Source organism: Lissotriton vulgaris, chromosome 11 (assembly GCF_964263255.1).
Source record: "Lissotriton vulgaris chromosome 11, aLisVul1.2, whole genome shotgun sequence".
NCBI lineage: Eukaryota > Metazoa > Chordata > Amphibia > Caudata > Salamandridae > Lissotriton > Lissotriton vulgaris.
This window is the reverse complement of record NC_141699.1, coordinates 343,859,551-344,003,729: the sequence shown is the minus strand read 5'-3', so window position 1 is coordinate 344,003,729 and position 144,179 is coordinate 343,859,551.

Genomic DNA, 144,179 nt, shown 5'->3' with positions numbered 1-144,179 from the left:
GAAACTCCCACTAATGGTAGAGCAGAGGGCGACGAAGTGGGAGGTTAGATAGATACGTGCTACAAATGTTATGTACTGTGCTTGCAAGTTGCTAGTGCTACTGTGACACAACTTTCTGCTGAATTATTTTGTGTTAATCTTAAAGAGCATTGTTTACAGTATGTTTTTCTTTCTTCATATAGATGCTCCTTCCAAACTAACAAGGAAGGAGTAGGCTAGACGGGCCCGGTAACGGAAGCTGAAGGCAATTGTCGCCAAATATCGGTGGCTAGTGGCCCAAGAGGAGGAGGACACGCAGTCGCAGTCGGCATCAACATCCACGACAGCTGCATCCTCCTCCGCCAACCCTGGGTCATCCTGTCAGCGCAATCCATCAGCTGTATGGAGCCGTAGTCCCGCAGCCACCCGCCACCTCCAAGCAGCAAAAAAATCAGCTACCCCCCACAGCAGGTGCAAGGCTCGTCTGCACCTCTTGACCCTCAGAGTGTCCAACCTTGAGTAGGAGGTGGCGAGGGAAAAAACCCTGCTCAAGGACCTCCGCAGAGAGCATAGTAACCACCTGGCTAAAGGACACCGCCAGCGGAGGTAGAGGAGAGACTGTCCCTTGCCCCTTTTTTAAAGAATTTTTGGGAGGGTGGGAATTGGGTGTTGGGTTTTTTGGACTTTGGAGACTTTGATTTCATGGACATTCGTTGGGGGGAGGAGGGGGAGTCGGGTCTTCTTGTGGGATAGTTTATTTTTGTTAGGGCTCCAATAATTATTTATTTCTACTTAAACATAGCATACGCATTTATTTTTACTGTTTTGTGGGGGAGGCGGGGGGGGTTAACTGTACATTTTTTTCCTGAAACTTATCTGGCTGGTTGATTAAAATTGTCTAACCGCCCAAATTTGTACAAAAGTGCCACTGACAGAGTTAGTGAATTCAATTGTCCTACTACTTTACTTGTACTACCGTCAGTCTCTCCTCTCCTCCTAATCCATTATTCTTCCTCCCCCAAAATGCTTATCTTACCTGTGATTCGTGTTTGAGAATAGGGCTAGGCACAGGGCATGGCAAATGGTGATTGAGGTTAGCTATGGAATCCTGGACAGATGAATTGTCATTGTTGTGGTGGTAGTAGTAGTGGTACGCACTGGCAGGAGCAGCATATGAAAAAAAGGAAATTAAACATTGAGTGGCCTGAGCGTAGCATTAGGACAGTACGATAGATAGTACAACACAGTAAGAATATATCCTCAGATTCCTTCGCCAGCCTTGAAATAGATTTTCTGTTGCTTTGACCTTATCCTCACCAGCAAGTGTGTGTAATTATTGTTGTCATTTAGTCACACCTCAATGAAAACCACACAGCCCGGGTGAAGAGGGTTAAGGTTTGAAAATTGGGTGGGAATGTGGTTTTTTGGCAATGTTTTGTGGAGAGAGGAAGAAAAACACAGCATGGGCAAACAACAAATGAAGAAAAACAAATCTTTGAATACGAAGATATCCATAAATCCTTTAAGGGACATAAAGGAAGTGCACTACTGCATGCATGAAGTTGTTTGCTACATGGATGGTTAGGTTACTGAAAAGTAGTACTTACTACTACTTACTTTCCCTATGGAGGTCTATATGGTCAAAAGCCGAAACAGAATTCACCCAAGATGTAATTAAAGATTGCTTAAAATTGGAACAATGCATGCATATCCCCTGGCTTAGGCACATCCGGTTCTGGTATAAGTCAGTTTTTGACTTTGATCCTTTTCTGAATCCGGAACTGGGCGTCCCTTTCTCAAAAAAAGAGCTAAAAGAACTGTTTTTGGAAAATGCAGAGAAGGCTAGGGTCGCTAGATATGCAAGTCAACGTACATATGCATTTTATAAAGAATATAACGCCAAAGAAGGCCTCCAGCAATACTTGATAACTGTTACTAGAAATTCCCACCGTTTCCTATTGACACAGTTGAGACAAGGCACTGTGCACCATCTTGTATCTTTTCCCCTTATCGGAAGGAACAGCACTTTACCCTGCCCATGTGATGGGACATCCAAACAGAGTTGTTGCCATTTCATGCACTTTTGCAAATTTTATATTTTTTTAAGGAAATTATATTTAAAGCCTATGTTTTTGAAATATCACAAAAGAACAACTACAGATGCCCTGCGGTTAATGTTTGAGTTGAATAGTACGGATATATGTTTTTATGTAGCTACCTATATTTTAAAATGTGTTACCAGAAGGAAATCTATCATTATATGATTTAGAATTATATGATTCCTCTGCAATTTTATTAAGTTTGTATATTGTTGTCTGTACTGGCCTTCTAATATTGTATTTTTAGAACCCGAATTGTGCATTTATTTAAGATGAAATTCGTATAATCACCACACATCATTTTAAATAGAATTTTTAGAATTAGAAACTATATATTTAATATGAAATTTGTACTATTGCTATTGATATGTGTTATTTTAATTTTACAGTTCTAAAACTGGGATTGTGTACTCCAAAATTATAATCAAACGTCTTAAGGAATTAATGTAAACTGCGAATTTTGAACATCAAGAAAATGATTACATTTACTTTGTTTGTGGAGATATAGTTCATACCCTTGTATAGTATGGTAACTGTATTCTTAACGCACCATAATGTATAACTTTTATTTTTTCTGTCTGCTATATGGTTATATTTTACATACCGAATAAAGCTTTTTTGAAATTGAAATTGAAATTGATGGGTGGGCCCTCTTTTTTTCTTTTTTCAATTTTCCAACTGAGCATGGTGTGGTATTGACACAACTCTTTATTCTTTAGAGTTCTGGGTCAGGGGGTGACGGGGGGCAATGTTTGTGCTAATATTGTTGAGTGACCCTAGCACAGGTTCCTACCGGCTACATCTGCCCCCGAGTGATTACCACTGCTTTCAAGGTTCTTTTTCGGGGGAGGGGGGTGTCTGCTGTATGGATGAGTGGGGTGTTTGAGGATGTTTCGTTGGTGGGGGCTGAGTGGGGGGTGGGAGGCTGTCTGTTGGGGCGGAAGGATGAGCGTGTCCTAGTTGGGGTAGGGCAGGTGTGGGAGGGGGGATGGGATAGCGATTTTATGGGGCTTTTTTATGTTTTGTTGTGCATTGGTTCTGTTGTTTGAGGCAAGTAAGTGGACTGGGTGGGGTGACAGTAAAGTGCAAACGATGTCCCACAACTTTGTATTGTGCATGGCAGGTACGATTCTTTTATGCTTACTATGGCAGGAGACATGACAAGGGAGGAAGCAGCCCCTGACACACTGCGGTTCCTTACCTGGAACATGAGGGGCCTGAATGATCACCGCAAAGTCCGCAGGGTCCTCCAGTATTTGGCGAAACACAAGGTAGATATTGCGGTTTTGCAGGAAACCCACCTCCCACCGGATAGCCCTATCCTCTGTTATAGGGGGCTCCACGATAATGTTCATGCTGCAGGTTTTACCACTCATGCCAGAGGGGTCCTTACTTGGTTTAATCCTAAGTCCTCCCTCGTTTGGTCACCAATAGACACTGATAGTGAATGACGCTTTACAATCACGAGCTGCTCCGGTAAGGGTATGGACATGTGTATAGTGAATACTTACGGCACCAACTTCGACCTCCCTAGCTTCTACACGGCCCTGGCTCAGAAGGTGCACACGCATGCCGACAGGGTAATTTTCTGGTGGGGGGGGTGGGTTAATCTGACTCGACATCCTGCAAAGGACAGATCGGATGGCCCGCGGCGGGGCGCCTTCGGCCTCTGCGCGTACATTATCTATGCAATTGGCAAATCTTGATTTGACTAACGTCTGGCGTCATCGACACCCGGCGCAGGGTGAGTTCACGCACTACTCCGCCCCTCATAATATACATACGAGGATAGACTACTGGTTTGTGTCCTCCTCTTTCTTTCTGCGAGATCCTACCGTGAACCTACTCGGACCACTCGCCACTTTTGCTTTCTTGCTCCATGCCTGTGCGGCGGTTTCCACCTTTTGCCTGGTGCTTTCCCCCTTACTCCTTGTTAGATCCTCTTTTTAGGGAGGAACTTTTTACGGCACTGGAGACTTTCTTCGAAGCTAATGTGGGTTTTGTGGACTCGTTCCAGTCGGTATGGGAAGCGTTTAAGCTATATGCCAGGGGGCTTACTATCTCTAAACATGGAGGGGTGCTGAAGTCGATCAGGGGTCGCCTTGAGCTCTTGGAACGTAAACTTAGAGACCTAGAGGCGTTGAGATTGCAGTCTGGACGGGACTCTATTGACCAGGAGATTGCTGGGGTCCTTCGGGAATACAATGATGAGGAGGATTTGGAGATTAATCATCCAGGGAAGTATGCTATTGCTAGGACTTACTGTGAGGGCGAATGTCCGGGCGCGGTGCTGGCCCACTTGTCTAAGCGGGGCAGGGAGCGCACTTCCATTCCAGTGATGAGGTTGGAGGCCTCTGAGCTCCCGCTCTCGAACGACACGATTACATCTCGCTTTTGGGACTATTATGCAGCCCTGTACGCCTCGAGGGGGCCTGCTCCGGAGGAACGAATCGTGGACTACTTGTCATATATAGAGCTTCCGTGGCTCTCTGACCTACACCGCCAATTTCTGGCTCGTCCCTTTGATAGAGATGAGGTGGTGCTGGCGCTATCTTCCGTGATGAGTGGGGGGGCGCCGGGCAGTGACGGCCTCACGGTGGGATTTTATAAGGCGTTTTCCGATCTTTTGATTCCTCACTTGCTTAGCCTGTTTGATGACATGGCTAATTCGGGCTCCGTGCCGCCCTCTAAGCGGGAGGCTATTATTGTGGCGATTCTTAAGCCGGGCAAGGACCCGAATGAATGTGCCTCATACCGCCCACCTTCCCTTATGAACATTGACACGAAAATCTTTGCTAAGCTGCTCTCTAATCGCTTGCAGCCTCTTGTCACATCACTGGTGGCCCCGGAGCAGTTTGGCTTCGTCCCTACGCGCAATCTTATTTAAAAATCAGAACAGTCTTTGCCGCTTTTCAGCACACTCGCCCGGAGGTGTCGGCTGTTACTGTATTCTTAGACATGGAAAAGGTATTCGACTTGGTGGAGTGGGCATTCTTGCACCACGTTCTAAGCAGGATGGGCGTTGGCCTTCTATTTTTGCAGCTTCTATCAGTACTGTACTATAAGACAACGGCCCGTATACGTATTGGCCCACTGACTTCGGACTCCATAGTGGTGGGCAGGGGCACAAGACAGGGTTGTCCGCTATCCCCGATACTCTACGCATTGGTAGCTGAGCCCCTTGCATGTGCCATACGTGAATATCATGGCCATCGAGGTGTCCGCTTTCCCACGTATAATCTCATTGTTTCTACATACGCGGATGACACGCTCCTCTATGTTAAAGACCCCGTTACTCAGCTTTCTTTGGTATTGCGGGAGGTGGTCCTGTTTGGATCCCTCACTGGCATTCGGGTCAACTGGACGAAATCGATCATGTCCCCGCTGACAGCAGCTACAGTGGAGTTTGAGCCTGAGTACCCACTACAGTGGACTAATGAGACGGTTCAGTAATTTGGTATCCGTCTCCACACAGACTCAGAATTTGTTCTTTGGGAAAACTATGGCTGCACTATATCTAAGCTGGAGGATGACGTTGAGAAGTGGATTTCCCTCCCGCTGGCCCTTTTGGGACGCATTGCGTTAATGAAAATGGTGGTGCTCCCGCGCTTTCTCTTCCTATTCAACATCATCCCTATGTTCCTCCCCGTCAACTTTTTTCGTAGTCTGCAATCTTTGATGGTGCGTCTGGCTTGGGTGGGTAAACAGCCCAGGGTGGCTTGGCATATTTTATTACGGCCGTATGCGTCAGGTGGCCTGAACGCCCCGGACTTAGAACTCTACTATCGTGCAGCACAGTCTGCCCATGCTTATTCGTGGATTCACGGGCCACCGGACGCTCCTTATGTCTGTATCGAGCGGATAGTTGCTGATCCGACGCCCCTACCAGCCCTATTAATGCAATTTGGGACCGCCGTTCGGGCTTGTTGGATTCTTATTATCGGTTGTCCACGCCTGGCACTTCATGATGAACGCACAGGCATGCTTGTTATTGTAGTCCCCGAATGCGAGTCTTGAGTGATGCTACTGGCTAGCTCCCTGCAGGGAAAAGGGAGTAATCTTAGCCCTTCGCCGGCTTGGCATTCAAAATATGGGCGACTTGTTCGCAGGTGGCACAGCGCGTGCATGGGACGAGGTGGCCCTTGCGGTGGCAGATCCCCCTTGATGGCGCATTTCCAGTTCCACAGGGTGCTCAGCGCTCTGCGTGAACTCCTTGGGGCTGACATGGAGGAACCGGTGACGGTTGCTACCTTTGATTATGTGGTTACCGCCAAATCCCCTATGAAATTAGTTTCTACTCTCTATCGGACAGCACAATCTGAGCTATACGCAGAATAGACGAAGCCGTGATTGGCCTGGCAGTACGACCTGGGCACAGATATGGGTAAGGAGCTTTGGAGCTATTGCTGCGCTAGTGTACGGAAAATCTCTTTTAACGGCCGCCATAGGCTCACGCACTTCAAGTTCCTGAACAGGACATATTACACACCGGAGAGGCTCCATATATACAGGCTTTGAGAGTCCCCGGAATGCGAGCGAGGCAGGGCCCCCCTGACAGATTTCCTTCACGTTGCGTGGTCATGCTCGTGGTATTCTCCTTTTGGCAGTCGGTTTATAATGAGCTCAACAGAACTGCGAACTTGGCCTTAGTTCCGGACCTTTTATTGCCCCTCTTAGGCTATTCGAAACCCTTGCGACCTTCACAGCGGAGACTTGTGGATATGGGGTTCCTTATGGCTAAGAGTTGTATTGCAAGGGCCTGGATGAGATGCGCCCCCCTACTCTAAGCGTGTGGAAGAGGGACTTGGTGTATTGCTGCACCCAAACTGAGCTATACAATGAGCTGATGCCCCCCAAGAACAGGCCTAAGAACTTCTGGGCTGCGATACTGGATGGTACGTTTATTCCAGCCATGCATGCTGGTGCTGCTGAGGTTGAGGATGATGTGCGGGATGGGACTGCGGTGGACGTTTTCAGTGCTGAGCCTTATACGACAATGGATGATGAGACGTGTGCATGACGAGTTGCCATGATAATGAGGGGGTATCTCGTGGAGGGAACGAGACGCGACTGGTGGTTTCCCTCCCTCTAGATCTGTCTTTAATGCCAAGTTTCATATGATGTACAATGCCTTCACTGCCTTATTGACATTTTGTGTACTGCCATGACACTTGACCTGCTGATTGTCCATCTACCACTTGTGATTGCCTTATTTTTTGTATTGTTTTGGTTTTCTTGCTTGTTTCTGTAAATGCAATAAACAGATTAAAAAAAAAAAACTATGAAGAAACAATTTGACAGTACAGGGCTGCAGTAATTACGCAATTTCACTTGCCTATCTGCCCTAAGAGAGAATAAGCACTTATTAGTGCATTAAATTAGTTTTAAAAATAGCAAAGAAACGTATCAAATAGCTGGAGGGATGAATTTGAAGCAGAGAGCAAACAAATGCACAAAGTCACGCTCATAGAAGTTCACAACAATAACATTCTTTAAAAGATAAGGAGAAGTGAAGAGGATACTGTAACTGTATGTTGTAGTTGTCCGGTTCAATTTCGGAAGTTGCATGCATCCAGCCATTCCTCTTATTCGCGGAACTCCTTCATTCCATCTGACACTCTGTCGATCAATTTTGGTGGCCAGACACATTGTCCACTGCATGCCTGGCGGATGCGGAATTGCGGATCGCTAATGGTAAGCCTGAGTTAATCGTTTTTCCTATCGCACAAGGTAAAAGCCGACCTGTAATTGTTGATGGAAAAACAGGAAGTGATATTAAAACACCATGGAGAAAAAAATATAATGTACGGTTTGTAGTGCAAAAATAACACTTTCAGTTTCAGAGGCGACAGTATTACATACAAGCATCATTTCTAAAGGGCGTACACTGAGTCTCTTTTTCAAGGATAGTAATTAGCACACAGCAGGCCAGGGCCATGCAGACGGTCAAGGCAGGCACCACTGAGTGAAGCAACCTGATGTAGCATACCTCTTTGACACAGACAGACAAAGCATATCTAATTGTGTGCAGCAAGCCACATAGCCGCAATGTTACATGAACTGCTGTCTGGACTCTGACATAAAAACACTACACTAGCTCGACCACTCCATACCACGACTAGATAGACATGTAGTTCTGCTGTAGTTGTTGTTGACTGGTTTACCTGTTTGCCACTCACGAAATGGCCATAGTTCTTCCGTAAACCGACGATGATGATCCATCCATCCCAGTGAGTGACTGTAAAGAAAGAAGATATTATGTAACTTTGATCATCAATACTCATCATCATCATGGTATATTGGCAAACTCAATGTTGTTCATGCAGTCGCAGTCTACACACACAGTGAGTCCAAGGACATTTTGCATATTAAAAAATGCAACGTAGTGGCTCCTGCAGAAGTACAATTTGAATTAAACAAGGTAAAAAAAAAAGAGTAGACTTGAGTTACATTTAGTGTGTAAAAGATTAAATAATAACAGAAGACATATGATGATTCATTTCATGCACAACAAACAAACAGCAATTGCTTTCATCTGAGCCAGACAGCCAGTGCTGTCCACTGCATGCCATCTCATTATTTACCTGGTCCACTTTTTGTCCGCATCTTGTGCTTAAGGGAAGGCCCACAGGGCAGCCTCTCATGTCAATTTCAGAAGTAACTGTCAGCAATCAGCATATAGTCAGTAATTCCAGTCCCAGTTCTTTTGAGGGAACTTGTCTACGAAGCAACAGTTTCTTCATGCTGCGTAATCCAGCCATCTGCCTTAAGGGAAATGGATAGGGGGAGTCTGGAGGAGGAGGATAGAGGAGCATGACTGAGTTGGGAACTTGTGAACTTCAGGATTGCAGACAGCAGCACTTTCTTTTTTTTTTTTTTTTTTTTTTTTTTTAAAACCTTTATTTACAAATGCACAATACACAGCGTCTGCCTACAACCCCGCAGGGCCGGCCGCTATGACAAAAACAGGCTGAGCGAAAAGTGCAATACGAGGCAGTACGTTGCTGGAGCAATCTCTCACATCAACATTATCGGCAAGAGCGTAACATCATACAAATAGGATAAGAAAGGTTTAATTTTATGTTTTTGTCGAGATGAACACAAACAAACAAACACATGGTATCATAGTGGCAAGGGTTGCTGGAGGTGGGGGGGGGGGAATGGATGTAGAAGAAACGACGATGGCGAGGGGGGGGGTGGCGCGCGCAAGAGAACAAAGCATGTGGTGAGAATAGGAGAGGAACGTAAATCACGGAAAGGAGGGGAGAGGGACCTCGTAGTTAAGTGGGGGAGAACAGATGTATTCGCGATAAGTATTCCAGGGAGCCCAAACTCTGGACCACTTCCCTGGACGCCCCCGGGCCTCATATACCGTCTTCTCTCGGAACATGGACCAGTCCATGTTCTCTTTCCAGGCACTTAGCACTGGCGGTCTAGGGGAGCCCCAAAGCTGCGCAATATCCCTCTTCGCGATCATATTGCCTAGGGTGACCCAAAGTGTCTGGGCGGCAGTGCAGTCAGACGGTTCCCACACATTCAGCAGACAACGACGCGCCTCAGGAAGCAACGGGACCCCCGTGACACGACTCATCACATCATGCACCCTAGACCAGTACGCTACAATCATCGGACACTCCCATAGAATGTGAAGAAAGGTACCATCCATCCCACACCCACGCTTGCATCGTCCATCCGAAACCAGACCCATTCGCACCAGACGCATTCCAGTAAGATACACGCGATGAAGGATTTTCAATTGGACAAAGCGAAGTCGTGCCGGAATAGCCACCTCCTTAGGGGAGGACACAGCTGACTGCCAGTCCTCGTCGTCCAATTCAAGTCCGTCAGCCGTCCAGGCAGCCCGGAGCTTCTCGAGCTGGTCAGCTCTGTTATTAATGAGCTTCTTGTAAATTAAGGAGATGGTACTGTCTGGGACGTGGCCATCTAGAACTCGATCCTCCAAAGGGGAGGACTGCGGAACGTCCGTACCGGAGGGGAAGACAGAAGACAAGGCATGCCTCACCTGCATATACCGGAAGTGCTCCCTATCATCGAGCCGGTATTCCAGCTTTAGTGATTCAAAGGACTTAACCGCGCCACGCGTCCACAGGTCCCCCACCGTGCTAATCCCAATCATGTCCCATTTCTCAAATCCTTTCGTCTTCCACAGGTTGCCCAGTCGCTCCGAATCATACAGTGGCGTCATACGTGTCAGTCTACCACCCCAGCCCGTGGCCACCGTAGCGTCTCGCCATGCCCTCACAGCACATTTCGTTGGGCCCGTAAGGAGTCGGAAGGGGGCCTTAGAGTACAGCGCTCTATTAAAGTTGCCACCGGGCAACAGCAGTTTATCCAAAGCAAAGGCAGGAGCGGGCTCCGGAGAGTACGTCGCATGGTTGATGGCGCTCAGGTGCGAGGCCCAGTAGTATCGTCTAATATCCGGCAGCGCAATACCTCCATCGTACCAGGAGAGCGTGAGCTTGGATAAGGCAATGCGGGCACGGCCGTCCCAGATAAGCTGTCGCTGTAAACTCTCGACTTCATGGAAGTAGCGAGCTGGAACAGGGTCGAAGAAATTTTGCAGGGCATAGAGGAATCGGGGGAGCGACATCATTTTGAAGAGCGCCGCCCGGCCTAATGGAGATAAGGGCAGATCGCGCCAACGCCGAACATCCTGCTTCAGTCTGCGGAGCGGAGCATACAAGTTCCGCTCATAGCGGACCGAAGAGATCATGGATACATGGACCCCCAGATACTTAAAACCGTCAGTCGCTACCAGGATGGGAAATCTGCGGGGGAGAGGCGGCAGAGTACCAGCTATGGCGTAGACACAGGACTTGGTCCAATTAATGACAAGTCCCGAGTTCTTACCGAAGGACGTGAGGACGTCGAAGAGAACATTGAGTGACTTCTGAGGGGAAGTGAGATAAAGGAGGATGTCATCCGCGTACAAGGAGACACGATCCTCGAGGTCAGGGGACCATCAGATCCCTTTGATCGAGGGTTCCCACCGGAGCCACGCGGCAAGAGGTTCGAGTGCCAAAGCGAACAAAAGCGGAGAAAGGGGACAGCCTTGACGTGTGCCACGGCCCAAGGGGAAGGGGTCCGAGCACCTACCATTCACCGCGACCTGAGCTAGCGGCTGTTCATAAAGAAGCTTGACCCATGCGATGAAATTGGGGCCAAAGCCAAATTTAGCGAGTGCTGCCCATAGGTAGGGCCATTCAATAGTGTCAAATGCCATCGTGGCGTCAAGGGAAGCGACTACTGCTGGCTCGGCGAGAATAGAAGCTCTCGCGAGGACACTGTGGAGCCTACGCAAATTAAGAGCAGTGTTTCTGTGGGGGATGAAGCCGGATTGATCCGGGTGGATCAGGTCACAAATCACAGCAAGCAGCCGATTGGCCAGCACCTTAGCGAGGATTTTGGGTTCCGCATTAAGGAGGGAGATGGGGCGGTACGAGGCACAACGATCACGAGGTTTGCCATCCTTATAAATGACCACTATGGTAGCGAGGCGCTGCTCAAGGGGGAGGCATCCAGCCTCAACCGCCTCGAGAAACATGTGACGCAGGTGGGCGGCCATCTTGTCGGGGCAAAGTTTGTAAAGTTCAATGGGGAGTCCATTAGGGCCCATTGCCTTACCCGAGCGAAGGGAACGAATTGCAAGGGCAATCTCGTCGACAGTAAAGGGGGCCTCCAGAGCGAGGCAGTCCGCATCAGACACAGTAGGCAGGGCAATGTCACGTAGGAGTAGCCTAGAGTCGGCCTCATCTCGATCACTAACAGGCGTATAGACCATACGGAAGTGGTCAACAAAGCACTCAACAATCTCACCCGGATCAGAGACAGTCTCACCAGAATCACGAACAATGGAGGGAACAACACGACTCGCACGCTCAGTCTTATCCAGCCACGCAAGGAGCTTGCTAGCCTTGTCACCCACATCATACAGTCGACCAAGTTGGTTAGACCGCATCAATTTAGCAGCATTCGTGACACAGGCTCTATATTCTGCTTGCTTCAATTCCAATTCGTGCAACAGTGCAGGCGTGTCATTCCCACCCAACTCACTTTCAAGCGCAGTGATGTCGGTTTCAAGAGCCACAACAGCCTCCCTCCTGACCCTACGCTCAGTGGCAATGAGTGACAGGGCGGAACCCCAAATAACCGTCTTGAAGGCCTCCCAGAGAACAGTGGGGGAAGTGACTGAGCCCAGATTCTCAGAAAAGTAGCAATCTATTGCCTTAATCAAGTCTGAGCGGAGCCGGGGGTTTCGAAAGTGCCAGGGAGGGATCGGGGGAACTCTGTTACCAGGCAGACCGCCCACAGAAATCGTAATCAGCAGGGGGGAGTGGTCCGAGATACCCCGGGGGAGATGCCGAATCTCACGAACAGTGGACAAAGTGGAGGCTAACATAAGAAAATAATCGATACGGGAGAGGCTGCCGTGCGCGCCAGAGTGAAAAGTGTATTGTTGGAGTGCGGGATGTAGTGAGCGCCAGACATCCACTAAGCCAAAAGTGTCAGCCATTTCACTGAGCCACATCTGGGACTGTGGCAATACTCTAGGGGGTAGCCGGTCGCAGTCGCCGGACATGACAGAATTGAAGTCCCCGCCCAGGACCAACAAGCCGTCTGGCAGCCCAAGGAGAGTCCTGCCTAAATCAGCATAAGTGGTAGCCTGCAGTCCCGGGGGGATATAGACAGCAACAAACACGACCTGCTTACCCTCCCACCTCCCCGAAACAGCAGCATACCGCCCACGCTCATCAAGGATAACATCGTCGATAGCAAGAGCAAGGGAAGACTTCACCAGAATACCCACACCCCGGGAACCCGAGGTGAAACCCGCATGTGCAACCAGTCGATAACCCCGGCGGTCTAAGGCCTTGCAAGCATTGCCAATCAAGTGGGTCTCCTGAAGGAACACAACATCAGGGGCGTGGCGCCTCAAGAATTGCAATACAATGCCCCGCTTAATCCTGTCACCCAAACCATTTACGTTCCAAGAAAGAATCCGCATTTCACCCCCCCCCATTGCGACAAAAACATTCCACACCCACCCCCCAGCAGGACCCACTATGAAAAGTCATTGCAAGATATGAAATACCATGAAACAGAGAACAGAACAAATTAAACGAAACACAACCCAGTCCCCAAACACCAACCCCAAAACCAAAACCCGTTACAACACCCCCCTCCCTGCACCCCTGCTGACTAAAAAGCCACCCCCAACTGCAGTGTGCCTGTCGCCCCATACTTCTACACAAAGAACCCCCCGAGGAGGAAGGGAGAAATCACCCGTTACCGCACCGCCACGGGCAGAGTCTTTAGGGAATAAGTCAATTTACACAGTACGTTGCATAGTCTCAATCGGAACCTCCAGGGCATCTGTTACTCCTGGGCCGCTGCACCACCTTCCGCACCACCAGGGCCTCCGCTCCCAAAGTCATCTGCCGGCAACGAGTCCAACCAGTCGGCTGCACGTTCAGGTTGATCAAAGAAATAGGCACGCTCCCGATATTCGATCCGGAGCCGGGCCGGAAACAGCATGGCATATTTCAGTCCCCGGTCCCTTAGGCGACGCTTCACTCCAAGGAAGCCTGATCTTTGCCGCTGCACTTGAGGAGTGAAATCGGGATATATGGAGACAGAGTTATTGTCATACTTCAGGGGACCATGTTTACGGGCAGCCTGGAGGATAGCATCCCTGTCCCGGTAGTGAAAAAGCCTGGCAATGATAGGCCTCGGCGGGTTCCCCGGCTTCACTTGACCTCCAGGAAAACGATAGGCGCGCTCCACGGCAAAGAACTTACTAAGTCCTGCCGGAGCCAGTTGGGCGACTATAAGTTCCTCGACCAAAAGATCGGTCGCTACAGCACCATCACCTTCCGGCACTCCGACAAGGCGTATGTTGTTCCGCCTGGCCCTGTTGTCATAGTCCTCCATCCGCTTGAGCAGTAAGTCGTGCGATGCACGTAGATTGCCAATTTCGGATTGCGCCTCAGCCATGTCGTTCACCAGGCTCGACGTTTTAAGATCCAGTGCCTTCACCCGCTCATTTGTTTTGGCCAAGTCGGCCCGAATCAGAGTCACATCCACCGCCACTGTGTCTATTTTGGTCACTACGGCTTCGAATTGTTGACTCATGTCGGCCTTGAGTCCAGTAATGGCAGCCATAAGGTCTTGAAGCGACACTTCCGAAATAGACGATGTGTCCGTTTGAGGTCCTTCAGCACCCATGCATACGGCCCCGGGGGAGCCTCTCGGCTGGGTGTAGCGTTCGATCATGTTCGACTGGATCGATCCCCCCCGGGTCGCAGCCTTCTGGCGTTTTTCGGCCTCCACTTTCGTTGCCATCTCGCGTTCAGAGTCGGCCGGATAGCCAGGGGAAGTGACGAGAAGGTAGAAAAGTCTCGAAACTCCGATGCGCCACTGAGACGGAGGTGTCGCGGCCTCCTTGCCAGTCCAACGGAGGATAGTGCAGGCTGAGAGGGCAGCAGGCTAGGCAGAGTAGGAGGAGACAGGAACAAAGGGAAGGAAACCGAAAGTGAAAGCAATACACCTCCGGCGGGCCAGATGCCAGGCAGCCGTTGTTGTTCAATTACAGGTCGGCCACAGTGGGCAGCCGAGTCCCCGGTCGCGCCCGCGGGCAGGCCAGAAAGTTGCAAAGTTCAGAAAAATGGTCCCCAGGGTCCGATTTTGACCAGAAAAGGATCAATAGCATCAGCGATGATGGCGCTGCAAAAGCCCGTCAAAATGACCAGGATAGGTGAAGGATAGATAAAGAAGGACGGCGCGGGTCTCGGGAGCTCTCTGCTCACGCGACCATCTTGGATGCCCGCGTAGCTCCTCCACAGCAGCACTTTCAATAAGGAAATAAGATGAAGACAGTGCTGCTGATATATTCGTTGTGATTAGAGTTTTGTTGTGGTAAAAGTTGCAAAACAAAGAAAGACACACAGGAGTAAAAGTGAATAAGGAGTCAGGACGGAAAAAAAGGACAAAAGTTTCAGGCCTAGGTGTCAGGGAAGTAGAGCTCGTCCTCAAACTCTGTGAATTGAGACGGGAGTAGGTCAACTAACGGAGAAGAACTTCTGTCATCTAAGTCGGTATCCTTTTCTTCCTGCGTGGATTCACGTATTTTGTAATCTGGTGGTATGAAGTGCTGATTTATCTTGATCATTGTTAACCTCTCCACATTTTTGGGCGAGAGGCGGGTCCTTTTTGAAGTTACAATGGCACCAGCAGCACTGAAAACACTTTCAGAAGACATGCTTGCGAGTGGGCAAGACAAATAATTTAGAGCCAGCTTGGTGATCAGTGGCCATTGACTCCTTTTCACAAACCAATACAGCAATGGGTTGTGATCAATGTAGACCTCTGTTGGGTCATCCGGATAGGCTTGCACCATCCACTCAAGGTCATGCAGAGCTGCTCCACTTTGCGTACCATCTGTGGCCTTTGCATCAGCACTGGAACGAGCAAACCCTTGATGAGTTACCTAATCCGCTTCCGACAATATTATGGCTGGGCCTGGTGCAGGTGAGGATGATGATACGGTTGCTGGTGTAGATAATGGCTGTGAGGGAAAGTGACTCCCTTCGGCCACAGAAGTGGACCTTGACGCCGGATGGCCTGCTGATTCAGTAGTACTTCTGCCAGTTCCTTCAATTTCCTGCCGCTCTTTTTCGAACTGAGTGGCTGACAGAGCTAGCCAATGTTTGTACTTTGTAACATCTGCTTCAGTAAAAGGAATGAATGCTTTGCTGGCCAGTGCCTTTTTGTACCGTGGATCCAGAATAGGGGCACAAATGTAATGTTGTTCTGTATGTATTTTTTTAAGCCTTTCATTGTCCACTAGGCAGGTTAATAAGCTTTCCGCCAACGGATATGCATCTTGCTTGTCAGTATCATCTTTGAACGTTGAAGACACCGCCTTCAGTTGGTGCTCTAGCATGCGCAACATTGAGATAGCTTTGCCCAAAGTACAGTCCTCCCTGCTGACTTCACGCGTGAAGACCTTAAAAGGACAAAGCATGTTTGTCAAGCTTTTAGCTAGGTCCCATTTCTCCAACTCTAGCCTGATGTCTTTCATAGAAGAACCCAGTGCAAAGACATACTCATTGATTACCAAGCACTGCTCAGACAGACGCTCAAGCATGTAGAAGGTTGAGTTCCAACGTGTTACCACCTCTGGATGAGTCCTCTGACTGGCACTCTACATTCATGTTGAAGTTTCCTCAGCTGCTTCCAGGCCTTAAAAGAATGGCTGAAATGTGTGCAGATTCTTCAGTAGGTGGTCAGTAACTTGCTGACTGTGTTTTCTTTTTTCAAGAAATCTTGAACAACAATGTTAATACTGTGTGCCAAACACGGCACTCTGAAATAGCCACCATCATTCATGGCCCTAACTATATTACTGCCATTATCCTTGGAAACATAACCAATCATGTGTTTTCTTGGATGCAGCCATTCAAAGACTTTACTGTTAAACTCCTCCAAAATGTTTACTGCAGTATGAGATGTCTCCATGGCAAACATGGCTACTGTTGCATGTTTCTGACTAGCTTGAAAAATTGTGGCAGTGTCAACAACACCTGCAGACATATTTTCTCTAACCCCTGCAAAAGAGACCCAGTGTGCAGTGATGCACATGTAATCAAGGGCTTGGCAACTGGTCCACATGTCTGTTGTCAGGTGGATAGTGTGAACAGCACTCTTCTGCAAAGCTGCCCCAATCACCTCCAGCACATCTTGATGTAGTGCTGGAACCGCAACTCTGGCAAAATAAAACTGACTAGGAACCTTCCATTTAGGTCAGACTGTATCCAGAAATTGTCAAAAACCCACCCCTTCCACAAAAGAAAAAGGGAGAAGGTCCAGCGCTAACATTTTAGCCAGCATTGCATTATAAAGATGTGCCGTTGGGTGGTTGGGTTCTATTGTAGATGAAGCGTGCTCCAGGACACAGGTAAGTAATCAAGGTAGCGTTTTATTCAGCTTGGTACAAGTATTCAGCCTCCTGCCTCAGCAACCGCCAGGTCGGAATGAAGGGAATCTGGAATCCACTGCATGCAATGCATGATTCCAGATTCCACATTCCATGGAGAGAGGCAGGAGAAGCATATAGGTTACAACATATCTTCTCTTCTTAATGAACAAAGTATGAGTCATATAATCACGAACCAATACATAACCAATCATGTAAAATTTACACAACTTAAGCAAAGAAAATAACCAAACCATGAGATTATTGCTATTAATAAAGAATGAAATAGAATCCTTACACAAAAAAGATGAAACTTGTACTACATGAATTTACATTGCTCAATCCTACTTTACAGTGTAACATGCAATAAATAAACAAGAAGAGCAAATGGAAGTAAGGGAAAAGTTAGCGTAAGAATTAATACAACACAAAGTTATCAAACTTCCTGGGAGTATTACGCTGTCTCAAGGAGCGTGGAACTGCGTGTGCAGGCAGACTGACCTGCTCGTTAACTCGCCCTGATTCACTAGGGACGGATTTGGGAATAGCCGTGACGCCAGGACCATTTGAACAGGAAGAATACTCAGAATCACCGGAGTCATTCTTAGCAACACCACCACTCCCTTTCGCAAACAGAGCAATCCTTCTAAAATTCCAACTCTGGCCATTCTCAAGTACAACATGCCACTTGTGCACCTCTCTGACTTTGAAAGGATCAGAAAACTTGTTCGCTCCAGACTCCTTTCTGCCTAACTTAATTTTAACATAATCACCAACATCAACTTTACCAACCTTCCCTTTGAAGGAACATTTGTCCTGCATGGAACTAACATTAGGGGGGCGCTCAAATCCCTGAGACTTAAGTTCTAACAACCACTGAGGAATCATCTTAGTCTTGGGAATTCTACCTCGCATGGTCACAAAGGGAACTTCATTAGTCACACTATGAATCGTGGTATTGTAGGACCATACAGCTTCTTCCACAGCTGTACGAACATTTCGTTTACCTTGCAAAGCTAGTTGAATAACGCCCTTAATAAGTCTATTCATGCGCTCCACAATGCCGTTCCCCTGTGGGTTATACAAGGATGTATGCATGTGTCTAATACCATGGTTGGAAAGAAAAGTTTGCATGGAAGAGGACGTCAATTGTGTACCGTTGTCTGTCAACAATACGCAAGGAAAACTTTCTCTCATAAAAACCGACCTGAGATACCCAATCACACTTTCCGTGGTTATATTCTTCATGAACTCAACACTCAACCAACAAGAACAAACATCCACTAGGACTGTTGCAAAGCGACACTCAGCAGATAAGTAGTCCATAGGACCGATAAAGTCCAAACAAACCTTGCTCCACGGTAAATCTTCGCAGCTGGAGATAGACCCTAAAGGACGTGAATGTACTTTTAATCTTTTTTCACTCTCCTTACACATCATACAGTTCTCCACCCAACGCCTTACATCATCATCTAGACCCGGCCACCAAAAGTTGGTCTTGAGACGTTTACCAGTCATACTCTGACCGAGATGACCTTCATGTGCCAAAGTAAATAATCTCTTCTTTAGTGGAGTAGGAGGTACAAACCTTTCACCTCGCAAAACAAAGTCATCAGAACTACCTACGCTAAGTTCCTCCTGTACCTGTATAAAACTGCGTAAAGAAGGTTTAATGTCACCCTCACGCTTCCACCCCAACCGGATGGCACTCACCAATTCAGAAAAATCAGAATCAGCTAAAACAGCATGATGCCACTCTTCTCTAGAAACAGAATCGAAACCATTTGAGCAAACATCACAGAAATCATCAACCAAGCATACAGTTTCATCATCAAAATCATATGATTTCCCACAATCAACAGGGAGTCGGGACAAGCAATCTGCTTGAACGTTCTTCCAACCAGAGATGTGCTGCAGAGAATAATCATACTCCTGTAACCTTGCAGCAAATCTCATAAGCCGAGGAGAACCTTTACTGGCCCCCCCAGGTGACAGTATTTTGAGAAGAGGCTTGTGGTCTGTTCTCAGAGAAAAGTGTGAGCCCCAAACATAAGTACGAAAGTGCGACACACCCCAAACAGCAGCCAACGCTTCACGCTCTATGACCGCATAATTACGTTCTGAAACTGTCAAGGTGCGTGAAGCGAAAGCTACCGCTTTCTCTGTGTCACCTTTCTTTTGAGAAAGTACAGCACCAATGCCATAAGCACTTGCATCCACGGTCACAAACGTATCTCTGCCTGGTTCATACGTGGAGAGAATACCTGCATTGACGATCTCCAACTTGATCGTTTCAAAGGAGTCAGATTGTAGAGAACCCCATTCAAATTGAACACCTTTCTTAAGGAGCAATCTCAACGCTTCAGTCTTGTGAGAAAAATTGTGGACAAATTTAGAATAATATTCCACTAGCCCCAGAAATGATTTCAACTGTTCTTTGTTCAAGGGAATGGGAGCACATCTGATGGCTTTCAATAAATCTTCTTTGGGTTTGACACCAGCATGTGATATAGTGTAACCTAGGTAATCTATTTCCGTTAGCATAAACTGGCATTTATCTTTCCTAAGGGTAAGCCCTGCATCAGAAAAGATATGTAACACCTTGGTTAAGTTATCGTTGTGCTCAGATTTGTTAATCCCTGTCACTAACACATCATCTTGGAAATAATGAACTTGTGTCAGGCTTCCAAACAAGGAGTGCATCATTCGTTGGAAAACGCTTGCAGCGGAAGCCAACCCAAAGGGCAATCTTTTAAATTGGAATACTCCTTCAACAGTGACAAAAGCAGTAAGTTCCCTGGACTTAGGATGAAGAACTACTTGGTGATATGCTGAACGGAGGTCTAGTTTACTAAAAAACCTCGCCTTGTTCATTAACAGTACCATTTCAGAAATATTGGGGAGTGGGAATTTATCTACTACTATGTTCTGATTGAGGGACCTAAGGTCCACACAAAAACGCAATTTCCCATCCTTTTTTTTTGTAACAACGACAGGCGAAAGCCATTCTGAGACTTCTACAGGTTCTATAATGTCCTGTTTTTTCATGTCATCTAACATGTCCTTCACTTCCTTGCGAATAGCAATGGGTATTCTCCTGAGAGCGTGTCTTACAGGAGAGGCATCTTTTTTAAGTTTAATGACATGCATGTAACCACTCAATTTGCCCAAATCAGTGCGAAAAACATCAGCAAATTTATCTAAAATAAAGTCAATACTATGACATTCATCAATTACTAAAACACTTTCAGTAGAACGCGGGTCTAAAATAATGTGTAAATCGTACTGTTGTATCCAGCCTAAAATCGCTGGACCGTCATCCGAAATGTACACTTTACCATAAGAACTTCTGCCCTTAAATGTGAATGAGGCATCCATAACACCCTTGATGTTAATAACTTGTCCACTATACCCTTTGGGAATTATGTCACTTACTTGGAGTGTCATATCAGGCCAGTGTTTTTTGAATAAGGACATGGGAAATATAGAATGCATAGAACCAGGGTCCACAAGTAGCGTTATGGTAGCCCCATTTACAATGAAATCAGCCTTAGGCCTTTGGAGACCAATACATAAACACGTTCCCACATCATCACAACCTTCAATGCATAAAGACATTTCATTGGGAACATATTCATCATCTACAAAGGCAACCTTGTTCACAGAAGGCGACCTGCAGGCCTTGCTAATGTGGCCCTTCCTCCCACATTTCATGCAGGTTTTGTCTCTGGCAAAGCATGATTCCAGATTCCACATTCCATGGAGAGAGGCAGGAGAAGCATATAGGTTACAACAGGTTCCAATGCCGCCTCCGACCAAAACATGCTTTTAATGGTGGTCTGAACCATTTTCATATGTGATGAGGATGCAGACCTCTTCAACTCAGTTAGGCTCATTGATGTACTTTTTCGCATTGGTGTCTCTACCAGACTACTGTGCCTCCTTGATGTTGTTGGGATAGAGGAGGGTGTGGGCGCTGCCACTGCAGGGCTGCTGCCAGGGGTTCTGTTTCTACCAGAAAAAATGTCTCTCGGTTGTTTACCTCTCCCCTGCACAATCAGGTCCTCTTCGTCATCAGATGCAATATCAATGTCTACATTTGGATTTGTACTTTTGGCTTCCCGGATCTTACTTAGGTGCGCCTCCCACTGGATAGTGTGGTGTTTTTGGAGATGACTTCTCTGGCCTCCTGTACCTAAGTTGGCACCAAGCTTACCCCGACTAACTACAGTTTTACAAATCGAAGAAATAACTAGGTTTTCCCCCTTTTTTCTAACACTAAAGAAGTCTTAGATGTCTGGTGGTGGTGGAGGTGCTACTTTCAATGCCAGATGAAGTGGAGGATGGACGTGGCCGAATTTGACTCTGTTGTGCGCTTACAGTTACAGCACCACTACTTGAGGTAACAGAGGTCGAGCTGGATGGAGGTCCCTGCCAGCCCTTCTGAAGAGAAAATATGACAGCTGTAGGTCGTGTTGGTGTAGTAGTTACCTGTGTTGGTGGTGGTACCAGTGCCACGCCGCCCACATCCCGCTCAGCAGCAATTCGGGATAGGGTAAAAATGTCTGTCTGCTGCATGCCCGCTGGGGCTGGAGTGACGACTGTAATGACTGGGTCGTCATCGCCAGCCTGTTCATCAGCAGCAGAATCCACCACTTCTACTTCTTGTTCGTCATCATCGCCCATAAGTGAAAGCCTTGCGGGAGCCTTCCTTTTAGGCTTAGCTACCTTTGTCGGCTCATGGCGTGCCTTCATCTCAGACTGCATTGGTGGGTTCCAATCAAGATCATCAGAAGGAAGGGGGCTTGAAGAATAACTTGTACTAGCACTCCTTGACCTTTTTCTTGCTGGGGATCTGGAAGACAATGGATCATCAGGAGGAGTGGCTTGCTCGGATGATACCTCCGCTTGAATCTCGATTTCCTGATGTGCTCCTACTTCTGGAGGAACAAGCATTATGGGCAGTTGTACCTCTCCATGTGGCTCTCCATGCATCTCTACTTGCACCTCTACTTGCGCCACTACTTGCGCCTCTACTTGCACCTCTCCTTGCGCCTCTCCTTGCACCTCTCCTTGCGCCTCTCCTTGCACCTCTCCTTGTTGCACCTGTGGTTGTCGTTGCAGCTGTGGTTGAAAACTCGTCAGATGAGTTGCACCCTGCGTTGATTGGATGCTACTTTCTTGCGATGCGTCAACGCCAACATCAACGGTCGATGGTGATTGAGCAATTAAAGTGGCTGCCTCTTCGGCAGTCATGGCCTTGGGCCTAACTTGGCGTGGTGGTGGCACTGAGACCAATGAAGCCGAGGTGCTGCTCCCAGCTTGGTCCCCGGTGGGCACCGCTGCTGCAGGCGTAGTTTTTTGTTTTCCAAAAAAAGTGTCTGTGGGCACACCAGTCTCCTTGGTAAGTGGCGCCACTTGCTTCTTCTGCTCCTTCTTACTGGCAGTGGCACTGGCAACTTTCTTGGTAGAGGAGCTACGGCCACCTTTCTTTGGGCCCATCTTCTTAAGATGTCAGAAGAACAGCAGGCCGCAGTTGCACGAGTTGCAGAGTTGTCTGTGGCCACACGTGACGTCATGTGACGTTGTGCTGCACACACCGCAGCAGGACTTCTTCCTGGCACTGATGATGAATGATGAGGATGATTGATTCGTGGTTCTTTTTGTACACCTAAATGCAAAGGAAGCCAGAGGAACATTAGTTAAATACATCTTGCATATGTTGGGGTTCAATTAATATTTGCAACTAGGCATTTATTATTATTACAACACACCCAAAAAACTGAAAGACCAAAAATAAAAATTGCAATTATTTCTAATCAAAAACGGATGTTTACATTAATAGAAGAGAAACCACACACAGAGAGTTGTTTCATGCACTACTGAGTACCCCTGGGCATAATGGATGAAAGAAGGCAGACTGGGTGCAGGCCTATGGCACAAAGAACACTGCCTGGCTTCACAATGGCCCCTTCAGCCCCACCCACATGGCCCTGCCTGGACCAGGCCTCAAAATGGCCCCCACCCACATGGCCAGGCCCCAACACCACCCCACAGATCGAAAAACACACAAAAAACCACAATCCAATGCCATCCATGCCCTAAATGATGTTTAACATATTCAAGAGACCTCCCACAAAAAGCCTTGGTCCATGCACCTCTGAGTACCCCTGGGCATAATGGATGTAAGCAAGGCAGTCTGGGTGCAGGCCTATTGCACAAAGCACACTGCCTGGCTTCAAAATGGCCCCTTGACCCCCACCCACATGGCCAGGCCCTGCCTTGACCAGGCCTCAAAATGGTCCCTACCCACATGGCCAGGCCCCAACAACACCCCAAAAAATCGAAAAACACACAAAAATCACCCCAATCCAATGCCATCCATGCCCTAAATGATGTTTACATTCAAGAGACCCCACAGAAAGCCTTGGTCCATTCACCACTGAGTACCCCTGGGCATAATGGATGAAAGCAAGGCAGACTGGGTGAAGGCCTATGGCACAAAGCACACTGCCTGGCTTCAAAATGGCCCCTTGACCCCCACCCACATGGCCAGGCCCTGCCTGGACCAGGCCTCAAAATGGCCCCCACCCACATGTCCAGGCCCCAACAACACCCCAAAAAATCGAAAAACACACAAAAATCACCCCAATCCAATGCCATCCATGCCCTAAATGATGTTTAAAATATTCAAGAGACCCCACAGAAAGCCTTGATCCATGCACCACTGACTAACCCCTGGGCCTACTGGCTAGTGTGGCTTTACACGCAACCCCAAAATAAAAATAAAAATCCACATATAACAGTGAGCTATTGAATTCCATGACATAAATGATATTTAAATTCAACAAAACTCACAGAAACAGTTGTAGCATGCACCCATGACTAACCCTGGGCCTACTGGATACTGTGCCTACCCACAATATACTTTCTTTTAAAGTTGTGAAAAAGTTTAAAAATTGTAGTTGAAGCAACTGTAATGCCCCAAACAAACAACACCAACTTACTTGTAAAATCTCAAATCCAAAAGTGATCCAAACAAAAAGTTCTCAAATACAAATATCCAGCAGCCACCAAAAAAATCCTTCTAGCTATAGATCCACATGAAAAGTGACCAGGACTTGGACAAAGCACTGGGAGGAGCCTGCTGGACAGCAACAGGAAGTTGGAGACTCTGTGGCACTTTCTTCCTCCCACCCCCCAAAAATGGACTCCTTGCACAAAAAAGTGCAGCCACAATTCAATCTGAGGAGTTATTCTGATCCAAATCATCATTTTCAGAAGGTTTATGCTGCCTACGGTAGATTTCTTGTGCACTGCAATTTTTGCAAGTTCGGGAAAGCGAGCTGTTCAAAGCTCCTGCCGGATGTCAGCTGGGCGGCGCATCTACGTGTTCGCAATAGTTTTCTCGCATGGTGCATGATCGCGGGCCCTTATGACGTATACGCGTTCAGCAATTCTCGCAGTGCAAGATTGCGAGCCGCTCTGACGTACTCGCGGTCGAAAAGTCTCACGCGATCACGCAGCCAGATCCAAAATGGCGCAGCGCTTGCAAACCGGGAGGAAAAACAACTCGGCGAACTCAGAATCACGGTAAGTCAACGCTGTGCGCGCAAGATTATATTTTTGAAGCGCGACCAAGCAAAAATATCCGCCAGCTTCAATTTGCACATTTTTTGACAAGTGTGCGCGATTCGCAAACCGCGAAATTGCCAAAAATTCGCAAATTCTGCGAGCCGAATGGATTTTCTGCCCACACTTACAATTACATCACTGATGACATCATTCAGTGACTGGGTGTTTTTTAAATGTTTATGCGTGTTAAGAAGTGTGGCTCACTGGTTAGAAGCGGCAGACCCTGAAGCAGAGGTCAGCCCGGGACCAGGGTTCAATTCCCGACGCGGCAGGGTCTTGGGTCAATGTCCGCGGACTCGATAATTCTCGCCTAGGTGCCTATGCTAACCATGGGTCCCACTCTGCAACTCTGGGCAATAGCTTGCTTAATCTCCACAACAGCCCTAGCAGCGCTGGGGCTGTCTGGCTTCACCTTGGGCATGCCCTCTCACAGGCAAAGCCAGGGCGGGTTCCCCAGCGGTATACAGCGCCAGGATGCCCCGAGTGATGGGGTAACAGTGCGCTTTACAAGTATACATACATTTACATTTAAATATTTTTACCAATGTGTATTGATTAATCAGTGGGTGTATGAGTGCCGTATCAGTAGGTGCATGTCTGACTGTATACCTGAGTGATTTGGTGTATCAGTGAATGTATGGGTCACTGACTAGGCTGGCTGAATCTCTGTATCAGTCTGTCAGTTGGTGTCGGAATATCTGTATGGGTTGGTGAGGGGGTACATGTGTGTGTATGGGTGATTGATCGGTTGTCTGATTACCTGTATGAGTGTCTGTGTGGGTGGAGGAGAATGTCTTTATTTGTCTGCATGGATGAGTGAGTGCATGAGTCAGTGGGTGTATGGTTAGTGAGTATAAGAGAAGGGAAGTATAAGTGATTGAGTGTGTCTATGGCTGTGTCTGTGAGTAAATGGATGTGTCAGTGGTACATGGGTGAGTAGGTGGATATGTGAAAGGCCGTATAGGTAAGCGTTGGAGTATATCAGTGACTATGTGTGAGTGACGGATTGTGATAGTGGCTGTATGGGTTAGTGAATGTGTGTGTAAGGGTCTGTATGGGTCAGTGATTATATGTTAGCATCTGTATGAGTAGGTGTGTGTATGACTTTATAGGTGAGTAAATGGCTGTCTGATTAACTCTATAGGTGATTGAGTAGGTGTGTGAGTATCTCTTTGAGTGGCTATATGGCTATATGAGTGGATATATCAGTGGCTGTATTAGTGAGTGAGTTGGTGTATGAGTGGTTGTATGGGTGACTGAGAGGATGTGTTTGTAGACCGATTAATCAGTGAGTGGGTATGTAAGTACTGTATTGGCTGTGTCAATGGTTTCTAGAATGATAGTGTGGAAATTGCAGTGGGTGTATGAAAGATTATATTGGGGTATGAGTGGGTGCATCCGAGATTCTGTGGATGATGTCATCAGTGATGTCATTTGAGATGTCATCAGTGATGTCAATGACCATGTCATGAGTGATGTAATATGTGAGGTCATAAGCAGTGTATTGCAGAGGCATGAGTTATAGTTAGCTGAGCTAACTATAACTGGTGAATTTCTCTGTTTTTGTACAAGTGAAATGTCAGCCTAACTATAACGTCTCTGTAACCATTGGTTTTGTTCAGTGAATATCTAAGGTTTTTTAACTGCTAATTCCTTACTAATACTTATTTGTAACCTTTGATTTTTCAGTGAATTTCCACGTTTATTTTGCAGCAATGGTCTATGCAGAATTCTGTGGAAAAGGGGCAGGGCCGCTGACCAGCTCTCAGAAATCCCACTGAGTAGGACTTATAGAAAGTACCAGGAGGACGGCTTGATCCCCAAGGTCCTTTATCATTTGAGACAACTTTACTCTCCAACCAGTAGTGTGCCAGGAGACGTGTTTTCAGAGTGGTGGAGAAAGGGGGTGTGGCCTCAGAACACCTCTCAGCAAACTGACTGTGTACAACTTGCTGGAGGAAACAAGAGTTATACCTAGCCCCCCAAATTCCCTCAATAGCCAAGGGGACTTCATCCACCAACTAGTAATGTGTTAGCATGCACGTTTGCTGAGTGATGCAGAAAGGACATCCTTGATTATTGCACAGGTAGTCCCCTTATGATTCTATGAGTGCCTTTGCCAGGGACAGACGGCAACTGGGTGATTTTGACTAAATGTAAAACACATATATAGACATATTTGAGATAAAGTTTTAGTGTAGCTATTTAGTAGGTTACTAATCTAACTTTCCCCTTTGTGTTCATTGGTCGAAATATCTACATCAAAAATGCATTTTCTTTCTTCACTGCAACACCAGAGGTTGCAATGACATTAGTTGTCACGAATACACATGAAAAAGTGTAAAACAGATATATTGATCAATTTTACTCAATGTGTGATTCTAGCTGTTTAGTAACATATTGGTTTAACTTTATTTTAACAACATATTTTTTTTTAAACAACAGTCTCAAAAAATAACTTTCAACATCTGAACACACAAACACAACATTACTTCTAAACAAACCTTAAACTATCCATTGTTACCCAAACTCGTGTGGAATCAAGAACTGCTGCAAAACTAGTGCAATGCACAATGTCTGACAAGACCCTCTCTAGAGAGATGAACAAAAAATATTCATGTGGGACAACGTCCATGTTATACCATCTAAAGTAGGGTGAAGCTTGAGGATCATCTACTTCAGTGGCAGCAGCAACATTTCCTGGTCAGAACCTCCCATCTGAGGTGCAGACTACTGCAACAGATGTGGTAAATTTAAATTACCTATACTTAATTTATGCGGTAAAGTTCAATAAGAATAACTCAGTCAAAAATAAGAGGCAGAATCCGGGGCATTTGAGTTTTGTATGGGTTTTATTCCTTAAAAAGGAATTGGTTCGAACTAGGTATCATGCTCCATCACCACAAGGGTTCAGGAAGGGAATGGACATGGACATGTACAATGATTTATTAACAGAACATCATATATATAGTCAATGCATTACAGTAGTGATAGATGCAGAAGGCGTAACAGCTGAGAGAAACGAGATAAGAACACATGTACGTAACAGAAGGCGTGCATGAGGGCGTACACGGAGGTGTGTGCTAGACAACGTCATATGAAACGTATCACAGGTGGGTGGATCCATAGAAGAATCCTGCAGTGTCAGCATAAATACATGGCAGAGATGCGCGCGCAGCAGCATGACGTGGGATTGACGTGGAACTGGAGGGTGAAGGGGACTTGACATTTAGCCCTACATGAGAAGACAGAAGTCTGGGGTGTCAGAACAACCTAATCCCAAATCATATCTAATATCTTGTGTTTGAGGAACTGTATTATCTAGAAGGAAAGGTCTCTCGGGCAGAGGCTATTCTATACTGACTGCTAGTGCGTGCATATGCGGCTACGTGTCTACATGAGATGCGAGGGGCCATGGGCCTACCATGGTAACGGGAGCTATGAATTACTTGCATGGAGACAGTGAGGCCGGGCCCTTTGCTCTGCAGCTGGGAAGGATGTTTTCCTAAACTACTAGACAGGAATGTATTTTCGAGGAGCGGAGCAGATAACTTGAAGGCTGAATACAGTCTTGGCAGGCAAGCAGGCCGAGCTAGGCACCGCTCGTCGCACAGGGAGTAAGGCAGAGGTCAGGAAGCAGCAGACTGTAGTTTCAGAAACAGAAGGCAGAAAGGGCTCGATGGCAGGAATCAGGGCCTAACTCACCAGAGCTAGAAAAACATGAAAGTGCACCATGTAAAGACGTTGGCAAGGCACACTTAGGAACCGAATATTCGACCCATTCATGGTGGATCTGAAAGAGGACATGTTAACGTTGGACGCAAATGTATTTGCGTCTTCATAGCTGGAAGTGGAGGGAACATACATGTACTTAAAGCACGTACATGGAGCGGTTGGGGTCTACGATAGGGGACACAATTGACCATAAAAATTCATATTACCTCATTCCCTCCTTGTCCCCTACGGACCCTTCATGATATATCAATCCTCATTAATCTATCAATCTGTTCATGTAACATCATTTGCTCTTCTTTCTTCTTACGGTGTTTGGAATGTGGACTTGAATGAGGAATACATGATGTGGCGCACAAGCAGCAAATCGCTGGCCCACATTGCAGACATAGGCAGCAACTGAATACTATGAGAATGGCAATACCTAGGAAGGATAGGACCTTCCATCCCCAGGCTGACAACACGCTCCAGAACCAACCGGACCAAGTCCAGGTGCCTGGATTCTGGTGTATCTGACTTGCAATCTTATGAAGACGGGTTATGGCTCTGTATACTGATGGCGCGTTTTCTGGAATGAAAACACAGCAGCTCGATCCGATGACTCTACAAGCTCCGCCCCTATCGGCTAGGATGACGTCAAGGACGAGACGATTTTGAAGAACAACAATCCGCATAGCAGACTGCTCCTCTGTTAAGTTACCTAGGGCGGAAGTAGTTTCATTCACTACTGCTTCAAGGGTTCTGGTTAATTTTCGTATCAGTTTGCTATTAAAGACAGCACCTAAGTAGGGAAAGAAACCTTTATTGAAGTCTGTATATTGTTCCCATGCCGTTTCAGTGTAGTCGACAATCGGGAGATCTCTCTGTGGTCTATTGTGTACTAGATGGGTGTCCCTATGATAATCAGGAGGGGCTAGGAAAACAGGTGGCAGAAGGAATGCAATGTAACAGGTGCCATCCCAATCTAGAGGTAAGCGTATATATGCGGTATGACCACAAATGAAGTAGGAATGACGAGAAGCTTTAAATGTAGACTTGCCCTTATCACTGAATTCGATCACAGTAGTACATTTACTATGACCCAGGTGTACTGAACCATTCTTTCTGATACATAATTCACCTTTGACTGGTAGTACGGACATGGCGGGCAAGACTGGTTCGGCTTCGGATTCAACATTCAGAATCATGAGGTTAAGTGTAAAGTTACCTAATCCATATACTTCATTTTCTAGATCAGTCCCTGTCCTTTTTGGTAGACCCTCCTTGTCAGGGAAACATACTTTATGCAGAACTGTGTTCAGATTTCCCCATACCCAGTTGCCCTGGTAAACCATGGAATTGGAATCTAGAGAGTTCATTAAACTAAACCATGCACCACAGGAACCATTGTGTGTGAACGGGTATGGGATGAGGGGCAGAACTCCCTTGTATTTCTGATAGGGAGAGAGTCGGCCACATATCCAACAATTGGTAGCATTGCTGGTCTGATGGGAATGATGTAACATACTAATGAATGTGTTGTTGCGCAGCGCAAGTCAGTAAGATAATTCATGCGGGGGTAGTTCACTGAAAGAGTGCTCGGCAGTGACATTGAAGGGAGACTGTGCACGCTTGAAAATAGGGTAATATACATGTAGCAGTATACTTGCAGCAATAATCAAAAGACTTAGAAAAAACATAATCAATAGTGTCACAATGCAGTGACTGCGAAGAGATTTACAATATTCACGTTTCTTGAGCTGTTTCTGTCTATCTCTCTCTCTGTTGGGGTCTAGGGGATACATGTCAGAAACTCGTCTAACCGATTCACCTAGGGGAGGACTTAAACAATTAAACTGTCTGACTTGCTAGACCTTAATTTTAATTTATATTCTTGAGAAGAAGTTTTCTCGACCAGGGGGAGTTTTGAGTCAGTCTGTGGAGGAGGGCCGGGCTGGGAGGCTAGACCTGGCTGTAGTCCATGGCATTTTTTTATATGACTCGAATGAAGCCAGCCCTTGCGGCCCTCGACTTTTATCGCTGTCCTTGTGGTCAAAAGTACTAGTCTCGGTGCTTGCCAGCGGGGCTCCAGCGGACTTCTCCTGTCGAAGTTCCTGATAAAGACGAGGTCTCCCGGAACCACTTCATGCGGCTTCACCTCGGTGTTGTCGGGAAAGGCTGCAGCAACCTGTGAACCACATGATTGTAGGGCAGACATCAAAGAAGCAAGGTAATCTGTCAGCATATTACAGTCAACATCAGTGATTTTGCGAGGCAGAGGCGTCCCCCACATATTTGGTGGCCTACCAAAGACCACCTCGTACGGGGATAGCCCTGTTCTGGAGTGTGCACCATTCTCATATAAAAGAGTGCGACTGGCAAAGCTACTATCCAGTCAACACCTTTCTCTCTACAGATCTTGGCAAGACGAATTTTCAGAGTCTGATTGTGACGTTCCACGAGGCCTGCTGCCTCGGGATGTCGGACACAGTGGCACTTCCATTGGTAGCCGAGCAGGAGAGATACCTGCTTCATTAGCTCGGACGAGAATGGCTGACCGTTATCGGAGTATACGATGCGGGGCAAACCATATCTGGGGAAGAATTCACGAACCAGCTGCTTGGCAGTGGTCGGAGCAGTGTAATCTGGGACTGGATATGCTTCTGTCCAACGGGAGAGTGCACATACAACTACGAGGACATATTTGAATCCTCGGCAACGTTCCATCTGGATATAATCCATCTGGAGGATTTCAAAAGGGTGATCGGGAGGATGAAATCCACCTTGCTCTACGGGAATGCTTTTACCTGGGTTGAACTGACAACAAATCATGCAAGTACGCACTTTCTGTTTGGCTGCTGCTCGTAAATGTTTATTGAACCAAAGGTTTTGAATACTGTCTAACATGGCTTTTTCTCCTAAATGTGCAGGACTGTGTACTGTGTTAATGATTACTTGGACCATAGAGTCAGGGAGAAACCATGTAGATTTTCCCTTCGTCATCCATCCCTGTTCTGTCTGGACCCCTCCTAGTTCAATCCATTTCTTGATTTCGTCTGGTGTAGCATGTGTCTGTATGTCAATTACATCTAGGGCGGGATCCTTAACTGTCATACAATGTGTCGGTGTCTGGACTATTGTCTTTGTCAGATCAGTTGCGTGAGTCTGAGTCTGAGCTGTATGCTTGGCTGTTCGGTCTGCCAGGTCGTTACCCTGGGAAATTGTATCTGTGACTTTTGTATGTGCTTTGCACTTCATGATGGATATCGCTGTAGGCAGATGTATTGCATCTAACAGAGTTTGAATGAGGGGACCGTGTTGAATTTTGGCTCCGTGAGAGGTCAAAAAACCTCTCTCTCGCCACAGTACACCGAAGTTGTGTACGACTCCGAATGCATAACGTGAATCTGTGTATATGTTAACTCTTTTGTTCTTGGCTTGAATACAGGCTTGAGTCAGAGCGATGAGCTCTGCTGCTTGAGCCGACAGGGTGTCAATACAATTCGTTTCTACGACTTCAGTTTCTGTCGTGACTGCATAGGTGGCCACTAATTCTCCTGTACTTGTTCTCATGCATGAACCATCCACATAAAGTGTCAGGTCTGGATCTAGTAATGCGGTGTCTGTCAAGTCTTGTCTGGGTTTTGTCGTAATGGTAATGACTTCAATACAATCATGTGCCAATGGGTCTGTCTCACTTAATGGCAAAGTGTAGCAGGGTTCAATGTGTTGCAACGTCTGATTTCTATGTGTGGCTGAAACAATGTCAATTCATAACCTGTCAGTCGCGCTATGGTCAAGTGCTGGGTCTGTGTTCGGTTTAAAAGAACTTCCACGGAGTGTGGAACTTGTACTGTCCTAACACTATGGAATCACTTTGTCTGATTGCTAGAGCTGTTGCTGCTACTGATTTCAAGCACGCAGGCAGAGCCTGGGCTACTGGATCCAATGTACTAGAAAAGTAAGCACATGGTTTGTGTGAACCTGCTTGATCCTGAGTGAGTACTGACAATGCGGTACCTTCCCGTTCTGTGACGAAAAGTGTAAAAGGCTTGCTATAACATGGTGTCGCTAAAACTGGTGCTTGACATAAGGCTTTCTTTAAGTCATCAAAAGCTTGTGTGTGTTCCTGAGTCCAAGGGAGGGCAGTCGATGTCGCTGCCTCCTGGGTTGTCAACTGTATGAGTGGCTTTGCTAGAAATGCATACTGAGGGATCCATTGTCTACAGTAAGAAGTGAGGCCTATAAAGGCTCGTACCTCCTTTTGTGTCTTGGGCTGTGACATGTTTACAATTAACTGAATGCGGTCAGGTGTTAGCTGTCTCCCCCCTTTGGACAGCAAGTGCCCAAGGTAAACAACTTGCTGAACACAGAATTGCAGCTTCGAAGGGGACACCTTGTGTCCCTTGTCAGCCAGGAAATGTATGGAATGGAATGGAATGGAATGGAATGGAATGGAAGCGATATTTATAAAGCGCGACTGTCGCTTCGGAAGAAGCATCCTGGCGCTGACTGGAAGGTGAGTGGAGGGGAAGGATTTGGGAGGGACTAGATGGAATCGCGCACATACTCATCTGGTAAGCTGAGTATGTGTAAATGTAAAACCGTCAGTGACGCTTGCTCACATTCAGGTTCGCTGCGGGCGGTGATCAGTAGATCATCAACATACTGTAACAGGGCAGTGTTGTCAGGCATGTGTATACTGTCTAGTTGTCTTTTCAGTGCTTGGCTATAGATGCTGGGGCTTTCTGTGAATCCTTGAGGTACGCGTGCAAATTTGAAGCTTCGACCATTTAAACAGAATCCGAAAAGGTATTGGCTTTCCGAATCAATGGGGACACTAAAGAAGGCGTTCTTCAGATCAATTACAGTAAAGAACGTTGCTTCGGAATCAATGGCAGTCAATAGAGACGAGATGTCTGGAACCACAGGATATTGTGGTACGATGCATTTATTTAATTCGCGCAAATCGATAACTAATCGATAAACTGGGGGTGCATTTGGATCAGTACGTTTAAGAATTGGAATGATAGGGGAATTACATAGATTCGAGTCGGTTTCTACAACCACTCATTGTGCAATGAGCTCGTCAATGATTTTGAGTAAAGCCGCTACAGCATCTGGAGGTAACTTGTATTGTCGAATTCGTGGTAAGACTACTCCTGGCCTGAGTGTGACTCGATATGGTGTAATGTGCATACAATCTACATCAGTGGGGCCTTGTGCCCATAAATGTGCAGGAACATTCTGTAATCTGGGATCAATATCTCTCAACACATAGTGACCCTTAAAGTCACGTAAGAGCAATCTTACTCCTTCCGGAGAACAGCAAATAACACCTCCTAGAGCTTTCAGTGTCTTGATACCTAACAAGTTTTCTGGACATGATTTCGTTAATAACAAATCTGTAGTGCGAGACAACGGACCAACTAAAAGAGGTACTGGTTTCGATACTTCATTTACAATAGGTTTGCCTGAAAATCCAAGGGAAACATTCTGGGAGCCTGAGAGGGGTGCCCCTGGAACCTCATCATGACTTATTGTTGTTCTGCTTGCCCCTGTATCAATCAAAAACTTTCTATCTTTTCCTAACACTTGGCTATGTACGTAAGGACCCTCTTGATCTACAGGAACCTCAATAAGGGGCAAGCCAACTTCCCTCTCTAGGCTATTTCATGTGTATCGCTGATAATCGGGGTAATCTGTTTGTGCATACTGATACATCTGTTGCGTTGCGTGTTGTGTTGCGGCAATGGGCTGTGGCTGTGGTACTGCCACGGTCTGTACTGTCTGTTGTGAAGCTTGCATAGGCTGGATATTCTGTGGTACTTGTTGTTGGACCTGGTCCTGTCTAGGAGGACGCGGTCTTTCTTTAGTTTTACCTGTAGCTATATTGTGTTTCAATACTGCACAATCGTTTATATAGTGACCTGGCTGTTTACAATAGTTGCATATCCCTTTAACAGGAGCTGCTGAATTATTGGACTGTGTCATACCCTTTTTCTGACCGTCAGCTGGGACTGACTGAGCAACTAACATTTTCATTTTCGTGTCTTTCATACGTCTTTGTTCGTGATCATGTTCTTCTCTAATTCTGTTCTGGTGGTACTGTAACATTTGTAACATTTGTGAAGGGGTATTAGCTTGCCATGTGCTCTCGACTTTCAGTACACGATTTTTAACTTGGGGCAGAGAATTTTCGACCAATTTGGATACAAAAAGGTGTGGATATGACTCGCTACTCGGTTTCAGGCCACTATTAATAACAAAACATTTCTCAAATCGGGAATAAAAATCACTAGTGTCTTCATCGGGTTTCTGTTTACAGGCTGAGATTGCATCCCAGTTCTCCTTTTTCGTTGCTAACAAACGTGGCAATACTTGTACTAACAATCCTCGTAATGCTTTAGTTTTGTCCCCAAGCCCTAGGCCTGGGGTTCGAGTATTTTCTTCGTTTTCTAATGCAGCCCAATCAATCTTTTGCTCTCCCACCTCCCATTCTTTTTCTTTGAGTTTCTCGTAAATACCGGGAGGCAGTAATACTTTCAATATTTTCATGATGTCAGGATAGGTATAATCACCCCTGAGTAACATGTCTTTTATTTCACGGTGGAAACCTGCAGGGTCTTTATCGTGACTGGGCACTAATTTCTTCATTTCTAATAGTTCCATTTTCGTTATGGGCGTGTACACAAACACACGTCTAAAGGTATTATCATCATTCCTAACTGGATGCACTTCTCGCAAGGGATTCTGTTTGTCTATATAATACATTTTTCTTTCTACGGGTGGGGCTGGAGCAAACTGTGTATTCAGAAAAGCATTATACCTGTGTCGATGTTCTAGAATTACTTTAATTAAGTCGGTACCTAGACCTCTCCATCTATTCGAGAGTAGCTCTATTAAAATATCAGGTAGGGGACCTGGATCAGAATGTTGGCCTTTGAACAACGTAATGAGATGCTGAATCATGTATATTCCAGCTAATTTCTGTTCATCAGGGGAAAGGTTCAAAAAGGTCTGCGCTAAGCCGTCATCACTATATTTATCAGAATTGTCAGCCCATTGTACTGCTGACCTGGCCAATTCTTGTTCATCCATGGAATCGAGTACATGGTACCCCATTCGTTCTTGAAGTATTTTATCGGTAGCCTGAAACATATGTTCAGGAGTCTTCGGATTTGACATAGCAGTGTGAAAAAGTCTCTTACTTTCTGGACGTATTCTTTTCTTAAGGTATTTTCCCTTACCTACATATGCTATTGTCCCTTTGTCTGACTGTTGCGAAGTTTCCGCTACATCCTCTGTTTCCTCCTCCTCTTGCGAGGAAGTTGGATCGTCTAATTCAAGATCTTCGTCAGGTGCTCGTTCGGCATGTATGTCTATTATTTCTTTACGGACTTTTCTAACCATATGATGTACTTGCTTTTCCTTATCATGTTTACCCTCCGACATATTCTGGCTCCATCTAATCAGTCTATCCATCTCACTTTGCGGAAAACCTGCCTGATCGTGTTCTCTTATTAAGCAATTAACCAAAAATCGCATTAACAAACCTTTAGTCTCAACTTTCTGACGTGACATGGCTTCAGCAACAGACTCCGGCCCTTCTCCTGTTCTAATAAAATCGTACAATTTGTCTAGATGTTCTGGCATTCCTGGTAGTAACATTAAATAGTCTGTAACGCGTCTCAAACGTAGGGACGCTAGTAACATGGGGCCTGACGTACCAGGCACTGGGTCATATCTGCAGTCTGTAAGCTCTCTTCTAAGTAGTTCGGCCGGAACGCCTTTCGGTGTCCGTGCCTTTGCTAAATCTCTCATCGTAATTCGGTGTATCTGTGGGGGTGTTTGAAAACCTCCCGTAGCACCTCCTGAACCGGAGGCTTGAGCATAACCTGACTGTGCTTGCAGTAGCTGGGTTGGGTCCTGGGTCACGCCAGTCCCAAAAGGATTTGAAGGATGCAGTTGTTGAATATCGGGAGGGACAACGGGAGCAGGTGCGGGCAGCGGACCTGGAGGGATCTGCAGTTGCGGACCTGGGAGCTGCTGCTGTAGGGGTAGGGAGATGTCAGCAGGAGCAGGTGGTGCGGGTACATGAGCAGGTGCAGAAGTATATGAGGGAGCTACATCGTCTAGATAGGAGGAAAGAAAAACGTCTTTTGTGGTCTTATGACGTACTTTAGTCGGGAGCAATGGAGGGGGCAGATCCTTCGGTATTTCCGGAGTGGCCTTAGGTAAACCCTCGGCCAGAAGAGGATACATACCATTCATAAGAGTGTTTCGTTGTCGGTCTACTTGTTCTGCTTTTACTCGTATCCCCTCCTCAACTAATACGTTTTCTCGGGCTTTGTCTGAATCCTCTCTACTTTTCTCTGCTTTTCTGAGTGCTTTCTCTGTCCGTCTGTGTGATTCTTTACGCCATAATTCAATGGCATCTTTCTGTGACTGTCTGGCTTTCTTTTTCCACAATGCTTCTTCTACTCTCATGATGCAATCGGCATCCCATGTCCCAGCAGCGGGCCATCTCTGATTCTCTGCTAAATCTTTGGTGTAATCCACCCATAAATCGAGATATAATACAGCATCTAGGCCGTGTTTGTGGTACATAAAGTACCCTGGAGTGTCCCTAGGTGGAATGGGAACAGCTTCCTCTAGTATCCCTTTTCTAGTTCCTATCTGTCTTAGTTTGGAGAACAGCGGCATATTTCAGCCGTACTACTTGGTACTTGATACTTACTTGGACTTGGACACAATTAATACAATATACACGATAATGTAGATCGAACAATCACTCATACCACAACATTAAAACACATTTAAACATTTTGAAAACGAACAACAATAACCAGAATAAAACTAGCTACCTGTATACTCGATATACTGCTAAACAGTACAGATACACCGCTAAACAGTGCAGACCGGGTCTGTGTACCCAAACCCGTCTTGACCGGGCACAAATTAATGCACCCGTCTAGATGCGTCCCCAGCAACGGTACTCACCGGGAAGCACGGAAACGGAAGGCCTCGGAAACTCGATACTGGACTGGACCGGACTGGACTCGACTCGACTCGTGACGTAGGTACTTCGGAACTTCGGAACTGGTGGGCCTCTGAATACCTCGGACTTTGCTCTCTCAGCTAGGCTCTGGTCGGGATCCTCCGCACTCCTCAGCGCCTCGTCTGGGTGTCGATCGCAGCCTCAGTCACCTCCGTTGGCCTGAGGGAGATACAGGAAATCCTGCGGGTACGCGTAGTTGTCCGTCCGGGTGTGGCAGGGGACCGGGCCTGCAACGCACCGCCGGCGCATAAGGTGGGGGAGGGGTTCCTATTCGGGCGCCAATTATGTGGTAAATTTAAATTACCTATACTTAATTTATGCGGTAAAGTTCAATAAGAATAACTCAGTCAAAAATAAGAGGCAGAATCCGGGACATTTGAGTTTTGTATGGGTTTTATTCCTTAAAAAGGAATTGGTTCGAACCAGGTATCATGTTCCATCACCACAAGGGTTCAGGAAGGGAATGGACATGGACATGTACAATGATTTATTAACAGAACATCATATATATAGTCAATGCATTACAGTAGTGATAGATGCAGAAGGCGTAACAGCTGAGAGAAACGAGATAAGAACACATGTACGTAACAGAAGGCGTGCATGAGGGTGTACACGGAGGTGTGTGCTAGACAACGTCATATGAAACGTATCACAGGTGGGTGGATCCATAGAAGAATCCTGCAGTGTCAGCAGAAATACATGGCAGAGATGCGCACGCAGCAGCATGACGTGTGATTGACGTGGAACTGGAGGGTGAAGGGGACTTGACATTTAGCCCTACATGAGGAGACAGAAGTCTGGGGTGTCAGAACAACCTAATCCCAAATCATATCTAATATCTTGTGTTTGAGGAACTGTATTATCTAGAAGGAAAGGTCTCTCGGGCAGAGGCTATTCTATACTGACTGCTAGTGCGTGCATATGCGGCTACGTGTCTACATGAGATGCGAGGGGCCATGGGCCTACCATGGTAACGGGAGCTATGAATTACTTGCATGGAGACAGTGAGGCCGGGCCCTTTGCTCTGCAGCTGGGAAGGATGTTTTCCTAGACTACTAGACAGGAATGTATTTTCGAGGAGCGGAGCAGATAACTTGAAGGCTGAATACAGTCTTGGCAGGCAAGCAGGCAGAGCCAGGCACCGCTCGCCGCACAGGGAGTAAGGCAGAGGTCGGGAAGCAGCAGACTGTAGTTTCAGAAACAGAAGGCAGAAAGGGCTCGATGGCAGGAATCAGGGCCTAACTGACCAGAGCTGGAAAAACATGAAAGTGCACCATGTAAAGACGTTGGCAAGGCACACTTAGGAACCGAATATTCGACCCATTCATGGTGGATCTGAAAGAGGACATGTTAACGTTGGACGCAAATGTATTTGCGTCTTCATAGCTGGAAGTGGAGGGAACGTACATGTACTTAAAGCACGTACATGGAGCCGTTGGGGTCTACGACAGGGGACACAATTGACCATAAAAATTCATATTACCTCACAGATATGGCTCCAGAGTTGTCAAGAATGGCCACGTACTGGATGGACTGTAGTGTTGTTATAAAAGCTGGTGAGCAGTGTGTTACAGGTATTCAAAATGCTGCCAAAATCATATATATTGTTTTTCCCCCTTTTATCTTTTTTGCCCATTTCATAAGAGGAGTTCAAGTGGGTAGCAAGAAGGCAATGCCAAGCTGAAGGACCCTGGAGTTCAATAGCAGCACAACACCTAAACAGAGAGTCCATTGAAAAGTTCAATCTCAACGTCAAGATTTGGCTCCACAGTTTTCCCCAATGGCATTGTAGTGTAGTCCCAAAAAGTACCTTGTCATGCAGGACCTACGACGATTACGGATAACATATACTGTGGGTCTGGTGGCAGACTGACTCTCTACACCCCGCTACATATATTAGCCTATGGTTCGCATTACCTAGTTCGCAGTGCCACTAGATTCTCCTGTTATCAGAGAAATTACTTTTTGCAACTTTAGAACATAATAACCTCAGACTTGTGGAAACAATATATTACTTTTCACCCAATCGCTCGTGCTTGCTTGTGTTTGCTCTCAGAGTGATACAGAGAAGAAACAGTCGAACGTGTTTACAATAAGAATTTATTGTACAGTAGTTCTTCTCATGTAGAATAAGTGCGCTGTTATGACTGTAACACAGTAACAGAGATCTAGAAACAGCAGTACAGTGAATAAGAAGAAATAGTATTGTTCTACCATTTTGCAATGGTCATGAACCTATACATGAATATAGAATGCATTTATAAAATAAAGTGAGTACTCCTACGATGCCTAAGTGTACCTAGCATGTGAGTAGGTGCTATGTAGCCTAAGCATAAGAGTCAAGAATCCCACTAGGCTTTAGTCAAACCCCCATACCTGAATATTGAGAGTGTGGGACTCCTTGAGCTGGACAGCCCGCAAGGGATAGTCAAACCTCTGTCAGCTGGAGCGATGTCATGTCGGAGCTGCAGCGTCTCTGGTCAGTGTGTCGGCTTTGAAGTCTCGGGTCCCTCCTGCTTACTGATAGCAAGAGGTGCTGCATCTATACAGCCTATGTACGTGTGTTACCAATTTTTCAGTATGAGGATGATGTTTGGGGATTAACTCTTGTGCGTCAATGGGAGAGGTGAAGTGTACCTCCTAGAGATTGTACCCATTAATAATTCATATGTGGTAAGGATGACGTCTTAGCAGTATCAATTAGGCAGAACCCACCCTCGTCATGAACTAGGTGAAAGGTTTAGTCCATAAAAGGCTGCAGACCTTATAAGGCGTTATGTCCATACAAGGCAGTCTTTCCTTATTTTGAGATATGTCCTTATAAGGCTCGTTCATATGAAGTGACGGGAGTTGATGTAGGGAAAGTGTATGATGTTCCCTGGACCTATATTAGGGTACCGTTATGAAATATAACACCCACGGCACCTAATAATTAACAACATTAATACACATTTTCGAAATACACATTGAGAACACTGCCAGTGCATGCAATTATCAGGCAGTCATTTAGAATGTTTAAAAACGTTCATTTTCATTTAAAAAACAGTTTATAAAATGAGGAAAATGTTTCTTTGGTAGTGTTTGACATTGTGGTAAAGTTCTGCAAATCACAGTTTTAAATGAGTTCGATCATACAAGTTGAACTGCTGTAAGCGTACTTAAAAGGTCACGCACTGAGATAGAAGGTGTCAATTTGAAAACAAAAATATTTCGAGAGTAAACGAAGGGAAAGGAAAAGTTCCATACTTGTTCCAAACACATGGTGAGCCAGATTTAGATTAAATGTCCTGGCTGGGAGACATAAGATTGTCGCTGCCTGCTGTCGTAGGGTACAAAGATTGTAGTACCTTGCACAGCACGTCAACTGTGCATAGATGTAACTCCTCGTTGCCAACAGCTTGCATGTGAGCTTCCGCTACTGAATTCGAAACCTCTATGACAATGTTGGAGCTGAAATTTAATTCAGTCAAAAAAGGCACCTGCGGTTCCTCAAGGAAGGCATGATTCAAGATGGGAATACGCTGGGGTCAGAGTCCAGCATGGGACCACAGTGTTTCCAGCCTGGAGTCTAAGTCCGCTGGCGTCTCTGTCAGAGGTGTCAGACAGATATCCAACTAGCATTCGCTTCCGCAGAACAGGCATTGAAAGACAGGTACGATGCAGTCTTCAAAGACTGGTCTGAAGGATAGGAACCAAGAAACACTTAGTTCCCATAGGCGAGTTGCACCCAGATACTGTATCATGCGCTCACAGTAATATCTTCCAAGGAGATCTATCGCAATCTCGTTGGCGGATGGTCCATCCATTGCGAAGCAGGTAAACGACATTCAGGATTCCAGCTACAGCAAGCAGTATCAGAGTGAGACCCCCGGAAATGCTCCCAAACGTGGAGTGTATGAAGTTAGGAATAACTCTGAAGATTGTTTGGAAAGTGCTAAGGAATCCGGCCCTATGGTCTTAAATAGGTGTATAATGCCACTCGTATCAGACATGTTAAAGATACGTCCCACCATTTCTATGAAATGTAGGGGCCAGTTGGTGCGGATTAGTGCCTGTATCTCTGGTGAGGTCCCTGCAATTTGCAGTTCAAAGGTTTTTGGAGCAGATGTTAACGGCACGGTTTGCTGTGAAAGCATGGCTTTCATTCTACTCAAAACACACAAGATGATGGACGGAATGTTGCACAATGGCAAAACATTCACCTCCAGTCACAGATCTGGGTTTAATCCAACGTTATTTTGTTCACCAAGCCACCCCAGTTCAGACATGGACATATGCAAATCAGTCTTGGCCCTGTGCCTCATGGGAAAAGTCCAGCCCGAACTGCCAAGGCATGTCTTCCCTGGACCGGAATCAGGCATCCTAAGACCGGTTTCTGGCTATCAGCCGTCTTCAGCCAGGATAGCTTGACTCCAGTGGCGTAGTGAGCACAGGACCCATGTCTGGACATACCCTTCTGTGAGAAGTTTGCCTGATATATGATGTTTCCAATTCTGGAACCACCTTGTATCAGTCCAAACAATCCCTTATGGTGTCTGGTGGTAAGTCAACCTTATAGACAAGCTATCCTAGGGGTAGCATGGACTAAGCAGCCGGAAAGGCTAAACTCAAGAGGTCGTGTTAAGCGAGCTGTTTTACCAATCACAATCCTGTAATATCAAATGAAAGGACACCACACAAGTATATATTATAAAAATATATGTGTTTATTTCTAAAATAATCCCCAGTACTCTTTATGAGCAAAGGGGCACAAGTGTTAAATCAAAAGCACAGTATAACATATGAAAGTTGCACAATTTATGGATGAGGGCGGGTGGCCACTCAAACCATATATTAAGAAAGTGGTATAAGAGATACCAATCGGACAGTGGTTAGGCCTAGGGCTTAGGGAATTGCTGGGAGCAGTCGGAACAAGCAATGCTGAAATCGGGAAAAGCCCGCGGGATTCGGGTGCAGTGCTTAAAGTACACGCATGCACCAATGCAATGTCAATAGTGCGTAAAAGTTACACAAATAGAGTTTAAGGATACTTACGCTGAACCTAGAAGGACAAAACTTTAGACACAGACCCTAGAGGTGTGTACCAGTGTGGGAACACCGGCGTTGCTGAGTTACCTCACCCACAGGAAGCGGGTGCATAGGGTCGAAGTGGCGTCGGGTTTCGTCACGCAGGTTGTTGGTGCTTGAAGCTGAAGATGCTGCAGGCGATGTGAAAGAGAAGTGTCCGGTGTGATCCAAGGGTGGATCAGAGTAGAAAAGTATGTGAAAGCAGAGGGGACAGAGTCTGGGTCACTCAGCAGTGACCAGGGTGGAACCAGGACGGAACCAGGCAATGTCGGGCGCAATCAGGTGGTTGTTGAGGAGCTTCTCTCCGCTGCCACGTGGGCTCTGGGGCATCTGCGATGTCCAGGAGTGGGTCACGAGCTGTCCCACGCAGGCTCTCACTGTCGGCGCTGTCGGATTCAAGATCGGAGCAAACAACACTTGGCAAGAGCAATCCACACGGGGTTAGAAGATTGCTTCTCACTCGGACCAGGAGGGTTAGAGCGGGTGCTCCTTTTCAGAGGAGCGGGTGCAGGTCTGGAGCAACCAGAATCGCAAGTCGTATTTAGGTTTTTGCCGGCACAGGGACCACAAGCCAGCTGGCAAGTGACCGGGCCAACGCGTCGAGCCATAGAAAGCAGAAGGGCCCCACTCAGCACTCGTCAAGTGTAGAGGGGTGAGCTTCAGTGCAAGAGTGGCTCAGGGTTGGGGCTTCTCAAACCCCGGTGAACAGCTTCGAGGGTCACTCATGGGCTGCACAGTCAGTGTCTCGTGGTCTTTTCAAGATGGCGTGCCCCACGCTTCCGGTCGCCTTCACGGGTCTCGGCTCTGCAGGGACTGTGGATCGGGCTGTAAGAAGGCAGGCAAGCTTAATCTCGTTGATCTCTGTCGCTCGAGTTCTGGCATGAACTGCAACAAAGCAGACGTCGAGGTGCTGGATGGTGCCTGTTTGCACAGGGTGGTCACTCCTTGAGCACAAGGGAGATTCTTCAGTCTTCTATGTCGAGTAGGATGTCGAAGGGTCCAGAGTTTTGTTTCAAAGGTTTCATCAGGATAATGTGAGTGCGTTGGCACTGCTCCCATTCTTATACCAATCTAGGGGGCTGGATTACCTGCTAGGTCCTCTCCTATGGGTGGGACCCAGGAAGGGGGTGGATACACCCCTTTCCTTTAATCCGGGCCGTGCTGGGACTGGGGCTGGTGTGCCCTAGAACCGGTTTGGCCGGATTATGCAAGGGGCAGCCTTGTGCTCCCCAGGCAGTGTCTGGTTTCTTTCAAACCTCCCTGCTACAATCCACTATCTCCTGTCTGGGGTGGTTTAACACCTCCCTGCGACAGGAAAGCCTTTGTCCAGGCCTCCTCTGCTGAGTTTCGGTCAGCAGCAGGAGGTCAGACTTGTGTCTGTGGCAGAATCATCCATTTTGTGGATCTGAGGCTCTTTTAAAAATCAACAGCGTTTCAGTAAAGTAACATGTCTTCTCCCTCTAGAGGGGTGGAATGCTATGCCCGTCATCAGAACTGTTGAGGGGATAGTATTCCAAATCGTATGACACCTTACACGACATGTTTTGATCAAGCCAAACCAAAGTTGCTATATAACCACGAGGATTATAATGCACTTAATAGTATATGGTATGGCATTATCCCAGAAGAGTTTAGGGAGTTGTTCCCAACAGCTGCAGACAGGCTCAGCTCATACCAGAGCTCCATCTCACATTAAACCACGCACTCTGCCTCCAGGATTGATAAGGCCTTCCATAGGAGTGGCTCACAGGTTTATATGTGTCCAGATATAGGTTTAGAAATAGGTATACTATATCTAAGCAAGGAGTGATTACACCCACTTGCCCCAGCTGAGTGATAAGCCAGTTGTGTCAATTTAAGAACCAGCTACGGGTGGCAAAAGCTATGCTTCAGCCCCTGGTTGGCCTTGGTGGCACCTATGCCCGGAGCACCTATAGTGCATGGTACAGGGGCTGACAAGGAGTCCATTTCCAATTGGGTTATGTACCTATAGTACATGTATGTGAATTTAGAGAGAGAACAGCAGGCTGGGGGTCTGATTAGCAGGCCCACAGCCTCAGTAAGTCGAAAACCTGTGAAGCAAAAAGCAAAAATTGGGGTACCATAGGATAGCAGACCCTACTATCCTACACCTTCCCACATAGGGTGAACAGCAAAACACACAAGATGATGGACAGAATGTTGCACAATGGAAGAACATTCACCCCCAGTCACAGATCTGGGTTTAATCATTCGTTATTTTGCTCACCAAGCCACCCCAGTTCAGACATAGACACATGCAAATCAGTCTGCAAGTGTGGAGGTCTCTAGCCATTGTAGGCACAACTTCCCAACACTGTAGGATGTCACTACCCCTGAATGTTCTCTCTGTACATATCGTGGGTCTTGCCTATGTAAACTAAGTCCCTCGGTGATGTGCAGGGACCGTTTAGGACGTGTTTGTGTCTAAGGGCAAAACCACCCACTCCTTCCAATTGGGGTCTGATCTATTGTACTTTAGTATGTCATCAAATGTTGACCCTTCCTTTGTAGAAGAATTCTGCCACCCCTGTGATGGTGTAGGAAATCTTGGTGTGTTCAGGGCTTTATCTTGGCTATTCCAAGACAGGATGTCTTTTGCACAGTATAAGTTAAAAAAGATCTGCTGTGGAATGAGGCATGCTCTAAATAGTGCTTCTGTATCCTGGAGTTGCCAGTCCTTTGAACCCCAAATTGATTTTGTGTCAATTTAGTCTTGCCATAGGTCGAAACCCTGACAATTGGGCCAAAAATGAAGCAGAGCAAATCAGTTTAGTATTGGTTAACATAATTTCCAGTGATGATGATGGTGCAATGTTATAAAAGAAATGAGGCTGGATTTGTGGTGTTAAACCCTGAAAAGTATGCAAATTTTGGGGCAAATGTTTGTGAACTACATTTTGGTGGTGTTGGCCAATGTTCCCACTGATTGTATTCAGATACATTCCTAGGTAAAATAGATTTTTGCAGAAAATGATGACCAAAGTGTTGATAACAGTACAGTTTGTCATAGTTTGATGAACCCTCTAACATTTCAGTATTAGAAAACATAGCGTTTTTTCCAGATCAGATAGCATGTTATTAACTGTTTCAGTGTCCCAATCATCAGAAAATGCACTGGTAGTAATGACATCACCTAATGAGATTTTAAATACATGATTAATTTAAGTTTGGTCGCTCTGAATATGTTAAAATCAACTTTGTCACATACTATACCATGAGGTATAGAAACAGCTGTGATGTTCACTGATGGCAAGTCTCTTTGTTCACGATGTGTGTGCCTTCAGGAGAATGTTGAGCTTTCAGGCTGTGAAATCTTGTTGAAGATGTCCATTAATAAATAAAAATAACAATGAAAGAGTGTTACTTGATTAGAGAATACACAAGTAATAGAGCACAAGGGAGAAACAACACCTATTAGGTCTGTTTAGAAAGCCGTCACTCACCGACCTGGTCGGTGACATGCTTCATCATCGGGCCCCACTGGGAGTGACCGAATGTCACCCCAGTGTGCTTCGACGCCAGATATACTGCGGAGCAGGTAATGTGAAGATGTGAAGGCTAAGTGATAGATTACGTGAAAAGATTGACGTGGTGAATTTAAAAATGCCTTGATTGTATCAAAAATTAATTTAGTTTAGTATCGGCCACATGGTGTGGTTTGATAAAGTCAATTGAGACAAATCTTTTCTCCTTTTTTCCGGCAAGAGGTGGTAGCAGCACAGTTCTTGTTCTGTGTACTGTAAGGACTAGTATAGGTTTTCTGTAAGAGGGTCCAAATTCCTTTTTAGCCACAATTTTCTCTCTGACCAGATTCCCGACTTTTGGGATCCAGAAAGGTCTTGCCGTGACTACCTTGACTTCTTTAGTGGCAGTCTGCTTTAGATGGACATTGCTTTGTTTATTCCTGGATTCATTTAGACCCTGTAAAACAGCCAACCAATCATGGATTTCAAATAGTTTTTTATCCGCCACTGCACCTTCACAATCAAGATCAGGTACCACATTTGTGTCCTAAAGAGAACCTCATATGTACTGACTCCCCCTAGAGAGCTTCTTGGCTGGTTATTTAATGCCCGCTTAACCCCATAATGGTGTGTGACCCAACTACCGTCCTTGTCTAATACCCTAGCTATTAAAAACTGCTTTAAGTCCTGTTTTTTTCTCTCCACAACAGAATTTCCCTCAGTATGATATGGAGATGAGAACTGCAATGCTACGCCCATTCCTTTCATTGCCTCTTTGTAAGCCCAAGAGCTATATGTAGAGCTGCGGTCAGAAGTTTAATGTACTAACTGCATATGTACCAATACAGACTCGCAAATCTTTTATAATAGTTCGAGTGTCAGCAGAAAGCTGCGGCCATACCCATAGGAATCTTGAGCAGGAATCCACTGCTACCTTGATATAACTTTAAGCCCCGTCCGGTTGTAAGGTGCGGCAGTGGTCCAAGTAGACACATGCAAGAGGTTTGTCTGTCTTCAGTAATGGCGTCTGTGCTGGGCGTGCAATGGTGGAGCCTTTCATCTGCTGGCAAATGTCAAATTTCAAGACACAGTCCTTAGTTTGCTTACTTAAACCTGGCCACCAATAGCACTGTTTCAGTAAAGAAATAGTAGCATTTATGCCTGTGTGTGCAGAGCCCAAACCCTCGTTTGCATCTAGTATTAAACCTTGCCTACGATCCTTATTTGGTATTACTCTATCCCCTACTCCAGGAATCTGAACATATAGAATGTTTTGTACATCTAACTTGTAGGAGTATTTGAGTGGAGGAGAATATGCTGAAACCACAAGAACAAAAGTGAAAATATGGCTAAGGTTTATAGATGATTTATTTGTAATCTGGCATGGAACAAAGGGGGAGGCAGATATCTTCTTGGGTGAAATTAACAACAATCAACTAAATTTAAAATTCACGGCTGAGATCAGTGAAACAAGGGTGAGTTTCCTAGACACAGAGGTGTTTGTAATGAATAACACCTTGCAGACCAAACTCCACAGGAAGAAAACGGCAGGGAACTCCCTATTGCATGCCTCGAGTTCACATCCCCATCATTTAGTGAACAGCATCCCTTATGGGGAAATGTTAAGGATCAAGAGGATATGTAGCACCCAGGAAGAATTAAAGCTAGCCCAGCAAGAAAGCAAGGAGAGATTCCTAGTCAGGGGTTACTCTAATAAGACTATAAACCAGGCCATAGCGAAAACAAACCTAATTGAGAGAGATACATTATTGGCGGGTAAAACTGTTAAAAATCTTGATCTAACAAATGAAAGGTCACAGGCAAGGCAAGGGAATCCAGAAGTGAACAATTTTCGTTTAGTTGTCGGATACAGCAGACAACACAAAACTATTCAAAAAATGATTCAAGAATCATGGCCCACTGTCTTAAGTGACCCAGTATTAGGACCCCTGCTACCGCAGAGGGTGTCCATTACTTTTAGCAGAGGTCCATCAATGAGAGATGCACTAGTGGTGTCTGATCCGGAGATAATTGGTAAACCCGACTGGTATCAGAACCTGAAGGGTTTCAAAAGATGTCCCACCTGCAAAGCCTGCACACATGGTGTAAATACAAAAACGTATCTAAGCCCCTTCAGAACAAAACCATACGCAATTAACAAAATGCTTAATTGCAAAAGCGAGTACACAGTATACGTATTGACCTGCCCATGTGGGTTGAACTACGTGGGATCCAGTAAATTACAGGCTCATGTACGTATATTGCAACATCTACGAGCCATAACCAACATGGATAATACGTACCCAGTTGCTCGTCATTTTAAAAGGCATCATGCATCGAATAACAAAGGGCTAAAATTCTATTTCATTGATGCGATAGCTCCCAACAGAAGGGGTGGAGATCGTGAAACTAAATTACGTAAGCTGGAAACGCGATACATTCTTCTATTGGATTCAAAACACCCCAATGGATTGAATCTTACGGAAGATATGTATACGTGTTTAACTTAGAAAACCCATGTGAATAAAATAAAAATAAAAATATGTGTATGCTCCACAGAAAAGAGAAACTGATAAAGTTCTCGACTATCTGTTCCAAACTCATGATGAATATATTAATGCACATGAAATATCCCCGATCAATACTTTTATTAGTATGTTGTAAATAGTGTGTATATATATGAATTGAATAGGTTCCTGTGAATATTTTATAATTATTTATTGAAATGTTTCTTAGCATAAAAGTTAAGGGGTCATCACATTAAGTTGTCAAAGTTGGAACATTAGGACATACACACAAGGGATAATAACTATGAATAAGCAGGACAATATGACAGACTGAATCCTGAAAAATTAAATACAACAGATATAAACACTAGAGCTGATAGAGTGTGACAACATCATCAATGGAACGTTTACACTGGTAACGGTACAAAAAATACATAAATACATATTTGAAATGGTACATGAAACAGCAACTGGAAAGTGAACAAACGTAAGGGAAGTAAAAAATAACGAGAATAAGATAAAAATCTTTTTTAACCAGGTGGAAACACCGACATCACACAGCACTTTAAAAATGTAAAATTCACAAAAAAATATTTTTTGTCAATGGCCATGGATAAATTATGTATATTTGATATGAGAATAGTTATGATACAATGGGGCAATGGATTTATGTATTTTACATGTATTTTACTATTTGATGAATCTTAACGTATTATTAATAGTTAAACAATAATGTATTTTACGTATATCAAGTTTAACAAGGTTCTGACCCACAATGTACAAAATGTATTTTACGACGATTGTATCAGAAAAGAATAAGTTTCTTCCATGTCTATGATTTTTGTAAATCACGTGATATTTGAATCACAATAGCACTGTCACTTTAAAAAGCCTTCGCGCTCAAATGCAAATGTCGAGTGAACAAGCGGCGTTCGCGCCGCGAAACGCGTCTCAGACATCTGGCTGCAATAAATATTTGAAGCACCGAAAAGCAATTGGGTCCGTGTCCTGTTTTGATCCAGCGAGGAGTTTGCGTGGGTTCTACATACAGGATTTGGAATGGATATTTTTTATGTATGTCTGTGCTGCCTTTTCGGGATAAAATGGCAGCTACCATTATATCTAAGTCTATTCTTGTTTTTGAATGAGTCAGCGCAGCTACAGAAGCTGTGCGAGCAGCCCCCTTTGCTGCTTCATCAGCCAATGAATTCCCTTCAAAGTGCACGCCATCACATTGATGACTCAGTGTATGGATCATGTGAGTCCTTGGTAGTTCGGATTTCAATTCCGCTACCTGTTCCCATAGCATTTTGTGCTTTATTGTGCCACCTTTTGCATCTTTAAACCTGTTCTGCTCCCAATGTTGTAAGTACTCATTGTACGACTGTTCACAGTAAAAGGAATCACACACAATAAGTGTGGGGAATACGTGATCCGTATTTACAAGTGCCAGTATCAGTGCTTTTAATTCTTTCAACTGAGTCGTGCAGGCTCCGAGAGATTGCGTTTGTTTGGAACTAGGATGGAACTTGCCATCATGCATGCAACCTTTTACTATTGCACACGTTGGAAAATATTGTTGCTTACTCCCTATGGCCGGTTGCCATAGGGAGGATATTCTTGTTCATATTGCAGGAATGCCTGAGTTTTTAAACTGGGATCAAATCTGTATTCAACTTCTGTTGCAGTTAGAGAATTTGCCCATTGTATCGACCTGGGATGTAACGATTTTGCACTTGGGATGCTGGCCTTTGTAACAGCTTCTAAAGCTTTTACTGGAGTTACGACAATAATGCGTTTCCCCTGAGCTATTGCTCTTTCTCTTTCTACCGCTGTCTGAACTGCTGTCAGGTTTTTATTTGTTGAAGTGAAACACATTTCTGCATTTGTGTACAGGTGTGATTTGTATGCGATTGGCACTGTTTCTCCTTCATTGAAGGTTAAATAATTGTACCCGGTTTGATCCGCTATGATTCGGATCACTAAGTGGCGTAAGTTTACGCATGTTAGTAAGTGATTTGAAGCAATCATATCTTCCTGGAGTAAACACAGAATATTAGTATGTTATTGTGTCCAATCTTTCACTGAAAAGTCAGGTTTTATTAATTCATAGAAAGTGTTTTACCCTTTGTGCATAATCTAAAATGAATGTCCTGCCAAAATTTAGAAATCCTTGTATTGATTGTAAATTTTTAAAGATTTTGGAGGCTAGAGCAGCGCACACTTTCTTAAAAAAGTTAGCTGTCAGACTTTTGCCTTCACTTGACAGCTCATTTCCCAAAAATAGGACGTTGAGGTGGGCTATTTTCGATTTTTTTAAAGTTGAATTTGTAGCCTTCTGATGCAAATCCCATAATAATGTTGCTTACCCTGGTCAAGTCCCTCATCAAGTCATCGTCTGTTAGATAAATATCACCCACATAGGACAACACTTCTTCATCAAATTTGTGAAGTGACTCTCTTACTCTTGTTGAAAATACACCTGGCCTTTTTCATACCTTTGTGCTAGAAGACAGAATTGTCCTTGGGACCCCAACTCACTGAAGGCGGTCAGATACCTGCTTTCATGCACAACATTTTGGCAGAAAAATCCTTTGAGATATCAAGAGTTGTTTTGTATTTTTTGTGCACAATGTTATTCATTAATGCGGTCCTATGTGCATTTTGGACCAAACATGTCTTTGTGCATGAGTTTAGATGTCTGTAATCTAAAACTAGACGATATGTATTGTCACGTTCAGGGACAGGAAACAAAGGATTGTCATTGAAGAGGTACATTTTTCAATTACCCCCTGGTATTCAAGTTGATCTAAGATCTCCCTGACCTGTTTTTTAGCTTCTTGCTTTATAGGATATTGCCTCTGAGCATTAGGTGAAACTTTTAACGGGATCACATGGTAGGTTGAGTTCTCATCCCACCCTGCATGTTTTTTGTACGGTGCTGGAGCTTGGGCTGCTGCCCACTTTTGTGCATAAGCATGTTTTAAGTGAACGGGAACATAGTTGGAAAATGCAGGAAAAATTATACTTTCTCCCCTGGGGCAATCCATAATGAATGCAGGCGGCAAATCTTGTTCTGCTAACAGGATGTCATAACCAGATGATAAGTCCTTCCAAAAAAGAGCTTTTACTTTCCTGGGCTTGTCCCCCTCCAGCCGGAGTGTTACTTCATGAAACCTATGTGGGATGCTCACCCTGGTGTCTGGAGTTTCCACTGTGATGTAATCATTCAACTCCTCTGTCACCAGAAATTCCTTCAGGTTCAGGCGAGCCCATTCCTCATTCAGAAGTTGTGTCCTCAGAATTCTGGTCATGTCTGATTTTCAGACCTGCCACTTTCTTTTTCTTAAATTGAGGTTTGGATTTTGCTTATCTGCTTTTTTAGAAGTAAAGTCTTGAGCGCACTGCTTGTCCTTGGACTGTGTGCTCTCCTCTCTGTGTTCTAACCGTCCTTATCTTTCTGAACATTTTTTTGAGCCATGAAAGAAACAAGACGAACGTGTATCCTGATACCTGTCAGGTTTCCTAATATTATCCCTATTTCTGAGGTTATACCTCTTTTCAGAGGACTCCTGTTGAAGAGACCTACCTCAGGACTGAGATCTCTTCTCTTTAGTGTTTTCTTTTTTATCCCACTTCTTTTTAGAAGAAGTAGGTGTTTGCTTAACAGTGTCCTTGTCAGGACTGCCCTGTAGATGAGATTTTAATGCTTTTCCCTCCAAACTATCTCTGCCTAGTTCTGCGTATGCAGTTTTAATTATTTTGGGTAGTTCAGCCTCCTGAATTAACAGGCCGACCTCCCTTAGGCATTGGCGGATTGCCACTGATGCTGCTTCCCCTTTAATATTAGCTAGAATTATGGCTGACACCTGGTCGTAGTTATTTAATAACTTCATCCTTAAGTTTAGGGCAGGTTCTGCTCCATAGTCATTTTGTATTTGTCTTAATACATCTGCCATTACTGCTAAAAAAGGAATACCATGTGTTCTGGTATATATGGCTGCAAAGACTGTACCCCAAGAGGTGCAAATATCTAACTGTGGTGTAATCCCCATGGGAAAACAGACTGTTAACATTCTGTATTTTTCAAATGGTGTTGTATTTCGAAATACTGCTTCTAACTGGGTTATTTTCTGAGCAACCCAGAAAGGAATTTGCTCACGTTTTGTGGGCACTTTGCCCATTACCGCGTGTAATGCTTGTGGAGTAATTATAGTACTAATGCTCTGTGTAGGAGCTGCAGTAGGTGTAATTACTGTAGGTTGGACCGCTAGTGTCCTTAAGATTAAGTGTGTCATGTTTCTGTAGAGTTTTATCAACTCTTTGAGTTGAACAAGTAGTTCATCCTGTGGCATTGTGTCAATGTCTGGATGTGCTCATAGGTCACTAATATCGACCATGTTGCTCCTGGTCTTCCTAAAGGACCAAGCCTTGCTCTTGTTCTTGTGTGGAGTAGTGCGCCATTAAACCAGAAAATAGGTCCCTGGAAAGTACGCGGAATCTAAGTCTCCTCAAACGGAGTGCAAGCTGCTGGAACTTCTTCATGATTGAAATAATGAAAAGTTTTTGCTACAGCATCTGCTTCTGGCACTGTAACCCACGAGTAGAATACCTTTGTTTTGAAATCTTCGTGTGCCTCTATCACAAATATTACTACACCTCCTCTGGGTAGTGACCCATGGTAGATTAGTTTGAATGTAAGTGTTTGTCTTACTTTGGATGCAATATATATTCTATCAGCATCTACCTCACCAGACCTATTAAGTCCCTGGGCTAGGTGGTTTACATTTTCCTCCTATTCAACAATTGTGTTTTTAGAACGCAGACTAAATTTCCAAGTAAGTTTTATGAAGGGTTTTATGCAAAGGTTTTATGCACAATTTTGGGAATTTCCTTTCAAGCTTGATTAACCAACAGCCAATACATAGGATATCTCGCCTACTCAGCGGTGGCTGAGTTTTTTCCCACCTACTAATGGCGTCTCTGGGCTTTGTAAGTAGGATCTCTGAGAATAAGCCTGACTGAGCTACTCAGATTCTACTGTTGAGTATGTGTGCCATATATTTACCACATTAGGCAAACCATGTTTGCCATTAGACCACGTTGGGCGCTAAGTAGTGTAGTCCCAAAAAGTACCCTGTCATGCAGGACCTACGACGATTACGGATAACCTATACTGTGGGTCTGGTGGCAGACTGACTCTGTATACCTCCGCTGCATATATTAGCCTATGGTTTGCATTAGCTAGCTCGCAGTGCCACTAGAATCTCCTGTTATCAGAGAGATTTGTTTTTGCAACTTTATAACACAATAATCTCAGACTCGAGGAAACAATATATTACTTTTCACCCAATCACTTGTGCTTGCTTGTTTTTGCTCTCAGAGAGATACAGAGAAGAAACAGTTGAACGTGTTTACAATAAGAATTTATTGTACAGTAGTTCTTCTCATGTAGAATAAGTGCGCTGTTAAGACTGTAACACAGTAATAGAGATATAGAACCAGCAGTATAGTGAATAAGAAGAAATAGTATTGTTCTACAATTTTGCAACGGTCATGAACCTATACATGAATAGAGTATGCATTTATAAAATAAAGTGCGTACTCCTAAGATGCTTGACTAGATGTACCTAAGTGTACCCAGCATGTGAGTAGGTGCTATATAGCCTAAGCCTAAGAGCCAAGAATCCTGCTAGACTTTAGTCAAACCCCCATACCTGAATAGTGAGAGTGTGGGACTTCGTCCTGGACTTGAGCTGGACACCCTGCAAGGAATCATCAGACCACTGTCAGCTGGATTGATGTCATGTCGGAGCTGCAGCGTCTTTGGTCAGTGTGTCGGCCGTGAAGTCTCGGGTCCCTCCTGCTTACATATAGCAAGAGGTGCTGTATTTATACAAAAAGAACAAACATACATGACTGTCAGCGGTCTACACTATAAACAAAGGTAGAATAAAGAAACTATGTGTCTGAAATAATGTAAGTGTCAACAAGTACAGGAAATGAATCCCATCAGCCCACCCATATGGCGGAGCATCATCATCTGGGACATTTATGGATACTCGTATACATAGGGAGACACACCTGTTGAAATAGTGTGTTATTCTCCACTTCTACGAGACCACCAGCGATGGATCCAACCATACAATACCAAAAAAAGGGAGAAACGGTGTGAGATATTAGTTGCAGTGAGGAAATTGTGTAAACAAAAAACAAGTGTATAATTTAAAATGGGCTACCATGACAACAAGGAATAATTTTAATAGTGAACAATCATGGTGTCAATATTAAAACGAGAGTGTATGACAGTTTGACATAATAACTGCCAGAAAAAGATGATATAGTGGTCAACATGTTTCTGCCATTTCACAGGGTCATTCCCTTCCCTGCATTCATCAAGACCTAATAATACACTACTGCAAAAAAGAAGAAATGTGCAAAGCAAAGTATTTACACCAAAACAAATGATACCGGATATAATGCTGAACGTGGAGTAGCTCCTGCGTCTCTTTGTCCGGTTCAGAATTCTATTGGATTCTTTCCGAATGATTCTTGGGAGTAAACCTCACCTCTCCTGGCCACTGCTCAGGAAATGGAGGCCCGCTCTCTCCGTCGGTACCTCTGGCCTCGTCCTGAGCCAAGGGAATGCCCTGTGAGCCAAGGGCTCAGGACGAGGCCAGAGGTACCGACGGAGAGAGCGGGTCCTCCATTTCCTGAGCAGTGGCCAGGAGAGGTGAGGTTTACTCCCAAGAATCACATATGTGTCTTGTCATCTTCCCTAGAATTCGCTCAGGACCAAGGAAATGAAACTGCACATCACCAGAAACCTTTTCTATGTCTGCCACACTACCATGCCAAAGTGCTCTACTTATTTCTCCTAAACATAAAGTAGGAGTTTTCACATAATACAGTCTCCTACCTAAAGTACGCATTGTTGAGTGGTATAACTTATTTTGTGTTTTAAACTTCGTCTTGCAAAGATTCAAAGGAATTTTCTTAATATATCAATGGATTCCTGTATAATACTAGAAACACTACTCCAATTCCATTTGTATACAGTACCCTGACTATGCCTTCCTCTTACCTCTTGTGCATTACCTTCTTTTACTCTTCTACATTCCATCACCTGACAACTCCTGCACTGAACTCCAGAACCAACACCTGCAGACGCCGGCCCTTCCCTACACCGTAGCTGGCCTGCGACACCCAAGTCAGCCAGAACTATTTGGATTTGTTGTTCACGACGCTGTGACAGACCGAGATGGAGCTATCGACTTCAAGGAACTGTATTTCAAGTCTATTTTGATTACTGAAGATTTCTGGGAACTGTATGGTGGATTTTTATCATTTTTGGTCATGTTTTGGATGTATAGAAATATTGGATATTTTTCTAAACTGATGTGGTGTCCTTTTGTAGTGTTTTCACTGTATTACTGTGGGTTTTGAGCAAATGCTTCACACACTGCCTCTAAGATCAGCCTGACTGCTCGTGCTAAGCTACCAAGGGGGCGAGCAGGGGTTATATTAGGAGTACAACTCCCTTATCCTGACTAGAAGGAAGGGTCCCTACTTTTTTTGGGGGGGAGTTTTATATAACGCATACTAGAATGGAAGGTATCAGAGCACTTTACATGAGCACCGGTTACGTTACAGATGGATACATTATTTTTTGTTAGGCATAGTGAGATTAAATGATTTGACCAAAATCACAGAATGTTGAGTGTCCCTGCCGAGACTCGAACCCGGTTGCCACAGCTCCGAGGTCGAACTCCCTAGCCGTTTGGCCACATTCCCTCCCTTGGACAAAGGTGCAAACCCTTGCCAAATAGAGACCCCCATTTCTAACACTCAGTAAAACTTAAACTTGTGAATACTTGGATTGGTGGTTGCATACATCAATACTCCCTGGATGATTGAATGAGTGCATAGGTAATGCCTAGTTGATTCCCTGAGGCTACAAGTAATGCCTAGATGATTACCTGGCTATGTCATAACTACATAGGTCATTCCACATCTGCATACTTACTGCCTGCGTGTTTGCATGAGTATACCACTAGTATCTGGGTGTTTGGATGAGTGCATGTGTTGAACCTGAATGATTCGACCAGTGCATGACTCTAATAATTCAATACATGCATAGATACTGGAAGGATGATTACATGATTGCAACTCTAGTGCCTGGATGATTGCATGAGTGCATACATAGTATAAAGGTGATTTATGCAGCGCCTAGATAGTGCATATATCATTGTTAAACCCATGCATAGCACCTAGCCGATTGGATGAGTGAATGAACAGTGTTTCAGTGATTGGATGCAACTTTTAACTATGCAGATGATCTGCAACTCATTTTCACTATCGATGATTCCCCAGTTTCTATCCACCAATTTCAGTCCACCATGCTCTTTATACGCCAGTGGATGGACAGTAATCAACTGAAGTTGAACCCTGAGAAGACAGAGTTGGTTCTTTTTGGCAAAAGTAAGATCTTTTGGGGCCCACATTATTGGCCTCCCAATCTGAGCCTTCCCCCTAATCCTTCCAGCTCCGTCAAAAGTTTAGGGGTTCTTATTGATGAAGAACTATCACTAAGTCCTCAAGTTAACTCAGTGGTATCATCGTGTTTCTTTCAACTCCGGAAAATAAGGAAGATGAGCCGGATGCTCACTCAGTCTGCTCTGAACCAAGTGGTGATGGCCCTGGTGCTGTCGCATCTAGACTACACCAACGCCATATACCTGGGTCTTCCGGCTGCTCTCAGTAAACGCCTTCAAATGGCTCAAAACCAGGCAGCCAGACTTATTTACAGTTTCCCGCGTTGGCAATCTGCAAGACCACTGTTGAAGCAACTTCATTGGCTCCCTATTACACAGCGCATACTTTTTAAAGCTGCCTGCATGACGTTTAAGTCCCTCCATGCACACAGCCCTAAATTTATTCAAGAACTTTTGCCCAAGTATACTCCTTCCCGCAACCTACGATCTGCATCACAAACCCCCTTCATTGTTCCCCGTTATAAATTCCACCACAAAGGAGGACGCAGGTTAGCAACTTTTGCCACTAATCTGTAGAACTCTCTTACCCTGGAAATTCGCTCCTGTGTCACCATTCTCCAGTTCAGGTGACTTCTCAAGACATGGCTGTTTGTCCATGCATTGGTTTAATCCCCCTCAGCCTTTGAGTAGTAACTTCCCAGAGTATATCAGTTAGCGCCATGAAACCCTTGGGTGAACGTGTGCTTTATAAATTCTTGATAAGGTAAGATAAGATAAGATATACACGCAGATAACATGTTTATTTCTTACTACACTATTCCTGTTTAATAATGTTACTAAAAGTACTACAACTCCTCATTTCACCTTTCGACAAAACTATACTGTTATTTTTCAATAAAATACACAATGTAATAAACAGGCACTATTTAATTTTTCTCTTACTTCCCAAAACATTCACCTCTAACCATATCTATATGTAAATAAAAATGAAAGTATGTCTGTTTGTCCTTTTTGCATTACTACACCATTCATCCGATCAGCATGACACTTTGGGAAGTTGTTGAGTACACTCCCGCGAAGGTTTCCGGCTAAAAAATTTATTTTTTTTAAACCAATTTGTTAAAAGTTGTTGAGTACACTCCCGCGAAGGTTTCTGGCACAAAAAAAAGTGTTAAAAATCGTCCCCCCGGCCCCCAGACTTTTAAAGTTTACGGTGCGACTCGTTTTTGCAATGACCATCAACAAAGCACAAGGACAATCACTGCAAGTGTGTGGACTAGATTTGGAGAATCCGTGCTTCACATGGACAACTGTATGTGGCCAGCTCTCGCGTCGGAAAACCTTCTGATTTATTTGTGTACGCACCAGATGGAAAAACAAAAAAATCCGTGTATCCACAAGCACTCGAATAAATAAACAGAATTAAAACAGCACTTTCAAATGTTTTCCATATTAAAATGAATAAGTTTCAATAAAAATGACACAATGTAAATTAAATGTTATCATAACAAGTTTCCTTAAATTTACTTTCTTCTGAGATCCCAGCAACACGCAACAGGTAAGCTAGTACCCTATAATAGATACAGTTCAACTCTTACATTTTTTTCTCATCATTTCGATACCCCTTTTATCAAACTCCCCTGTACATCTTCATTTCTAATGTACATTTTAAAAATAATTACAAAGTTATGTACATACCACTGAATTCAGTTTGTAGATTATTTTGTTTTTTAGCTGTTTCTCCATAGTTTGGACACTGTTATGATTTGTAGAAGCTAAGCCCAATAATGGTACACCACGCTCGTGCAAAGCAAGTGCGAAATGGCAACCTCTTCAACTTTCCACTCTATCATAATGAGAAAGGCAGCAACAGAAATAATGTCTTTCATTTTAGACTACTGCATCTCCACTTGTGACTTGTTAGCATCTGTTAACCCTTTCCCTCTCTTTCGAAACAAGGCTCATGTCGCCGCATTTTTATGATGTTTCGCAGAGCAAAATTGGAGTTCAAACCGATATCTAGCATAATTTTTCTGAAATATAAATACTACACAACAGTTTATTACATAGTCCTGAGTTGGAAATAAAAACTTGCCATTACTTACATTACTCCTCAATGTTTCTAAAAAAAATGCTGTCTCTTTAACACCATTCCCCCCAATACACTCTTAGCTTGGTGCACCTAGCAACCCAGTGGAACCAGTAGGTCAAAGGTTCACAGCACATTCTAGAAGGAACATGAAACTTCCAAATAAGATACAGCAGGTGTGGTTTACTCCACAGATTCAAAAGCATATTCATGTCTGTATTACATTTCTTTTTTCTAACAACAGGCAATAATAGGACTTGCTGCTAAGGCATCCAACACCCTACCTAATTTTATTCACTTTAATGCTGGTAGCATCCAATGAAATATATCTTTTTTTTTTACCTCCATTTTAACTGTTTTTTTTCATTTGGAAAACTAACTCATTCAGCTCCAGCCTTTCCCTGACTGCTATTGCTCCTTTACTTCAAAATCCTTAGAATGTGGATTGTGAGCCACAGCTATGTCTATTGGGCGAAAGAGACTGCAAAAAAGAGGCATTGAAAAGGGACTTGGGTTTGCCAAATGTGGAGATTACTTGGTTTGTCCACAGAGGGTTAAAGTTTCATCAGTTGCTGGCTTTAGTTAAATCCATTGTGGATTCTCGAGCTCCTCACATCATGATTGTGCACTGAGGTGACAATGACCTAAGCACATTGACCGGGGTGGGTCTGAAAGAAACCTTCGCAGAACTGATATCACTTTTCACTCACACTGTCAAGGTGTACTCTAATATATGCCAAAGACAGAAATGGAAGTAGTCAAATCAATTCTGTCCACAGATTGACAAAGTCAGGAAACATGTTAATAAAACTGTTTCTGCATTCCTCAGAGATCATCACAGGGGCTGTATCTATAACAACAACAACCTGCATTTTGACAGGCATGGAATTTATAGAAATGATTGAGTGCAATTTACAGATAAAGGAAACAGGGTTTTTCAGAGTAACCTGAAACTCTGCATCCGTTCTTATGTGTAGCAGCCATGTACATACAACCAACACAATGGCTCTTGTCAGAGCCACCCTAGTACCCAAAATATTGTGAAGTGTTTTTCTAAAGGTTTATTTTCTCTCTTTTGTTTTTGGGGACCTTCGCGACGACATCAAAATCCCAGCAGACATGTCACAAAATTGGAAAACAAAAGCAGGCATTCAATAGCCACCATCAAATCCAAAAACATTTTGTAAATAAAATATTCTGAACATTGCCCTACACACATTACTATATACATAATTCTTTCAAAGCATGTTTAAACTCATACTTGTGTACTAAGTTTCTTTAAAAACCATCTTTCAGACCTACTTTCCATTGTCGTAGTTATTCAGGACATCGCAATGACGTTGTTAACCATGACGATCGCGCTTTTCCCATAAAGTGAAATCGTATATATGTACAAACATTACAGTATTCTACACACTAGAGGTATATTACTGTACACTTCAAACTTATGTTTTTCTAGTGTATTTCTAGAACAACTATCTCTAAAACTTGTTTTCTGTTTTCACAGTGACTACGGATATCGAAATGGCATCGCTCATCATGATCCCCGTGGGAACGCCGTGAAAGCGGAAAGCAATAGCAGGATTTCAATAGCCACCACCACATTTAAAAATTGTAACTATATCATTAATTCTAACCATCACAGTAGCTAACTCACTATATACATAACTCTATTAAAACATTTATCAGAATCTCAATAGCTCTATAAGAATGCACATTAATGATTCACCAATTGTTGTGGTGACGTCGATATTCACAATATCTCCACGATGGTACATGGGGGCTACGCTGGATATTAAGCCATAGTCGTGAATATCAAGCGCAATAAAAAAAAAAAGAATTTGGACTCATAACTTGTGTCACTAACACGTCCATTTCTCAACCATGAAATACTGAAAGGATTTACACCAAATAAGCAAAAGGCACTTCCTTTAACTGACATCTACTTCCCTGCCAAATTTTCCGTTCGGTGGTTCGGGCTGTAGAGGTGGCTAAAGGTTCCTTTGAGAATTAACATTACAAACGAAACCTCATTTCGTGCCCGAATTCTCAGTCGCCACTGCAGGGATCACCCTCAAACTTTCCCAATGAATAATACCTCCTGTGACACTTTTTGACAAGATTTCATGCAGATTGGTTAAACGACCCAAAATTTATAGTCAAGTCAAAAAAGCTTTTCCTATAGAAACTAGGTCCTAGCTATAACAGTCTATTAGTGACCTCCAGTAGGTCTGAAGTCTGTTGCCTATGAAGAAGTGTTTGATACACGAAACGCGTCGGCTTGACAGAGACAGTGTGAAGCAGGGCAGCTGATCCTCATTGTACCCTTCATTAAAGATGGTGGCATAGAACTTGTTGTGGGCTCCCTCCTTCCTGTTCAGGCAACTTGTGTTTATATATATATATATATATATATATATATATATATATATATATATATATATATATATATATATATATATATATATATATATATATATATATATATATATATATATATATATATATATATATATATATATGTATATATTATTATTATTTTTTTTTTTTAAAAAGATGTTCAATAACCATACATTGTGGGTTTAACAACACACCACATGGGAAATCACAATCTGCATAATGCTGTTAGAACACCTTAGGGGATACACCCCCTTATGACCAGCTAAGATAGAGTTGATAAAACGCTGCTCTCAGCACTGAATTGTTAAATTTATGTATATAGGTGACAGTCTCTGAAAACATATACTTTTGTCAAATGTCAAACTTCACTTTAATTCACTTGCACTGAGCACTTTTTTATTAACCACCAAGCGTAAACCATGTAAATAACTATGTATATATGTATATACTATAAGATGGCCGCCACGAATATGTGTGTAACACCATTGTTGATGTCTATGACTGTCAAAAGGGCGGATGGTTTAAATATGGCGAGTAGGTTTGAACACAGATGACACTGACGAAGCCCTGTGCGAAACGCGTCTGTCGAGGGTGCTGGGGGGTTTGGAAATAAAATAAACTAAGAACACTGACACTGGAGTGCTGGCCGTTTCTATCCTGGAGCCGATTTCTAGGAGTGTGTTGTAAATATATATATATATATATATATCGCTCCAATTCCTCCTGGTATTCACAAGAAGACAAACAGCACTCGGAAGGTAATACTGCCAATCACGTTGATTTTATTGTTGCGGAAGGGGCACACACAGACGCGTTTTGGCGTGCTGCCTTCGTCAGTGAGTGTTACACCGGTTACAATGTCGACATGTTTTTAAAGCCGCAAACACTATTTCGGACATAGACATAGACAAGGGACTGGCACCACAACTATGAAAGGGCGCGCCATCTTTGAATGACCTAGATGTCATATATTACACTCATTGTCTACATTAAGTGAGATCAAGCCCATAGATGGGCACTTGCCCTTGATGGAATCGTGGTGCATATGACATACACTAGTTCATGAAATGAACAAAAAATCAAGCCGTGGATCGGCTAATGTCCCTTATCTTACAAGCCAATCCTGTACATCATAATTTATAAGTTGACATTTAGTTTCCATACATGGAAAAGTTACTTATAACTAAAGTAGAATTTAAATACAGCTAGATGCAGTAGGTATAACGGTGGGTAGAATATAGCATGACAACTACTTATTACAGTGAACTCAGCTAGTTGATCGTGCTGGATTCAATCTTTGACTGAAATTATGGCAGTGTCACCAAACAATCTTACATAACAATTCATTTCGGGTTGCAAAGTTAAAGTAATCTCAGCGTGGCTCTTCTGCACTAGAAAATTTTCTTCAAATACAGAGAATGAATTTCATCATGTTGCAATCCTAATTTCATAATTTCAAAAACGTAGTCATAGGAAACAAATCAAATCATATAGATCTGACTAAAATTCCAGTTCACCTGACGACTGTCAGATATTCAATATACAGAACCATGATATGTGTTAAGGAAGACTGAGTCATAAGAGATACATTACATTACAATTCAAACTGGGTCTCATGACAACATTATATTCTAACAGTGTTCAAGTTCTAAATTCAGTACTGTGAGTAATGTGTCTTATTTCCCCAGATGGAATGCCATCTCTTCCCCACTGTTGAGGCCTTTCGGATGTTTCGTTGAGAGGTCTATAATGTATCTCGATTCCAACCTCCGCAGTCTTCTTAAGCGGTCACCACCTCTTACATTGGGGGGCACAGTATCAAGACCGAAATATTGCAGTTTATTACGATCCTGTCTATGGGCCTCAGCAAAGTGGCGGGCCACCTGATAGGCCTGGTCCGCCTTGGCTATGGCTCTAAGGTGTTCAAGTACTCTCAACTTGAGCTCCTTAATAGTGCTCCCAATGTAGCGGAGGCCACATAGGCACTGTAAGCAATAGACGGCATATTGCGTACTACAGGTGATAAACTTGTTGATGGTCATTTTTCTCCCTGTATCTGTTATTATGTACGACAGGACCCGTTTACTGCCTGCGCACGCTTTACAGCGGCCGCAGGGGTAAAAGCCTTTTTGCTCTCTTAAGGTGTTAACTCTCTGGGCCAATTTTTCAAAGTGGCTGGTCACTAACATGTCGCCCACTGATCTTGCTTCGCTAAATGTAAGGATTGGATGGGTTGTTAATTCTTCCTTAAGCACGTTATCGGTCAGCAGAATGTGCCAGTTTTTATTTAGCATCATTCTCAGGTCTTTAGCCCCTGACGAGTATGGAGTGATTAACCTGAATTTTCCTTTGTTATTGGTTTCTTTCTCCGCACGTCTTCCCCATATAGGGTCCGTCGTTAGGAGAGTGCCTCTTTCAATTTTCCTCACTTTGTTCAGAGTCTTTCTCAGCAGTTTTTCGCCATATCCCCTGATCTTAAAGCGGGATACACACTCCGAGGCAACCGCCTCGAAGTCAGAATCTCTAGAACAGTTTCTGCAGAGCCTGAGTAATTCCCCATAGGGGATACTATTGATCAGTTGGGGAGGATGGCTGCTGCTGGCAAAGAGTGTAGAATTGCCAGCAGTCTCTTTCCTAAATAGGGAGGTATGGAGATGTCCTTCTTCTATAAATATTCTCAAATCCAGATAATCCGCTGCCACCGGACTGACTGAACCTGAGAAGTGGAGGTTTACATTGTTTTTATTCAACATGTTTATATACTCATATGCTGTATCGCATCCACCATTCCATACAATGAACAGGTCATCGATGTAGCGATGCCAGCATATTACCTTCCCCTCTTGTTCCTCAACTTTGCAGCTCCTGGGCACCTGCTCCTCCCACCAGCCATTTGCGTAGCTGGGGGCAAAGCAGGTGCCCATCGCCGTCCCTGACCTCTGTATGTACAATTGATCCTCGAATAAGAAGATATTATGGGTCAAGCAAAATTTGACGAACTCAAGAATCATGATGTTGTGTCTGGCGAAACGTAGCTGACGCTGTTCTAAAGCGTGTTTAACTGCTTCTAGACCATGTTGATGTTCTATCCTAGTATATAAACTAGTAATGTCCAGTACAATCAACAGGTACCCCGATTCCCACTCTAAGTCCTGTATTTTCATCAAAAAGTCCTTCCTGTCTCTGACATATGACTCCAAATTAGACACCAAAGGAAACAGGGTGTTATCGACGAATCGGGACATGTTTTCTGTTAAACTCCCAATAGAGGAAATAATTGGAAGGCCAGGAGGACAGTCATGATGCTTATGTAATTTAGGGAGATGGTAGAATGTTGGTGTCATGGGACAATTAGTCCGCAGGAATAAATGTTCGTCTCTGCTGAGCATCTGAAGATCGTACCATTTTTTGATCAGTTCATCATATTCTCTGATGCTCTGTTGATAGATTTCACTGGTACACTTGTTATAAAATCTCTCATCCGAGAGTTGCTTCAGAGCTTCCTGTTTGTAGTAATCCCTAGTCATTAAAACCACGTTCCCCCCCTTATCCGAGGGTTTCACTATAATATTCGTGTCTGCCATTAAGGTTTTCAGTGCATATTTCTGTGGTTCCGTGATGTTATGTTCAAGTTTATGGTGGTCCGCTTTGCGATATTTTATCAGATCGTTGTTCATCGCTTCAATAAATACATCCACTGCATCCCAAGGGGACTGAGGAACAAAGATAGAGACTGGTTTAAATCCACTGTCCTCTCTATCTTGTTCCACTCCTTGCAGTTCTGCTCTCTGCGCCATATCCAGTTCTTCGATATTCTGTGTTTGTTCTAATTCCAGGTTATCCAGGATATCTACAGTGTGTAGATCCCTGCTGCTTAAGGTGTCTGTTGCAGTTGTCCTGGATCCTTTATTCCCCATGTCTTGTAAATGTGGACGTAATTTAAAATATTTGTGAAGTTTTAATTTACGTGTAAAGCGGAACAAATCGATCTTAGTCTGTGTATACTCCAACTCATTGTTGGGACAGAATGTTAATCCGAGGCTTAGGACTTGTTCTTCATCAGTTGTAAGTTCTCTTTTTGTTAAGTTGACTACTGTGAGGTTGGCCTGATCCTCAGGGGCACTATAGGTGAATGGTGTTATTTCTTGTTGGTGCGGTTGCGGTTCGACCAGTGGGATGCTCCTGCGCCGCCTCTGCCTCTTCTTACCGCCACCTGCCCTCCTTGTCCTCCTTGTTTTCCTGTTCCCGAGGTTACTGCATCCGGTGGTTTGTTTTTTCCACCCCGGAGCCTGGATTTCTTTATTACCTCGAATTCCTCCTGAAAAGGGGTTCTCTTACTTCTTCCGGGTTCAGTTGCTTTAGATGTTATATTGCCACTTCGTTCCTCAGGATCTGATTGATTCCCTTCGGATTCGTTCTCGGTAACGTCGGATTCTGAGGTGACTTCACCAGTTGCATTTGTTGATCCGGCATCACCACCTGTTGTTTTCTGTAGGGCTTTGCGAGGAGCGTCATATTTCTTCGCATATGTGAGTACGCGTCCTGTTTGATAGTCATTTGCGTCTCGTTCATATTTTTCTTGATTGCGAAGTCGAATTTGGGTTTCATATTTAACGAGCCGGGCTTTCATTTGATCTTTCATCTGCCCAATGGTAGTTATTAAGCTCGGTTCTATTTCACTGTCTAATTCCGTATTAATCAGTGCAATTTCTGCCAATGCTCTTTCTCTGTCACTCCATGCATACTTAACAAGTATCTTTAAAGTCCCTTCACAGTAGGATGCGGTATGCTCAAACCAATCTGTCAGTAGTTGGGGGTCCAGGTTTTCATATGAAGGAACTGTATGGACCCTTAATCCTCGCGGTACCCTCTCCTCCTCAATATAGTTGGTAAGACTAGTTGCTTCCCACCATTTTCGAATCTCCCTTTCATGGAGTCTTTCAAGTTTCGTCATGGTGATTGTAAGTGGATTGTTAGATGTTTCTGCTGCCGGCGTAGCTGTTTTTACGGGCATTTTCTCTTGCCGCTTAAACATGCCTTTAGCCGCCGCTTGCCGTTCCGCATCGGAAAACATATCGAGATGTCAAATGTCCCGCACAGTCTCAATGTGCATCTGGGACTCGTGTGCCCCCCCCCCCCGGCGCTTCGTCGCGTGTTGGACTGTTACCTTCCTATCGTCTTGACGAGATATTCCGAAATGTCACTGACATGCAGGAATGGGGATAGGTAAATCCAAAAAATTGTTCACCAGGAGACGTCTTCCTCGGGAAACCCTTGGCACTGGCCCTGTGATGTCCTCCGTACTTTGTCTCACAGGTCAGTTTCAATCCATATACATATATATATATATATATATATATTAATATATTGTTCCGCAAAGGCCCTGAAGCATTGAGAGGTCTCTCGACGATGTTCAGCCACAAGGCTGTAAGATGCAGTTTGCCTCACTTAGCCAAAGCAGTATATGTAGCCTACTAAGTTAAAAACAATTGCTTTTGAAATGTGGAACAAACATTGAACTTACTAATAGTGAAGTTTTAGCACACTCTACGGACTCTATGCCCCATCATGCAATAGGATGCTTGCACTAAGCAGACTTCCCTGGGGCCATGAAAAAAAAAAAGAAATAATGCCGGAAATAAGTTGGTGTGAGCCTTAAGGAATGTTCCAGCAGCCCATGAAGAAGAGGCCTTGCAGCCTTGAAACGCGTTGGCAAGAATAATTACAGTTGGAGCAGGGAGATGAACTGCATTTTAATGCCTGATGGTGAAACGCTGTCGGGGGCCTTCTGAAATGCTTTAGGGCACTTTGGTTTTAAAAAAAAAATATATATGTCATGTGATCAAGGCAGGGAGCTGCCGAAACGCGTCGTGGTGATGTGGTTGCACTTTAACGCAAAATAAAAAAGAAGCACCAAAATTGGGTCTACCTCGTCTTCTTGCGTGTTCTCGCAGTCTGTTTCGGGTGAGAAACTGAAGGACGAGTCTTTGCAGCATATATATATATATATATATATATATATATATATATATATATATATATATCAAATCCACAATTAGGTGCGCTCTCAGGATAAAAGGAACTGGGACAAATTACCGATGCAAAAGCAATTTATTAAAACAACGGGTTTTGACTACAGCTGTCGTCTTGGTCACATGTGACCAAGACTACGGCTGTAGTCGAAACGGGTCGTGTTAACAACTCGCTTTTGCATCGGTAATTTGTCCCGGTTCCTTTATTCCTGAAAGCGCACGTACTTGTGGATTTGAGATTGGACTTTTCAGCCGGAGGGCTCTGCCGGCATGTGCGCCACCTCTCATGGGTCTCAGTGGACCAGAAGGAGCATTATGTACCAGGATAATATATATATATATATATATATATATATATATATATATATATATATATATATATATATATATATATATATATATATATATATTCACTGAAAAAACCATAGGTTATAGACCATATATAGTTAGGGATTAGCATTTAAAAAACCTTATTTTATTTGCACAAAACCATTGAAATTCCATATATAGTTAGTTGCACTAACTATATATCGCGGACCCGCAATCCACTGCTAATGATGTCACATATTACATCATTCATGACATGGTCAGTGACATCACTGATGACATCACTGATGACATCTCAAATGACATCACTGATGACATCACTGATGACAACACCCAGTGACTGTATGTTTCTGTAAAGTTAAAATATGTCTTACATATTGAAGAATGAGTGGATGTATAAGTGTCTGGATGAAGGATTTAGTAGGTGCATGACTGACTGTATGAGAGAATGATTAAATGTGTCTCACTGAGTGCATGGGTTAGTGATTAAAGTGTCTTAATTTGGCAATCAATATTTATGTTCTTCTGTAAACTGCTGCATGTTTAAATCAGTAGCTATATCAGTAACTATATGGGTTATTGAATGGTTGCCCAAGTATTTGTATGGGAGACTGAGTGTGTGTGTGGGTGGCTGGGAGGTGTATAACTCTGTGCATAGATGTGTGAGCGGTTGATTCCCTAGGTGTATGGGTTCAAAAGTGCATGTAGAAACAGCTGTATGGACAGTTGACTGTGTGCATGAGTATATTGGTGAGTGAATGGATATCTCAGTTCTACATGTCAAAGTAAGTACATATGTAAAGCACACTCCATGTGAGAGTTGACATATATAAATAACTGAACATAAGAGTCAGTGAATGTGAGAGTGGCTGTATGAATCATTGTGAACTTGTATCAAGGATTGTATAAGAGAGTAAATATGTGTTAGTATATGTTTGAATAAGTAAGGTGTGTATAACTGTATAGTTAAGGAAATGGAGATGTGATTGATTCTTTGCATGACTGAATAGGTGTGTGAGTAACTCCATGGATGTGTGACAGTCTGTGAGTGCCTGTTTACACTGAGTGTATCAAAGGTTATATTAGAGTCTGAAGATGTATTATCACATAAATGATATCATCAGTGATGTAATCAGTAATGTCAAATGAGATGTCAGTGATGTCATCAGTGATGTCATTTGAGATGTCATCAGTGATGTCATCAGTGATGTCATTTGAGATGTCATCAGTGATGTCATCAGTGATGTCACTGACCATGTCATGAATGATGTAATATGTGACATCATTAGCAGTGGATTGCGGGTCCGCGATATATAGTTAGTGCAACTAACTATATATGGAATTTCAATGGTTTTGTGCAAATAAAATAAGGTTTTTTAAATGCTAATCCCTAACTATATATGGTCTATAACCTATGGTTTTTTCAGTGAATTTTCAAGGTTTTGTAAATGCAAATTCCTAACTATATATGGTCTATAACCTATGGTTTTTTCTGTGAATTTCATTGGTTTTTTAAAAGCTAATATCTATAGCTGTAAAATATATTCTTTATTAAGTGACGTATCACGTAGCCCGTGAGACGCCTCATGATGCATCGCATAACCGTGACGTATCGTCTCTGCAGCGCAAACCAAACCCAAAACGTAAGCGCGCCAGAACACGCTTAAAGATATATATATATTTTTTAACCTTAATTAGACAAAATCCACACGTGCACATATCACAAACGTTCAAAAAACACAATATGTCGGACTCCCGTTACGCTGCCGGTTAGCTGCCCGGTTAACGTACCAGGAAGCACCTTTACCGCGAAAATCGCAAATTTTTTTTTTTCACCCCCCAGGGAACTTTAATAGCCCCCTCATCAATCCTAGGGGTTCAGGAGGGGTCTGCCTTACCCCTTTCATTCATTTACACCTTTTTTTTTTCCACCTCTTGTCTCTCGATCCCACAGAGAGACAAGATGGCGGCCGCTCCAGACTGTTTACAATGATAACAGCCAATCAGCTTCTCCTCAGACTCCCGTTACACTGCCGATTAGCTTCCCGGTAGCTGCCCAGTTAGCTGCCCAGTTCGCGTACCAAGACGCGTCTCTACGGCGAAAAAATCGGATTTTTTTGTTTGTTTTTTTTTGGCCCCACGTGGTTTTATAATATCCCCCTCATAAATCCTAGGGGGTCAGAAGGGGTCTACCTTGCCCTCTTTCCTTCATTTCCCCCTTTGTTTTGGCCTCCTCTTGTCTCTCGATCCTACCGAGAGACAAGATGGCGGCCGCTCCGGACTGTTTACAATATTGACAGCCAATCAGCTACTCCTCAGACTCCCGTTACACTGCCGGTTAGCTTCCCGGTTAGCTGCCCGGTTAGCTGCCCGGTTCGCGTACCAAGACGCGTCTCTACGGCGAAAAAATCGGATTTTTTTTTTTGGGTTACACTGCCGGTTAGCTTCCCGGTTAGCTGCCCGGTTAGCTGCCCGGTTCGCGAACCAAGACGCGTCTCTACGGCGAAAAAATCGGATTTTTTTTTTTTTGGGTTACACTGACGGTTAGCTTCCCGGTTAGCTGCCCGGTTAGCTGCCCGGTTCGCGAACCAAGACGCGTCTCTACGGCGAAAAAATCGGATTTTTTTTTTTTTTTTTTGGGCCCGGCGTGGCTCTATAATATCCCCCTCATCAATACCAGGGGGTCAGGAGGGGTCTACCTTGCCCCCTTTCCTTCATTTCCCCCTTTGTTTTGGCCTCCTCTTGTCTCTCGATCCTACCGAGAGACAAGATGGCGGCCGCACCGGACTGTTTAGAATGTTGACAGACACCGGAGAGCCAATCAGCTTCGCTTTGCAAAGTTCCGATACGCGAAAAGTTCGCTAACCGGATCGCTGCCCGGAGCGCTGTTACAGATATATATCTTGATTTAAACGTTAATTTCTCAAAATCCACTGAAGCACATATATTGAGACCTAGCAAAGGCACATCGGGCTAACAGTCCCTACAATTTTGCCAAGTTTCGTGAAAATCCATTCAGCCGTTCGGGCTAAAAGTGAGTCCAACCGCCCTATGGAAATTAACATGGGAAAAACGCGTTTTGGGACCCCCCTTTTTTCTCGGCCCCCCCTTGACGAACCCCCCCCAAATTTTCAGGAGCTGCTCAGAAACAAAATGTGCCATTTTCCTGAAAATTTCAGCCGATTCCGTCCACAAACGCCAAAGTTATTAGACATAGAATTTTCAAAAGTCCCATAGGAAAAAAATCCTAACTATATATACCTACTGGCTATCGCCAGTAGGTAATATATATATATATATATATATATATATATATATATACCGAGAAACAGCAATAAAATTACTGAAGCACAACATCATGGTCCGTCTCTGTTCATAATATATACATATTTATATATATTAAGCAAATCAGGCAGCGAGGTACTCTGGGTAGTTCCCAAGTTTAGGCAGATAGCAGCTCCATTATATGGTGCACCCTACAAATCCAATGACACTAAGAATCCGCTCACTTCAAATGACTGTTTTTCTAGCAGAGTTTTAAGCAAATGCCACTCATGCCGAGCTGAAAGAAGACAAAAGCCTTTTTCTACTCCAGGACCAGTAGTACTGCTTTGGATTGGTAAAATACCATTCAAGCCAAAGCAGAATGAATAAAAGCAATGGTTGACACGTGTTTCTCTCTAGTAGGAGCTCATCAGAGAGGTACAGCTTTGTCCAGACATAAGTGAGCACCCAGTATATGTCAAGACAATACCCTTTAAGGCTTAGAGTACTGGTTAATTCATTATAAAAATGTACTAATAATCTAATAATAAATTATAATTCAGCACTCCAAACATGAAAGGGTATTGTTTTCATCATTCCACCATTTCCACTAGAAAAGCACCTCGACACTGGAGTTTGCATTCAAGTGGAAATATTTATTAAAAGGGATTTATCGGACTCATTGGATTTCAAATCATACCTCCGAGTCTTGTGCATGGGTGGGCACAAGTATGCTTCACATGCATTTGTATGTAAACAAAGTGCAAGTTGGCATCAGCTGCAGTGGGTACGAGACGGGGGAAGCCAGTAATAGTTCCCTGGATGTTCTCACGGAAGGCGCCTGGGATGAAAAATCAGCCCCAAAATTTTAAAACGCTGCCTGTGGGAGTAGGAGGAACCAAAACCGGCAAAAATGGCGAGAAGTCAGTGAAATTCATAGAAGGTCTAAAATGCATAGTGAAAGACACGGAGGATACTGAAAGTCCTGAGGTAGAAGGCAAGGTAAAGAACGGTGCTTCCTATATTGCTGCTTCTGAGCCCTCTCTGTCTGTTGATCTCGAGTCTAGAGGAAGCGAAGGGGCTAAAAACACTATTGAGAATTCTCTGCAGAATTTAGAGACAGACCAGAGTGATACATTTAATTTTTCAACCCCTCTGGAGAGAAGTCAGATCCAGGATCAGCTGGGGGCAGCATCCAGGATGCCCAGGACGGTAATAGCTTCTTTTCTTTAGCAGAGGACTCTGAGTCAACTGTAGACTCTGCTAATGAAGATTTAACAACGGGCAAAGAAAGCGGAAGACCTCCTAACACTGGTGATACTTTAAAGAGGCTGACCCCTCGCCATACCAAAGTAAGGAAGAAGTCCAAACAGAGACTAAGGTTATGTGACAGTGGCGGATCTGAGGCCTGCAATAATCTTCAATGGGATTACTCACATGCTACTACTAGCCTCGCAGGAGTAGAGGGGTCGAGTACACAGGAGGAACAAGTAGGGGGCTACAGAGGAGAGACGGATTCATCTCCCTCCAACTCTTTGGTTTATGCTATGTTGAAATCTATTCAAAGCGAGGCGCGGCAGGAGCATAAGAGGGCCCAGCTGGCCACCATGAAAATACAAGGGGCCATTCGGAAGAACACGAAGGCTTGTTCTGAGCTTATTGCTAGGACAGCAGCTCTTGAAGAATGGATTGTGGGGCTTGATCGCGAACTACAGGGTGCAGATATGAAAACTACTGCCAATGATGAAAAGCTTATAGACATAATGTAGAAGCTTGAAGATTCTGAAAATTGGTTAAGTAGGAACAACTTACGATTATTAGGAATTGAGGAGAAGGCCAAGGGGCAAGACATAAGAGGATTTGTTGTGAAATTGTTTAAAGCTGCATTTCCGGAACTTTCGCACTGGTGTTTGGAATCAGAGATTCAAAGAGTGCATCAGTTTCCTTTTATGTTAAAAAAAAAATTCGGGCCCTGAAACAAAACCACGGGCTATAATAATATTTTTGGGCAATTTTCTGTTGAGGCAGGCCATTTTTCAAAAGGCCCGCCCTGACGCTAAAAGATCTGTAGAGGTACATTCTTTTTTTTTACGACCCGATTTTTGCCACGCTACAGTGGAACGGAGGTGGCGACTCCGTTCGCTGATTACTCTTTTCCAAAAGAAGGGATGCAAGGTTTACTTGATGAACCCCGCACGATTAAACGTTATTGATCATGGCAAGACACGGGTATTCTCTTCAGAAATACAAGCTGAGGAGTACCTGAATGAACCTCCAGATGGCTAATAGACCTCAAGTGTAAAGGATTTTGAACTAATCCCTTAATGGCTTCTGCCACTTGTATCTCTGAGTGGCTGTATATATCTGTCCTTTCATACTTTTTCTGCTGATCCTTTAGGACTTTATTTTCTGTATTCTTTTTCGCTCTCTTGGTTGGATGCGTTGTGGACAGGGAATGACCACGGGCATTTGGGAAGCGGGAGGCATCACACGGGTCTGAGGACCCTTTTTGCCTGTTTTGTGGGTGAAGGCGAGAGGGTTGGTGGGGGGGGCTCGAGGGGTGGGGGAGAGGCGCTGCAGGGGGAGGGAAGATTGGTTTTTGAGAAAAGAGGAATTTGGTTTAATTTGATACAAAGTACTGGCAGGTTTAGTTTTAGAAATGATTTCTTAGTGGCAAGGCCAATATTCGAGTAGCATCTATTAATATTAGTGGCCTTAATGACCCAAACAAACGCCGTCGGATTAGAGAAGATCTTTGTTTCTTGCGGGCAGATATTATCTGCCTTCAAGAAATGCATATTGAAGCCAGTCGGCATAAATTTATGGAGTTTGAGGGGTTCCAGTTAGTATCCTAGACTAAATTAGAAGCAAAGACTAAAGGAGTGGCCATTCTGGTAAGACGGGCAGGGTCAATATTGCTCGATCAGCAGCGGAACATTATGGTGGCTGGGTCATTGTGCATGGTAAATTTCTGAATAAAGAGCTGACTTTATGTTCAATATATGGTCCAGTACTTGATGATACTGAAATATATAAATGGCTGAATCTCGAGCTGGTAGGTTGGCCTGCCCCAATGATAGTCTGCAGGGATCTCAATATAAATATTGATTGTGGCTTGATGAATCAATCGGGGGCAACATATGGGGGTCGAAAACCAAAGGTTTATAGGGCCTTACAGCATATGATGGATCTTCATGGTTTGATTGACACGTGGGCATTTTTGAGACCTAAGGATCCTGGATTTTCTTACTTCTCGACACCTCATGAAATATGTTCTAGACTAGACTATTTTCTTATTTCTTCAGTTCTTGTTTCAAAATCTAATATTACGAAGCATCCAAGATCATAATCCACTCCTACTTGAGATTAATGTGCAATCAAGGGTTGATAAACCAGATTTATGGACATTCAATCGTGGCCTGCTTAGAGATAGTTTGTATACAGAGTCCATGGCTGTTTGGATTATAAGATTCTTAGAAGAAAATATGGGTAGTGCTGGGATACACAATGTCTGGGACACACTTAAGGCTGGGATAAGGGGTGAGACTACCCGATTCGGATGGGAAACCCAGAAAAAAGAAAAAGCAAAACTATTGGCGTTATACGGAGATCTGGAGAAGGCGTAGTTAAAGTTAGCCCGGGCTTTATCTCGAACTGAGGATAGTGATTCTGTTCAAATACGGATTATTTCAGCCAAATCAGCTATAGGAGAAATATCACAAGCCAAGGCGGCAAGTAAGTTTGTAGCATGGAGGTCCAAGATGTTTGAAAATAGTGAAAGAGTGGGACATCTACTAGCCTCTAGAACTAGAGAGAGAGAGTCTGTAATGCGTATTAAAAATATCCTTGATCCAGATATAGGTCTAGTCTCTGAAGAAGGTGCTATCGCTTTAGCTTTCCAAAAATTTTACCAAAAATGTTATAATGAGGATATTAGGGAAAATGAGGCAATACAGGTGGAAATTCAAGAATATCTTAGGGAAATTGAGGTTGACGCTAAATCATCTGAGGAGCGCGATTTGCTAGATGCAGACATTAGAATGGAGGAAATCTGGCTAGCTATAGATTCCCTCCCTGCTGGTAAGGCTGTGGGTCCGGATTTTTTACAGGGGGAATTCTATAATTTTTTTCGATCACAGCTCACACCGGTTATCATGGAAATGTTTTGTAAGATTCAGAATGGGGATATGCCTCCTGAATCGTGGAGAAGAGCCAGAACCGTTAAATTTTTAAAGAAGGGTAAGGTACCATCTGATAAAGGGTATTATCGCCCAATTACGCTGATAAATAGTGATAAAAAAATATATGCAAAGATTTTGGCGAATCGGCTTTCGGGGGTAATTAAAAAGTTTGTCTCCCCTCAACAACATGGGTTTGTTCATGGGCGGGAAACGATAGATCACATATGCCGTACAATTGCGTTGTTTGATTTTTACTAAGGTTTCAGGAGACCCTATGGCTTTAATTCTGGTGGACGCGGAGAAAGCTTTTCATAGGGTCTCCTGGCCTTTTTTATGGGCTACTTTGAAGCATTATGGGCTGGGGGAAAGATTTATTTGTGCAATTCAGAGTATGTACAAACAACCTATGCTCAAATTTCTGTTATGGGAATTCAGACAGGCACAATCAATATTTTGAGAGGTACAAGGCAGGGCTGTCCCTGTTCCCCCTTATTATTTGCAATTTATATAGATCCCTTAATTAAAAAACTTTTTTTTTAATAGTCTTATACGTCCAATACGGCCTAAGGGGGGATTCTAAAGTTCTAGGTTATGCGGATGACTTGGCCATTCTGGCAGATTCCCCACAGGCAGCTTTACAAGAAATCCAGATTATTACGTCACAGTTTGGTTTGATTTCAGGGTATCATTTAAACGAGGCCAAAACCCAAATAATACATAATGATAAAATTGTATTAGCAGATCCACTGGTGTTGCATCATGCTAAATATCTGGGGATAGAAATTTGTGCCAATCCAGATGAGATAATACTGATTAACTTAACCCCTTTGATAGATAAAATCGATGCTGATGCCCGCCGGATTGATAATCTTCAACTAACATTAATGGGTAGATGTAACATGGTCAAAATGATATTTCTACCTAAAATTTTGTATTATCTAAGAGCTATTCCTTTACTGTTTGATCAAAGTTGATTTAAAAAATTGGATCGGATCATTTCCTAGTTTTTATGGGCAGGAAAATTGCCTAGGCGGGCTATTAAATATATGACATTACCCAGGGAGAGGGGGGGTTGGTCCGGACCCAATTTTCAGATATAATATTGGGCAATAACGTTGAGGCATATTGCCGAATTATTAGATGTTGAGGACTAAGAATGCTCGGACATTTCAATTTATCGTTTAATTTATGGAGAGGAAGCTCGGGGGCTTTTATTTAGACATATTCATTTTGCTTATTTCAAACGGGTTAGGTTTAAGGTCTTGTGGGGGGCTTTTAAAGTCTGGTCTTTGGTCTGGAAACTCTGTAATATTGTTAGGATTCATTTATATTCTCCGTTTGCAGGGAACACTCTGCTACGGGGAATCTTTCAGGATGGATACTTTAGAGACTGGACATCACAAGGGGTTACTATAATCGGGGACATAGTGTCGGAATCCGAGCTACTGACCTTCGAAGTAATAAAGCAGAAGTTTGGAATCAGCAACAGACACTTTTTCAAATTTTTACAGATCCGAGATGTCTTCTCCAGAAAAACTGTTAGTTGGAATCGAATTCCGTTAATAGATGCTATTAAGGGGGGACAATCAACTATTTCTAAGATTTATAAATTAGTAAATGAAGGACGGAGCGATGATTTAAGTAAACACTTCAGTCGGTGGCAGACTGGCTTAGATGCGGGCCAGGAGGCATGTGAAGAATAAGTATGGGCGAATTTTGCGAATACGCAAACTGCGAATTTGCGAGTTCGTGCGAATTTGCGGATTTTTAATTTTTGCGTGTTCGCAGGTGTTCGCAGGGAGCTTTGCGTGTTCGCGGGGCGCTTTGCATGTTCGTGTTTTTTATTTGCCTGGTTCATCACTGCCACCCTCTCGTTTTTTATGCCCTTCTGCACTCTGTACCACTTGTTTTTGTGCCTTTCTGCCCTCTGCCCCCCTCTTGTTTGTGCCCTTTTGCCCTCTGCCCCACTGGTTTCTGTGCCCTTCTGCCCTCTGCCTAACTCATGCCCTCTCTCCCACTTTGTGCCCTTCTGCCCTCAGCCATAAGTCAGCTTCAACAGGATGCACTAATAGATAAGGTAAAGCAGGTGCTTGACTTGAAGGTCAAATTAACTTACACAGTCATTAATCACTCCAAGTTTGGGGTGATTAATGATTGTGTAACTGAATTTGAGCTTCAACTCTAGCACCTGCTTTACTTTATCTATTAATGCTTCCGGTTGAAGCTGACTTTTGTAACTTTTTTAAAGGCTCTGGCAGCTTGCCGGTGCCATTCTAAAATAGTTACAAAAAGTCAGCTTGAACTTTTGACCCAATCCATTCCGCTCGCGGATTTTGCGGGAAATTCGTGAATCTCGCGATTGCGAATTTACCGAAAATCCGCGACCGGAACGGATTTTCCGCCCATGCTTAGTGAAGAATCTTTAGGCTATAGTCAAACAGCCACTATCTCTGCAAATCTTCAGGTGCAGTGTTTTAAGACATGGTGCAACTTGTATATAACTCCACATTGCATACAAAAATGGGGGGGTACGGTAGGAGTAAATTGTCCCCAGTGTGGGGAATATGCGGTTGATAGTATCCATATGTTCGCATCTTGCCCCTGCCTGACACCTTTTTTAAACAAGATCGAGCAATATTTGGAACAAATGCTTAAACGTAGGATACCATTGACACCTCAGGCCATAATGCTGGGCGTAGTGGACCAAAATATGACTGAACCTGAGTGCAAATTATTCTTTACTGCCATGGCTATTTTACGGTTATCAATTGCCACTGTTTGGCTGGATCCTACTCCCCCGAAAGTGTATGAGTGGTTGGGTAAATTTATTAATGTGAGTAGGTGGGAAGTATTAGTTTTCAAGAGAAGAGGACCTAGGGCTTGGAGGGAGGGAGGGAGAACGGATTTGGGAACCTTTAAATAACTGGATGACTCTTGAAAATTAAGGCTTAAGGCACTCGGATGAATTGCCAGGTTTTCTGATGTTTTTTCTTCTTTTTTCTATACATAATTAAGAATTTTTCATTGTATTCTTTCCTTCCTTCCTATCTTCCTGTAGCGTTCCCTAGGTGGGAGGGTGGGGATGGGCGAAAACTGCAAAAAATGTTGTGATGTTTGACATGGATATTTTGTATGTTAATTATAAATATTTGAATGGATTTGTTACCATGTCTTATATCTAATAAACATTCTAAAAAAAAAGGAATTCATGCTGCTTTATTTCTTTACTGCAAAAGAAATAAGAATTGCAGAACCAACTATCAGAAGCGTAGCTAACATTCCACAAAAAGATTTGAAAACAATTAACTGAAGAAGGAAGAAATCACTCCAAACATAGTGTTAAAGTCGGTCAATAAGCCAAATCCAATAGTTTTAAAATCATGGACTATGTATGTTGTATTTGATGCATGGAAATGGTGTGTCACAAGTCACCTAAAAGTGTTGGGAAGTGATACTGTGGACGTTTTTGAATATTGGATGCAGACCAGGCTGTTTATAGAGCGAAGATTTTTTCTGAAGAAGTTAAAGATACCTCTTTTTGTGTCAGGATAGCAACTAGCTTGTTTAATTTCTCAAAACGCACATTTATCATATCAACCTTTGGCCAGGGAACACTTTAATGCAAGAAGAAGTTAGAATGCAGTAACAAAACATTCTCCTGTTTTGATAAGAAGAAATTAATGTAATAGGTCCTGCAAGTACTTTAAAAAAATCAAGGCTGGGCTGCAAAGCATTACAACCCCCTTGCAGAACGTTACTATCACAGAGGAGTTAATGGCCTACTTGATTGGCACATGCAGGTGTGCTTATGAATGCAGGAATATCTTGTTTTTAGCAAATGAACTCAAAGGTAATTTCTGGCATGCTGAAGAAAAGTATGGTATATTTTTCAATGCCAGCCTAAGAATGTGTGTCTCTATCATACAAATGACGGGCAGTGATTGATTGACAGGATGATTACTCCATGCAAGAGCCACATAAGATGCGGGTCTTCTGCCACACGCTCGCTATCTGCTCTATCGATAAGACTGTACAATGCTTCTATTTTCATGATAGTTATCTGTCTGGAGGTTAAATTATAGGCACTGAAGTCAGCGGACTTATTTATGAGCTGTGATAACACTTTATTTGCTTTCAAAGTTTCTAATGCACATTTTAATTGTGTTATTGGTCACATCCGAGCTCACCCTTCTTGAAAGAAATGTAACTCTTCTTTTAAATAATTGAGAGCACACAAAATAATGATTGAGATTGTCTATATGAGTTTTGAGAGTGTTTAAAAACCATTTTCAATAACTTTAAATGTGCTTTGCATGATAAGGAACCCTTTCCCAGACCAACACCGCCCAGAACAGAACAAAGATTGATTTTACAACATGGTAATCCCATTGTGCTCTGTGAAAAGAAGTATGTGGCTGCAATTTCTGAACCACAGGAAAAGGCACTGTATTATCGGGAATGTAGTTCTCATGTACTACAAGCAAAAGTGTGATAAACATTATAATTGCACATTAGAATTTGTATGACTCCAGTTACAATAACGAAAAGGTATCTGTCCCAAACCATTTACAAGCAGGAGGCCATCTTGTATCTCGACTGGCTGGAAGAGGAATGATTTTTTTCTCTTCTTTCTTTTCTGCATCCGATGTCATTTTCATATAACAATATTTGTTGGAGTGGTATCATGGAACTGGAAAATGTTGTCTCTACAATGGGCCAAAGACTTGCTTGCAGAAAATATTTTACTGAAGTACCTCTCACACCTTGGGGAGCCACCTGTCAACAGATTTAGTAAGTTGATCTTCATTAGTGGCAGAGTTAGAATTTATCAGTTTAGATGAATTATTTCTAGTTTTTTAACAGCCTACAATATATTTAAACTTGTGACAGAATCAGGTGTTTTCAACACAGTAACTTTTCCAGGGTCATCAATTTCAGGCACATACATTGGTACTCTGAACAGTAATTTATTGGATGTGACAACGTAATCATTCTCTTAGAAAGTTGGTTAGTGCTCTCTGAACTCCATAAGGACTATGCAGCCGGGTCAATCTTTTATAGAATACAATAGTGGTCAAGGCATGTTTAAGCATACAGTTAGCTCATTTTACTACATTATTCAATTCCCGGAGGAACGCATGCAACTTTCGCAGTAGTACTTCCAGAGCAGACAGCACATCCATAAATGCCTTAGCAGCAAATGCAGGACCATTCTGTGAATGAAAGGTATGAACAGTGCACATTTCTATAAAGCTCTGCTGGTCCTTAATGGCCATTTGAGTAGTGGCAGTATTGTGTGGCTAAACTCAAAGGGGTACATGCATCAATATTGCATTTTGCGATGACTTAATTGCGAAAAATAAGGAATCGCAATTAAGGAATTGCAAACTGCAATGCATCAAGAACTCGCTAAAAAAATAGCGATTTCTTAAAATTCCTTAATTGCGATTCTCTAATTGAGAATCGCAATTAAGGAATACCTCCCCGTCCATTCCTATGGGCCTAGAGGCCCATAGGAATGAATGGGAAGACATTCTTAATTTGCGATTCACCATTAGAAATTCGCAAATTGAGAATGCAATTTGAAGGGTGCAGGGATGTCCAAAGGACACCCTGTTGCACCCCTGAAATCTGCCTATGAGTACATTTTGCACACACACATGCCCCAAGGGCATGTGTGTGTAAAATGGAACTTTGAAAAATGCACTTCAGTGCATTTTTCAAAGTTTTCGCAAATTACCATGAGGGTCAGCTTCATAGTAATTTGCTCCCCTTATTTGCGAATTCGCAAATTTTTAAAGTTTGATGCATTGCATTTAAGGAATCTCAATTTGAGATTCCTTAAATGCAATCGCAATTTAAGAAATCGCAATATTGCGATTTCTTAAATTGCGAAATTACAAAAATGATAATGCATCCCAAAAAATGCAATTTCCATTGATGCATGTGCCCCAAAGGAACCAAGAGCATGAGTCAACTGCAACTAATATTTATATTGATAAACGCTTGGGAGTAAATCTATATTGTTGAGGGAAATTACCAAAGGGTTTATTGAGTTAGTAAGGGAGCCTGGGTAGGTCTTAAAACAGTTAAATGTTTTATTTGTTGGCAAATGTTGCATTTCTGCACATATTTTTTCAAAAGCTTTGGTAAGTATTGCCATCAGTGTTGTTGCTTTATCATTGATACAGTAGAGCTGATGCCACATGAACCAAAGATTTCCGGTCATTAGCTGCACTAACTTGTTCTAATCTGGTTTCCACATTAGGAATATACCTATCCCCTAATCCAGGTATAAAAACCTTAGGAGCATTATCTTTAATGAGGTGAGAGTGTAAGAGCATTTGGAGGGGAACCACTTGAAGGGTTTTTTCCTTTCAACGCTACTTGTATAGCAACTAAGATGTCTGCATTGATATTAGTTTGAAATCGAGTTATAGGAGTTACCTTAAAGGATTACAATTCTGTTTTTGCAACTAAGTCTGCTTCACCGTTTCTTATTTGAATGAATTCCTATACTTTTATGGGCCATAGTGTGTTGTACGTGGACCAAAGGAAACCTGTTCTGTAGAATAGTTACCTTTCCTCAAAGTTGTTTAGTTAATATTGATTTCCTGTTTGAATCTCTGAATTCTGTTAAGCACCAATGCAGTAAATTTACATGAAATCATTGTATACAGAATCCTGAATCTGATGCAGTAAGTGAGGGAGCCTGATAGCCAGCTTTCGGAAGGGAAAAAAGTAGAGCATGCATTTCTGCTTGCTGTGCAGTGAAAATACTTAGAGCCTTAGTGTGTTTCTGTAGTGCCACGAAGTCACCATCTTCAAAATCTCCCTGCACAAGCCACAAAATACTTCTATTTAGTGCCAAGCGTAGGCTGTGTAGAGCTGTCCATACAGAACACGCTCATGCATTCATGTGTGTGTGAGATATCCGGAATTTGTGGTATTTTTTTTATATATTCTTAAAATTCTTCAGTCTTAAGTATAGGATCAGATTCAATCTTTACATTACTGGCATATAAAGACATGGACCGCTGCACCCAACAACGGTGCAGAGTGCGCACATTTGGAATACTAGCTTTTGTTGCTGGTTCCAACATGTGTATGGGAGAAACTATAACAATGTGCTTTCCTTTCTGTACTGCAATGAAACTTTTTGCTTAGTTGTAAATCATTCTTCAGCCGGGGAATATAAATGGTGTATGTATGCTACGTGAGTTTGTCTGTCATTGTACACTACATATTTGTAAAGGAGCATTAGGACCAAACTTAATGACTAGGTTGGTCTTGTCCAATGTCTGTAAATACGTAGGGCCTGGTTAAGATCTCAGTGGATGGGTTTACTTCGTAACAATGGTGACGGATATCCTGGCCACCGAAATATTTATCACATTATATCCTGTGGGATATATATTTTGGAGGACAAGATATCTGTCACTGTTGTCAAGGGGTAACCTGTCCGCCGTTCCACTTTTGTCCAGCCTCAGCACAGTGTGGCAATTACGCTGTTCAGTTCAGAAACCCTATTAGAGTTTGTAACTTCCTTAGCGTGTTTGGAGGTTGCAAAGTAGAATAGTTCTGTTGAAGTCGGGTGTTAATCCCTTGTCATTACTGGATAATTCATATCCAAGAAAAATGACATTAAGATATGCAACTTTAGGTTTTTCTAAAAAACCATGTTGGGCTGAAAGCATTACTGTCTTGTCCAACCTGTCTAGGTGTTCAGTCAAGTCATCATCTGCTACATAGATGTCGATCTATGACAGCGCCTTTGGATGCTCTTATAAAATCTCTCTAATCCTTACTGCATAGAGTACAGTGCTGCTCTTATACCCCAAGGCAATCTTGTAGAAGCGCACTCAAAACCGCTAAATGAAAAAAGCATACTGGTATGCAATATATTTTTGTTAAAAATACAGCTAGCATTTTTTTTTACTGACTAGATTTGTCATTAATCTAGTGCTGTGAACATTTTGTACAGCATGTTTCTTTGCATGTGCATTTAAGTTTCCATAAAGTTAATGTTTTCTAAATTAATTATTAGGTTTTAACACAGGAAAAAGAGAAGTGTTCATAGTGGAATGACATGGCACTTTTATTCCTTGGTATTGTAGCTGATATAAAAAAAACTTCTAAATCACAGTTATCTTCTCACTTTAGAGGATATTGAGCCTAAACTTTGGCAACATATATTTTTCTCAGCCTGCCTTGTTTAAATATAGCACAGGAGACTGATTTAAAGCATTTTCTTGCACATATATGTCCCTGAGTTCTTCGGGTATTAAAAAGGTAAGTGCTTGCATTATATCTCTTCACCTCAAGATGCACCTCTTAGAAGAAGCATATTTCAGTGACCTCTGCGAGGATGTCGTAATAAGCATCCGACAAATGAGCAAATGATGCAGCTTACATTTTGCACAATATATCACTCTCAATGTGTATCTCTACATCGTAAGACCTGTCTAAAGGGCTTACATTTGCATCCAGGGTCTTGTCCTGTATGTATTGACATTCTTCATTTGCAGCCACCACCAGGTTTTCCTTGAGAGTCTGACAAGCTACTGTCACTTCTGATGCTGTTCAGAAGTGCTACTGCCGAACTCCTGTTACGCAGAAGTATCCATAGTTTATGGTGCATGCTTATTCACTAACACTGTTACTTTCATTTTCATAAAGTGAGTCATCGAGTCAAACCTTTCTTCCTTCTTTATGATAATTTCAACTTCACAAATCAGCAAGCAATTCTGTTTGACATACTCATCCTTTCTGCAATCCTTAGCTTGTTCACTCCTTTCAGGCCTTTTACTGTCCCCAGAGTCTTTTAAAGAACAGGAAGAACTGCTATTAGAATATTGATACCGATCTGGCTTTCTAAGTTTTTCACAGGCCCTCAAACTACATCCACTCCTACTGGGCTCCTGCATTGGAGTGGACCTGTTCTGTTTTTTTGGGTTTTTTTGGGGGGGGTTTCAGCTTTTCTTAGTCTCTAGTGCAGTTCTCTCTTTACCAGAAGCCTCAGTCTAATTGTTTTGCTTTGAGTTACAGTTTTGTATTTCAAGAAGGTAAGGTATCATCGTCCACAAATGTAAAAATTTCTAAATAATCTTACAAACCTCTTGTATGTGATCTTGAATGAGAAGTGCTGGCAACTACTGGGACTACGGCTCCTCGCAAATACTGTTCCTCAAGTAGTAAGCTCTTAAACACATTGCACTATTGGAAGTGGGACACATATAGTTAACATCCAATGTCTATCCTAGGCTGCTGTATGAGGATAAACCACATATAGCTGGTTTGTTTTATGAGTGATCCAAAACAGAATCTTGCTTACTTTTGTGAGTGCTAGCCCATAGTGACTTTAATAGTCTGTGGACAAATTGCCTGCATTGCCAGATGTCCTCGTTGTGCAGGACTGGGAACAAATGCTCCTGTAACAGTAGAACGTACTGTCAAAGTCACCTATACATGGATTCTTATATAGTCTAACAAGCATCTTATTTCTGCAACTGCATGGTTTACCGTGTCAGGATAAGGAGTATGCTCTAGGTAGCACTTTGTTTCTAAAGGAAATAAGTTTAGCAATTTGAACTCCACGGGTTGTTGAGCATCAAGCCATGGTTAATGTATTTGATACCCTAATGGAACTTCTAAGTCACAATAGGGTTCATAGTTAGCCAAGATTGCAGCAGCTTTGTTTGTATGAAAATTTCCAAGTTGGGATCTATAGTATTAAACCTCACTCATAAATAAAATATTCAAAAGGGTTTGTAGCATATGTATTTAGGACAAACATTGCAACACCCCTCCCTTCATTAGAGAAACCTTTAGCAAAGAGATGTGTAACTGGAGCCCTAAAATGTACCTCAGTCAGCATAGGTGGTTGTGCCTTTATGAAGCAGATGCAAAACATGGGATTCAAAACTGAATTGTAAATGGGGAGTATACTTTTATAAGTCAAAGGCCTGACCAATCGACAAAAGAAAAAAAGCACATATTTGAACTGAAGAAGGTAATTAGTATTACAATGGATCTCTCCACTAATAGTGATAATTGGTACCTTGAGTGAGCCATCCAAAATTATCCAAAGATCTAGAAGATAAAAGCCACTTTCAGAGTTCCATTGATAGGTGTTCTGTAATTTGTTTCCAGAACACAGCCTGGTAATAGGCTTTCTAACCCCCTGGCACCAAGGACTGTGTCAGTGTGCCAACTTGAGACAGAAAGCCAGATGAACTGCAACCACTCCACAACCCACTGAAACTTACTTGAGTGAGATGCATTTTATAGACCAATAAATCCTGTGAGAAATCACAGGGATAGTGGTGATGCCCAAACCCACATTTGTGACGGAAAGGCACACTCAGGAACACTAGGAACCAGAAATATATATTATAAAGATTGATTTTGATTGAAAGCCATGTCCTAGTTGAATAGACACTATTATGAAAACAAGCAAAATAGTGTCAATGATCCATATCAGTAGGATGAAAAATAGGGAAATTTAGTAATATTGTGGTTATATCATACAGTTCATTTGCAATGATATTTCTCACCATTGCATACTTAGCTTACTTTCAGCTATCTAAGTTTTGGATCAAAAGTGACCTACTTCAAGTTTTTGTGATAGTTTACACTGCTACCTCTTATGAACAATAGACTCAATGTTCAGCAAAGTAACAGCATCTGCCATTTTCTTATCAGCATCGGCAGGCAAGCAGATAAGCCTGCCAAGTGAAGGTTCGATGTGCCTCGCTGTAGCGAAGGAAGTGATTATAGACCTATATGGTCCTACTGTCTCGAGCCTCTGGTAGGATTTTCCTCTCTGCCTCATTGCACTCTAGTCTTACATTATATATTGAATCTAAACATTGTTGAACATGTACAGATTAAATAATTAGGAGGAAGGTCCTGGCACCCTTTCACTTACATTCTGTGAAACCATGCCTGTATTTTTTTTTATTTTACAGAGTTTTATATAGCCCAAACTTGAGCCGAATCGGGTATCAAAGTGCTTTACAAAGCACCAGTTGCATTACATGAGGACACATTCATTTATTTATTTATTTTGTTAGGCACAGGGAGATTAAGTGATTTGCTCGAACCCACTTCCCCAGATTTGAGGTCAACCGCCCTAGTCGTTAGACCAATTCAACTTTGCTGATCGTCATACTTAATGCACTAAACCTATATATATTTTTTTTTTAAAGTTCTAAATTCTATTCTTCATGCATATCCACAGACTCACATTCACAAATTGACATCTTGTCGCCCCCAGTATGTTGTATTCTGAGGAGATTAATATGACCACTTCTTTAATAATATCTTGTGGGACACCTTTTTTAGTAATGAGTTTATCTTTCTCCCTCTTATCCCACCTTCTTAGGTGACTCTCTTTTTTATTTATAGTTACGTATTTACCTTAATTTTAGGGGATCGTCTCTTATTTCGGCAATACGATTTCTAATCGAAATTCAATTAAAATACACTTTCTGCTGAAAAAATAATAGAAGCCCTTTTTAGCATATAGGGACATATACTCTCGTCATTAAAGCTGGAACCTGACCCTTCATGTTTTAGTCAGTTTTCACTGTATAGATTCTCACCTGTTGCGTATAACATAGTGGCATTCATATTTTATTGCTCGAATTAGTCGGTCAGCTTTCTATATCTTGTTTGCAGCGCTTAAAACTTCTACCAGACCCTTGATGTGGTTCTATGCTCCACCTTCGATTTATCTATAAATAATGTATACATATATTTTTGTTAAGTGTTTTCTACTTTCACATGTCTCACTCTTCTATCCCATGTATACGTTTTCTCCATGCTTACCTCATTTATCTTTTATTTGTATGGAGACATGTTCTGGCTGGAGATGTTTTTATGGCCGCCTATCAGATTGTGTGGTGTTTTTTCTGTGGTTGTTTTCTTTGTAATAGAATTTTCAGGGCTGTTCAAACAAATACGAAAACAACCACCCATATTAGGTTCGAAAATTCCATAGACCGGGATCCTTCACTACGATCCTCATACCCGGGTACTACAGTTCCCAGAAACCCTCTGTATGGCACCTGACTCACCCGAATAAGGAATACGCATTGCCCTCAATGCCTAATTTCTACTAAAAGAAAATTCTTGTGTCATTCCGCTACACAGAATTACACGAGTTACACCTCTCCCTATCTGTGACTAACTTTCAAGATGGAAAGCCATATCACGTAATTTGTATAATATAGTGGACGCCTCACTGAACTACATCAGAGTAACAGAAAGTAGATTTAATAAAGCCCAGACTCTCTGTAGAGTACGCAGAAATGATAGTCTACCCCATGGATAGCAGATAAACTGTTAAAGTGTGCACGAAAATTTAAGACCAGACAATTCCAACTTACAAGGATCACTCGGTAGAGGCCCTCATTCATGTAATTGATGGAGAGGCATCTTCAGATTCACTGCTAAATTTTCCAACTGCCAAACAACTCAAGCTAGTTGCCATTTTATATAAGACTAGCGGCCCGTCCCGACGTTGTCCGGGTAAAAAAAGGCTAGGCAGCAATGGTTTTAGTATCATTGTACATTCGTCCCACATGATAAGAGACACATTTTGAAGCAGTGTCCCCAAAGGTCAGTTTTTCCGAATAGAGCATATTGAATCCCTTTCAAGGGAAACTGTTAGAGGCAGTTCAAAGGTAGAATGTGCTGTTTTCCCAGCTGTTAGCAAAGTGGCAGCTATTCCAGATGAAGCAACAGCTAGAGCCAAATTCCCAGAAGATCGAACTTTGGCAAGCATGAGGTTGATTAGGTAAGTCTTTCCTGTGCCACGAGGGGCGTCTATGAACAATAGTTTGCCTTGCTTCTTTTCAACACTATCAACTATGGTGTTGTAGGCGAGTTGTTGATCGGGAACTAAGTTAGGCAAGTGTCGAGCAAGGTAGTTATTTAGCTCTGGAATATTGTGCGCGGTAGCGATATTGTGGTATCCAATTAGGTTAGTTCGGACCGCTGGCGGCAGGCTGAAATCTTGTAAGGACTTCTCACTTAATCGATACAGTGAGTCTTCAATTTCTATAAGTCCTTGGTTTATGATTTCATTGTTGATAGCAGCCCGTGCCGACGTTGTCCGGGTATGAATTACTGCCGGCCAGTAGTATATTGTTTTGTAGGATTTCGTTTTGATAGCATTTCTTATCTGTGACAGGCCTGTGAAACGCTCTGATTCACAGTGCACTGCTGATGCACTTAAGAGTGCGCGTTCAGTAGTGTGTGAACTCGAGTTTCCCTACTTTATATTTCTTTGCAATATTATATAGCGCAAACTCCACAACATGGCATGAGCACAATTTACATTACAGAAGAACACATTCATTTGTGGTAGGCACAGAGAAACAAAGCGATTTGCCTGGAATCACAGGATGTTGAGCTGATGCCGAGATTCGAACGTAGCTCCCCAGCTCTAAAGTTCGCAATTCTAGAACTTGTGGCGGGAGGTGTGTCTAAAAGTGTATGTTGGTGCTGGCCATCAATGAGAGAGACCAGTGCATTTTTCAAATGGGTGGTGAAAAAATATGAGTATGTTGCTGGAGATGTGGGCCGCCGTGCCACCAATGTACTTACCGGGGGAGGGTAAACACCGATTATTCCGCAACTTTCTTTCCGCATACCATCACTCCGCATACTTTCATTACGAAAGTACCATGACTCCCCAATGCCATTATAGCGCATGGCATTACATTTTATATGCTTTTACTACGCATACATTTACAATGAAATTCGTTGTAAATGCATGAATGGTAAAAGCATGTTTTTTTTAAATGTTTGGATAAGGTAAGTATGGGTATGAGGGTATATGTTTTGGGGTACAGAGGTATATGTTTTGAGCTGTTTGGGTATTTTAAGGGTTCAGATATAGTTTTGGGTTATGGGGTACAGGGGTAGTTTTAGGGTTTAGGGATAGCTATGGGTTTTGGGGTACAGGGGTATTTTTAGGGTTCAGGGCTAGGTTTGGGTTTTGGGGTATAGGGTATTTTTAGGGTTCAGGGGTAGGTTTGGGTTTTGGGGTACAGGGGTATTTTAAGGGTTCAGGGCTAGGTTTGGGTTTTGAGGTACAGGGGTATTTTTAGGGTTCAGGGCTAGGTTTGGGTTTTGGGGTACAGAGGTATTTTAGAGTTCAGGGCTAGGTTTGGGTTTTGGGGAACAGGGGTATTTTTAGGGTTCAGGGGTAGGTTTGGGTTTTGGGGTACAGGGGTATTTTAAGGGTTCAGGGCTAGGTTTGTGTTTTGGGGTACAGGGGTATTTTAGGGTTCAGGGGTAGGTTTGGGTTTTGGGGTACAGTGGTATTTTTAGGGTTCAGGGCTAGGTTTGGGTTTTGGGGTACAGAGGTATTTTTAGGGTTCAGGGGTAGGTTTGGGTTTTGAGGTACAGGGGTATTTATAGGGTTCAGGGCTAGGTTTGGGATATAGGGGTATTTTTAGGGTTTAGGGATAGGTTTGGGTTTTGTGGTACAGGGTATATTTATAGGGTTAAGATGGGTTAGTGTTTAAGGGTGTTGGGGTATTTTAAGGAGTATCGGTGGGTTATGATCATGGGGTGCAGGGGTATTTAAAGGGAGTAGGGTGGGATTAGCACACAATATGAGACATGGCATGAAGGGTGGAACGTACCACACGCCCCCAGTGTTTGTCACGCCCCCAGCACACGCCCACAGCACACGCCCACAGCACAACGCAGACACGCCCACAAGGGACTACTTTGCTGGCACGTTTCTTTTACCTTTTAAATGTATATGGTTGGGCGTCTGTATAGCCTATGTCCTTCTGCTGCAACTGCCCTTTCCAACGCTGTATTGGGTGTTGTGATTGGGGCTGTGGTTCCTGAGATTACCCGCCTCAAAGGTTTGGGCTCTCTCTTTATATTATTAGTATGGATTAATGAAGGACTTCCAGTAGTAATGTAATGCCCCAAGCTGTTCACAGGGCTGGAAAAATAAAAGATTTCAGGGTACACCTCACATCAATAAAAATTTACAATTGGTAGCCCAACACTACAGAAAGACAAACTTTACTGCATTTAGTAAACTAACTAAAAGAGTATCTATTTGCAAGATCATGGAGGAATTTACTGGACCCACTCTGTAGGTCTCCCTGCTTGTGGTCAACCAAAAAAGAAACAGTGAAGGAAAAGTCTGCCTATCTGCTCATGCAGGATCCGGAAAACACCAGGCCATACATCAGCAAAATGATTTTTTAAAAAGGCATGTGTCCAGACCCTGAATAAATCAAGGCCTTTAATGAAACACCAGCACCCCTGGACATATGTGATGTAAATTCTTTCTGGGAGTGGCTAGCTACTGCTCCAACTACATCAAAAACGATGCTAAAATCAACAACTCTGTAACAGAAATCACAAAACAAGTATTTGAGGAAACACCCAGTGTTCCTGCGGCGGTACCATCAGAGCTCCAAGAAACCTGTGAGACTCATTGAAGAAATGTGACTGAACAATGATGAAAGAAATATCTCCCATTCTTGGCGTGTATCTTATTCCGTTAATGTATTATTCATTTGTTTTGGTTTAGTAAGTGGGGTGAAGTAATGAGGATAGAAAAGGTACAACAAGACTGGGGATCAACACACTGGTTGTAAGACCGGCTATACATTGGACACCTTCTCTGGGACACAAAATACCTGTGGGACAGGTGTGAATGAGGGTGGCCGTGGGAAGCCTAGATGCTTGGGCTTAGTCAGCTCTCCCTGGGTACTGAGCAGGAAGGATGTCGCTCACCTTTGTCATGATAAAGTATTTCCACCTCCCCTGAGTCTCCTGATCATTACTGTCAGAGGCATTCTGAGATATGGCAATTCCCATTTCAGATTTAGAAATACTGGTCTACTTGGGAATGTCTATTAAAAAGCCATGGAGTGCATGAAGAGTACTGGAGCAAAAGTCACATGGAAGGTGAGGGCACGACCATTGAAACAAGGCTCATTTGAAAGGTATGGACATCCTTCAGATCAGAGAGTGGTGCACCCCCACATCAGACTGTTGAAAATGGGATATGTGACATCCAAGATCATTACACCACACATGGGTTGCATCAGAATCCTTGTGGCAGTGACAGGTCAGCTATACTGGAGGCAAGCAGTTGCAGAGAAGAGAGAGCAAGTGTGGGATGTTGAATGTGTACGGTGGCGTTTCAGGGTGCAGGCCTCTGCAGGAGAGTGCAGGAAACATGTTGCGAATGGAAAAGGCAACAGATCCCAATTGATAGGTTGCAGAACTGTTGAGATGTGTTCCCAGTGAGAGATCTTGTGAAGGGCTCTGCTTGTTGAAGGCTGGAGAAGGACACAGTGGGAAGGAGGGAACTCAATGACTTGGAGATTATACTAGTCAAGGAGATGGTGACAATTATAGCATAAGTGGGTCGACGCGGGTGCGTGTTAGTAGAGTGGAAAAAGAATGTTTTCAAATCTGTGTGATTATATGTAGGGCAATATATTAAAGAGGCTCTGACATTGTCAGGCAAAAAATAAATATCATTTTCTTGAGCAAATGTAGCATACCTATTGATTTATTTTTTTAATATAGGACTTATGTTCACAATTACTGTCCTTTACAAAACTTCGCCTAAAGCAACTCTCAGTGAAATATGTTGTTAAATCCTTGACGACTGAGAAAAAAACTGGATAATTTACGCACTGGGGTGAGAGAGCTTACTGGGGTTAAGGCTGTTATGTCATACGCTCTGGTTTTGGCCGATTACTAAACTCTCTTGTGATCTTTTCAATAGCCGAGGTTAATTGTTAACACATTAGCTCTCCCAGGCTGAAAGTCCAGCCGCACTCTTGTGATCAGCCGGCCACTTGCCATTCACAAAAGTGAGGGCTCTTGAACTGACCTGACTTTGACTGGCCCTGGTAAACTTTGATGGCCATTCGAGGTCAATTTGCAAGCAGTGAAGAATTATTTTCCAAGTGAATGATCAGAACTGAAGCATGACTTCCGTGTCCCTAAAATGGAGGTCAAATAGAGGCCAGGTAAGGATAAAAACATGGATGCAGACTTTGCTATTGACAATAGATCTGGCCGACAAGGAGTTTTGATTTTTGAAATATGTTCAAGGGCCAACTTTTGTTACAACACAAACAAAAAACTGCGAGCCAGTTTGGTGCCCTAGTAAACTTCACAAGGTGCCATCCAGTACAGAGCCTTTAAAGTGAAATGCCTGCGTAATCCTTGTGTGAGCATAATGCCATCACATACCATGCACCTGGTAAAATTCTGCAGGTGTTAAAGATATTTGATGGTGTTCAATATTTTTGTGCCCGTCATATTTCAATCGGACCTCCTGTCGGAGAAAATAGAATTCAGTCATAATGTTTGCCACCTTATGCCATAGTAGGGTTTACCTGTGTCCCTCTCAAAAGGTCCAAGACATTGCCTATTATGTCAAGGTGCTGCTGTTCATTAATCTAAGGGTCAGTTGTGCTCATAGGAACTCAGTTATCACAGGGGGTGCTCAGTGCTATTCGGTTATATAAGTACTTGATTACGTCATTGGTACTGCTCAGTTATGGCGGAAGTGTCACTCAATTTTGCCTGTGGTGATGCTCAGTTATGATACATTTGTTCCATTATGCCAGGGGTACTGATGATCATCCCAATATTGTTGGACAATATTTTTAGTGTTGTTGATAAAATGTATTGATGCTGCAGCTGAATTATGGCAGTTATGCTGCTATTTGTTCGAGTGCTGCTGCCCTGTTGTTAATCTTTTTCTAAAGCTCAACCTTCACCCTATGCTGCCCTTTTGCTGTTAAGTTACAAGAATGATTGTATGGTGCGAACATGCCGAATAAGGAAGGTCTGAATTGATGTTAAATTGTGAACAGAAAAGCTTTACTTGTTCTATAAAAGTTTCAAGCGTCGGCTATGGCAGGGACAAGGGAGAAAAGAGCATTTCAAAATCAATAAACCAGTATTGAAAGATTGTAGGCTTTCTTGAGTTTTGAGACAACCAGAAGATATCATCAAAAAGTCAAATTTTAATGCCTCCGTGGTACAATAGACATTTTTGAGACCGAAAGGGAGGTCCGTTTTCACAGATGGTAAGTGATATGAGCATGGTGGAACCAGTAAAAGAGAAGATGGCCAATAGGATTTTAGTTCAAATGAAATTGATTCAAGGATCCAGTTTGGACCCAGCCATATGCAAAACTGTCTTGACCCTATTGCTCATTTGAACAGTGGAGCCTGAACTGCCAGGCTAGGACTGGCCTGTTCAGATTGGAGTAGGGTCAAGGCTGTTTCGAATGTGTCTGGGTCCAAAGTGAGGTGGCATGGTGGGCAAAAAATGATGGCTTGGGATGCGGCCTGAGCAAATGCCAGTGGCTAAGATTAATTCAAGCATTCTATCCATCAACTTGTTGTTGCAGTTCCTGCCCTAAGCGCAACAATTTGCCTGAATCTGGGTCCCATGCTCATTGTGCCACTGGAGTAAAGATATATCTGGATGATGAGCCCATAATAATGGTGAAAGCTGTTCTAGGGTGCTTGTTCCCAGGTTCAAGAAGAACATGGCCCGGCAGTTCGGACTGGACTTTTTCGATTGGAGCAGGGTCAAGGCTGATTTGCATATGGCTAGTTCCAAACTGCAGTGGCATGGTGGGCGAAAAACCATGGATTGGGATACGGTCCGAGCGATTACCAGTGGTTGAAATTAATTCAAGCATTCCATTAATCATCTTGTTGTTGTTGCAGTTGCCTCCATAAGTGCGATGGGCATGCCCGGACATGAATCCTGTGCTCACTGTACTACTGAAATCAGGTTGTACCTGGCTGAGGAACGCATAATAAGGGCAAAACTGATTCAGGGTTACTTGTATTCCGGTTCAGGGAGGACCTGGCCTGGCAGTTCCGGTGGACTGTTCCTATTGGAGCCGGGTCAAGGCTGATTGTGTATGGCTGGGTCCAAATTGAGGTGGCGTGATGGGTGAAAAATGATGGATTGGGATGCGGCTCGAGCAATTGCCAGTGGCTGATATGAATTCAATCATCCAAGTCATCACCTTGTTGTTGGTGCAGTGATTTAGATTTCATTGCATCCAACAAAACGACAGACATTCAAGAACTGAACATTGTTTTGCTCTTTTCATTTTATAGAATGGTCAAGTCCAAGTCAAAAAGGGTGACTGATTTGTTTAACTCTCATAACATAACATAAACTATACCAAAACATAAAGCTAACATCACTATGCATTCTTGGGGTTATGGTTTTGTCTTTCTCATTGTAAGTATTGGCTTAAATTCTCAAAGATAAACAGAAATATCCGCTATTAAACCAGGCCCGGCTGATGACGTCACAGGTATGGAGCTACTTGTGAGCTTTGAAACGTATTTGCGTAATTTGTGTATAGTCTACTCATTCAATCGCATAATTAACAACAATGACCATAATTATCGTTTTGTCTTTTATATAGTTAAAACTTTGTCATCAAGCTTCTCTAACACACAAAAGAGCATAGGATTTATGTACCTCTGCCTTGTAAGCTGCATTGTGTACCTACGATAGTTGAGTGAATCTTGTGAGAACAGGGTGTGTGCTCGAGTTCTGTGAAAACATGTTGTATACCTGGGCCCTGTGAAAGTGAGGTGTGTGTCAGGGCCCTGTGAAAGTAGGGTGTGCCTGTGTGACACAGTGTGTGCATGAGTGTGGGTGTCTTGGCCGGTGTGTATATCTGGTGCTGTGACGGTAGAGTATCGTATTGTATTGTATTGTAATTGCATTTATATAGCGCTTACTACCCCTGACGAGGCGTCAAAGTGCTTTTTCGGCGGTAGCACTCTACTCCGGGACCCATAAAGGATTAGTGTTAAATTAGTATAGTGAAACATGCTAGTACATTTTAGGTGGTGAGTAGGTTAGTCAGTTATTTGGATTTGGAATGATAGCAGAAGGATAGAGGACAAAGGTTTGTATTTATTTATCGCTTGTTGACGCACGCTATTCAGGTAGCCTATAAAGGATTAGTGGTGAATTAATATGGTGAAATATGAGGTAATTTCAGTGGTGGATATTAGTCTGTTACTTGGAGTGATAAGGATAGCAGAGGGATAAAAGGGGAAGAAAGATTTGCATTCATATAGCACTTGTTACCCCTGATGAGTGTTGAAGCTCTTTTCTGGCGAGTAGCACGCCACTCCGAAACCCATAAAGGATTAGTATTGAAAATTAGTATAGTATAAATATGAAGTAATTTGAGTAGTAGATATGTTATTCAGTTATTTGGGTAGTATATTAGTATAGTTTAATATGGAATTTCAGAAGTGAACATGTTAGTCTGTTATTTTCGATTGAAAAGGATAGTGGAGAGTTAAAAGAGTTAAAGGTTTTCTTTTTTTTAGGTCTTAGCAGTAGGAAGAGGCTTTTGGATGAGTAAAATGGAGTTTTGGAGGGGAGGAGTCAGAGGGGAGAGTTTAGAAAGTTTTTTTTTAGAGGATCAGTGTAGTAAAAAGAGGCGTCAGATGATGCAAGGAGGGGTAGAGCAGGAGAGAGTCTAGAAAGGGTTATTTTGGCGATCATAGTAAGGGTATGGGGTGAAGGACCAGGTTTTAGAACCTAGCGGCGCCAGGGAAAATGCCCAATGCCTTCGAGTTCCCCTGCCTTGGCAAACAGAGACATGGGACGCTTCTTGATGATGTCAAAGACCAAAGTATATTGGCTGCAACCAGGAACAGAGATCTACGAAGCACAACACGGGTGGTTCGCTAGAGACTGCACAAATTCAATGAGCGGAGCATGGTCTTTTATGCCAAAAATCACATTCCAAAGGTGGCATCGGTTACATACAAACTAGCCAATCACATAGTGACATTTCAAACATATCGTATGACAACAATCCCATTTTCCGTTGTCCAGCCCACCAGAAATGACCAAGCACATTCCAATTTCTTGTTCGGTCAGGCCGGACAAACCCATCATAAAACCGCAACCCAAATCAGTGATTATGTCGTAAAGGAAGGAGCAGAAACAGATTGGAAGCAAGATAGACAGGTGGGTGCAGTGTACTGTAAACTCCGGCACGTCCTGCTCTTTGATCTTTATCTGACCAGCTGCTTAACAAGGAACTGGCTCAGCGAGGTCAGCCTCGGGCAAGGGAGTCAGTTCGGCCAGGTCATTCAGAAGTCAGCTAAGGTGTATGTGTCCAAAAGACTCGTTCGGCCATAGTCATCGGCCTATGTGAGGGCAACCACACAAAATGGCTGCCGTTCACAAAATGGAACCCGAAGATTCAAACGAAATCCCTAAATACATAGTGTTCTCATTGATCGATTAATGCGAAAACACTCGTACATACCGCACTCGTGATTTGCGGTCCGCTGAAACCAGAATTGTCTATTTCCGATGACCTTTATTGAACGGGTTCAGACCCACCAAAACCTCAGACCCTCAAACTACAGAACTACAGTCCCTCCTTTTGCCCTTGCATAGACAACAAACCCAAACCCATGTCAATCTGAGTCTAGATCTATCATCATCAGATCATCGATATGTTGCTGTAGCATCATCCTAATACTTAGTACCTCTCTCTGGACAGGTCTCCTTGCACACGAAGTAGCACAGACGCCACAAATAGCAGGAGCACACTGTACACAGAGACAGAACAGGAAAAGTATAGCTAAGACCATCCCAATGACCATCAGAATCTTCCATCCCCAAGTGGATATCAATCCCCATAACCATCCCATCAATGACCAATCTCCTTTATCCAAATGGACAGAATCGGAGATCTTATGTAGCTTGGAAATTGCCTGGAAGACTGACGGAGCGTTATCTAGAATGAAAACGCAACAGCTCGATTGAATCAGTTTATATACTCCACCTTTGTCTGCTAGTATGACATCAAGGGCAACCCTATTCTGAAGTGTCATAAGTCTATCCGACTGGAGCTCAGCAGTCAAGTTACTAAGGGCACCAGAAGTTTCGACTATGGTGGACTCAACCACTCTCGTCAACTGGCGAACATTCCTGCTGTTAGCCATAGGTCCCCATAACGGCAGAAAACCCTTGAAAAAATCTCCCAACTCTTGCCCTGCAGTGTCTTCCTGACTGAAGACACCTCTAGCAACTCTCATCTTATGGTAATCTGAGGCAGCTGTAAAAGTGGGAGGTAACAGGAAGGAAACAAAACATGTGCCCGAAAAATCAGGGGGCAACCATGTATATGCTTTATCGTAGCAGACAAAATAAGTTCCCTTAGCGGCTAGAAATGCTGGGGAAGTCTGAGACGTAAATACATAGGTGTCAGTACAAACGCTCTTCCCTAGCTGAGCTCTCGGGTTCTTGCCATTACCCTGCAGACAATAGCGACCCTGATGGGGCACTATCCAAATCGGTGGAGAACTTTTCGCTCGCTGGTTAACACTCAGACTAACTCCATATCCAGTAACGTTCCAGCCAATGTATGCTTGTGTCTCATCTCTCGGAATAGTCTCATACAAACTAATCCCTCTAATCATATCAACTATACCCTTGACCAGAGCACTATTCTTCGGGTTGTCTTTCACTGAACGTTGGGGATAGACACTATGGGCATAGATAAACATCGTTCTGTAAGCCCAAATAGAACCATTCAAACTAAAAGGCAAAACCAAATACGGAATACCTTTATCGGTCGTATGGGGCATTAGACCATAAATCCAACACTTTGTTGTATTCATCACTAACTGGTGTTGGTGCAAAAGTTGAATAAAGGAATTATTGGCAAATTCCAATCGTCTAACTACCTCGTGTTCAGGCAAAAGGTGAAAAGAATGAGAAGAAATAGTAGGTGTAGGTGTAGGTTGCACAGTGGGAATAAACGTCACTTTAAAAGAGAATGTCACATAACCAATTATAAATATCATTAAACACAATAGCAAAAACAAACACAATATTAAAAATCTTTTCCGTGTGATTAGCTTATGTATCTTATTCTTAAAGTTCATTGTCCTTACAGGTCTCTCCAACTCAAAGAAATCCATCCTAACTAAATATGCTGCCCGCGATGGTAGGGTGTTCTATGCCAAGGAATGCCTCTGTCAACCCAGGGACACTCCCTTAGGCCAACCAGAACCTTCGACCTAGTGTCTCAGGCTTGCACTCCAAAGACTTATCAACCGCGACCCTACAGCTGAACCCGGATGGCGGTTCGAAAAACAAAAATAAGTAGATCCTCGGTGGAGAGTTACCTGTAAACAGAAAAATCATAAAAACTTCATTTATTCTTTATTAGTCTTGGTCGTAAATTATAACAATCTTTTCCAGGCGATGTTTGTTCCTTGAACAAAAGCTCAGGCTCAGTAGTGTTCAATCGATTCAAAGGAGGCGCAGCTTCTTGCAAAAGATCGTCACTTTCTTTCTCAGAGTTTGTTCCAATCAGACGGGCATCGCTGAATGGCAAAAATCGTGGCACAGTTTCTGTTTCAGAGTCTGGGAGTCCTTCCTGGACCCACCGGTCGTACGGTAAGGGCAATGGAGCCCGCTTGCAATGTACGCCGTGGATCCAGTGTTTCTTGCCTTGCACTCGAACTGCAGAACGTGTAGACAGAAGAACTAGATGTGGTTCTGTCCAACGGGGCTGATCGTTCTTGTTCCGCTGGAAGTTTTTAGTGAGAACCCAGTCACCGGGTTTGATGGCGTGACCTGGATCCTCCGAAGCTTGTGGCAGACTCTCATGAACCTGTTGGTGTAAAACACGCAGTTTAGCCCTCAGTTCGTGCAAGTAATCAAGCAACACAGGATACTCAAGGTCACTAAACTTTGTTGGTCTTGGTACGCCCCAAATATTCGCCGGGCAACCAAACACAACCTCATACGGACTCAAACCCATTCGCGAATGCACAGTCATTCTTGTGGACAAAAGTGCTAAAGGCAAAGCATCTGGCGATTGTAAACCAGTGCTCGCTTGGATTTTGGCCAACTTTAATTTTAGAGTGCCAATATAGCACTCGACTAAACCAGCTGATTGGGGGTGATTTGCAGCGTGGAACTTCTGCCGGATTCCCAATCCTTTGCATACTCTCTTCATTACTTGACCCACAAATTCACTCCCATTGTCACTCCAGATAATTCTCGGCAAACCAAATCTAGGGAAAAATTCCTTGATTAGGGCTTTGGCTGTGGACAAGGCAGTATTGTCCTTCAAAGGATAAGCTTCCACCCATCTAGAGAAGAAGCAAACAACCACCAAAACATATTTCAGGTTGTTGCACCTCTCCATGTGGATGAAATCTAGCTGCAAAGCCTCGAACTGATACGTAGGAGAAGCAAAATGACCAGCTGGTGTTGGAGTTCCCTTACCAGGATTGTACATCAAACACACCATACAGTTCTTAACCAAGTTCTCTGCACATATGGGAATTCCCACATTCTGCCAAACCGGAGCCAACAACTTACAAATCCCTTTCACGCTGATATGTGCCATCCCATGAGCCATTGTAACAACTGGAAGCACATACGCGTCAGGCAACAACAATCTTTGATGCTCAGACAAATCAGTCCAACAACCATTCGAGTCCAATCTACGCTTACTTTCTCTCCATTTATTCAACTCTTTCTCTGTAGCCTCAGCTTGGATGGATTTCACACTCTCAATCGTTTCTGCACACAATCAATCAATCAGTGACACTTATAAAGCGCGCTACATACCCGTGGGGTCTCAAGGCGCTGGGGGGGGGGGAGCCGCTACTGCTCGAACAGCCAGGTCTTCAGCTTCTTCCTGAAGGAGAGGTGGTCTTGGGTCAGGCGCAGGTCGGTCGGGAGGGAGTTCCAGGTCTTGGCGGCCAGGTGGGAGAAGGACCTTCCTCCTGTAGTCGCTCTTCGGATGCGGGGGACGGCGGCGAGGGCGTGGTTGGCTGATCGGAGGTGGCGTTTGGGAGCGTAGAAGTTGACTCGGCTGTTGAGGTAGCTCGGGCCTTGGTCGTGTAGGGCTTTGTGTGCGTGGGTGAGGAGGCGGAAGGTGATTCTTTTGTTGACGGGGAGCCAGTGAAGGTCTCGCAGATGTCCGGAGATGTGGCTGGTTCGTGGGATGTCGAGGATGAGTCTGGCTGAGGCGTTCTGGATCCGCTGGAGTCTCTTCTGGAGCTTGGCGGTGGTCCCGGCGTAGAGGGCGTTGCCGTAGTCCAGTCGGCTGGTGACGAGGGCCTGGGTGACGGTCTTCCTGGTCTCGGTGGGGATCCACCAGAAGATCTTCCGTAGCATGCGTAGGATGTTGAAGCATGCCGAGGAGACATTGTTGACTTGCCTGGTCATGGAGAGGGAGGAGTCCAGGATGAAGCCCAGGTTGCGTGCATGGTCTGTCGGTTTGGGTGCGGTGCCCAGGGCGGGAGGCCACCAGGAGTCGTCCCAGGCGGAGGGAGAGGGGCCCAGGATGAGGACCTCCGTCTTGTCCGAGTTCAGTTTCAGGCGGCTGGTCATCATCCACTCGGCTACCTCTTTCATCCCTTCGTGCAGGTTGGCTCTGGCGGCGGCGGGGTCGTTGGTCAGGGAGAGGATCAGCTGGGTGTCGTCGGCGTAGGAGATTATGCTGAGGTTGTGTTTGCGTACGATGGCCGCGAGGGGGCTCATGTAGACGTTGAAGAGGGTGGGGCTCAGAGATGATCCTTGGGGGACGCCGCAGATGACTTCGGTGGCCTCTGACTTGTACGGTGGTAGGCGGACTCTCTGTGTTCTCCCGTCGAGGAAGGAGGTGATCCACTCCAGCGCCTTGTCCTGGATTCCGACGTTGCTGAGGCGCTGCACTAGGGTGCGGTGGCAGACCGTGTCGAATGCCGCGGAGAGGTCTAGGAGGATGAGGGCCGCTGTTTCTCCATTGTCCATCAGGGCTCGGATGTCGTCGGTGGCGGCGATGAGGGCGGTCTCGGTGCTGTGGTTGGCTCGGAAGCCGGACTGTGAGGGGTCGAGGGATCCGTTCGTCTCGAGGAAAGCGGCCATCTGCTTGTTGACGGTCTTCTCGATGACTTTGGCTGGAAACGGGAGGAGCGAGATGGGGCGGTAGTTCTTGAGGTCGGTGGGGTCCGCTGTTGGTTTCTTGAGTAGGGCGCTGAGTTCGGCGTGTTTCCAGCTCTCGGGGAAGATGGTGGTGTCGAGGGATGTGTTGATGATGTCTCGCAGGTGGGGTGCGATGACAGCGTCGGCTTTGTTGAAGACGTGGTGAGGGCAGGGGTCGGTCGGTGATCCGGAGTGGATGGAGTTCATCGTGCGGATGGTGTCTTCGGTGCTGATCGGGGTCCAGGCGTGGAGGGTGGTGGTGGGGGGTGGTTGTTCGGTCATGGTGTGCGTTGGTTGGTTGTTGAAGCTGTTGTGTATGTCCGCGATCTTGTTGTGGAAGTATGAAGCCAGGGAGTTGCAGAGGTCTTGCGATGGGGTGATGTCGTTGTTTCCTGCGCTGGGGTTGGAAAGCTCTTTGACGATGTTGAAGAGTTCCTTGCAGTTGTGTGCGTTGTTGTCCAACCGGTCCTTGAATGCTGTTTTCTTGGCGGCGCGGATCAGCTGGTGGTGTTTCCGGGTGGCAAGTTTGAAGGAGGTCCTGTTGTCCGGTGTCGGTTCCCTTCTCCAGACTTTCTCGAGGGCTCGGCAGTTCTTCTTGGAGCTCTTGAGTTCGTCGGTGAACCATGGGGCTTTCTTGCTGCCGGGTCTGCTGGGCGGGGTCCTCAGTGGGGCGAGTTCGTCCGCGCAGTTGCTGATCCACTTCGTGAGGATGTCGGCGGCCTGGCTGGGGTTCGCTGAGCTGGCAGGAGGGTGCTGGCTCAGGGAGGTGGCGAGCTGGTCTGCTGTGATCTTGTTCCAGCTTACTTTTCTCTGGAACCCATCTCGCCGGACCTGCAACATACATTCGGCTCATCATATTTCTCGCAGTTTCTTTTGCAACTTCATCCGCAAACACATTTCCGCGACCAACATCATGCGTAACTTTCTTATGGGCACTACATTTCACAATCACAATCGCTACTTTTAATGGCAAAGTAAGTGATTCAAGGAGCTCATTTACCAACTGCCCATGTTGAATCTTCGTCCCATGCGAAGTCAAAACGTCCAAAGCTATGAGCCACACCAAACGCATACTGGCTGTCAGTGTACACATTCACTCGATTTCCTTTCGCCAAAACATATGCTCTCGTTAATGCAATCAACTCTGCTGCTTGCGCTGAATTATGTGGGATACGTGCAGCTTCAACAATCGTATGCAAAGTCGTAACAGCATATGCCGCAGTCGTATCACCATTCGGGAGCTTAAAGGACGAACCATCAACCCACAAAGTACCATCACACTCTGGAAGAGGAGTATCCCTAAGGTCTATCCTCCCTTTCGTTTCTTCCTCGGTTCTCAGAAAACAATCATGCTGTTCTTCAACATTATCTGTCTCAACTGAAATCGGCAACAACGTGGCTGGGTTCAACGTGTTGCATCTCTTAATGTGCACATGACTCGCTAACAAGGTCAACTCGTAACCCGACAACCGAGCACTAGTTAAGTGCTGTGTCTTGGTACAGTTCAATAAGGTATCCACTGCATGTGGAACCATTACGATTAACGTGTTGTCCATAACTAAACCAGCAGACTGTCGACTCGAAACAGCCGCTGCCGCTGTAGCTCTCAAGCAACTCGGCAACGCTCTAGCTACTGGATCTAAAGTCGATGAAAAATACGCACATGGGCGTTGCTTATCGCCAAACTGTTGAGTCAAGACTGACAATGCACATCCCTCTCTCTCATGGACATACAATAAGAAAGGCTTACTGTAGTCGGGAGTACCCAACACAGGAGCCGAACACAACGCATTGCGTAATTCGGAAAAGCTTTTCTGACATTCGTCAGTCCAAGGAATAGGATTTGGAGTATCCTTAACAGTAAGAGCTATCAAAGGTTTTGCTAACAAAGAAAAATTAGGGATCCACTGTCTACAGTACGATGTAATACCCAAAAACGCATGTACTTCTCTCTGTGTTGTAGGAACACTCATTTTCGCAATAGCTTGAATTCTCTCTGGGGTCAATTTCCTTCCCTGCTTCGATAAGAGGTGACCTAAATAGGTTACTTCTTGTCGACAATATTGCAACTTGGAGAGAGAAACTTTGTGATGAAAATCAGACAAGTGGCGTAACAACAACAAAGTAGCTTCTCTACAAATCTCTTCATTGTCAGCAGTGACTAACAGGTCGTCAACATATTGAATAAGGGCAGAACCATCTGGTAAAACTAACAGATCAAGTTGTGTTTTCAAAGCTTGGCTATAGATCGATGGACTCTCGCAATAGCATTGAGGAGCGCGCTTAAAGCGGAAACTTCGTCCTCCTAAAGAAAATCCAAAGATATCTCTACTTTCCACGGCAATCGGGATGCTGAAGAAAGCATTCTTCAAGTCAACCACCGAGAACCATGTAGCTGTAGCCGGAATCAGAGTCAACAAAGCTGTAATATCAGGCACAACAGGAAACTGTGGAACAACAATCTTGTTCACTTCGCGAAGATCGATCACAAACCTATATACAGGAGGCTGTGAAGAATCAGTTCTCTTCAGAACAGGCAAGACGGGACTATTGCACACATTACCTCTCGTTTCCTTAATTACACCCTTTTCGATCAGATCATAAATAATCGCTAAAAGTGCACGTTCACCATCGCTACAAATACGGTACTGTGGAATGCGCAGTAACTTAGCATTCGCATTCAGCGTCACAACATATGGAGGAATCTCTAAAAGGCCTACATCGTTTGGACCAGTAGCCCACAATGAATCTGGTAAAGAAGACAATTCAGATGGAAGTCTGTCTTTCGATAAGTACATCAGAGAAATCACTCTCTCACCCAACGTAAGATGTACTCCTGACGGAGAACAATACAACGTTGCATACAATCTCTTCAATAAATCCAATCCCAACAAGTTCTCACCACAACCTGTAGTCAAAATGAGGGGTGCTTCAAATTTACGAGGTCCACAGAAAGAGACAACAGAGCAGAAATCAGATTCGTAACCGGGGTGCCAGAAAAACCTACAGAAACATTCTCAAAGCCAGACAAAGGTGCGCCAGGGAGTTTAGAGTGCATAATTGAACTCTTCGTAGCACCAGTATCGAACAGAAAAGGCTCTGACACACCTGATGCAATCACTTCAACATAAGGTCCACTCTGATCTACTGGAACTGAAACAACTCCCTCTCTTTGTCTATGGCTGTCCTAGCAATCGTTACCATCCACTGTCTCACCTTCAACATAGTAATCATCCAAATAGTACTGTGCTGTCCTACCAGACGAACCTTGCTGCTGATCAAAACTATTCATTGAGTTCTGTGGAGGCAAAGAACGCCCATTTTGTCCGCGACCTCTACCTCTAGGCGCTTGTTGAGCACCTCGACCTCTCACACCAGAAGCACCATTCGTGCACTGTAACAAAACCGGCCAACTATTCTTGAAATGGCCCTCTTCTTTACAATACGCACACTGATTAGGCCCATACGGAAAACGCTGTTGAGAAGACTCGTTCCTTTGCGAGTTTCTCGAATATTGCTGATTCTGCTGATAGTCGCGTTGATTATTAGTACGAGGTGGATAAGCTTGTTGTAGAAGAATTTTAGTCTTCAATTCCTTAGTCTTCTTATCCGCTTTCTCTAACTCATCTTTGTGCCTATTTTCATAGTACTGGGCCATAGCTAAAATCTGCGCTACGTGGAAACAGCCCAAGCACTCTCAGAATCTTTCAGCTTAGTGCACAACTCAGGAAGCAGATTATGTACAAATTTGTCAACAAACAATCTCTGGCCACCCTCAGTAGCCGTATCCTGACCACTATGATCTACAAAGGTCTCTTCAAACCGTGTGAAAGAGTCAGAAACCGTCTCGTATTTCTTCTGCTTACAAGCAGACAACTTGCCCCAATTAACACGCACTTCAGGCATTAAAGTCTTAATTATCCTACCAGGGAGTTGAGTAATGAGATCTTCAGGCTTAGCACCTCCTACTTGTCTATCATTCGCAGCACTAATATTAACCCATGTATCACCCAATTCTTGGTCATGATCCGTATGTCGAATCGTACTCCAAATAGGCTGTGGAACAACATTTCCAAACAACATATCTATGTCTGCTAAGTTCATAATACACGAACTCACAGTCTGAGTGAGCTCTTTATAATATCCTGCTTGATTTTTGCGCGGATCAGGCAAAGACTGCTTAATTGCTAACACTTCAACACGCTTCCAAGGAACATGTACCCAAACACGTTGAAAATGTGCAGCAACATTTCCATCCTGAGGTCTCCAAACTGGAGGAACCTCTCGCATCGGATATTGACACGCTGCTCTCCTAACTGACGAATCAGGCTCAAACAGTCGCTCAGAAGGATTGTCACTACGAAACGACAATATAGTCGCAACTGCTCTCCCAACATCACGAGGACCCACAACGGTCCCTTTCGCAAATTCAGAACGTATTCGGTACAACTCATCAGGAGCTTTACCTACTTCTTCAACCCATTGTTCATGGAGGAACACACACATCATCTCAAAAACGTACCGTTGCTTAGGTGCTTCCCATTGAAGGAAGACATCCATCACACCTTCAAGATCATACTGAGAAGCGTACATAATCCATTTACGCGCCAGATGATCCAAAACTGTACGTTCATCTGTATCAGGCAACTGACTACGTGATTGTCTACGCTCACTAACAGGAGACATACCCAATTGTCCCAACAAAGGAGAAAAGAAACCAGAAAAAGCAGCAGTCATTCTCTGTCTAGCAGAAGGAGAAGATGAAAGAATAAGAGAAGACGGAACAATAGTAGAAGAATCCAAAGTCAGAACAGAAGGAGTATTATAGGTAGGCGTAGGAGTAGCAGACGAAGAAGGAAGCAAATTTGGCGGCCCCCGAGGAGGCTGCGCCAAGGGAATAGTAGCCAACGGAAGAGGAGCTGGCTGTGGAGGAATCACAGGTGGCACAACAACCGGAGGTTGTAGAACTACAACTGGTAGTGGCGGTGCCATAGCATTTTGTGTATAAGGGGGTGGCGTACTCAATAGATGCGACATTAAAGGATCTTTCGCAAGATCTTTCTTTTCTTCCTGCTCTTTATGCAGCAAAACTGGGTAGCATTTATCTACCGCTAACTTCCTAACCCTAAGCATCTGTTCGCTCTCTTGCTCTTCCTCATTATCCCTATACGCTATAGCAGCTTGCACCATTGACAAACCTCGTTCTCGTTTATTCTTCTTTGCTAATTTGATTTCTTTCTGTTTGGCTTCTTTGCGCCAGATGCGGAAAGAGTCAAACATTGCCGGCCGGGCTTTCTTTTTGAACAGTTTACCTTCGAGATTATCTAAAATCTCAGTTTCAAAGCTACCGTAACGGGGCCACTGTAGGACACCGTCTTTCTTCGTATATTTTACCCAGATGTCATTATAACTAATAGGACCTACACGATGCTTCACATAGAGTTCGTATGTAGGAGTTCCGATCGGAGGAACCGGACACGAATCCTCTAACCGGGAATCCTTAGAACAACCACGACCAAATATCTTTCCAAGTCTGCTAAGACCAGGCATCTTCGCTCACTAGTCTAGCTTCAAACTATAAGGGAAAATCTAAAAACGATAGCCTCGTGAATACACGAGTCCCTTGGCTTTGGGGCCTGCAGGTACCAAATCAAAGCGATCCACGAAGGAATACCAAACAAACTAAGGACTGGGAGACGCTCCACTCATACTTAACTGAAATGTTGATGGCGTCACCAGAAGACCGGTCAATCGTCTCGCTCTACAAATCGTCTATGACTCCAAGACAGGGCGACAGTTAGGGCAGCAGTCCTTCGTAGCCGTCGGAAAGCGGGGAACCTCGCAGCAAAGACTTTCGGACCACGACGACATACAGGGGTTGATGAAGTGGCAGGCCTTCCTCCAGAATTTTCACACGAAGCTCTCCACGATCTTCGGGCTTGGACCGGTACCTCTGAAGTCGCCCCACATTGGGCGCCAAATGAAGGACGAGGTTTTAGAACCTAGCGGCGCCAGGGAAAATGCCCGATGCCTTCGAGTTCCCCTGCCTTGGCAAACAGAGACACGGGACGCTTCTTGATGACGTCAAACACCAAAATGTATTGACTGCAACCAGGAACAGAGATCTACGAAGCACAACACGGGTGGTTCGCTAGAGACTGCACAAATTCAATGAGCGGAGCATGGTCTTTTATGCCAAAAATCACATTCCAAAGGTGGCATCGGTTACATACAAACTAGCCAATCACATAGTGACATTTCAAACATATCGTATGACGACAATCCCATTTTCCGTTGTCCAGCCCACCAGAAATGACCAAGCACATTCCAATTTCTTGTTCGGTCAGGCCGGACAACCCCATCATAAAACCTCAACCCAAATCAGTGATTATGTCGTAAAGGAAGGAGCAGAAACAGATTGGAAGCAAGATAGAAAGGTGGGTGCAGTGTACTGTAAACTCTGGCATGTCCTGCTCTTTGATCTTTATCTGACCAGCTGCTTAACAAGGAACTGGCTCAGCGAGGTCAGCCTCAGGCAAGGGAGTCAGTTCGGCCAGGTCATTCAGAAGTCAGCTAAGGTGTACGTGTCCCAAAGACTCGTTCGGCCATACTCATCGGCCTATGTGAGGGCAACTACACAAAATGGCTGCCGTTCACAAAATGGAACCCGAAGGTTCAAACGAAATCCCTAAATACATAGTGTTCTCATTGATCGATTAATGCGAAAACACTCGTACATACCGCACACGTGATTTGCGGTCCGCTGACACCAGAATAGTCTATTTCGGACGACCTTTATTGAACGGGTTCGGAACCACCGAACCTCAGACCCTCAAACTACGGAACTACAGGGGTTTGGGATAAATGAGAGAGTGGATGTAGAGGATATATTGATAGATGTGTAGGATGATAGATAGGGTAGTGCATTGAAAGGAGTAGTAGAAAGAAGTTTGAGATGAGTGAGAAGGTTGAGCTAGAACATGGGTACTCACAAACTTTCTCTGAGGGGCCAAATTTACAGTGTGGTTTGTGTCCGAGGGCCGCACCGGTGGGGGCGGGGTCAGTGAGAGAGGGGGGGCGGGGCTAGAGCAAACAAAAAAACTGTGGCCATGAGGTTGAACACAGGACCCTGCAGCGGACCTCTTCGTCCACTGAGCCACCAGACCTAGCATACACAAATCTCTCTCTCTCTCTCTCTCTCTCTCTCTCTCTCTCTCTGTCTCCCTCCCTCTCTCTATCTCTTCCTTCCTCTGTCTCCCTCCCTCCCTCCCTCTCTTTCTCTCTCTCTTTCTCTCTCTCTCTCTCTCTCTCTCCCTCTCTCTGTCTCGCTTCCTCTCTCTCTGTGTCTCCCTCCCTCTCTCTCTCCCTCTCTCTCTCTGTCTCCCTCCCGCTCTCTCTCCCTGTCTCCCTCCCACTCTCTCTCTCTGTCTTCCTCCCTCACTCTCTCTGTCTCCCTCCCTCTCTGTCTCCCTCCCTCTTATCTCTCCCCCTCTGTCTCCCTCCCTCTCTCTCTTTCTCTCTCTCTCGCCCTCTGTCTCTCTCCCTCCCTCTCTCCCTCTGTCTCCCTCCATACCTCTGTCTCCCTCTCTCTCTGTCTCCCTTCCTTCCTCTCTTTCTCTGTCTCACTCCCTCTCTCTGTCTCACTCCCTCTCGCTGTCTCCCTCCCTCTCTCTCTCTGTCTCCCTAACTCTCTCTCTCTCTCTGTCTCCCTCCCTCTCTCTTTCTCTCTGTCTCCCTCCTTTTCACCCTCTGTCTCCCTCCCTCTGTCTCCATCCCTCCCTCTGTTTCCCTCTGTCTCCCTCCATCCCTCTGTCTCCCTCTCTCTCTGTCTCCCTCCCTTCCTCTCTTTCTCTGTCTCACTCCTTCTCGCTGTCTCCCTCCCTCTCTCTCTCTGTCTCCCACCCTCTCTCTCTCTCTCTCTGTCACCCTCCCTCTCTCTTTCTCTCTGTGTCCCTCCTTCTCACCCTCTGTCTCCCTCCCTCTGCCTCCCTCCCTCTCGCTCTCCCTCCCCTGACTCTCCCTTTCTCTCCCTCGCCCTCCCCTGACTCTCCCTCTCTCTCCCTCGCTCCCCTGACTCTCCCGCTCTCTCCCTCCCTTGCCCTCTCCTGACTCTCCCTGTCACTCCCTTTCCTGACTCTCCCTCTCTCTCCCTCCCTCGCCCTCCACTGACTCTCCCTCTCTTTCCCTCCCTCGCCCTCCACTGACTCTACCTCTCTCTCCCACCTTCGCCCTCCCCTGACTCTCCCTCTCTTTCCCTCCCTCGCCCTTCCCTGACTCTCTCCCTCCCTCGCCCTGCCCTGGCTCTCCCTCTCTCTCCCTTCCTCTCCCTCCCTTGACTCTCCCCCTCCCTCGCCCTCCCCAACCTCAAGAACACATTCACCTATGCAAAAATGTAAAACATGAAAAAAACCAGAAACGCGGGTTATAGAAGTATAATGGTAAATGATTTAAACATTGCAAGCATAAATAAGAACAAAGCACTGCTCAAAGATTGAGCCCTTATGTTCTGGAAACAATACAAAGCCATTTTTAGAAATTAATCACTACAATAAATTATGTTTGTTTTTGAGAACTGAACAATTAATTCCAGTCGTTCTTCTCTAACGTTGTCAAACAAATAGGCCACAGATTGGGACTTGCAGTCTCTATACAAATATGCAGAATATAACATACATGCCGGTTTAAATCACACACAGCTTCACACTTGTTTTTAATTGTGCTAGGAAATTTAAGGAAGCTAAGCTTTACAATTGCAAAAAAGGGTGGAACAAAATTGCAAAGCTGAGGCGCCTATTGATGAAAAAGGCCAAGCTTTAAAAGCAAGATTACAAAGCATATGTGGGAAGAAAATACACAGAGTACTCAGAAATCAGAAGACCGCATATTTCCGTAAATTGAAAAGGAAACCGCACATTTACTTGAACGGGAAAGCCAATAAAAAAGAATATGAGTGAAGGCAAGAGAGAGTTAGCAAAGGCAAGAGTGAGTTCGTGAAGTCAAGAGGGAGTTAGTCAAACAGTCATTGACAAGGGCTTTCCTTATTCTTCGTTTTTGATTTCAATAATTTATTTGCCTGGCGCGCACACAGCCGCCGCGGAGCGCTTCACAGGTCTTTAAAAGACCACTACCTTGTTAATGAGGCTTTGTTCTGTTTCACCTCTTCTGAGTCCCCTGCAGCTCCACTCTATGGCTCTAATCTCCCGGCCCCCATAGAGCAGAGCCTCTCCGAGTCTGCCGGCGTTTGCTGACACTCTTTTTTTTTCTTTTTCTTTTTTTTCATATCCTCATTTGCCACCTCGCCACCCAAAACTTCTATCTCAGTCCACCACTGGGCTTTTATATCTCATAGGCTGGTTTAGAGTAGTGGGGCATAAACATCACATATTCTTGAGTCTGGCCTTCCTCTGAACTATCCCTCTTGGCCACCTGACTCAACATGTGTGTCCTCCTCCATCTCTATTTGTCGTCCTGAACAAAAACCATATACCAGCGAGACAGGCACGGGCTTAATCATCGGACTTCAACATATAAATAATTCAACCAAAACATAACAAGAAGGGTATCCAAAATCCTCTATTTCTCTTAGAACGGTCTAAAATATCAAGCTTAGCCATATATCTCATAGCTAAAATCCAATCCATTAAACTAGGACTAAGTGGTGAGACCCATAGTTTACATATCTCTCGACGTGCTAGCAACATAGCATAAAAAATAAGCCTAACATTGTTATTCAAAAATCTGTTTTCTAAATCATATCTCCCGGTAATAATTAGTTCAGGGCTTACCTCAATGCGTTGGTTCAGAGATTTGGAGAGAGAGTTACTTACATCTATCCAGAATTGCTTGATTTTTGGACAGGACACAAACATATGCAAATCATCCACATTTGGAACTTTACACTTTGGACATCCAACAATTCCTCCAACTTTAAATTTAGAAAGTCTATACAGAGACCAATATGCCCTGTGAATGGTAAATAAAAGGTTTCGCCTTAGGTTTGCAGGTTTAACAATACTATAAAGCATGAACATAGTTACTTGCCATTGGTTTTCTGTCGCGATCCTTGGCAAGCTATCCATCCACAGGGTCTCTGGCAAAACGAATGGTCCATCTTCCATTTCTAGTATTTGCCAGTACCAAAAGGCCACTTCCTTCTTAAAGATCCCTGTCTCCAACTTTAACTCAAACTCATTTTCAATTCCAATCTCTGTTTCCAAGTCATTTGCCCAGCTTTGGATCTGTAGATATTTATATTTTGAAAAAAACGGCCCCCACATTTGCTGGCAAAAACCCCATGTTATAAGTTTGCCATCTTGAAACAAATCTTTCCACCTTTGCAGAGCAGGTTCCTTTTTCAGATGTAGTGCTAGCGCGTCTTTTGTCCAAGATGGAGCACCAGGAGACTCCCATATTGGAGCCATGTAGCTATAGTAGGGCAATTTTTATATTTTTCTAATTTTATGCCATATCTCAGCCAAATCTCTCAAAATTTTAAGTCTCACTTTTTTAAAAAATTTAGGGTCTGCAAACTTATATAGAAAACCAAAATCATGATATCCAGACCTTTTCAACAATATTCCAAACATTTCGCCAATCGGGGAGAACTAGGTAGGGTACCCAACAACATCCTGCAATTTTTTAAGCAAAAAGCCCATGCATAAATTTGTATATCTGGGGCCGCCAACCCTCCTTTATTGATTTTCCTCCTTATTTTCTTCCATGAAATCCGAGAGGCCTTTGACGCCCAAATAAAGGATATTATCGTGCTCTGTAACTTAACCAGCCATTCCTTTTTAAAACCAAACGGGATAGTCTCAAACAAAAAAGTAATTTTTGGTACAATCACCATTTTTACAAGATTAGATCGTCCATATATTGAAAGAGGTAGATTCATCCATCCTTTTAGGGTATCAACAACTTCTTTTTTGACCCTATCAAAATTAGTTTTTGCCAAATCTTCGATTTTTTGTGTAATCCTAATCCCAAGGTATCTCATTTCTGCTGTAGTTTTTACCCCTCCTGTGTTAAGATTCCAGGTCATTATTTCAGTCTTGTCTTGATTTAACTGATAACCAGAGATCTTTCCAAAATCCTTTGTTATTTTCACTAGATTTTCCAAAGAACCAACCAGATTTGAAGAATAGACAATAATATCATCTGCATATAATCCAAGTTTCTTTGACCAGTCCATCACCACAAAAGGGGGTATCTCTTCTGAAGCTCTAATTTTACAGGCAAGAGGCTCTATATATAAATTAAAAAGCAAGGGTGATAAAGGGCATCCTTGTCGGGTGCCCCGCATTACTTTATTAGGGTGTGTGAGAGTCCCATTAACCAATACACGCGATGTTGGTGTGCAATACAAGGCAAAAATAGATTGCGTGAATTTATCTCCTAGGTTAAGATAATGCAGGAGTGTTTTTAAGTATGTAAAGTTAACTCGATCAAAAGCCTTGGCAGCGTCTAACGCGATCACTGCCAAGGGGTATTCATAATTGGAAGCTATATCTATCATTCCTATCAATGAGTATGTAAGTTCTTTTAGGTATCTCATCTTGATAAAACCCCTTTGGTCTTCATGGATCAATTTATGAATAATTTTACAGAGTCTGTCCGCTAAGATTTTTGAGAAGAATTTGTAATCACAATTTAAAAGTGAGATAGGTCTATAAGCATCCAAACTCTTCGTTGATTTCCCTGGTTTAAGTATTAAAATAATAGTTGCCTCATTCCATGAGCTTGGTATTGTTACCTCCCCTCTAAAAATTTTATTATACAAATGACATAATGTGGGAGCAATTGTGTCTCCTAAGACTTTGTATACTTCTCCTGGGAGGCCATCTGGCCCAGGGGCTTTCCCTCTTTTACTCTCCTTAATCACTTTCCTCACCTCTTCTTGAGTGATTTCCTTATTTAACTCCCGCATATCATCCACTGAAAGTGGTTTCACTAAGGGTAGCCAGCTCTCTATCTCTACTTTATTTGGACAAAGATCCTCTGTATACACATTCACAAAATAGTCATGAAATGCTTCTACAATTTGTTTCCTTTCTGTTATACCTTCACCTATGTCTGATTTCTTAATCTCTTTAATTTGATTACGTATGACGTCTTTCTTAGCTTTCCACGCTAATAACTTGCCACATCCCTCTCCATATGAAAAGTGTGCCAATTGACTAGCTTCCCATCTTTCTTTAACTCTTTGAGCAAGTACTGCCGTAAGTTGTATCTTTAAATCTAAAAGCTTATTCTTAACTGCCTCTTCTGAAATGTTACCTCCCTGAGCAGTTCGACTAGATTCACAGTTTCGAATTTCTTTTTCCAAATTAGTAACTAAGCTATGATACAGTCTCCGCTTCTTGGCCCCCTGAGCTCCCATTCTCCCTCTCATAAACGCTTTGCAAGTTTCCCATACTATATCCTCCTTAGCCGAACCCACATTCACATCTAAAAAGACTCGTATCTCCTCTTTAAAAGCTTCTAGAAATTCTTCATCTGCTAAAATTGTTCGATCTAATCTCCAGACAGAACTCGTTTCATCTATTTCTAATCTTAACTTTAGACTCACAGCAGAGTGATCTGATAGATGTACCCCTATATGTTCTACGCTGGTGACCCGCTCTTTTAACCTATTGTCAACCAAAAAGAAATCTATCCGTGAACTATGCTTGTATTTTTTATTATAAAAAGTAAATCATGTCTGCTGTGCAGCTTTAAATCTCCAAATATCACAAAGCCCTTGCTGTGCCATAACTGACCTTAACTTTGCTGTCATTTTGCTATTTACTATTGCCCTGTCATTCCCAGTTCTATCCAACTTACGATCTAATACTGTATTGAAGTCTCCAGCCATAATAATTTTGCCTGAGAATTCCAACAACTCCACTTCAATTTTATCTAATATTGTTGGGTCGTCTACATTCGGGCCATAGTAACCAACTATAACAAGAGCTTCCCCTGCCAATCTTAACTTACTAATCACCCATCTTCCTCTTCTATCTACTGAATTATTTTCAACTACTATATCAGCTCCTTTCCTGATCAAAATAGCCACCCCTTTCGTAACCAAATCTTGAGATGTGAAAAAAGCATTTGCGATCCACTTTTGAGTACTGAAAATCTCCTTACTTTCATTCTCAGTTAAATGCGTCTCTTGTAGAATAATCACCTGGGCTGGAGAATCTTCTAAATATTTCAAAATTAATAATCTCCTCGTTTTAACCCGGAGACCGTTCACATTCCATGTAAGGAACCTTAGCTCCTTATTTGTAATCCTACTCATAATACGCTACCCATATTTCCCTTCTACATATTTGACGGTAAGGCAGCTCTTGAGGAATATTTTTTTTTTGTTTTCTCCCTTAACCCACCCCCTTCCGACCCCCCCTCTACCCCTACCCCTCCCCTCCCCACACAACCTACTTTTCCTACCCCCCCCCCCCTCTTCCCTCCCCGGAAAACCCAACCATAACTCCCATGGCCTAGGCCAGTGGATGTCGCAGTGGTGATGTCTCTTTCTACTATTTATCTATACATAGTCAGTATTCTAGTCTTATCCATCCTGAGTGATATCCAGAAAGGCGTCTACATCTTCAACTGTGCGGAAAGTATACATCTTGTTTTGCCACATCACTTTCAAAAAGGCAGGAAATTTTAACTGGGCCGTAGCTCCTATTTCTCTTAAAGGTATCAATCGTTTTCCTAATTCCCATTGCCTATTTGCTGTGGCTGGGGACAGGTCTGACCTAATATCCACTACTGTTCCGTCTATCATTATAGACTTTTTCTTAAGAGCAGCTGTCAAAATTTTCTCTTTTAGAGAGTATGTCCCAAAATTAATCAAAATTTTTCTTGGTTTGGCGCGGTCTGGGTTCAACCTAAAGGGGTCGCGATGTACTCGCTGAATATCTCGCATCAACATTTCCTCTGTTTCGACTAATGGCAGTTCCTTCTTTAATAGCTGTACTACAAAACTCTTAATATCTGAACCCTCCTTCCCTTCTGGTACTTTAAGAATTTTTAAGTTATTGCGCCTTTGCATATTTTCCAACCTCTCCACTCTTTCATCCAGCTCTCTATCCCTAGAATATAACTTCTCTATCTCCTTGCGATTATCCAAAACTCTTCCTTGTACAACTTTCATCTCTGATTCCATCTCCCCTGTACGCGTGCTTAATTTGTCAATCTTATCTTCTAGTAATGTACATGTAGCACTTATGCGCTCCTGATTTCTTTTGGAGGCTTCGAATCCTAGATGAATATCCTGTTCCAGTTTCCTTAGTAATGCCATAACAGACAAGTCTATCGTTACTGAACTATCTTGCTGTCCTATTCCAGATTCTTCTGAGGAAATCAACATTTTTCCACTAATCATTGTATCATCTTGCCTTGCGGATATATCCTCTCTTGCATCACTCACATCATTTTCCAATTCATCTGAGACAACGGATAAACTTTCACCTAGTGTATCTGGTAAAGGGGATTGAAGCCCCTGCTCAATAGGTGCCTCCGTATCCAAACTAATAATTTCCCCTTTATCTAACTCCATCTCTGCTGCAAGTACCTGGAAGGGGTTCGGTGTCAAGAGAGTAGACCAGTCCTGTTCCTCTTCTATGGAGCTCAGTGAGCGGTCAGCCAACTCAACAACTATAGATTGAGCTTGAGAAGTAGAATCTGGCTTCAAAACCAAAACTTTTGGAACCGGCTTAAAATATAAGTTAAGCGAAGGGGTTATTGGGGGCTTAAGACCAGCCCTTTTTTGTCTCTTTTTTCTTTCTTTTCTCGATGGGGAATCCTTAGTTTTATTAGAAGCAAACTTAGAGGTAACCTCTTCTGCTTCTTTTACTGCACCCTTCTTAGTGCCTCTTTGCAACTTTAACGGGTTAGAATTCCCCAAAGCACCTTCAGTTTTATCTACTTTACTTAATTCCTCCGGTCTATTGCTCCTTAGTAGATATCTTGTCTTACCCTTTACTTCCAGCCCTTTGCTTACTTGTTCGGTTTCAATTTCAAAATCAGCCACCTTGTCTTGTTCATCAGCTTTCTCGCCAACTTTTCCCCCCAGCAAGGGAGCGGGGGGAGTGGTAGTTAAATCTTCCACTCCTCGACCTCTACCACCACTCGTTGGCGTTCCAATTTTCGCCAGTACTCGGCGTCCTCTACTGACTCCTTGTGCCGCTCTCTCCCAGCTCCCGGCCGGAGATTGTCGCGACTCCGCCCCCTCACTCTCGGCAGCCTGCACAGCCGAGGTCTCCGCCATCCGCCGCGGGCTTCCAGCAACCGGCCGACAAACGGCCTCCAAGATCGCCCGGTAACTCGTTTTGGAACCGGAACAATCCTCACGTACTCCAAAGTAAGTGCACCCCGTCTGGAACTGTTAAAACTGACTGCAACCTTACGCCAACATCACTACTGCTCCAGACATCCGCGACCCGCTACCTAGCCGGCCGCCATGTTTTCCCCGTTTGCTGACACTCTTGAATTTTTTTCTTTTAAACTGGTACAATATCTGCAAGGTCCACGGGCCGCCACGGAAGGCTTGCCGGCCGCTAGCAGCCCGCGGGCGGTACTATGAGTACCCTTGATCAAGAAGATATATTAAGCGAATTATAGGCTGAGAAATAGGCTAATGCATTGGAAATGCTAAATTAGAAGAAAGTGATAAATATATAGATCCATAAGTACATTGAAAGTATATAGATACATAAAGAAAGTAAGTATATTTAGATTAAATATATTGATAGAGTCACAGGGTGAGAAATAGGGTAGTGCATTGGATATGCTTTTTCAGGAGAAAAGTAACAGACCCACAGATCCAAGTACATGGAAGGTACATAGATGCACAATGGAAGTATGTACATGTAGACGAAAGATGCTTTTTGTTTATTGATTAATATTATCATTATTATTATTTTTTCTTTTCTCTTAACAACATAATTATTTTACATGTTTTATAAAGTAATACACAAAGATAGGTACATATCTATAGTGAAAACAAATGTTTATATTCAGAGGGATATGCTGTAAATGTATGTTTCCGTATGGTGCTTATGTGGGGAAGAGCCAAATCTTGAGTAGTTTTCTGAAGATAAGGTGGTTGTCGGTGGATCTTATGTTAGGGGGTGAAGAGTTCCATAGTTTGGCTGCTTGAACAGAGAAGGATGTGCCACCCATGGTTTTTTTCTTGTATGGTGGGATTTTGAGGCGAGATACTCCTTTAGAGCAGAGGTTCCTTTGTTGAATGTGATTGGTGATTTTATTCCTGATGAAGAGTGGTCCTATTCCATGTATTGCTTTGTGGGTAATACAAAGCAGCTTGAACGTGGATCTTCTGGCAACCGGTAACCATTCTCATTACCACCCTAGCATTGTGTATTTGGATGTAGGGGTTCTTGTAGCGTCAGCGCTTGCAGCTCGCTTCCCCTGCGCAGCAAGGTGATTGCCACCAGAAAGGCTGTCTTCATTGTGATCATTTGTAGTGAAGCCTTGTGAATGGGTTCAAAGGGCGCTTTCATAAGCTCTGTTAGGACTAAATTCCGGTCCCATGCAGGTGGCAGCATCCTCTTAGGTGGTGCAATCCTTTTTGCCCCTTACAGGAATCTCTTAACTACTTGTGATGTAAAGAAGCTCTTTCCTGTCTCTCCTCTTGTGTAGGCTACTATCGCTGCTAGGTGTACTCTTAGCAAGGATGAACTTAGTTTTGCTTTTAGCACGTGCATTAGATATTTTAGCACCGTTGATTCCCTTGTCATTTTCTTGTGTAACTTCTCCTTGCTGCACCATTGTGTGAACCTTTTCCATTTTTCCACATAGCACCTTAGTGTGGTAGGTCTCCTTGCCTCCCGTAGCACCCGCAGCATGCTCTCCGGTAGTCTTAGGTGTGCAAACTCTATGTCTTCAGGAGCCATGCAGCTAGGCTGAGGCTCTCTGGCTCTGGGTGTAGTACTTCTGCGTTTTATGTGGAGAGCAGGTCTTTTCTTTTCCCGAACTTGTGGGGTGATCCCTGTGCCATTTCCATTATTTGTGAGTACCAGGTCTGCCATGCCCACTGTGGTGCCACCAGGATCAGTGTCATGTTGCTGGTTCTGCACATGCTGAATACCCTGTGTATCAGTGGTATTGGGGAAAAGCGTAGGCAAATGTTTTTGACCAGCTTATCCATAGGGCATTCCCCTGGGATTGTTCTTCTGGTTGCCTGGATGAAAAGTATCGGCATTTTGCATTCTGGCATGTTGCAAATAGGTCTATTGTTGGTGTTCCCCACCTCCTGAATAGCCTTTGCGTTTCCTGTGCATTGGGCTCCCACTCGTGGGACGCTGATGTCTGTCTGCTGAGACTGTCTGCTTTCACATTATCCTTTCCTGGTAGGTGTATGGCTAGTAGGTCTATTTTGAGTGGGATGGCCCTTCTCCATATTTCCTGCGCTAGGTTGGTTAGTGCGACTGATTGTGTTCCTCCCTGTTTGTTGATGTAGAACATCGTTGTTGTGTTGTCTGTTTGTATCAACACTCTCTGGTTGTACAGTTGTTTCTGGAAGGCCTTCAGGGCGAGGAGCACGGTCTTTAGTTCCAGGAAGTTGATGTGTCTGACCGCATCTGCTGGAGTCCACAGACCCCTCACCTTGAGCTTGTTCATGTGTGCTCCCCATCCCATCTGGGATGCGTCTGTGGTGATGGTCACCGTTGGGGTTGGTGGTGTTAAAGGCTTCCCTTTTATGTTCTCCTTGTTCTACCACGTTATCTCCTCCTGCACTGCGTGCGTTACAACCATTAATCTTCCCAACTTCCTGTAGCTTGTGACCATTGTTGTTGCAGCCATTCCTGGAATGGTCTCATGTGGAGCCGTATATTGGTGACCAGGTGTATGCAGGAAGCCATCATCCCCATGATCTTGCTCGCTGTCCTCACTGTCAGAGCTCGCCCCTTCTGGTAGTGGCGTGTTTCCTTCAGTAGGGCAAGTGTTCTCTTGTCACTGGGGAACATCTTGCTCTGTATGGTGTTGATCTGTGCACCTGGGAAGAACTTCACTTTATCTGGTTCCATTGAGGACTTCCCCCAGTGTATGGAGAATCCCAGGACTGTCAGTATTTCTGTGTCCCGCTATGCATGTTCCTTGCATGTCCTGTGGGAACTTGCTTTTATTAGCCGGTCGTTGAGGTAAGGGTATACATGAAGCCCTTCCCTCCGTAGGTGCGCTGCCACGGCAGCGAGACATTTGGTGAAGACCCTTGGTAGGGATTTTAGTCCGATGGCTAGGGCTGTGAACTGGTAGTGATCTTTTTTGATGGTAAATCTTTGTAGATGTATGTGCTGCCTGTTCATGGGAATGTGTAGGTAGGCATCTTTGAGGTCTATGGTAGACATGAAGTCTCCGTCCCTTATCTGGGGAATGACCTCTTGTAGGGATGTCATTTTGAATTTTTGTGTCTTTATGTATTGGTTTAGGAAGCTTAGATCCAGGATGGGTCATAGCGTTTCATCCACTTTTGGTACTAGAAAATAGTTTGAGTAGACTCCCTTGGTTCTTTCTCTGAATGGAACTGGTTTGATGGCCTCCTTTTGGAGGAGTTCTTGTACTTCCTCTAGGAGTAGAGCTAGTTCTTTTGCTGAGTGCGCCTACCTTTTTGGTTTTCTGTTTGGTGGTTTCTTTTCCAGTTCTATGCAGTATCCAAACTGTATAATGTTGAGTATCCATTTGTCTGTAGTTATCTTCTTCCATTCCTGGAAGAAATGTTTTAGCCTGCCTCCTACTGGTGTTACATGTTCGTTGATGTTTGGTCCGGGTAACCCTGTTTTGTTGACCTTGTTGTGCCCCACCCTCGGAGGGGTTGTGTAAGTGGGCACGCTTTGCGAGACTAAGTCACTTTGAGGTGGGTTGCTGGACCCCTCTTCTTGTTTGACCTCGTCCATTCGCCCTCCCGTGAAAGGAGTGGCCCCGAGGCTGGTACTGCCAGGTTTGTTTTTGCTGGCCCTGCTGTGCTTGATTATCGCCCTGGTAGGCCTGCTGGAATGTCTGGTGTGACATTCCTGGCTGGTTCCCCCCCCCCCCTTTCTTTTGGTCTCTGTGTCGGGGTACCCCTTCTCATTCCTCTGAAGTGTAAGGCCCCCATGGACCTTGCTGTCTCATTTTCTTTCTTGAGCTGGGTGAGTTTTTCACCCACCGGTGCCCAGAACAGTGTTTCTCCATTGAAGGGAGTGCTCAGAATGCTGTACTTCTGACTTGAATTCTGAGATCCTCAGCCAGGCATGCCTTCTTTCTGTGACCCCGATCATCATAAGCCTGCTGGATGTGTCAGCCCCATCCAAGGCTGATTTCAGGCAAGAATATGCTATATTTTTGCTTTCCTCTACCAGGTGTGATGCTCTGTTGGTATTGCTCAGGGAGGTACTTGAGCAGCTGTCCGACCTCGTCCCAATGCTGGTACTGGTGTCTGTTATTAGGGCATTGGAGTTTGCAATGCACCAGTGTACCGCTGCATTCCTCTCTATTTTCCTCCCAGTTAGGTCCATCCTCCTACTTTCTTTGTCTGGTGGTGGGCATGAGGTTGTTGGCACGTTTGCACTTTTCCTGACTGTTGCCACAATAATGGAGTCTGCCATGATGGTTCCTGGATGTAGGGGGGTCCTTAGAGGTGTGCTTGTATTTCTTCTCAGTCCTAAGCGTGACAGACCTGCAGGTCGCTGGGTCCTTGAATGCCTCGCTCCCTTGGTCCACGACACTTGGAGGCATGGGGAGGAATTGACTCCTTGTTTGAGTGGGGAGCAGGGTCTCTAAGAGGAAGCATGCCTTTGGTTTTTCTTCCTCCAGTTTGACTCCATAAGCCGTTGCCGCGTTCCTGATGACCATGTTGTAGACCCCAGTGTCATCTGGCGGCAAAGGCCTCGAAGGGTACGTCTCCACGGGCTCTTCTGGGCTTTCGGCGTCAAGGTCCTGCCACTCCAGGTCCTGTGCCAGTGAAGATGCCGAGCGGAAACTCGTCTGCTGGTCATCGTCGCCTTCCTCGTCGTAGTATAGGCCCGCTTCCTCTAGGTGGTCCTGCAGCTCAGGAGTTTTCGGCGGCTCTTTGGCGTTGAACCCCTCTTCTTCTTCTATTTCGACCATCGTCGCCAGCGGTTTCGACTCAATCGTGAACCTTTTCATTTTCTCGTCGAAATCTCTCTTCCTTTGCAGGATTTTATCCATTTCAGCCTCGAGCCTTCTCTTTTTTCTCTCTATTTCGGCGGCCTGTTCGGCGTCGAGTGTTTTGGCCGATCTCTTCGACGCAGTCATCGACATCAGAGCAGCCTTCGGGTCCTTCTCCTTCGAAGTCGAGCGGTCCTTTTCGGGAACGTGCTTCGGAGACCTTGGCTTTTCGCCCATTTTTGCCGTCTGGGAGTCCTTTTCTAAGGATCCGCTGGGCTGTTTGTCCTTGGATGCAGCTGCGGCCATCAAGATTTTCGGGGCCAGTGCTCCCTTCGTGGACTTCGACTGTTTTTCGAGAGTCTGACTCAGACTTTCTAGAGTCTGTCGGGGTTTAGGGGTCGACGTCTCTCCTACCTCTTTAAATGTTTTCTTATCGGTCTCTACGACCGTGAAGTCATCTGGTCCCTCTGCGATGCTGTCCTCTTTGTCGCTGGAGAGGCCCAGGTCCCGAAGCGACGGAGGTTGGCCTTTGCCTTGCATAGTGTAGTTGGCTCTGCTCTGTCTCTCTCTAACCCTGAGTGTTTTTGGGGTGAAGACGGAGCTGGCGTTGCAATCCTTGCTCTCGTGGCCGACTGATAAACAGAGGTTGCAGACCGGGTGCTGGTCCTTCTGCGCGTATTTGTGGTGGCAGTTACGGCAGAATTTAAAAGGTGTTTTGTCCATTCCTGTGCTCAGGGGGGCCCCTGTGTGCACATTCTCCGTTGGACGTCGAAGTTCTCCTCCTTCTTCCTCGTCCCAGCTCAGTGATCTTGTTCCTCGAGGTCTTCTCTAATCTTTTCCATGTAGAATTTGTCTTTTTCCTCTTTTTCCTCTAAAAACTCTGGAGCCTCTCGGTGACAATCCAGACCCAATGGCGGAAAAAAGAATCTGAAGATGGCGCCCAAAGGTGGGAGCTTCCGCAGGAAGCATGTCGACGTCACAGGAAGTACACCAGAAGGTGGGACGTCGACACCCACCTGGGCTACAACAAAAAAAAAGAAAGAAAGAAAAGACTACGATTCCGGACCCAACCACTAGACCGCAGAATAATGCACAGCATAGTGAATCCAGAAAGGTTCACGCTGCAAAACCATGGTTCTCTTGCCCATGTTGGAGCAACTAGGATCATTGTAAGGGAATGCTGTTGAAGTTTCCTCACCACTGAGTAGGAGTGGTGGAAAAGCGTAAGCCAATTTTTCTGACCAGTTCATCTATTGTGCATTGCCTTTGGACAATGGGTGTGGATACCTGGATGCGAAGTTTTGGCATTTTGTGTTTTTGTGTGTGGCGAACAGATCTATGTCTGGCTGTCCCCACATATGAAAGAATGGAAGAAGAACTTGAGGATGAAGTTCTGTGAGAAAGTGCCATCTTTCTTGCATTGGTATGTCCCCACTTTTTTCTGAACTGCTGATGTGTTTTGACTGAGTGTGCCCTGGGTTCCTGCCAACCAGGTACCCCGGGCCTGTGTTCCTTCCCTAAAACTGTGTTGAAACTAAAACCTAATTGGCATCTCTGGCCACCTGTCAGCCCCTAGTAAATGGTACCCTAGGTACCCAGGGCATGGTGACCAGAAAAGACCCCTGAGGGCTGCAGCACTTATTGTGTCACCCTCAGGGGCCCTGTACCCTGACACCCACACACTGCCTTTGCCTTTGAGTACAGAACCGAACAAAGAGTCGACATGGCACACATCCCTGTGTGCCATGCCCACAGAACCCACTACCCTGGCATATTTAATTCACCCCTCTAGCTAGGTGCCCTATGCCAGAGGCATGGGCACAGGTGCATGAGCCATGTGTCCCTACAGTACCCAGGACCATTCCTGGGCACTGTAAGTGCAGTGATGCCATTAAGAGTATATGGTGCTAGGAGGTTGTCATTACCAACTCCACAGCACCATAATGGCTACACTGAAGACTGACAAGTTTGGTACCAAACTTCTCAGCACATTAAAACTGCACTTATACCAGTGTGGGATTTAATGTAAAATTCCCCAGAGGGCATCTTAGAGATGCCCCCTGAAAACCTAACCTACAATCCACGTCTGGGCTGAGTGGCTGCAGAGGCTGCCACACAGCAGACATGTTGATGGACTCCTGGGTAAGAGAGCACCGCTCTCCTGGGCCAGCAACAATGCACATCCTGGGCGAGGTGCTAGGTCTCCTCCCCCAGGATGGGCAGGGGGAAGCTTCAAAGGCATGCCGCCTCTGTGAGCTTCCCCAGACCATTTGCTGTACCCAGCAACCAGCCACCACCAGTCCTGACGCCCACTCTGGCGGGAAGACTGGTGGAAAAATTACATCAGGAAGGGGGTGGTGCCAGCCTGTGCCAACCCCACCCCTCAGGTGGGGGAGACGAGGTGAAGCACAACCCCGGACTCCAGCCATCTTGAAGATGGGGAGCCCTGCCCAATCTCAGCTAGGCTCCTGCCCCCCTTCCACAGGAGTGTGGGTGTGTACTGGACCCTATGAAGCTGGGTGTGTGCCTTGGCTTATTGAGTACAGTGTGTGCATATCTGGCCCTGTGAGAGCAAGGTGTATGCTGGATCCTGTGAGCACAGTTTATGGGCCTATGTTCCTGTGAGTGCCTGTGTGTACTGTACCCTATGGCCTTGACTTTGTGTGTGCCTTGTTTTTCTGAAAGCTGTTTGTAGACATAGGCCATGTGAGAGCGAGGTTTGTGCTGGGTCCTGCGAGCATAAGGTGTGTGCCTCGCCCTATGAGCGTGGCGTGTGTCTCTCTGGGCCCTTCCAGCGACCTTGGACTGTATGAGCAAAAGCTGTGTACTAGTTCACATGTTTTTAGCCACCCCCTTAGTAACGTTGGCTAAACCTGCTGTAAAGTGTTCTTACTTGAGGTCATTAGACACTTTCAATTCTTCCTCCTACCTATCATTTTCAATCCACCGAAAGAGCTGATGGTTGCGTCAGGATTTGAATCTGACAGTGGCTTTTTCTTACAGTCATGTTGACATGAGTGTGCCTTGGAGACAGACGCGCGCCCTCTCCGTGTATGCCCGCAGAGATCCCCGCCTCCTCCCTGTCACCCCCTAGGGTGATAGAAAGCAGGGCGAGTCCCCGGCGCGTGACACTGGCTCTCAGAGGCACGTTGTGCAGGTGCGTGCTGCACTCCTCACCTGGACCATCAGCACCGGCTGATGTCATGGAGGGCGCTCTGGGGAGGGCTGTCACTAATGAACGCGCCAGAGAAGCAAGTCACACTGACTCACCCATCTACCTCCGAACAAGGTGGCGTGGAGCACACCTGGTCCCCCCTCTGCCCTCGGCCCTCCCGCCCCCTGTCTTGGAAACAGAATGGAGTACATTTGGCAGCAGTACAAAGAAACCACTCGCAAGTCACCTGGCCCTCCAGGGAGTAGGAAGTTGGGAGGGGGCGAGGGGCGGTGAGGGAGGGGGGAGAGCGTTGTGACCGGCACTCCAACTCACAAGGCCACACCTGGCAGCTTGTTAGCTTTTCATCCCCACGGAAGAAGAGTTCCCGCGCTGCACGCGTTGCCCCTGGCAAGCGTAAGGGGGTGGGGCTTGGGGTGGGTCAAGGGTTATCGACGCACTCTCTTAAAAGGCATCTAGAAAATCTGCAGTTTACCTTAAACCAGAAGCAACGTAGCCGTAATGTGTTACCTATGAAACATACTTTCACTAGTCCAGAAACACTCACGTCCAGCTCAGGTTAATTGTAGCTAATGTTTCAAATGCATCTTGCAAATATTTCCAGTGACATTTCTGTAGAAAGGTACAAAAACATACACTCATACACTTTACTGAAACTTTGTATTTATTTATTTATGTATGCGTTTTTATATGGCGCGGACTTTACCCGAAGGCGTCAGAGCGCTTCACAATAGGAACAGTAATGATACATGAGGAGAAAATTACAAGTGAACAAATTACAAAAGCAGACGTTAAGTTACATGAGGTAAAAGTGACAATTGTGCAATTGCAATTGTGCAAATTGTGACAGTCTGGTGCAATAAAGCAATTTAACACTGAGCAATAAAGGGACATTGTCTAATAATGACATGTGGGTAGCGGGGTACGGTAAAGTAAGTACAAAGCCTGGCCCGAGAGGAAGTCAAGAATGCGCCATGGCCTCCTTCTTCCCTGATGACCCAGCCTACGGCATGCAGTAAAATTAACTGGATTTAACAAGGGACGAGGGGTTGGGCGGAAGAGGGGGGGGGGGCGGATTAGTTGGCGGTCCTAGCCCAGGAACCTGGGGCAGGTGACTCCTATCACAGCAGCTGTTTAACCTGACACTCTCTGTGCTATAGTACGCGTGCCCACAGACGTCCATAGATAGTATTTGCCCATGTGCATTCTCACACAGCACTCTTTGTGCATTTGTTGGCAGTCTCAACAGACTTCCAGAAGACATCTTTGCAGATACAGGCCCTTATTATAAGAGGTCCAGTAAACCGACCGTATTTTCCCCACTGCCGAAGTTACCAACAGCGAGGGTACTAGTATCTCGGGGGCTTACAAAAATACGGTCTATTACAAGTTAGACCCTCAGGGTCCTCTAAGAACTGAGGCATTACCAGACACTCGGCAATTCCGAGTCCATTGGCCCCAGTCATTTCTCATTTTCGGCCGAAATTTTCACTCGTATATTTATCTGGGAGCCACACTTCATACATGATGCATGTAGTGATTGTCTGCGCAGACTCTCAAGGCACTCTTCATATATGTAGAGGTTTTCTAAGCAGACACAGACACACTTCATACATGGAACGAGTGTCTCTGCATTCTCTCAGAGGTGCACTTTACACATGTAGCGAATCTAGCAATTATATCAGCAGACTCCGACCTCTCAGACTCTCAAGCCACTGCCCATACATGTAGTGGTTGTCTCAGCAGACACTTACAGGCACATTCATACATGTAGTGGTTGTCCCTGCAGACTAACACAGGCACCCTTCATACATGTAGTGGGAGTCTCAGCAGACACTCACAAGCGCGGTTCATGCATGTAGTGGTTGTCCCTGCAGACTAACACAGCATACTTCATACATGTAGTGGTTGTTCCAGCAGACTCTCACAGGCACACTCCATACATGTAGTGGTTGTCTCAACAGACACTCACAGGCACATTCATACATGTGGGAGTTGTCCCTGCAGACACTCACAAGCACAGTTAATACATGTAGTGGTTGTCCCTGCAGACTAACACAACACACTTCATACATGTAGGCGAGTAGCACGCTACTCCGGGACCCGTAGAGGATTAGTGTTGAATTAGTATAGTGAAACATGCAAGTGCATTTTAAGTGGTGGATAGGTTAGTCAGTTATTTGGATTTGGAATGATAGCAGAAGGATAGTGGAGGACAAAGGTTTGTATTTATATAGCGCTTGTTGACTCACGCTATTCAGGAAGCCTACAAAGGATTAGTGGCAAATTAATATGGTGAAATATGAAGTAATTTCAGTGGTGAATATTAGTCAGTTACTTGGAGTGAGAAGGATAGCAGAAGGATATAAGGGTAAGAAAGATTTGCATTCATATGGGAAGTGTTAACCCTGATGGGTGTTGAATCGCTTTTCTGGCGAGTAGCACGCCACTCCAGAACCCATAAAGAATTACTGTTGAAAATTAGTATAGTAAAAAAAAATATGAAGTAATTTGAGTAGTGGATATGTTATTCAGTTATTTGGGTAGTATATTAGTATAGTTTAATATGGAATTTGAGAAGTGAACATGTTAGTCTGTTAATTTCGTTGAAAAGGATAGTGGAGGGATAAGGAGTGAAAGATTTAGTTTTTGTTTTTTAGGTCTTAGCAATAGGAGGAGGCGTTTGGATGAGTAAAAAATAGTTTTGGAGGGGGGACTCAGAGGAAAGAGTTTAGAAAGGTTTGTTTTAGGGGATCGGTATAGTAAAAGAGGTGTCAGATAATGCAGGGAGGGGTAGAGTAGGAGAGAGTCTAGAAAGGGTTATTTTGGCAATCATAGTAGTGGTATGGGGTTTGGGATAATTGAGACAGTGGATGTAGAGGATATATTAATAGATGTATAGGATGAGAGGTAGGGTAGTGCACTGGAAGTAGTAGTGGAAGAAGTTTGAGATGAGTCTGAAGGTTGGGCTAGAAGATATATTGAGCGAAGTATAGGCTGAGAAATAGGGTGGTGCATTGGAAATGCTAAATTAGAAGAAAGTGATAAATATATAGATCCATAATTACATTGAAAGTATATAGATACATAAAGGAGGTAAGAAAACAAAATCCCGCGCACACAGGTTAGGTACAAACAAGTAGAGTGCTACTATATATGATTCACAGTAACAAATGTCCAACGTAGGTTCTTTGAAGTATATTTCCTTTTATTAGATCGTCACACCAATGGGAATTCACAGCCAGCCGACACGTGTTTCGTTATAGGTCTGTACAATTCTAGACGCTATAACTCTTCAGGGCTCAATGGCTGGATACTTATCTGTAAGGGCCCTAGTCCGGTGATAATTTCAACCCGGCAGGGTAACCTATTAGTAGGAGGATGACGGCGTAATAGTTCCCTTAAAACGGTTCAACACACTGTACACAGGAGACGCCAACTTCACGCATATCTATGCGAACAACAAATCCATGGTTCCAATCGTGGAGTTTAAGAATTTCTTCAACGTGCACCACATGGGTTCGTGTGGTGTTCAAATTCTGGGTAGAATCACCCTCGATGAGACTCGCGTCCTCGACCCGGAAGTAGGTAAGTATATGTAGAATAGATCAAAGATATTGATAGAGGCACAGGATGATAAATAGGGTAGTGCAATGGATATGCTTTTTCAGGAGAAAAGTAACAGACACACAGATCCAAGTACATGGAAGGTACATAGATGCACAATGGAAGTCTGTACATGTAGACCAAAGATGATTTTTAGTTATTATTATTATTTTTCTCAACAACATAATTATTTTACATGTTTATACAAAGTAATACACAAAGATAGGTACATATCTATAGTGAAAAAAAATGCTTGTATACAGAGGGATATGCTGTAAATTTCTGTTTGCTTATGGTGCTTATGTGGGGAAGAGCCAAATCTTAAGTAGTTTTTAAGCATGGGCGAATTTTGCGAATCTGGCGTTCGCGAATTTTGCGAATTTGCGAACTCGCAAAATCTGCGAATTCTCGCGAATTTGCGGGTTCTTTTTTTTGTGTTCGCAAGGATTTCTGCCAGTTCGCAAGGATTTCTGCCAGTTCGCGAGGGTTTTGTACCAGTTCGCAATTGCAAACTTACATGTCGGCTCGCAACGGTCACGATTATGTTGTTTCTACGTCTGGTTCATCATCACAGGTTCCCAGCACCCTCTGTTTCACCCCTGTCACCCTCTGTTTCACCCATGCCACCCTCTGGTACATCAATGCCACCCTCTGGTTCATCATCACTGTAGATTATGGGGGGAAAAAGCAAGCACACCTGCCTGCTTCAACTGACATGAATTAATTTGGGGTTGATTTATTAATGTGTCACTGTTTTAAAATTCCAGTCTGGCACCCGCTTCCTTATCTGTAATTTGCTTTCTGTTGCAGTGCAATTTTTTTTTCCAGGACCTTTGTGGCCTACTTGTAGCTATTCTATGAGCCTGCTGTGAGGGTCAGAGCAGGGTCATACAATTGTTGCAACTAGCAACTGAACTCTGGAGGGGCCCTTGTCAGGAAGCACTACAGGGAATGGTTACTAATAATGAGTTTGAACTTTTGAACCTGCTGAATGCTTTTTTTGTGTTCGCAAGGATTTCTGCCAGTTCGCAAGGATTTCTGCCAGTTCGCGAGGGTTTTGTACCAGTTCGCAATTGCGAACTTACATGTCGGCTCGCAACGGTCATGATTATGTTGTTTCTACGTCTGGTTCATCATCACAGGTTCCCAGCACCCTCTGTTTCACCCCTGCCACCCTCTGTTTCACCCATGCCACCCTCTGGTACATCAGTGCCACCCTCTGGTTCATCATCACTGTAGATTATGGGGGGGAAAAGCAAGCACACCTGCCTGCTTCAACTGACATGAATTAATTTGGGGTTGATTTATTAATGTGTCACTGTTTTAAAATCCAGTCTGGCACCAGCTTCCTTATCTGTAATTTGCTTTCTGTTGTAGTGCATTTTTTTTTCCAGGACCTTTGTGGCCTACTTGTAGCTATTCTATGAGCCTGCTGTGAGGGTCAGAGCAGGGTCATACAATTGTTGCAACTAGCAACTGAACTCTGGAGGGGCCCTTGTCAGGAAGCACTACAGGGAATGGTTACTAATGATGAGTTTGAACTTTTGAACCTGCTGAATGCTTTTTTTGTGTTCGCAAGGATTTCTGCCAGTTCGCGAGGGTTTTGTACCAGTTCACAATTACGAACTTACACCGCACGCCGCAAAATTGTATCACCAAGAAAAAAAAATCTGCTGCGTGCGAATTTGCGGATTTTCGGTAAATTCGCGAGCGTTTGCGGATTGCGAATTTACCAAAAATCCGCAAAATACGCGAGCGTAACGGATTTTCCGCCCATGCTTAGTAGTTTTCTGAAGATAAGGTGGTTGTCGGTGGACCTTATGTTGGGGGGTAAAGAGTTCCATAGTTTGGCTGCGTGAACAGAGAAGGATGCGCCACACATAGTTTTTTTCTTGTATGGTGGGATTTTGAGGCGAGATGCTCCTTTAGAGCGGATGTTCCTTTGTTGAATGTGTTTGGTTATTTTTATTCCTGATGAAGAGTGGTCCCATTCCATGTATTGCTTTGTGGGTGATACAAAGCAGCTTGAACTTGGATCTTCTGGCAACCTGTAACCAATGCAGGGCTTTCAAGGCAGTGGAGATGTGGTCTCGCGGTTTGATATGCAAGAGTAGTCTGGCAGCTAAGTTCTGAATCCGTTGTAGTCTTTTCATGGTCGTTAAAGGTGATCCGTGGTAGAGGCTATTGGCGTAATCGAGTTTGGACAGAACAAGGGAGATGGTAGCTTGGAACTTGTGTGGAAATCCCAACTGAGGAAAAATTCGTTGCAGCATCTTTATAGTAGCAAAGCTTGATCCTGCTAGTTTATCCACTTGGGCATTCATCGACAGCTTGGAGTCCATGGTCATTCCGAGGTTTCTTCCTTCCTTCGATACTTTAGGCAGTGATCCCAGTTCATGACGCCATTCGGCAAGTGGGTTGTAATGTTTGCAATCACCACACATGAGTATTTCAGTTTTTAAAGCATTCAATTTGAGATGGCTCCAGGTCATCCACTGATCCACGGCTCTGAGACAGCTGAAAATTGGTGATTTTCCAATGAATTTGGGGCATTCTAGTTGAAGGAGTATTTGCGTGTCATCTGCATAGTTATAGCACGTGAGGTGAAATTTATTGATCAGTACTGGTAATGACTTCATGTAGATGTTGAAAAGCATGGGCGAGATGATAGAACCTTGAGGGACCCCTGCTTTTGTGGAGTATGGTTTGGGCGAGAAAGATGGGGTATGGATGACATTAGTTCTGTTTCGAAGGTAGGATGCTATCCAGTCCAAAGCAGTTCCCTCTATGCCGGCTTCATAGAGTCTTTCTTTCAGAGTGTCATGGTCAACCATGTCAAAGGCAGCTGAGAGGTCCAAGAGGAGTAGCGCAGCAACCCCGTTGTGGTCAACTGTATTCTTTAGGTCATCCCATATGGCAAGGAAGGCAGATTCAGTGCCTCTTCTCGGACATAATCCTGTTTGGAAGTCTGAAAGTATGTCATTCTCTTCAATGAATTGTGACATGTGGGCGAACGCTGCTCTTTCTATCAGTTTGCCCAGGAACAGTCCATTTGTAATGGGTCTGTAGTTGTTAGGGTTCAGTGGGTCCAAGTTTGTTTTCTTCAGTACAGGGCGTATGTATGACTTTTTGAGTTCTTCTGGAAATATTCCAGTAGTTAAGGAATCGTTGATGATTATTCTTACTGGAGTGACAGCAGAGGTTGTTAAAAGATTTGTCGTGAAAGTTTGTGGTGGACAGGGGTCAGAAGGGCTGCTGGCAGGTCTGCTTGCTTTGACCAGGTCCATAAATTCATCGTGTGAGATGTGTTGGAAGGAACGGAGAGGCTTGATTAGAGCATTCTTGGACTGTTGTTTTGTACAAGGGTTAGTGCTGGTGCTTTGTTTCTGTTTTAAGTACGATTCCAATGTGTCTGCTTTGTCCATGTAATGATTTGCCAGTTTGTCTGTGAAATCTTGAGTAACAGGATGAGTTCCTTCTAGGCAATTTGGTTTGCGAAATTCATTGAGTATTTTATAGAATTCTTTATTTACACATTTAGCGTTTTGAATTCTGTCTGAATTGTACCTTTTCTTAGCTTTTTTGATAGCAGACTTGTATAATCTGTCAATTTTCTGTATGTGAAGTTTGTCTTGTTTGGCGTTTGTTTTGAGCCAGGTACATTGCAGCTTTCTAATTTTTAGTGTTATGTCTTTTATTTCTATGTTTCTCCAAGGGACTTTTTTTTCTTTTCTTCTGTTGTGTGGTTTTGCGTGGTATCAGGATGTCAAAAGCTTCCTGTAGCCACTCCTATAGATTTTGAACAGAATTTATGATTTCCAGATTGGTACTGGATGTTAGTTGTGTTTCCAAGTGTTCCAAATTGAGTTTGTTCCATGGCCGATAGGTGGATGGATGTAAGGTAGTTTTAGGTGAGTGGCTTAGCGTGGTTTTATGTTGGAAGGCAAGCAAGTGGTGGTCTGACCATGTGACTGGAGTTATAGTTTGAAAGGTAACTAGTTCAGTATTAGCAAAAATGACATCTAGGATATGTCCAGCGATGTGTGTCAGATTGTGGGCAATCTGATGCAGGTTCAATGCGTCTAGGCCGGTGATTATAGTTTTTGGCTGTTTCATATTGGGTTTATCAAACCAAATGTTAAGGTCACCCAGAACGCATAGGTTGGAGTGTATTGTTATCAGGTTTGAAACTGTGGCTAGAAGTGCATCTGGGAATGTTGCCTTGCTAGGTGGAGGTCTGTAAAGGAGCAGGAAGTTACAGGAGGAAGACGGTGTAGGATTGCATCATGTTAGAAGAGCCTCACATTTCTTTATGGAGATGTTGTCAATTTTAGTGATATGTATTGTTTGCCTGAATACAACAGCTAGACCACCTCCTTTTTTGGCTATACGATTTTGGGTGATTGTTTGATAGCCTAGAGGAATGGCTTCATGCAGGGCTGGAGTCATATCTTCTTCCAACCATGATTCAGTTATGAATAGTATGTCTGGTTTTGCATTGGTGAGAAGGTCGTAGATGTGATGCTTGTTTTTAGAGCGGGATCGAGCATTTATTAGTACACAGTTTAGTGAGTGGCCTTTGGTGATAGTGGGACTTTCGTTGATAGAAGAGTGATCAGTATTGTGTCGGTTTGTAGCAGGTGTGGTTTTAGTACTGGTATTAGCTGTATTAGGATAGCAATTGTGTAGCTGTTCTGTATCGTGTTCCTCATCCAGCATGCTAAGAAGGCATTTTGATGGGTCTTCATGTGTATGTGTTGGAGATGGTGTTTGAGAGTGAGTTGGAGTGCTATGTTGCTTTTGTGGTGTAACCTATTATTGTGAAGTAGACATAAGGGGAATCAAAGTTGTGACTTGTGGCATGTTGCTTTTATTTTTTGTGTGTTTTTAAGGTGAAAGGTGTATGAGTCAGGGGATGTGGTGCAGCATGTGGGTCATGTAGTAATGTTCTAAATTGTCCAATGGATGAGAGGCAGTTAGACGAGAGGTGCTGTATTGCTGTATCGGTGTTAGGTGTGGTAGAAGAGTGAAAGATTGGCATTGGAGTTTGTTCCTTTGTGTGGTTTGAAAGGTGGGTATATGTTTGTATTTTGTGATGGTAAGTATTATGAGGTGTTGCGCTTTGAAGATCTTGTTGTGCTGGTGTGTGTGATGAGTATAAGTTTAATGACTTTTTTGGAAGATTTTAATTGTATATGTTGGTCTAGCCTTGTGAAAAGATGAGTTCTATAGACATAGACTATGTATGATTAATATGTGTTAATGAGGTGGTTTAAAATAAATGTGTGTTTTGAATTATTCTTGAGGCTAGAATGAACAATTCAATAGAAAAATGAGACAATGTAATTTACATGTACCAAGTACTTTCTTTGTCATTGACTAGACTGTGGATGGATAAATATTATTGATTCCTATGAATCCAGATTATTTACAGGCGCGGCTCCTCCACTAGGGTGGAGGAGAATCACCTCACTGCTTTCTTGCAGTGCAAGAAGCAGAAACATAAAATGGTAAAACTACCATTTTATGTTTCTGCTTCTCGCACTGCGAAAAAGCAGAAGTGTTGGTTGGGAGCAAGCGGGAGGGTGGGCAAGTCCAGGAGGAGTGGCTTGCCCACTGCTGAGGGCACTGACTGTTTAGTCGGACCCAGGGCCGACCAAACCAATCATGCACACTCTTCATTTTCTCCATGTAGGCTGCATGCAGCCTACAAGGAGAAAATGCCCCCCCCCCCATGGGCGGATGGCTGGTTGACATCCCAACCAATCACAACACTGCCATTGCAGCATTGTGATTGGCTTAGGGGAGGGGAGGGGAGGGAGGCTGTCTGCTTCCTGTTCGTGCCGGAGACAGGAAAGCAGGAGAGGAGCAGAGGCATTTGCGGGAACAGTTGGCGTAGGTAATTTAACTTTTTAAAATCTAATTGCAAGATGTATCTCGTCTCAAATTTCCTGAGCTTACCCTCCCGGTCACCTCCTCTTCTATTTGGTGGGACAGCATCAATCAGGAAGTAGCTGAGACAATTGTTGTTAGATTTATGGTATTCTTTAAAATGTCTCGCTACTGGGTAAGTGTTGTCGATATTACTGATGGCTCGAAGGTGTTGGAGAATTCTGATGTGGGCCTGGAGTTTGGTGCTACCAACATAGCGTAGGCCACATGGACATGATAAAACATAGATGGTAAATTCCGTCTTACACGTCAGCAATTTTGAAATTTTTTGGGGCCTCTGACTGAACGGGGTTAGGTATGTGGTGGTGTTGACACCATGGGCACATGCCTTGCATGTTTTACAACGAAAGAACCCCTTATGGTTTTGCAACCACGAGGTGTTGGCAATCATTTCTGTGTTCGAGATGACCAGGCAGTCCCTCATAGAGGGGGCCCTACTATGGGTAATGGAAACCCTCTGCGAGAGCAGGGGTCCTATGACCGGATCATTTAAGACTAAAGGCCAACTGTTTTGCACAATGTTATTGATTTCTTTGTGCTGACTGCTGTAGCCCAATATCAGGCGGAACACGGGTGTATTCGGTTTTGTGTCTTCATGGTTGGTGCAGGACATGGACTCTGATCGTTTGTTGCCAGCAAACTGGGTACGATCTAATGTTAGTGTTTTAAGTATGGCTGGGTCAACAATTTTGAAAGAGTAACCTCTATCCAAGAAGCGCTGCCTGCTCTGTTCCTGATCCACTGATAATTCACTGTTAGTGTTACAGATAAACATAAACATATTGTTATACAAGCAATAGTTGATCATGGCTATCAACATTTTACTGTGTGATTGGTATATTGTTGGTCTTTGAGCTAGATAAAACTCTATTGCTTTAATACCATCATCATGTAAAATACTCGTATACAATGATGATACGTCAAGTGCAATAAGTAGCAGATCTGAGTTCCATGCAATGTCTTTGACTTTGTTAATAAAATCGCTTGTGTCCCGCACATATGAGGGCAAGGCTTTTACAAAGACCTGTAGAAAATAGTCTACAAACACAGAAGTATTTTCAAGTAAACTGTCCCGGGCGGTGATGATAGGGCGACCTGGTGGTTTCTTAGGGTCTTTATGAATCTTTGGAGTAAAATAGATGGACGGAATAGTTGGATTGTCTTTTCTCAAGTATTTATATTCCTCGTCACTAATCAACTTCTTCTATATATACATCAATTAATAAATAGGCACCCACTAAATGATATAAGTGGCATGTGTATATATTTGTGTATATAAGTTCATTGCACCTATTTGAAAAATGTACCACAAGATAGATGTGGACAGCAGACAATGTGAATATTGCCACTTCAATGTACATATGGGATTTTTATATAGAGGGGGTTTAATTATACAGTGGAATTGCTAAGAGGTTTTTAGAGGCCACGCCCCCCTTTCTCCACCACTCTGCGAACGCGCCTCCTGGTGCACTACTGGTTGGGGGATGAAGTCTACTTTACTCCAGAGGGACCCTGGGGGCAAAGAATCCGCCATGGTACCTTCTGTAAGTCCTATGCAGCAGAATTCCTGAGTGCTGGTTGGAAGCCCAGACCCCTTTCTCCACCATTCTGCAAATGTGACTGCTAGGTAAAAAACCTTAGAAATTCACAGTAACAATCACAGGTTTCAGGGACATTATAGTTAGGAATTAGCACTTTAAAACCCTTTGAAATTCACGGAAAAAACAAAGGTTAGAGGGACGTTATAGTTAGTCTAATATTTCACTCATACAAAGCCAGAGAAATTCAGCTGTTATAGTTAGCTGAACTAATGATATCTTGCACCCCCACAATGCACTGCTGATGATGTCACATAGTATATCACTCATGACATGGTCAGTGACATCACTGATGACATCATCCACATAATCTCTGATGCACCTATTCACACCCAAATACAACCTTTCTTACACCCACTCCAAATTTCAGACTACCATTCTCGAAATCATAGACACACCAATACCAGTATGTACATACCCACTCACTGATTCATAGACAAATCTACTGACTCACTCATATAGCTACTCATACACCCAGTCACTCACCAATAGCAGTGCTCCTGCCATCCTGTAGCAAACTGCAATCTCCTAGGGGTGGGCACCCTGGGACATTGCTGGAGCCAGCCCTGGGGGGTGGTGGTCCCCAGGATTATTTACGGCTCCAGGAGGGGGGCCTCACAGCCCTTCTCCCATTTGGAAAGTAGCCCTGGGGAAGTGGTGGTCACTGGAGCTGTGGGCGGCGGCAGACATTTTTTTAAACATAGCCCCGGGGAGGTGGCAGTTCCTGAGGTTCCAAGGGGGAGCTGTAGCCCCTTACACATCTTTTTCATGTCTCCCGGGGGAGGTAACGGCACCTTCACAAAATTTTCCAAAAATTGTGCTGTTGGTTCTAGTTGTGCATGGAAAATTTTGGGCAACGCATCAAGTGGGGGCAGAGAAAAATGAGGGGTCATATAAAATATGTTTACCACAGCGATTTTGAACAGGACTGCAGCAGGAACTGCTGGAGGGAATTACACCAAATTTGGCGGAAAACAAGCTCATGGTCCAGAATGAATGCTGTTATTTGTGTAAATTCATTCAGCCCTTTTAGAGTTATTGAAACACAAAAACAAATTTAGATATATAGGGATGCAGATCCTCTGAGGATTTGACAGACCCTGTGCTCAAATCTGATTGGTTGCTAACACTTCAACCAGGAAGTGTTGGCAGCCATCGTGGGACTCAGCTTCAGCCTAGTCCCACAAAAAATGTTCAAAAAAAAGAAAAGGGAGCAGGGAATTAATACCCTGACCCCCTAACTGTGGTCCTGGGGTTCCCATGTGACCCTGACAGGGACAATAAACACTTAAAAACACACAATTTTGCTTCAGAAACACAACGGGACAACGAATCAGCAGCAAAAAATAAAAAAAAAACAAGCGTGGGCTCCCACGCTTGTTTTGATTAGAGCCCCTGAGTGAGCCGGGTCCCAGTGAATTATTTCCTTAAAAAGGAGGGAGACACACCTCCTAAGTCTCATTGAGCCCGGGGACCACTACTTCCCCCGGGGTTAATTGATAAAAAAGGAGACAGGCTCACGAGGGCCCCTTCCATGGGCTTTATAAGCCACGGGGATCACCACTTCCCCAGGGCTAAACTAACATTGATGGGGGAGGCGGGTAGACCCCCGTGAGATTTAGGGACCACTACCTCCATGGGGCCAAGATAAATATGGAGCGGGGGGCCACATGGACCTCCAACACCCTGGGGACCACCATCTCCTCAGGAGTTTAAAAAATAAAAAATAAAAAGGAGGGGGCTATGCTGTCCCCCTCATGGGCCTTTCTCTGTCCCGGGGACCACCACCTCTCTTGGGCAGCCCCCTCTTGGAGCCATACATGGCCCTTGGGACCTCAACCCCCCAGAGCTGGCTCCTGCTATGTCCTAGGATGCCCACCCCCGGGACATAGCTGTTTGCTCTAGCTTGGCGGGGGCTGTGACAGCTCATTCAAGCTAAAGCAAACACTTTGGTTTCAGTGGGCGGGACCTGTCAAAGTGCTCCCGCCCACTGGAAGCAAAGGTTTCATTTCTTTCTCAGCCTGCAGACATGAGGACAGGGAAAGAGATGAAACTATAGCTACTGCATGGAGGGGGCTGCCTTTCCAGCAGCTCCCTCTGTGCAGTAGCAATGCTGGAGGCGGGGAGCAGGCTGGGACCTCAGGGACTTGGCGCTCCCCCCACGGTCCCGGGGAAAAGAGAAGAATGAGGCAGAGTAAAGGTCAGAAATGAACAGAGAGAGGCAGAAAAAAGGTTAGAAATGAGCAGGAAGAGGGAGAATAGAGGTCAGCAACTAGCAGAAAGAGGCAAAATAAAGGATAGAAACGAGAAGAAAGAGGCAAAATAGAGGTCTGAAACAAACAGAAAGAGGCAAAATAAATGTCAGAAACAAGCAGAAATAGTCAGAATAAAGGCCAGCAAGGAGCAGAAAGAGGCATGAGAATAAGAAATGAGCAGGGAGAGACAGAATAAAGGTCAGCAACAACCAGAAAGAGGGAAAACAAAGGTGAGAAACAAGTGGAAAGAGGCACAATAAAGGTGGGAAATGAGCAGAAAGATGCAACAAAGAGGTCAGAAATGAGTAGCAAGAGGCAGAATAATCATCAGAAACGAACAGAAAGAGAATGAATAAAGGCCAGAGGTGAGCAGAAAGAGGCAAAATAACAGGCAGAATTAACTGAAAGAGGCAAAATAAAGGTGAGAAACGAGCAGCAAGTGGCAAAATACAGGTCAGAAATGAGCAGCAAGCGGCAGAATAAAAGTCAGGAGCTAGCATAAAGAGGCGAAATAGAGGACAGGAGCAAAAGAGGAGTCAAAAAATGAGGAGGAAACAAGCAGAGGGAGCACAAAACAGAATGCAACAGACAGTAGCAGACTTCAGTCAAGCTGGAGAGGAGGACCATCAAAGGGGGGCTGGCACGAGGACCTGCTCCAGTGTGTGCCCCTACATTTTTTTACTACGTATTCACTGACAGACTGCACATGCATGCACTCATAAACCGACTCTCAGACCCATTCACACACACCAATTCAGAGACACACGCACCGACTGACAGACACACTCAGACACTCATGTAACCATGCACAGATCCATTCAAACCCTCACTCACCCACTCACAGACCCACTGAGAAGCTTATGCATACTTACAGACCCACTCAGAGACACACACCCAGTCATACATGCATGCACCCACTCAGAGATTCACACAGCCACCCACTCACTGATATACTCAGACACTCACATACCTACTCACATACCCACTCATAGATTCTCACACATTCTCACAGACTCACTCATATACTCATCCGTCCACTCAAAGACTCACTCAGACACTCAAGTTCCCATTCACAGACCCACTCAGAGGTTCATGCACCCACTCACAGAGCCACTCAGACTCATGCACCCACTCCCAAACACACTCTGATACTCAGATACAAAGATTTGCACAAAAAGGATGGTGCACCAAAAGATAAAGTAAAAGAAGGCTTTGGATTTATCCAAAATTCCTTTATTCTTTTCAATCCTTAAAATCTCAGCCAACGCGTTTCGTTCACTTGAAACTTTGTCAGGGCTGAAAGAACATACAGATAAAACAGCCTGAGTGTACAAGTATAAAACATACATATATATGCATATATAAAAAAACATACTACATATAAAAAGACCACATAAATACACATATGATATAAGATTTCAGGCACTTTCAATAAACAATAATATGACAATTTCGACTGTAGTGTAATTGTGTGGCGTGTAATTCTGTGGCACTGAGTGGTATTGTTTAGATTGTATGTTGCATTGTAATTACAAAGCATATAATTATGTGGCACTGAGTGGTATTGTGTGAAGTGTCTGTTGTATTCCGTAGAGTGTAATTATGTGGTATGTAATTATGTGGCACTTAGTGGTATTTTGTAGAGTGGGTGTTGCATTCAGTAGAGTGTAATTCTGTGGCGTGCAATTATGTGGCACTGAGTGGTATTTGGAGTGAATGTTGCATTGAGTGCAGTGTAATTATGTTGTGTGTAATTATGTGGCACTGAGTGGTATTTGGAGTGGTGGTGGAGGTGGTGGTGGATGTGGTGGTGTTGGTGGTGGGCATGGTGGTGGTGGTGGATGTGGTGGTGGTGGATGAGGTGGTCGTGGACGTGGTGGACGTGGTGGTGGTGGATGTGGTGGTGGTGGGGGTGGGTGTGGTGGTGGTGGACATGGCGGTGGTGGTGGACGTGGTGGTGGTGGACATAGTGGTGGTGGATGTCGTGGTGGTGGATGTGGTGGATGTTGTGGTGGTGGAGGTGGTGATTCTGGACATGATGGACGTGGTGGTGGACATGGTGGGGGTGGACGTGGTAGTGGGTGTGGTGGTGGTGGTGGTGGATGATGTGGTGGTGGTGGTGGGTGTGGTGATGGTGGACATGGTGGTGGTGGACATGTTGGTGGTAGACGTAGTGGTGGTGGATGTGGTGGTGGACATGGTGGTGGTGGGTGTGGTGGTGGTGGACGTGGTGGTGGTGGACATGGTGGACATGGCGGTTGTTGACATGGTGGTGATGGACGTGGTGGTGAAGGACGTGGTGGTGGATGTGGTGGTGGACATGGTGGTGTTGGATGTGGTGGTGGTGGAGGTGGGTGTGGTGGTGGTGGACGTGGTGGTTGTGGACGTGGTAGTGGTGGACGTACTGGTGGTGGATGTAGTGGTGGTGGATGTGGTGGTGTGGATGTGGTGGTGGTGGATGTGGTGATTGTCGACGTGGTGGTGGTGGAATGTGATGGTGGATGTGGTGGTGGTGGTATTGGTGATGGGCATGGTGGTGATGGGTGGTGGGCATGGTGGTGGTGGAAGTGGATGTGGTGGTAATCCTGAAGGAGTCTGCCAGCGAAATTCTGCAACACCTCTAGGAGTTTGTTGCAATGCACGGACTTCACACAGAATTTGGCATCACGGTATAGTACACAATAAAATATTTATTAGCACATAATTAAATAAGAAGCTCAAAATAGCTCTTTCTGCATCTCTGGCAAGTGTGAATGAACAGCACCAAAAACTTCTAAGAAACAAGACCAGAACGGGTAGGAATGCGTACAGTGTAGTTTCTGTAAGACTTTCCGAAAGTGACCCTAATCAGGACATAACTAAACCTTTCATGTCTATTTTACAACATCTAGATAGCAAAAGACTGGAATCCAATGATGAAAGTGGAGGTCACACCAAAGTAGCAGGAAGCAACAATATCATTTATGGGCGCAGTACCTCGGATGTTTAATCGGGTGTGATCTTGGGCATGACCGCCTTCAGCGAGCGAAGCCAGAAATGGCGGGGGGCAGGGGAGCGGATTCCTTTGAAGTTTGATGCCGGCTGCAAGCAAACCAGCATGAGTGTGGAGAGAGGCAAATGGTGTGCAATGTGCATGCGCCCGCACACATGCACTGTAGGCAAACCGCCTTTGGGTGCATTTTTGAGAGCCCTTACTTAAGTCTCTCTGAGAACGCATGCACGTTCGCTCAGCGAGACCTAAAAATGCAAAGAAAGAAGCCAAAGAAATGCAGAAAGAAGCAACAGAAGTCCTCAAAGACGAAGAGAAGTTCAGGAAGAAACAAGACGTGCAGAAAGAACAAACAGACGAGCAGAAAGAGGCCTTGTTGCAAAATCATCCTGTTCCTTCAACTTTTTCAGATCGGTACTGGTGGTAACTGACTCTGACTACCCAGGCCTAGAGCCAGTGCTATGCTAAAAGACACTTAGAATACAGTGAAAACACCTGCATACACTAGGGAACACTATGCGTTGGGGTACCCCTGTGATTAGCATGACCTCCTCTGTAAGGCCCTAGTACATAATAGGGCAGGGGGATTAAAACTACCTCTAAGTCAGAGGTACAGAAAGGCCCACCCCTTCCCATCACCACTTTGCCAGCACCCCTGTGGCGAGTTTTTAATTTGGGGATTAAGTTCCCTTGAATCCTGAGGCTCCCTGGAGTCCAACTAGCCCGCAGGTACCTCCATTATTGGCCACAAGGCTGCACTGCAGAGAGGTGTAAAAAGGGGCGTGGCTTGGACCAACTCTCCGCAACGCAGGCCTCTGGTGCTTATTGGAGGTACCTGATGGGTTAGTTGGCCCCCAGGGGGCCTTAGACCTAAAGAGGAATTAATTCCCCAACTTAAAACGCGCAACAGGGCGTGTTTGCACACATGTCACATTAGGCCTGCCCCCTCACCACTGTGCAAAAGCGCCCTGTAGCGTGTTTTAAGTTAGAGGATTGAGTCCCCTTAAATCCTGAGGGTCCCTGGGTCCAACTAGCCCACCTGGTACCTCCAGTAAGCACCTCAGAGCTGTATTGCAGAGAGGTGTAAAAAGGGGTGTGGCCTGGACCACCTCTCTGCAACGCAGGCCTCTGGCACGCTTTAGAGGTACCTCATGGGCTAGTTGGTCCCCAGAGGCCCCAGTATTCAAGGGGAATTACTTCCCCATCTTACAACGCGCCAGGGGGCACATTTGCAGAGTGCTGCTGGCAGGTGGCAGGGCCTCCGGCACAATCCTGAGATTTTTTTAATTTTACAAGGGCCTGGCCCTCATTAAAAATATTATATATATATATATATATATTCACTGAAAAAACCATAGGTTTCACACCAGTTATAGTTAGGAATTAGCATTTAAAAAACCTTTGAAATTCACTGAAAAAACCATAGGTTTCACACCAGTTATAGTTAGGAATTAGCATTTAAAAAACCTATTAGATTCACTGACAAAACCAGTTATAGTTAGCTGGAAATTTTACTGACATAAAACCATTGAAATTCCCACGTTATAGTTAGTTGGACTCACTATAACTTGCGCGCCTGCAATGCACTGCTGATGACGTCACATATTACATCACTCATGACATGGTCAGTGACATCACTCATGACATCACTGATGACACCATCCAGTGACAGAGTGACAGACCTAATTTCAGTATAATGTAACGCTTGAAACACATATTCAAAAATAGAAACAAACATTTTCAAAAAAATGGAGATACCCAAACCAGTAACAACAACCAATTCAGTAATTCCACCATCTATATACACATCCACTCATTCACCAACAGTTCTATATAGTCACTCATATATATACTCACTCATCATATGTAGTGATACACCTATACATCCTGTTACACATCAGCAGTCATCCAAAAGTTACTCACACACATGCAAATAAACTATTGAACATCCATTTATTTGCATATACATTTATACACACACTACCACCTTACTTCTAAGGAAACTTACACATACTTACTCTCTTAAACAATCACTTATAGAAAAACATACTTATTTAAACAGGAACTCCTACAATCTCTCACTATATATACTATACTCACTTATATACATCAATACTCACATATACTAGATTAAAACATATGTCGTTACTAATGAAGACACTAGTGAGACAGTCATTCACTCACTAACACACACATATACACACTCGTCCACCCATACAGTCCTGCACATATGCTGTCTTCAAAACACATACAGTGAGTCAGTCACCAACCCCTGCAGCCACTTATACACAAAGAGAAACACTGATACAAACATTTAAATATTTAAACAATACTCGCTAATATATGTATTCACTAAGATACACTTAATAAGCCAGTTAACCAACCAATTTTTTTAAAAAAAAACATCCATTTACACACTTATTTAAACATTTATTCTTCCATCGACCTTTACAAATACATATATAAAACAAATTTATTTTTCAGAAAGACACACATTCACTGGATGGTGTCATCAGTGATGTCATGAGTGATGTCACTGACCATGTCATGAGTGATGTAATATGTGACGTCATCAGCAGTGCATTGCAGGCGCGCAAGTTATAGTGAGTCCAACTAACTATAACGTGGGAATTTCAATGGTTTTATGTCAGTAAAATTTCCAGCTAACTATAACTGGTTTTGTCAGTGAATTTAATAGGTTTTTTAAATGCTAATTCCTAACTATAACTGGTGTGAAACCTATGGTTTTTTCAGTGAATTTCAAAGGTTTTTTAAATGCTAATTCCTAACTATAACTGGTGTGAAACCTATGGTTTTTTCAGTGAATTTCAAAGTTTTTTTTAATGCTAATTCCTAACTATATAAGACCTGAAAGCCCACCAGGAATCTCCAGTATGCGCCAGGGGACTGCATTGCAGAGAGGTGTAATGAAGCCACAACCCTTTTTACACCTCTCTGCAACGCAGCCCCCGTGCATGTTTGAAGAAGGGGAACTAATTCCCCTTGCATACTGGGGGCCCCTGGGGGCCAATTAGCCCACCTGGAACCTCCAGTAGGCGCCTGGGGCTGCATTGCAGAGGTGTAATGAGACTATGCCCCTTGTTACACCTCTCTGCAACGCAGCCCACTGCCG